We start from the raw sequence: 102,887 nt of genomic DNA, 5'->3' as shown, positions 1-102,887 counted from the left end.
GGTTCCAGATATAGTAGTCCTTTTCATACACCTGCCTTGTTTACAATAATATTGTCTAATACATATAGCTGTGACTGAAATGAGACAGTGGCTCTAGTGTAAGCTAGACAGTGGGGAAAGGAAAGAGTATATAGCTTGATGTAAACTCAGTTGTACCTGTTTTGCTGTGTGCCTTGTGTATACACTAAAGGAATTGATGATACCTAGGAGATAGTGTTTGGGGGTTTCAAAGTCATCTTTGTTAAGACTTGATATCCATTTTTTGCCATAGGCAGTCTTTGGCATATACAGAATGGACTTTTAAGAATGAGTAATGGGAGGAAAAACATGGTTTTTATCATCTTGCCAGTTTGGGATGTTTAGAAAGCTTATCATCTGACTTGAACACTCCACTTTAAGTAGGTGCCCTACTCTTCAGCAGTAATACTGTGGAAGGAAAGGGCAAAGTACTTCGAGTTCATAACAGAAAAGACAGCATGAGAGGGTGCTTAAGAGAAGGGGGTCTGGATGAGTTGATGTCAAGTGATGAAGCCAAATTTTAATGGCTTTGGATTTAAACAGTAGCCCTTTATAGCTATTAGGCTACTGATTGAAACTCAATGGAGAATTTGTACTTTGTCAAATAGATTATCCATTTAAGAATAATCTTTGCTTCAGCAAAATTTGGTTGTAGTCAGACGTGCTTACAATTAATGTTACCCCCACATCATATAGCAAAGGCTCATGTGAGAAATTTATTTGATATCAAGACTCTTCTGCCCTTTGAAACAAGGCAGAAATGTTGTGCTGTTCATTACAGCATAGTGAAAGATATTATTGTAATGTTGGCAAACTCTCATTAGTGGAAATTTTGAGACAAATTCAAGGGAAGGGTCTTACAGCTCAAGAGATGTTGCTCTTGAGCAGTGATAGGCTCATAAAGGTTCTAATGGAATTATTGTGAAGGAACTAAATACATGTGGAGAGGAAGATTACTGTGGATTACACATCTGAATCTATTTAGGTAGACTTCCATCTTCTAACACTTCAAAAAAAAAAAAGCTCAGAACTGATAGCCCCACAGCTTGCCCATTCTGTCCACAGGAATCCAACCTCTTGTAATTGGGGAAGAAAATTTCCTAGGCTGAGCACACAGCAAGTCCTAATAAGGATAATGTAAGAGGGGAAAATAGGCTCAAGAAAGTATTCTTTCATAGTCACTTCCTGTATGTGGCTAAACTTCCCATGTGAGCGCACAGAGTTCTACAAACCCTGGAACTGACTTGTTGTGGTTTGCACACTGGAGGGTAAAAAAGCATGTACTTCAATCTCCTCCATGATTCAAGAGAATCAGGGTCAAGAGGGTTTGCTCCAGATCATGAAAAACACATGCAATGGTTTAAAGCATTCAACGTGATAGAATTTGCGTAAGAATAGGGATCACTCTTCCCAAAATCTTGCTTGAGATACTGTCCTCTATCCACCTGATTTTACTTCAACCCTTCTGCTTTTCTGAGAACTTGTTTTGAAGAAAACATATCCCATTACAATGGAATAGCTGACTTCTCAACTTCTAGTGACAGCGTGAAGTTGTAATCCTGCTACATTTGCTAGGGGAGAACAACAGCCTCAATTATCTTTATGACAAACTGAAGTAGTGGATATGGTTACTCAATGGAGACTTACTTGGCATAAGTTATACAGGAGACTGTTTAGAGTTTTTCTGAGTTACACTGAATAAGAAGGGGACTCCCTAAACCAAAAAGACTGGATCAGGTTATTAAACAACTCAATTTACTACAGACAAGATTACATCTTTTATACCAGTGGAAGTTTTGCTGTTTCTTTCTTTGGGATAAGTTCATTGCCTGACTATGCAAACATCTGGATTTTCTATTTGGTTCAATATGTATAGTAGCAAAGCTAAAGAGAAGAAGTAGTCCAAGTTAAACATGCCTTTTCTTGTCAATGTGTTTGACAAATTGAATTTAATCTCAAGTTTGTTCTAGGCTTGCATGTCATCTTGGCTAAAAGAATAATCTGAGTAGAAGAGTGAGCTTTGACAGAAGCTGAAGTAATGTTATTTCAAAGGAATTAAATCAGTCTCTACCTTAATATTGCCAAACTTACTAGAAAAGTTTAAAGTTGTGTGTTAGAAATGTGAGACTTGAGCTGAAATTCCTGGTCTGTGTTTTAGAGTTTTGGTTTCCTTCTCTCTTTGATTGTTATACTGATCTGTGGTACAACTTATGAGATGCTTAAATGAACCTGATGTTTAGATAATCAGAGTAACTTTATAAAAGTGATACAGGCATGTGGATAAAAATTCTGTGGAGGAAGGGATTATTTTTAAATCTGAAATTAACTTTTTGTCCTTGATGTCCCTGGCATATTCCTTACCATAAGTCAGCTATAGGTAAGCACTGGCATAAATTTGCACCTCAAAAGCAAAGCAAGATATACATTGAAAAGTTCATTTGTTGACTGCAATGACTTTTCTTCTGTTAAAGAAAAACATAACAACAGGAAAACCCAGTGGAGCTTCTTTGGGATGAGGTCAGATTCTAAGCTTTTCTCCTGAACCATTTGTTGTAGGGGGCTTTTCAAATATGTTGTTAGGCAACTTCTTTGGATCTAGTACCTCACCTTCTAAAAGCAGAGCACAGCTGCTGCATCATGTTGGGGGATCAGTTTATGAAGAAAACCAAAGTATAATTTCCTAGCTAGAAGTCATCTAACAGATGAAGTTCAATACTTAAGTGCTCTCCTTCATTGCACTGGCTTACACAAAGCAAAGATTGAGGCAGGATGGTGGGGGGAAGGGAGAATCACAGTAGAAAAATGAAATTTCTAGCCTGTAAGGGCAGGAAACTGTCTTGAATTCAACTCATACAAATACATCTAGAGTTTGCCTGCTTTGTGGTGTGATCCCATATGTTTGCCTAGCCTTCACCATCCTCAAGCACAGGCTGTGTGCTTTGAACCCATTCTTGTTTGCACAGCTGGGGGCCTGGGGTTGAATCATAAGTGGTGCTTTAACTTAGGCTAGAATCTTCACTTTGCAGGTGGGATGACTCAAGGAATAAAAGTACTACAATATCCTTCTTGTAAGTCTCTCTGCCTGGGGAAAGTGCACACACAAGGACTGGAACGTGTTAAGATACAGAACTTTGAGATACTTCGGTTTAAAAACATATTCTTAAACCATACAAACTTGTGATTATTTCCAAAAAGGAAATACTAAAATAAATTAATCTCTTCCTCCCCCTGTCCCAAAACATGTGATGAACTTCCCATTAAGCTCACTTTGGAAGACTTTTTTTGCTAGGTATGTTCTGAGGCTGCATTGCCACTTTCAGGACAGAGGCCAGACACCGTGGGCAGCTGCTGTGGGTTGTGTTGGCTCTGGCTGGCTGATACCTTTCTGCACATGGAAGACTGCAAGCACAGTCCCATTTCTGCCAGACTTTCTAAAGTTTTCAAATTTTCTCTTTGTACTTCTAGAAGCCAAGCATTTTGGGTCTGTGGCTTAGAACAGGATCTTTGACGTCTTTGCTGGGCTTCTGGTTCCATGGCGGAAAGCTTGGCTGAAGTCCCAAACCCCTGGTTGAAGTCCCTGTGCCCTGTAGGCAACCTGCCATGGGGCTGATAGTCTAGCCATGATTAAAACTGGGGCTTGACTCCAGCTCTGCCTTCAGTATGGCTGGTTGCTCCAGTTTGGAGCCTGAAGCCAGGCATAAATCCATGAGGTTAAAACTGGGAAATGTGAAATGATGCTTTCCAACAGCAACAAAAATGTCCAGAAGTTTATAGCCTTCTCTGATGTATGAAATTGTATGGTTTTCCTGGGGAATTCTCCCTGGGAAGGATTTGCTCATTTGTACTTAAGAAGGCCAGTCTGAATGCTTAGACAAATGGGTGGGTGATCTGTGCCATATGAACCTACCTAGATCAATTGCTTTTTCTCCAAAGATGTACTCTAAGGGTCTTCTAACTTGAAGTCTGCCAAAACAGGAGGAGTAAGGCATTGCACATGCTGTTTTCTCCATCTCTAGTCCTCAGTTTTGTTAGGCAGCAGCCTGCATTGCTAATCAGAGGCTAAGCTGCTAAACAGCAGATGCACCTCTGTTTTGATCTGTAGAGGATTCTTGTCTTGTTGTTTTGTTTCTTAATAGACTTCCACTTTCTCATGTTTGTGTCACTTGTCCCTTGCTCCCTCTTTCCCCTGAAGCCTTGCTAAAGCATATTATTTTGGTAGTGCAATGCCTTGGCCATTTCTCGTTACCTCCATCACAAAGGCCTGTGCTGTTCTGTTTGTGCTTATAATGTACCCAGATGGTGAATAGAATGAGTGACCACCAAGCTCATTTTCACTTGTGGGGTCAGACCTTTCTCGGCTAAATAACACAAGTGTTCCCAGCTGCTGTGCAGCTGCAGGGAGTCTGCTTTCCTTCACAGGCATTAAAAACCCTTTAATCAGTGTTTGTTGTTTGTCAGCAGTGGTGTTGAGGTGTGGAGAAAAAGAACAGATATGCTTTGTTGGCAATGTTAACTTCATTTTGACCTCTTATCTTTCCTTTTTCTTTTCAAGTCTGAAGAAGCAGAAAGTAGTTTGGGAAGTAGTTTCTGCAAGCACCTGTGTAAATGTATTTGCTAAAGGAGGAGGTTAATGTCCTTATACAGATACAACATTTGACATAAAAAGATGCTCTAAAAGCTGCATTGAACTGGGAGTTTTTAAGACAGGAACTCAAACTGACATGTATAGGAGATGTGCAGGCTCCCCTAATGTAAGCAAATGCTACAAAACCACAAATAGTCTTATCTAGTTACTTATGCTTATTTTAGTATTTGCGTCCGCATTCAAGGGATCCCATTTGCAATCTGGTTAGTTTTAACATTGTCCTGGAAAATACACTGTTTTTCTACTTTATGTAGGTTTTTGGTTTGTTTGGTTTTGTTTTGGTTTTGGTTTTTTTTTTGGGTTTTTTTGTTTTGTTGTGTTTGGGTTTTTTTTTTTTTTTTTTGGTGGGGTTTTGTGTTTGTGGGTTGGGTTTGTATGTGTGGTTTTTCGATTTTCCTTTTAGTTCTACTTTTAATAGTTCTTCTCTCATGGAGGAAAAGGGAGGAGAGAAAACAGCTGATAAGCCAGTGAGTGACACCATCTCCAGTCCTATTTTTCTTGGATGTATTCTACTCTGAAACAAGTGGGAACACAGATATCAAGAAGAGGCTTTGAGAAATCTCAGAGCTAAGATAATTATTTCCCTCTTCTTTCTAGATGATGTTTGGAAACCTGCTGGTTCTGCACATGCTTGTAGGGTTACTTTTTCCATAAGTCCAGATCTGTTCGTGTTGTGTGCATGTATGTATACAGCACCAAGCACTGCTCTGTGAATGTTGGTTCTGTTGTTTGCAAAGTCTGTCTGTATGGGTGTCCTGAAGCTGTTAGAACAGCTGTGAGGCTTTACTTTGGGCTTCAAGGGTCATGATAGGATAGTTGGTGTTAAAGGCAGAATATTTTATCTTGCTACTCTTCTCCTGAAAGCACCAGAGAATTGTGCTACTGCCTTGGCTGTGTCTAGGGAGTACCCAGGCATCAGGGCACCCTGTGCACATTGGTTAGCAGCATCTCCTGCAGTGACCAAGATGCTCTTTTGAAGCAGGGCTGTGCTCCTTTGAAAAGCAGTGTCTGCTTGCTTGAAGTGGGAATAAGGGACTGGGAACAAGTAACTTATGAATTGTCGTCCTAGCTGTTAAAATGGTAGACTCAAGTGCTGTCCCAGTGGGCAGACACATATTTCAGCATTCATGCAGTGTTCTTCATGTGGCTGAGGCTGCTTACAAAGGAGGGCAGTTATCGTGCTCTCAGGCAAAATGCTAGAAAGAAAACTCTGTGCTGGGTGGGAGGGGATGGACACTCAAACCACCCAGTATGTTAAATGTCTCTGGATGGTCTGTGTTAATATCACTTCTGTAATATGAATGTTTACCAGCTAGAAATGGGACAAGCCCTCACCATTTTACTACCTGAAAGCTACCGATGTGAGGACTCTGAGCTAGTGGAGGAGGTGTCCTACTGTAAGGAGAAGTTTTTAAAGCCCTTCAGTAATATCTCCAGGAGATCTGGCTTTTCTGGCAGTGCTGTCTGATCACATGAGAACAACCCTGATCAGACAGGCATGATCCTAGATCCTTCTGGAAATTAATGCAGACTTTTTACAATTATAATCTAGCCAAACTAAAACAAGCACCATCTTGTGCAACTACGTAAACCATAAACTTTTTTGGCAAGGCAGGTGTGGCACCTTCAGTGTCTGGAAAGCACCTAACATGCTGTGTGGGCTCCCTACTGTACTCCAAATTACAAATGCTAAAAAGGCTTTGATATTTTTTTTCTCCCCCTTTTTTTTTCTTCTCCCCCCCCCCCAACATGGCTCTTGGCCTAATTTGGGTGGGCAAGAACTTCATAGACTGCATTGGGGTGCTCTGCATGTTTCCTCAGGCTCTCATAATTAATCAATACTAAATTGTTCCTTTTTGTGAGGAGGCACTGGGGCAAAGCTGTTACATAGCCATAGGTTTAGTTTGTTTGTCAGCCTTGAGAAGGACTTTCTGTTCTTCAGAGATGACCTTTCCAGAAGCAGGCCTGTAAGGCCCCCTCTGTAGTAAGTATTTTGATACAGGCTGTAGGAGGCTTAGGTGAGTTGTCGTGATAGAAGTAGAGTGTTCAGTAAGTTTGTAATGTGGTTTGATGCTGGGAACCAATAGTCTAGCTTTTCTTGGCGCACCTCTGGATGACTCCTATCTGTGGAACTCACTTCTGACACAAGGAATTTGCAAAAAAGTTTAATGCTGGTACCTCACGCCCACAAAGCTGTGATAAATGGCAGATGCATGTGTCCCTTCTAAACCAGAATGGCTTCTGTGTTTAACTGAATAGTTAATGGCTGTATGTACACCATACTGTACTATCAGGCAGCTCTGCTTTTAAAGGCTGTTTATACAGACAGCTGAAAACCCTTACGAGTCTTTCAGAGTCTCTTACATGCTTGGAGGAAGCTTCAGCATCTTCAGTCTGCTGCTTTTTGCTCTATGTTTAGTGTCACTGGTGATCTTTGCACCTCAGGGGCTACAGAAAGATATTACTTTAGCCGAAGCAATTCCAACCTACCTTCTGATAGTCTAACTGCCGACAGGAACTGGGCAAAAATCTGGTCCAGCTTTACAGTGTTTTTATATTCTAGTCCAGGTCTCTATAAACCATTTAAAATTGCCTTCAGATTTAAATTTTCCAATTTCCCATTTGGAACAGGTGTTGCCAGGTTATAGAAAGTGTTGTAGAAAAGGAACAAAAACATTTTTAAAACTCTGCTGTTACAAATTTTGGCAAGTCTCTGACAGATGAGATTTTTTTTAAAAAAGATTGCCCCACCGAAGGTAAAACAAATGCAGACCTTGCTTGCTTTTCCCAGCTGTCGTGTTTAAACAGGGCTTTTGGTAACGTGTGAGTCTTCAAAAGATCCAGCAGTACAGAGCTAATATGTTTTTGTATGAAAATACGCAATTTCTCAATTGTTTTTCATCTTATTTAATTGGGGAGAGAAAAGGGGTGAAGAATCTTTTTTTAAATGTCAAAAAACAAATTTCAGAGATGCATGTTCCTGGAGTGGTTAAAAACCAACCCAAACTAGGCTTCAGGCAATGTTTTTTCAACAGTTTTAACCTCAAAGCATAGAGCAGACAGCTTTGTAGGCAACTGTAACACCAAGGTGATTATGGCAATGACTCACACTTCCCTGTAAGGCATCCAGCTATCAACACACTTGGAGAGCTGTGGCTTTGTGCATACAGGCAGGGTGTCAGTCAGTGCCCACTTACCAGCCAGCTCCAAACTGCTGAGCTCCTAATGGTTTTGACAGCAAGCTGGGATATTGATGTGTTAGAGAGCAACTCTGGTCCCCCCAGGCTTGTGAGAAGCTTAAGAAATGGGAGCTTGGGAGGGGGATTTGCAAGGCAGGTTTAGCTTCCCTTTTCTTTGCCTAATCCTCATGGGACTTGTTTCAAGAGTCTCCTGAAATCTTTCTGTGAGCAGGTGGTTGGGTTTGGGTAATAGAAGTCTGACTGACTACCTGCTACCACTGAGTGGGGTAGCATAGGAAATGAAAAGGGCTGTTGCTATCGTGTCCTGCCAAAGCTCTATACCAATGGTTATGGAAAGGGGACTAGCAGTCAGGGTCCTCAGGAAAACAGTATGAAAATAGGAGAGACCTAATTGTCCTTACAGGCAGTAGTTTACTGCTGTACTAAGGATACTAAGATGCTAGGATTTGCAGGGAACAAATGGAATGAAAATACATTCATGTGAATTGTGGGTTTTTCCATCTCCAAAAGATGATGCAGAAGCCAAGCTGTTTTCAGAGAATGCAAACAGTGGTCATTGTGGTACAGAGGAAGGCTTCTGGGCAAGGAATTGGAAAACTGGAGTTGTTCACATTGATAGATTAACAAGAAGAGTGCTACATTTACACAAAATAGACTGCATTTGACGTGAATGTTCGGGAAGAAGAGGTATTCAGAAAGATGACAAATTCAAACTTCTGAAAAGGAATAGCTTTTCATTTAGTGTAAAATTAGATTGTGGGATGCATGGAATGCAATTGCTAGCCAGGATGTTATTGGGAAGAATAAAACATGGCTTTGGGAGTGTGCAAGGTATGCTGTTGCAGGTGGTATCCACAGATGTTGTAAGTAATGCTTTAAAAACAAATAGTTAGTGATATAAAGCTGGCCAGATTTATGGTTCAACTACTAAGGCCAATCTTGATAGGTTATTTGGGTTCTTTGGTGATAAATTTTTTGTGCCTCTGACTCAAAGTGTCTAGTACCAGATACTGTTTGCGGCAAGGTATTGGGCAAGCTGGGCTGTTGTGACTCAGTATTGCCCTTCCCGTGTGGGTTGTGTTTGGCTTTGCACATCTTATGTTTTCAGAGGTAAGGCAGAGTGAGTAATGTTTCCGTTCCATTAAAGAAAATGGAATGGCAAAGACCCTTATTTTATTTTACTTTATTTTTTTAAAAGATGTACGTGTTTCATTTAGAGTTCCCCTCAGGCAAAGTCAGCTTTGGTAGGCAGCTTAGACTGCATTATAGACCATATTGCTATTGTCATAAAAACAAAATACACCCTGCTCTGTTTTAGGAAACCAAACAAAACCAACATTTTTGTTCTTTTTTTCTTTCTTCCTCTCTCCCTCCTTTTTTTAAATTCCTGCAGTTTCTAATAAGCGACCGTGACAGAGACCCTCAGTGTAACCTGCATTGCTCCAGGTCGCAGTCCAAACCCCTCTGTGCCTCTGATGGCAGAACGTATGAGTCGATGTGCGACTATCAGAGAGCCAAATGCCGGGAGTCGAGTCTGAGCGTGACACATCGTGGCCGGTGCAAAGGTAGGTGGTTTTCAAGTGCTTTTGGAGGGGAAGAATGGGAAGTCCTACCGCATAAGAATCTGGATTCTTAGACCCTTGAGTTTAGTACCATGCTCTGTGAGTAATCTGATTGAAATTGTGCATTCATGTGAGCATGGATATCTGAATCTGGGCTTAGGTGGCAGAAATAAAAACCGACAAAATTATCAGTGAAAAAAGGCAAAAGAGCCAGACATCACTGGAAAAGGGCTGAAATATGTCTGCAGAGGAGTAGGAGCTGGCCCATGGAAATGAAAAATCACATCCTGAAAAAACATCTTCCTTGCTACCTGTGCCAGTGAGGAAGTGAGATACCTTTGAGTGATAGGAATATGCACATTAGATGTCTACTCCCTTTTCAGGCGTCACAGCCTTTCTGTGCTGAGCTAGTTAAGAAGACGGAATACAGGCAAGGTTTTACCTGGTCTTTTTTTTTTTTTTTTTCCTGTTTGCTGTTACATATCTACTTAAATGTGAAAATATTGTTTCTCTCTTGATTCAGCTCTTCAGTATAGTCAGAAGATGAAGTTGAAACTTTTTAAAAGAATATTGGTGTCTTGTCAGACAAATGGTTTGCTTCTGCAGTGAAGTGAAAAATCAAGTTGAGTGCATTTTCTGAGAGCACAATTGACTCAGAGGGCAGATGGCACAGATGTTTTTAGCAATTGGTTAAAGTGACAGGAGAAACTCATTAAAATCCCTGTGGAAGTATAAGTAGGCATATGTTTAAGCCTGGCTTTTGTTTATGAAGGCTTTTTCACTATTATAAAAATGTATCTTTGACAGAATTACTTGTTCTAGAATGGAGATCCCTTTTCAATGTATTGACAAGCTTTATAGTTTAGATGAATTACGAGCATGACCTCAAATATTGCTCTCTTTTAAGCAGTTTCTCACTGGGGGGGAAAAAAACGCTTACTTGTATGATCATTTTTTAAAATTTATTTATTTATTTTCCCTCACCACTGCTTTATGGCAGTTTCTCTCCCTTAGTGTAGAAAATGACCTTTGTATCATGCTGCTTTCTGAATAGTGGAATCCCAGAAGCTTTCTTTACAGGATCCAAGAAGCAGTTGGACTGTTGCAAGTGATACATTTTTGAGTATCATAATAAGAAATGGTAGGGTGGGAGTCCTGCTTTTGCTTTTGTCGCTTTAGCAGAGTGCCTTAGATAAGCAATTCCATGGCTGATACTGGCATATAAACAGGCACTGTTCAGTCACTTAAAACATGGGATCCGAAATGTGGTACATCCATATGCAAAAGTGTCTGTTTCTGGAAGTGGAAAAAATGTTGATTGCTGAACTACACAGCCTAGTGTATATCATGATAGCAAAATGTCCCAGAGAAGTAAGTAAGACTTTCTTGTCTTAAGCACACATAAAGTACACTTCCATTTCTGCTCTCTCAGACACAACTGAAATGCTTAGCTGAAAATACTTGCATTCTCCTTTCCTCTTTTCCTCTTACCAGGTGGTACTATACAGTACCTAATAATGTGGCAGTGTTTGACAACTTCAAGTCTTGCTTTTAACCCACTAACACTCCCATGAATCCTTCAGAAGTAGGATTGTTCTAACTATCACATTCAAATTTAATCTTGCTGGTCATTTCCATGTGTGCTGCTATTGAAAGGTATTAGGAATATGACCTATAATTGTGCATAAGATGACTGTACTTGGCAAAAACGGACAGTTGCAGGACAGATGTGCCTAACTACAGGTAGTTGGCCAGGTCTGTATCTTGCATTCACAAAAAGGAAGGTATCACCAGCAGCATTTGAGCACCTTCCACTGCTGCAGTAAGGCACCAGGTTTACCCTCAACAGCATTCCTTCTACATGACAAAGATGCTCTGGAGGGGAACTCCTATAGAAATGGAAAGGATCCCATGGGCCATTGAGCCTTGCCACATGCAATTGTGATGGATACTGTATCTAAGACCTTATCCTTATGAAATGAGAAATTTTAAATTGTGCTTCCTTTTCAGAGTGGGTGGGAACAGGTAACTAAAGGAAAAGAGGAAGTATATTGTGTACAGCAAGGCACCCCATATTACTATAGGTTTCCAATTTCATATGCTGATAACTTAAACTGTACTTGTGCCAAGGCAAGCAGAATGGTTTCCATAGTGAGAACAGAACCTTTTTGACTCAACTTAGCTCTCTGCTCTCTCTCAAGAAGCTAAGGACCTTTAAAGATGAAATCTTGCTAGCCCTCTGGGAACTATAACTCTTATACAGCTCTTGCTCCTTGCTAGCTTCCTCATGTGCTTTTCAGTGAAATTCCTTCAGTGCCAAATCACCTGAACTCTCTCCGAACCCTCGCTCACCCATCACAAAGGGTTGGAAGTCAGGAGTAGCTTAAAATTACCAAACTATGGCATCCATGACAAATGGAGCCTCATTGATGAGATTCCAGAGAATAGTTCCAGATGGCGTAGCTGTGCATTAAACAACACAGCCAAGCACTCCTACCTGGATCTTTTGTCAGCAGGCATCTTAAGATCTGACGTTAAATAAGAGTTCTGCCTCAAAACTTTGCAGGGATGAAGGACAAATTCTTGTTAAATGAGTACTGCCAAGTTGTTAAGATTGTGCAGTGATTGTTAGGGTATATTTGATATCTGTGGTTTAAAACACACTTAAGTTCTATATTAACTGGTTGTTTTCTAGGGATTTGTTTGGCCTATTTAATTAAAAAAGGGCATGTGAGTGTTCCGAAAACTTCCCTTGAGATTTATAATGCTGGTTGTGAAGGGCTGCTGGTATAGAGCTTGTTCTTAGATCACAAGTCACTATGTAGAATTAACCTATTTGTAAATTACTGGTGGGAATTATAACAGGGGTCTTCAGCCCATCATCAAGGGCACCTGGATCAACACAACTTTTGGCTAATGTACTTGAAAGGAGTGTCTCCTTCTGACTAGTGATGGAGTGGTGGAAGGTAGTCTTTCTCCTCTACCTACTGTTCTCATTGGACAGGAGATCATATTTTGAGATCACTTTGTTTTTAGTTCACTTGGTAGATCCATGTGTTTTGTCTCTAACTTTCTTATTCCTAGCCAAGGGAGAATGAAGTGGGTCCTTCCTTGGCATTAGTTAGTCAACAAAGTCTGAAATGTCAATTTCAATCACTTTGCAAATTTAGGCAAGTTTTTTACGTATGCTCTAAATAAGGTAGGGAACTCTGCAGTAGAAATAGTATGTGGGTATCAAAGGAGGAGAAAAGCACATCAGCATAGAAGGAAAGAAACTGGAGATTCCAGGCATAGGACTTGTCAGAAATGAAGTGGAAAACCATGGGAGAGTGGAGAATGACACCCTGTGGGACAGATAGACACGTTTTTTGTAGTTTGCACAGGTTCCATTTTTGCCTCTTTTTTTGTAAAGACACAGATCACTGGCTGGAGTAAATGGGTGTGAATCTGCTGACTTTAGTGTAGCTGCACTGCTTCGTGCCAGGTGGGGACCTGGCCTGTATGTGAGACTGCTACCTAATGGAACTAGAAAAAGTTCAAAAGCTGCTTGGATCAATTTTTGCCCCTTCAGCTTTTGATAAAGACAAAGTGGAATTAAAATTAAATACCTAGATTTTTATGCTTGTATCATATAGATTTGCTGCTAGTGTTATGTGGATACCTGGAGATGTTTTGCTTGTTCTACTTTGTATTATTAAGATAGATTGAGTCTTTATACCATGGTGCGCAGTGTTAAAACTGCATCTTCCTCTTGAAGAGAGGATGCTGGAATTCTTGGGGCCTGTTCAGGAGTGTGCTGTGTATATTATGAAGGACACGGTGGTCTCATTTGAATAAACTGTTCATGGATAAGATCAGCCACGGTAACCAGCCAACTTCATTGCAAAATCCAAAATTATGTGCACCTGCATTCTGCAGATTAGGCCAGAGATGTCAAAAACATCACTTGTAGTTCACAATCTCCTAGTTGCTAGCTACCAACGCGTGAATGATTTGTCTTTAAAAGGCAGCTTTCTGAATTGCAGTAAATCTGTCCTAAGTTTGAAGATACTAGAAGTCAAATTATTAAACAGCTCTGCTTTGGAAAAAAACCTCATTCTGTTTTGGTTTTTCACCTTATGTAAGGGAGGGGACAAAGTCCTATTTAGTCTGTCTGGACTGTGAAACTGGATTGCATTAATGCCATTCTGTTTTATAAGCTTGGGGTTAGGTATTCAAGAGAACATGTTTAAGAGGTAAAAAAAAGTGCTGAAATACTCAGATAAACAATCGAAATGCAGAATAGGGTATGTGAATCTACATCATAACATCAGGCTTCAGTAAAATTTGTCATGCATCTTATTTGGGGTGACCTATGTTGCAGCTACTTTTCAATACTTGGCACTTATGTAATATTTTACATTTTCTAATTAACATAGCAAAAATAGCAAGGTGAAGTCATCCCACTGAAATCACATGTTGATGCAAACATTATAAAAATACCAGCCCATGGAGTGAGGACAAGAAGGATTGACAGTCCTTTTAAAAACAAACTGGTGACTGTTGATATTTCAGGCACTGTTTTTACTGGAACTGAACTGTGAAATGACAGGCAAAAAAGATAGTGGTATGCACACATTTCTCCAGCCAGGTAGTTGTTCCAAGTCAAGGCTGCAAAAAGGACTGGCATGACCTTTGGAAATAAATGACAGAGGATGGGAGAAGTAATCAGGGCTGAGTGTTCATGAACAGGAGAAAAACTGTCTGTCTTCTCTGCACTTCAGCAGCAGTCTGTGAAGATACATGACTTGAGCCAAGGGTTGAATTGCAGAAGAGGATGCTGCAACAATGATGAGTTCTTAAATGCTGTGTTGTGGTGGTGTGCTACCCAGTGTGGTCTACTGGGTGCTAGTAGGGAGTTCAATCTATAAAGGCCAGTTAAAATTTCCTGGAGTGACATAGCAGTAACATGTTTATATTATCATTTTCTTATACTAAGGGCTTGATTGTGTGCATGTTTGTCTGCTCCTTAGACAAACTGGACAATGATCAAGAGTTGGTCTCCCTTGTGCCTGGGCTCCTAAAGTATTTGTACTACAGAGGATACCACAAAGTGATTGTTCTTACCAGCCATGTGGTGAAAACATCCATTTTCAGCCATGTAGTTGAGTGTGCCAGCACTAAAGTAGATGCTATGTGGAAATGCTTTATGCTTCTGTTTTATGTTCAGGAAAGGAACCAGATATGCCTGTCTGCAGTCCTGTATAGTCAAATGGAGAAACTAGAAAACACACTTTCATTTGTGAATCTGTGCTTTGACTGTCATTTGAGAAATTTGCAACTCTTTACCCACACCCCTTTATATGTGCAGGTCTGCATAATCTAATGCTAAAATGCTGATTTTCTGCTACTTAGCTGTCTCCTGTGAAACAGAACTTGAAAGTGTTTTTAGCCAGACAGCTAGCTATAAAACAGAAGGTGCAGCCGTACCATCTGGTTTTGTAATAATGTCCTATGTCATGCCAAGCAAGATTAGACTTCTAAGCTTGAACAGGAGATCTGCAGGTGGATTGGTGTTCCCATTGACAGCATTGCCAGTGCTTCCTTTTCAGCTGAGAGAACAAGCATGCGTTGGAAGGGTCGGTACTGCTGGCAAGACCATTCTCCAGCGGAGGTGTGCAAACAAGGTCTGATCATCTGGTCACTTTGGCAAGTTGGGGGAAAAAGGAAATTCCAGCTTAGAGGTTATATTATGGGTAATTAGAAAAACAAGTACTGTTTCTCTAAATTCAGTGGAAATGTTATTCAAGAAAGTCTTTTCATTCTGTGAGTAACAGTCTTGCTTTCTATACAAGCTCATGATAGGTCCACCTGAGATCAAAGCTCCATGTGCTAAGGGTATTGTGCAAGCACCCCACAAACAAATTACAGCCTAAAAATGAGTGACATAGGATCAGAAGGGACATTAGGCTTTAGGGAGGTGAGATGACCAACTTACAGTCACTCAGTGGGTCAGTGGCAGAGTTGATATAGTCACTCTTGCTTTGTAACCCAGTGCCTAAGATACAGGCATTTGTGCTGAACACTATTACAGTGAATGACTTTTTCCGAAGAGGAGAGTTTGATTTCCATAATTTCAGAAGATTTGTGAAATCCTTTTTGGGGAGTAATGTGATATGTTAAAATGAAGCTGTGTTGGCAAAGCAGAAACTTATTCTCTTGAATCATCAGTTGTGTAAATAAAGTTCTCAGCTTGAAAGCGTTGGTCGTTGTCTTTATGAAAACTTTTTACAGCATTGTCATTGATTTCTGCATCTAGATATGTTTAGATGGAGATCACTTCTATTGCCATGCAATGTGAATTCAGTTGATCTGAGAACCCAGACTGGCTTTCTAATTCAGTGCTGGTATTAGTGATTCTGTCATTGAAGTCTTTGTGAAGCAGATTATGGGATCTTCATGGATCCAGTGGAACTTTTTTGATAACCAGTGTGGTTTCTCTGCCTGGTAGAATGGGGATTCAACCTTGATCGCTTTCTATAGTGCTGCTGAAAGATTCTCATGATCAGAGTTTGTGGTTTCTGCATTGAAAATCTTGCAGTCAGTGGATTCATGGGAAAAGGAAGAATGTGCTAGTCCAAGAGAGTTAGATTCTCTTGGAAACAGGTGTTTGTCATTTTTCTTCTCTTTCTAGACTGAACAGCAATACTGTGAGACATCATGTTTTTAAATGTAAACACTGGGTCGATCTGTATCTCTGGAGGGCAGAACTGTCCTCTTTGACCCATCAGTCATCAGTGTTAAACTTATGAGGGTTTATGCTCTGTAACAGTGAGCTGGACCTGGAAGGGGTTAAGGGCATGCTACCTGCTGCTATCATCTGAAATAAGTGCAGAGCTGAGATCTTAAGTCTTTCAAGTTCTGCTTGCAGAACAATGTGTTTTTTTTTTCTTGGCAGCAAAGTGAGTAACTTGTATGAGAAAGTATAATGCACACCTGGCTGTGAGCACTGGGACTGGAGGTAGAAGCTGGGCTTCAAGAATGCACAGGCATTCTGAAGCACACAAAAGTGGAAATTCAGATGGGTGGCTGGCTATTTTAGCATTTTACTGAGAGAGTTGCTCAGAGAAGAAGCTTTACTGGGAACATCCCTTCTTCCACATTGCTCACTTCTGGGCCTGAATTACTTGCTTTATACTCAGCCATCCAGTTTGAGGCTGCTAATATTAATATAAACACAACTACCTCCAGGAGGGCCTTTCACTGTGTGGACACTCTGCTCTAGCACTTGTTGGAAGAAGCTTCCAGACCCCTTGCATGACCATAAAAACTATTAACTAGGAAATTAGGCAGGTCTTTAATAAATAGCTCGTAGTTTGATTGTCCAGGTTCGTATTTGTCTTTGGGGTCATGAGTGCTAACTCCTCATTAATGTGCAGGTAATGGTCCTTGATGCCTTATGTTTGTTGTTTTGGTTTTTCTTTCCACCAGCAGCTGTGTGGTGCATCTGGTAGCTTTTGAAGAGGCCAAATAGTGTTTGCAATCTAAGTGAGTTTTGCTTTTTTTTTTTTTTTGTAGATGCTGGCCAAAGCAAGTGTCGATTAGAGAGAGCTCAAGCACTGGAACAGGCAAAGAAGCCCCAGGAAGCAGTCTTCATCCCAGAATGCAATGAGGATGGATCATTCACGCAGGTAAAATTCCTATTGGCTTCCTTCAGCCAGACTCCCAGTGGCTGCAGGAGATTCACTGTTAAAGCATGAGCCAAGTGTGACAGCATCATGGTCCACACTCTGTCTGACTTAGTTACTCAGGTGAAAGTGCTGAAAGCGCTGAAAGCTGGGGACTCGTTTAACCAACTGGAAGCTTTGATTCAGCCACCATATCTTAAACTGTATCTTAAAAGACACATACATATGTAATGGTATCCGCCTCCAGAGGTGCTACAGCAAAACCAAGTTGCCTGGGAGGTCAGTTTTTCTCTGAAGATGAGCTGCGGCTCTCGCAGAGCAGGGTAGACCAAGCTTCTTCTGCTGTTACCTGTGTTTCATCTATCCAACCAAAAAAAGAGTGGTCTATTCAGCCTCTTACCTCTGCAGGGTACTTGTTACTGACAGACTCCTCTTTCCTCTTCTATGCCCTGTTGTGGTTTGAGGGTCTGGCAGAGAGGTGATGTGACTGCTTTGTTTGTGTTTTTGATGCTTCACTGGTCACTTGCTGGAACTAAGTGATGTCCTGACATTGTAGACTGATTCATAATGCTGCTTCTCTTGAGAAGCAATTTCCTCAGGCAGGGCTAGCAGAAGAGGCTTATGGTTTGTTGGCCTTTAATAATCTGTGAAAAACAAACAGTCAGTCCTGGTCACTGATCACCCTTCAGAAATAGTTGAACTAGGAGAATTCCAGAGAAGCTGAAGTAGTTATGGCAAAAATAAAGCCCTCATGAAGGAAATTTTGAGAGGAAGGGTAGGTTTTGCTGAGGCAGGGTAGAAATGAAGAGTGATACTTCTTCTGTTACCATTAGAATAATGAGTAGCATCCTAGTGCTAACTGGATGTTAAAAATAGCTTATATGCAGTTCCCTAATAGGTAGGAGGGGTATGCTGTCTGCTCAGTTTGGCATGCATATCAAAAGCTAAAATCCTACAACCCTGATGACTTCTATTTTGTGAACTTGGGTAAATCATGCAACTTTTTTTTTGCCTTAGCCTCCCTATAGCTAAGATTTCTCTAGAGACCTGGTGCCTCAGAGGAATTTTAGGATTCATTAGTTATTACTTGCAAAGCCTTGAAAGTAAAAAAAAAAATAAAAAAATAAAAATTCCAAATTACAATCAATATTCACTTTAAAAAGATGAGAAAGACAAAAAGCTTTGGGATTGGTTCAAACACTTTGTGATGCCTGGGGGAAGAGGAGAGGAAAGATTATGTTTTTGTGATAACCCACTAAAAATTTTTATTCCCCCCCTCAGCCTTACCTTCCCATTATCTGGTGTGTGGGAGTGGTTTTGTTTTGTTTTTTAATGGTGAAGTGGAAAAAGTTGTATCCATCCTGCCAATTTTGCATACTTTTTTGAAGCAGCATCATATTTGTGTATAGTGTGGACCATCTTGGGAAGGTGGGGAGAAGAAAGAAGGTGGCTGCAGTTTCTTGCAGTCTTAACTACACTTTGAGTTGTCAAAATTTGATATTTGTGTAGAGCTGCTCAGGTTATGTTGGCACTGGAGGGAATACTTATAAAACCTAGCACAGTGGGCCAACTAAATGTTCCATGTTAAACTTTATAGTCCAAGAAAAAAGGGGGAAGGAAAGCTGACTTTCCAATGTCTCTGTCGCATGTCCATCAACCTCTTGGAGGGTAAAGTAGGAGGTGCAGGTGACACTTTTAACCTAACAAGCTGGACTGAGAGTGCAGCTGATAAAGCTTTGGTTTAGGTTAATTTGGAAGGTTGGTACCTGCATCTGGATTATGGAGCAGTTGCTGGGCCTCTTTTCTGCACATTCCCAGGCCAGTGTGTCTTGCCAGTGGAGGGGCAGCATGAAACTGCTTACAAAAATTGTGTGTTTTCAGCTGGCAGCCAAGCGATATTTCGCATTCTTCCTTCATCCAGTCCTATCTGTGAACACTAAAATCCTTTTGTTTTACCTGGCATGATGAAGGAAGACTCTGATCCCTTTGTAGCTGGAGTTAACTGAAATTCATATCATTCCTTGGATCGTAAAAATACCCTGTGTTCCACATACCTCAGGAACCAGCTTCATCATTTATATTGTAGCAGTTTAAGGTCATTGTTCCTGCATAAGATGTGAATGAAAAACAGCTTCTGAAGAAGCTAACTGTTTTCAGCGTGCATTTGAGACAAATATTTCCTTTGGCTTCTGGTCCAAATTAATTAAACTTTGATTTTTTTTTTTTTTTAAAGGATGTATGAAAACTATAATTTTTGTGAACAGTCTAAACAATTTTTGCTTCCAGCAACTCATGAATGGAACTCATCTGGTGAAGGTGGTGTGGATACTGCATCTCTTGTGCAGAGAATTGGTGCTCCTGGGTTCTGCTTTGCAGGGAAGCTGTGTAGGCCAGTTCTTGAAGTCCTCAAGGTCTTGCTGAAGTCAGCTGTGAACTGTTATTAGTTTATTCTCATTCAGTACCCAGAGAGTTGCTCCATCCAAACTCCAAAATCTCAGTTGGGAAGTCCAGAACAGAGCAGCCTCTCTCAACAAAGTTTCTAGGAGAAAAACCCACTATGCTCTTCAACCTTAAATGACCATCCCAACAAGAATCTAAGCAGATGCATATGCTTCAGGGTATACCTTGTATGTAGAGTTGGCTAGGGGCATTTTTTCAACAACTTTCCCCCTTCTGTGTTACTGCTATTGCAGGAATATTTTGGGTAGAAGAAAAATTCTGATCATAGGGGAAACGAAGATGCCTGCCGATGTTTAGAATACCAAATGCCTTAATAGTTACAGTGCTCACTCAAGATGTGGATGACTTGCTTTCAGTTCTTGAGCTAAACTTTTTTGTAGATGTGGGTTTGGGAGCCGCACTTGTTAGTGATTACTATATGTTCGCAGAACCTGCTTGGTCTTAACCAGATTGAACTGTTGGTTTTGTGGTTTATCTTCATCGTCTTGATTAGAAACTGAATTGCAGTCACTAGGGATTAACACTGAAAGCAGCCCAAGTTGCCCTTTCCAGTTCCTGGAATTGCATGCAGTACAAAACTGTGTGAATATGGGGCCAGATCCACTTCAAATTGGGTGGGGCTTTTGGATAGTGAAGAGAATATACCTACTCTGCTGTTCTGTGACCGGCAGCATGTACTGCATGGGACACTACGCTCACCTTACCTCCTCCTCCTCCTTTGCTTCCCTGGAGGGCAACTGGCTCTGACACCCAGCAGTTGGATGTGGTAACAAGGGTGAAATGGAGGAGGCCCTGAAGGCAAAGACCTTGATCTGCCTAGCATTAAATCCTGCATTAGAGAGGATTAATGTGTGTCTTAAATAATTGTGTAATCTCTTTTTCATTGTCTATAAAGTATAGACTGAAGTGTGGCCACCAATTCTATTGCTTGGATTGCTAGCTTTCCTAGGCACAGCTAGTCATAATGGGTTTTGTGTGCTGTGTATAGAGGAACAGGAACCTGTTGATTCACCGGTTTTCATAACTTTCTGTGTACCGTGTGTGCTGCTTCCATTATTCTTGTGTATTGCAAAGATCTTATCAAATCCCTTTTTAGCACTGCTGACACGCCAGAAAATGTGGCATGGATCTGCAGCATGGAAGAGGTGGTGGCATTGCAGGCATGATGTGATGACTGTAAATGGGGGCAGATGGTGAGGAATTGCTAATTCTTTATATTTCAGTCTGTTAGGGGAATATTACTTCCTACAACAAAAGATCTCTGCAATTAGTCCATGGTAATACAAGGATGCAGATGAAATTTGAGTTGTTCACAACATAAGAATGTTTGTTTCATATGAATAATTTCATTAATTGTATAAAACCGAGGTCATGTACTGTTGTGCAAAATTGACGTGACTGAAACCAGTTTCTGTTTCCAAGACTTGCTCTCTCCTTTTCGCTGTTATGCTGTATTTTGCATAAATGCCATTCCCTTTCCATGCTGCACTTAACCTGCTGTGATCTGTTCTTCATAAACAACAGGCTCTATTGGGTAATCTGCACACTTTCTTTTGCTGCCTAGTGCCGTTGGGCTTGTTGCCATGGGCTGAGAGAGACTTGCATTCTTCATAGTTTTCCCCCGAGCAGTTTTTTAGAAAAGGTTGCTGAGGTTTTAAACAGGATCCATTTCAGACAGATTAATATGAACATGAATAACATTAACTCTGCTTTGGGGGTGTAGCCTTGAGGGGCTTTTTGTGGTGTGTCTTGCTGTGGTTTCTTTTCCTTGCAAGTCTGCATACAAGTGGCTGAGAGCAAGTCCTCAGTTTCTTAGAGTTTCTTTAAGTCTAGGACTCAAAACTGCAGCTGCTTGGTGCAGTTAGGATGCAGCACTGAGATTTCTCTTAAAGCAAGTGCATCAGTCACACCTGTCATCTTTTGACAGGATCAGTGAGAGGACTGACTTTGTCAGAGCAATTTTTTGTTATCAGATAGCTTCCAGAGCACTCCCACATCTGGTAATAAAAGTCTGCTTGGAAATAGTGATCTGCATCACGTTCCATAGCAATAGTTTAATTCTGTACTATGCTAATGCATGTACAAAGTACTGTTTTCCCCTAAGTTCCATGAACAGACCCTTTCTAAAGTCTCCTCTGCACTGGCTAGTGTAGTGTGATGCTGAGCAGAATTACAAACTCATTTCTTAGTGCAACATGGGGCTCCAGGGCACTGTGTAGACATGTCCTGCATTCCCTGGATACTGTCTGTTATTCCATTATTCAGTGCTCATACTCTAGCTACTAAGCTCCCAAGGACTTAACCTCTCCTTTCAGAATGAAAGAACACAGTCTGTCTTGATTGATTAAAGAAACTCTTTCTTCAGAAAAAAAACTGGGCTTTAATTAGTAGGTGCTTCTGGCTTTTTTTTTTTTTTTTTTTTTTTTTTTTAAATAAAAGGTATGTCTTCTGTGGAAAACAGTAGCGGGAGCTCTCTGCAAATATTGCTCTGCAGATTTGTCTGCTACGTATGCACTTGGCTTTCGTCCCGCAGCTCTTACTGTGTTTCTTGTTTATATATTGAGCTAAAGATAACCCATGGATGGGTAAGAGGGTAGCAGTGTTGGTTATATGCAGAATTTCTTCAAAGTACCGCTGATTGTGAGCAAAGGAACAGCTTCTTTAAGCAGGAGTGCACATTCGTAAAGCACAGTGACAATGTAAGGTCATTCCTAACTTTAAAGAGTCACATTTTGTGTCAGAATCAAAACCCCTCTCTTGCAGATCCCTCTCCTGAGCTAAAAATGGTATCTGTGCCAGAGTGTGTGTTGGGAATGCCTTTGACCATGCATAAGATTCCTTTGCCACAAATCACTTCTTTCCCTGGTTGTATGAATAATGAGATTCCTATAGAGCAAGCATTTCTTGAATGGTGCATAGACTTGAGGGAACTGGCTGCTGCATAAAGCCCTGTTGGGAATATGTGTCTGCACAACATCATTTAGGAAGAATTAAATGTGAGCAGGGAACAGAAAAAAGTGACAAAAATGATTTAAGGGGTTGAAGTCCCAAAGAAGCTCAAACTTTAGATGCAGACTGATTCATAGCTCCCTAAAATTTTGTAAAAGGCAAGGCAGGCTTCTGACAAGAGTCAGCTGACTCCTAGTCTAGCAGAAAGTATGACAGGATCCAGGGTCCAAGCAGTACAGCAAGACATTTAAACCTGAACAGAGGCATTGCCACTTACAATAAGTAGCCATCAGGCCAGTGTGGCACTAACTTAGGTTCAGAGGGCTTTCAAGATAAGTGTCAGTGGCTTAAACAAAGGATAGGCTTGTTTGCCCAGAGAAGTTGTGGCTGCCACATTGCTGGCAGTGTTCAAAGCCAGGTTGGGCAGGCTTTGAGCAACCTGGTCTAGTGGAATGTGTGCTTGCCCATGGCAGGGGGATTGGAACTGAATGATCTTTAAGGTCCTTTCCAACCCTAACCATCCTATGATAAAGAATTGCTGTGTGACATTGAGGTTTCTGGGTCAGACCAGATGATCTACTGGCTTGGAACAATTCGTTTAGCTGTTTTTGCAGTGTATACAAGGAACATGTGGGTGCAGCCAGGGTTTGGAGCCTTGCCTCGTGCTCTAAGTGCGAGCAGTAGCTCTGCTGTCCACCCTCACCTTCAGAAGTGCCATTCAAAAACTGGATGTATTTTTAATTCTCTCATAGAAGGGATGTTTTTCTGCCCTCCATTATGGAAGGAGCCAGGAAATGTTTGACTGATCTGCGATGGGATAGGAGTCAGTTACCAAGCTCTTCATCTGACCAGCAGTGAAAACCTAATCTGTTCCTGTACTTAGCCCAGTGCTTGTCCAAGGCGCTTCCAAGCCTTGGTTGTCTCCCTCATACATGTGCAAGCAATTTCTCTCCCATTTCTAGTTTCTTTTGAAAAGGAAACTCTTGATCCTCTGTCAAATGGCTGTAAAGGGATGCTGCTGTTTGCTTGTTGAGAAGTTTGGACTGCTTGGGAAGCATGACATTGTCAGTGAGATGCTGAAGAAACCAAACAGCGGCTTCATCGTCCTTCAGAAAATTAAGAGGCAGAGTTGTCTGTCAGTAACTACACTTTTAATGTTTTCATATTGTAATGAACTGGTGTTCATCACAGAACTGGATGAGAGTAGGTGTTTATTCATGTGGCCAGTGTTTAGTATGTTAGCAGCTGTTCGATTTCACACATCCTAATGGCAGGGGGTTTAGAGGAGATGGTCCTACACTCTTAATTTGGGCAATAGTGGTAGAGCAGTTTTATTTGGGTTTGTCCCTCATACTTTTCATCCTTCAGTTGAGGCACAACTGAGATGATGTATGTCTCCCCCCTGAAAAGTAGGAATGGTGTTCTGCATGATCAGTTTGAGTTATTTGAAAGTGCAGATGTTAATGGGGAATCTGTTAGGAGACCTCAAAGGATTTGTAGGTTTTATTTCTCTGGGTTCCTATTATGTAACTTAAAATGTTCTGCTGTTGGACAGGTGTGTGTTAATCTGAGATGTCACACTCCTATCTGTCATGTGCCTTTCCAGCAGTAAGGAGCATTCTGTAGCTGGTTAGCAATTGAGTTTATTTTGTATATAGAATTGATAATGTATTTTTTCTGACACAATGCTTGGCTTTAGAAGGCTAAGAGCCAAAATAAGTCAAATACACTTTTTCTAGTATGTGTTTTGGTAGAGCCAAAATTAACTCAGTAACTGAAGATTAGATCTGTGCAGTAAACAGGTGTCACTTCTACGCAGTTACTCTTCTGATTATAACAGCATTTAAAAATCTTGCTACTATGTGAGTAGGATTAGAATGAGGTTGAATTTCAGGTAGGAGATTTAAATGGGATTTAGAAACAAAACCTCAAACCTAAGATGATTGAAAAACAAAAAAAAACCAACCCAAACCCCCCTGAATTCTCAAAATTTCTTACTGTAAGTGCTTTGGAATAGTTGACACTTCAGAGTTTGTGTTTACACATGCTGTTTAGAAATGGTACGGGACAGCTAGTGTCTTTACGTTTTTTCAGTGGTATACCAGTGCTATGGAACTCATGAAAGGCATACCATTTTCTCTTTTTTTGTCCCCAGCCTTTAAGCTGCAATCTCTAGCTGTAGGCCACTGTCATGACACCTTGTCATAGTTTAAATATGCTGAGACCTAGTTAGGTGTTGTGAAAGGTAGCCCTCTCAACATGAAGACATTCAGGAAAGCTAACTGCAGTTATTTTTGAGTTTTCTGAAGTGTTAGTTCTTCATGGGTAGTCACGTGGCTGTTAGGATAAGGGCTGAGATTTAATTGCTGCTATTATCTGTAGTAGAGGAGTTCTCTTCAATAGAACATTAGGCTGTTGTGAAAATGCTGTCAATATGAGATGTAGAGCGGGTCATGGATAGCAGTCCAAGGAAGACCAGCATTCCTTAGCTTAGTTATTTACAAAATTACTGTGCTTTTATGGACGTAATGTGCTTGACTTGCATAAATGAGTGTGTGTAATTGGTAATGCAACTCATTGAGATGAGTTGCATAAGATGCTCTTAGTTAATGCATCTATCCTAAATTTACGTCAATACGTTTTTTTGGATTCCTTTGCCATGTCCTTTGTTGTTTTCTGTAGGCTTGGCTGAAGAACTACCAAGGCACTAACACTTTAATTTTTTAAATACTGGGTACACTAGATTTTTTTTCTATAATGTAACATGGAATTTGGTTTCATCTGTAGGTAAGATTTTTACAACTAATGCTCAGATAGGAATTGCATTCCCAATAGCTCCTTGTGCTGTTGGGAATGCAATAATGTGTTTGTGATCAGTAAAGATAAACACTGCTCACAGAAACCCAAGCAGTTCCATCACGCTTGCTTTGAATGTACAATTGATAAATTGAGCAATAAGAAATATTTTGCAACTTGATTATTGCTAATTATATTCATAGTGCTTTTGAGTAATTTGCAATCAGTTTTGTGATGTGTTGAGAGAATAAAAATGAAAGTATGCAGATAGCAGTGACAGTGGCTTCAGTAACATGTCTACATGAGATTGTTGTTGATTTTGGCTGCTAAAAGTCAATTTGCTTGAGGCAAAATGATTGATTTGCACTTTAGTAAAACTCAAGATAAACACGTGGTACCATGTTATAATTGCTCTTAGATCATGTTTTATGTGATACTCAAAGCTTTTTAAAAAGACTGTTAAGTCTCTGAACAAACTCTGCTACCTTAGGGAATCGAAGCCAGCTGTCAGCAAGGGGGAATGACTGATTTAGCTCTGAAGGATCCCTAATGAAGGGAATGGTCCAAACACCCCATCACTCTTCTGTGTGGGGAGGACTGGAATGGGAAATCAGCTGCAATGAACTTCTTTGGAAAAAGAGAAAATGGGTAGAATTCAATTTACGAGTAAAATGAAAAGGCAGTTTCTAAAGTGGTTTCATCTCATTTAATGGCTTTGTTTCAGAAATGTATTGAAGGGGGGCATCTCTAGCTTATAGTAATGTAGACATTTCTATACCATTTCAAGGTGCTGGAAGTAATGATGTGAAAGCTCAGCCACAACTGAAAGTGTTTGCTAGAAAGGATTTTGGAACCTGTTCGTATTTACATAAATGCCTGTATGATTATAGTTTACTTTTGTCTCAAGGGAACTCAAAGGTGTTGTGAATTTCATCTAAATGCTGAACACTGTCAAAGCTGAGGCAAAGGCTGTAACTAATTTGTTGAGCTGGGTGAAACTAATAGTGCTACTGAAGTAATATCTGCATAGATGTTACAAAGACCAGTCTGCTATTTTGGGATTTGTCTGTTTTCACTTTAGAGGTCCACATCTGAACTAGTCATTCTGGTGTCCTTTCATGGTGAAGGAAGGAACTGGACAACTCTAGATGTTCAGTTTAGAAGCAGAGCTTCAAAGTTAAGCAAGATGAGTCTTACGCTTGTTTACCTTTTGGCTCATTAGAGCTTTCATCAAATGTTTTTAAATCCTTGTCAATACATGAAAAGCAAGCATGTTGGATTTTGCTCCTACTGCCTACGTTGACATAGTAACAGAAGAGAGCTTAAATCTATCTGGAGAAGGTTTGTTAACATAACAAGTCAGTGTTGCATTTTTCCAGTCATGTTTACTGAACAAAATGTTCTTGAAATGCCCACAGATGCTCTTCTCAAGCAGCAGCTGTGGAATTGGGCCAGGGTGGACTTTTCACATCCCAGATGGGATGTAGTGGGACTACTATTTAAGGGTAAATAGTAAATAGGGTTTAGCAGAAGGTGTAATGAGCTGAGATACGGCTGCTGTATCACAAAACTGAAGTGTTCTCAGTTGACTACTTGTAACTTCCTTTGCCTACTGAATTGCAGCTAAAGGAATTGGAGAAATAACCTTTCTTTGGAGAGGGGGTGAGGAGAGAAAGAAAAGATAACGATATCAAAGATGCTCTTCTCTGGGACCTCCTGACTCTGAAGCATATATTTGTGATGCACCTGGGTTGGGGCTTCAACTAAGATGTTGGAATATAATAAAAGTGATGGGGGACAGAGTGAGAAATGAAATGCCTGCTCTTTGTTTTATTAAACAGGTGCAGTGCCATACCTACACTGGATACTGCTGGTGTGTGACACCTGATGGCAAGCCTATTAGCGGCTCTTCTGTACAGAACAAAACTCCTGTATGTTCAGGTACTGTGGGAGTGACTTCAACAAAGGCTAATTTGATAACTAAAGGGGTGGGGAGAATGTATCCTGTTAAGAGTACTTAATCTTTCCAGGTGACTTGGTCAGTTTGCCCAATTTAACACTGCAGTTGTGCTTTTATCTCCTTGTGTGCTTGCTGGCATTTGGAAGCTGCAAGGGAGCTTGGACTGTGGCAGGTCCACCCTGCAGTTAGGGTACAGGTACTCCTGCAAGGCTCACCCATAAAAAACACAAAGGCACTAAGGAAACAGCCAAGGCAGGAGTCACAGTGTTGTTGTATACACCAAACCCAGCGATTCTTGTAACAGAAAGAATATTTTTTTTTTGCATGAGCTGTATTTAAAGAAGTGTTTCTCAGGCTGTATTTTCTAGTGGGCCATGAAGTCATTTTGCTTTCAGAATGACTTCACTTAAAAGTTTGATAAGGCAGTTCTTGAGAAACTGGTGGTTGTTGACTACTAGCTACCAAATCTGGGGTCCTGCTGTTACAATGGATTTGGGTCTTCTGATCATGTCACTCGGTTCCAGTTCTTAGTTTCTAGATTTTCACGTGGCCCTGAGCACTAGTGTACAGTTTTGCTTTGTGAGCTGTGGTCAACAGAGTTGCTGCGAAGCTGTTCTGTGCTGTCTACAAGAATTCAGGGGCAATACTAGACTTTATGCTTTTCACAGAAAAGAAGAAAGCAAAGATAGCAAACAAAGGAGTGTGTTTCTAACATGTTCAGTGATACCATGTAGGCACTACAGCTGCCTCTGGCTTCATGCTCTGCAGCCTGCACACCATGGGTGTTTAATGTATTTGTCCTCTCACACCTTACAGTGTTTGCCTTTTAGATAGGAGCATGACAGCAGTCAAACCTTTGGAGTTTTTTTGTTTGTTGTTTTGTTTTTTTTAATCCTCCTCGTCTTATTCAATGTCCTCTTGGCTGCAGGATGTTTTGTGATAATAAGCAAACATAGTGACTTGCATAAGGGTTTGAGCTGAGTGGGAGAACTGCCTGGTAGCCAGTGAGTCAATGTAGGTTGAGGGAATGCTTGGTGTTTCACAGGTACATGGAAAGAAAATAAAATTAATATCCTGTTTTAGTGTAAGGTAAAATGCAACAGTAATTTTGCTTAAATGTTAGAATATGACTTTCTTCCACCATTCCCGTGTATGGTTTTGGTAGGCATGTTTTAGTCTTGCTTATCTGACCGTTTAGTCTTGAGCTGTTAATAAAATTATGTTATCAGGAAAGTAAAGTCATAGTGTACTGTAGGGGAAACAGATGTCAGGCTCATGATGACTGATACGGACTATGTGCTTCCTTCCTACCTGTAATTCAGCAGTAGATCTGTGATGAACTGGTCTGCAAGTGAAAGTGCCTGGGCAATAGAGTTTATGTTAGAGTTTGTCTTGACCAGTCTTTTGGGCCTGTCAGAGCTGCTTCCTTTGGACATGACTTTTGATCCATGTTTCTGGAAGGATCAGTAATTACTGGAACTGTTTAGTTGATGGTGCATGGAAGAATCAATTTCTTGGAAATAAAGCTATTCCAAAAAAAGGGGGGAATGATGACTTTTAATAAATTTTTACACTTTGGTAATGGGCTTGTTCAAAAAGCTTTAATTATTAGTTCAAGTTTTAAAGGAAAACTTTGTTCTGAAGCACTAAAGCAAACTGCAGAAAAGTGTAGAACCATATGTATTATGTAAAGATCTAAGTTACGTTAAAAACCCCAGGATGTGTTCTATTCAAGTACGTTCTGGATCTTATTCAGTGTCCCTTTTCAAATAGCTGGGGATGTTGAAATCCATTTTGTGTGAATTGTCCCACTTAATTCCTCTTAGAATACTGGCCTTGCATTCCCTGCACACTCTCCCCACCTGTTTTTGATTTGTTCTTCTTGACATATGCAAACAAAAGAAGTGACTCTTACTGATCTTTTCTACTTGCCCTTGGATTTATTCCAGCTTTCTTACTAGCACACTGCTCTGTTGAGCTCTTTCAAATCACTGGATCCAGCTATCAAAGATTTCTTGTTTACCCTCATCCTGATTTAATATCTTGACACACAAAACTTCCTTATGCTGTCCCAGTTGGTTGAAGCAAAAGGCTCTCTGAATCCCAAACTGAGCTGTTGGCAAGTAAAACAGATGCTCCGTGGGTTGAGATGCTGATTGTATTAATGTGACATTACATGTTCTGTGTGATCATGCAGCATCTAAATGTCTTTTCTTTCTTTTTCCTCCCCTTTAGGTTCTGTAACTGATAAACCATCAAGCCAGGGTAATTCTGGAAGGAAAGGTGAGTGGAGTCCTATGCTTCAGCAACTTGTTTCGTAATAGCAGCTGCCCTGCCAAGTCCCTTGAGATAACTCAGTACCTGGGTTCTAACTAGCTCAGTGTGTGGGAGGCTTTCATGCCTGTAGACCTCCACCTTCAGTAGGAGGAATAAGATGACAGTCTGTTGGTGCACCACCCTATGGAGTAGAAAATGGCATGCTCTGCTCTGTGCTCATCAGCTGAGATGTAGTGCATGAAAACAGAGCTTCCCAAAGAAGCATCTGGCATAGAATAACCTCTTGTTCACCTTGAAATTAACTACTGAGCATTTCTCGAATAAAATCCCTGGACATTAGGAAGGCTATCAATATGACTAGTACACTGGGAGTCAGGAGTGTCAATGTCATGGTTTTGGCTTTATATGCATTGAAAGTGTTGGGATGTTTTGGTTTTTTTTTTCACAGAGCATCAAACCCTCTAGCCAGATGAGCTGGATTAAACCCTGGCTATGCTTGGAAACCTTGCTTTTTTGTGCATTAGACATCAGTCCTCCTTTACAGTCCTTGCCTTTCCTCAGCGAGGCATTTAGATGTGTCATTGTTCTTCTGTGTGTATTTGAAGCCCTTTTCTGTATCTCTTATGTTCATTGAAATAGTCTTGGAAGAGAAGTGTACATTGAGGGGCAGCCAAATTTGTCTGTAGGCCTTCTACACACTCTGATTTTAAAACCCTTCTCCCCTCTACCCCTGCAATTCAGAGTCAACTTTTGAGTTTGTCTCTTTACTACAGGAAAACAGTGCTGAATGCATCCTCACTCCTGCTGGTGAGGATGAAGGCCGTTTCCTGGGAGAAGTTCCTGGTTTAATATTTGGAGCTGAATTTTTAGTGCTAACTCTTTAAACCAATCGTTCCTGATACTTTAAAACACAGGAAAATGCCTACCTCGATGCCAGTGCTTTAATTTGAAGAACATTTTCCGTGCTGGGACTGTCAATACAGTCCTGTGAACACTTAGCAGGGATTGTAGATCACTATGTTCTGAGCAGTGAACGTGTTTAGAGAACATTTTGAGAATATCTGTTCTCCAGTCTATTGCTTGTGTATTGCAGCTTAGGAAGAAGGTGCAGAGAGAATTACTTGGTTAATATTGAATGCTGAAGCCTGCTTCTTATTTTAGATAAGGATATGTCTCTGTAAACCTGTAATTACATGTTAATGTATAATTGGCACCTGAATGCATTGTTATCATTCTGTTAATGCTAGTCTAGCCTGAAGTACAAGCAAATCAAGTAGCTCTTGAAATCTGCGTTATTTTTGGCTGGGGGTTGTTTGTAGGCTTCCTACCTGAGTAGTCCTAGTCTGTTCTTCTAGAATTGGATTTCAAAGGAAACAAAAGCAAAAGGGGAAAACATCTGAACTTGTTTTTTCCACTTCATTCCCTTTATTAACTCAGAAGTTGGAACATGCAAAAAAAAAAAAAAAAAAGAGAACTGTAAATGGAATGAATTAACCTAAAATTTGTAATATAAATTGATTCTCCTTGGTGCTGCCTGTGGCATTCCATTTCAAGAATGGTACTCTTAGTCAAGTGGTTGCAAAAACATCCTATGCAGTAGCTGTCAAGAAAAGGAAAATGTTTCTCTTTGGGCCAGCATGCTTCAAGCAATCATGTACATTTTCTATTTCCTGTAACTCTGAATCTCTTCATATCTGTTGGAAGCCACTTTGGCCTTTCTCCATCATGTTAGAAAAGTACTTGTGAACAATCATTAAATAGATCTTCTAAAATCAAGAGGGTTTTTGGGAGCTGAAATAATTTGGTTTAAAACTTGATGGACTTAACATTACTTTTTGGGCTAGTGATGAATGCCTAATTAAAAATTAATCTGTCTTTCTTGTCAGTGTGTTGAGTTACCTTGATTCAAAATTCCAGTATCAGGTCCTACTGTAAAGAAGTCGGAACCAAGAACAGACTGGCTTCCTTGAAGCAAGGTGCTTGCTGGAGGTCTGGCTTCTCTGAAGACCTGTAGCTAGCCATTGTGCATATAACCTGTAGCTAGCCAGTGTGCATATAACCATCCATTTCAACCGAGTGTTCAGACTCTTTCTGTAAAGATTGCCCTTTGAAAGATGACAGAAAGAGCAGGGTGAGGAGGGGTACAGCAGGAACTGGGTTGGTGATGAGCTTTCTGTTGCAGAGGCACATCTTGGAAATTTCTGACGTCACTTTGGGCAACTGCTACCTGAATCAGGAGCTTTTGGACTTTTCCCAGTGCACCGCACACTCCTCTCTCCATCCCCAGATGAAGGTCTCTGAGTCAAAGAGCATTGTCTGGCACACAGTAGGCCCTCTCAGGAGGAAAGAATAGCCGAGGCTCTCAAAAGTGATTTCTTTTGTCCCATTCATACAGGAATGTAAAATATGGAGCTAATAAACTTTGTGTGATGCTGGTGCCTTTCAAGTCTTCAGGGCAAAATAGTCTTTTTGGATAGAGGCTGCTCTGCCTTAGAAACTGCAGATGAGTAGGCTCATGCTGTTGGGTACTAAATGAAGACTTTATTAACATGAGCTCCTTTTTAGAAGAGACTAAGTAATGTTGGAAGGAGAAGGCGGCTGATTATTGGTAATAACCCTTTCTCCAAATGTTTTGGCCTCACTTATGTCCTGTTTAGCCATAACTTCTGGGAGTCAGTAGGTGTAATGGAGTCGCCAGAAGATGTGATTCCACTCACAGGCTCTCTCACTACTGATGAAAAGAAGATGAAATGGTCATGGTCATGTGGCTTGGCTTGTAGTTCCAGAAGTGGTTCTGTGGAGCTTTCTGCAGAGAACAGATGAGAGTGCTGGCAAGAAATCCTTTTTATTTTTAAATCCCGTGCTCTGGTTGCCCATGTTTACATTGCTGCTATTGCTGTATGATGCAATGCCAGTTATTCATACAATTTGCCCTGTAAGGTAATTTAAATCAAATTAACTTGGCACCAAACTTAAAACTTTAAAATACTATGTATTGATCTGTTCTGTGGCTGAGAAGTGCTCTGTTGCTGGAAGGCAGAGACCTGAGCCTGCAGAGATGGAAGAATGTATGAGGTGGAATGGAAACCCAGGTTATCCAGGACAAGCTTGGTGTGTGGACTTTGCAGCTCAGACAGTTACCATTGTTCTTTCTATGCTGAATTCAGCCTGCAAGTGAAGAACAAGTTTCCAGGACCTTTGTTAGGGAATGAAGTTATTCTTGGGTGGGATTAGGATATCCAGAACCTGCGGATTTCTGTTGCTGTCTATTCCTTATTCCAGCTCATTCCTTGTACAGTCTTTTCTTGTAAGGAGCTTCTTGCTCTAATTTACTCCAGTTGCTGGTTTGTTTAGAAGGCCTTAGAGACTTGGAAGATGCACGCTGTCCCCTAGGGGGATGTATCTCCCCCCTCTCTCCCACTGGGAGGTTCTTAATGTTTTAAGAAGCAGTGAAAGGCATCCTTGGAGCCAACGGCACTGGATTTCTTCCCTGCCTAAAGAATGTAGAATGTTCCTTTCCAGCAAAGGGAAATTGTGCCATATGTTTGAAACAAAACAAGCAAACACAAAACGAAACAAAACATTCTTAATCTGAGGAGTGCCGGGGCTTTAGGAGCTCAAAGCTACAGATTTGGCATACTGCAGCCATGAGTAGTGACTTTCACAGTCACCAAGCAGGTTTTAATAAGGAGGCTGATCAAGAGACAGAGGGATGTAAAAAACAACCATGTCATTGCTTATCTCCAATAAGCTTGAAGTCACTTGATCTTCCTTCTTTAAACTGGAGTGAAGTAAAAGTAAAGAAATCAGCTACGAGTGAAGGGGAAAAAAGAAATCTAAGTTGTGATACTGATTTGTTAGTGGTTGTTAACTTCTGGATGCTGTGCAAGATGTTGATACTATTTTAAAATCAACTGAATGAAATAAATGGGAAAGGAGGCTTGGTTTCATAATTTGGGATAAAAAGATGATGCAAGTACAGGGTAAAATGGGCCCAATCAGCTGTCAGTGTCAGTCATGAGGAGTCTTGAATGGTATGAACTCCCTTTTTCTTTCATGAAGTCTTTTGCAATGCATAAAGTTCCAGGCCTGTTTTGGCTTGCTTTGCTTCCCTTACAAAAGCTGGCAATAGCATCTGCAATTCCATGAGCCTGGGGCTGGTACAGTGATGCTGGTGAAATGTAAGCTCTGATGGCCTCACAGAAGGCAAAGCCTGGGTTGAGCTGGTTTTATGCTTACTGTCTTACACGTAGACAAAACTCCTTTATGGAGCTGCAAAAAGCTTTGCCCAATGAGTTTGCAGCCTACAAGAGAACACTGAAGCAGCTTGAGGAACTTAAGATGAACAACTTAAAATTCCTGCCAATTAAACATCTAGAATTGGGCTCCTTTTTGTGGGTTTAACAGAGAGAAATGGGCTTAAAGGCAGGTTTCATTTCAGGGAAATTCTTCGCTGCAATTGTGGGCGAGTTGGCAAGAGAGCCATTCTGTGGCTGTCTTTCTGCTGGTTTCCAAGCACCTTACCTCCAGAAAATGTTAATGGCCTAGTTGTACAGCCAGTAGACTGAGCAATTAGAATCAGGAATGAGCCATTAGTCTGAGTCAGTAATTAGACTGAGCAGTAAAGAGTGAACGCTCTCCTCAGGCTGTCAGTAATTAGACTGAGCAGTAAAGAGTGAACACTCTCCTCAGGCAAACCCAAGTGGAGGACGGCTTGTGCCGATGTAAATAAATAGGACCATTTGTACACGGAGACCTGGAAGCTTTGTTTGCTGGTGGTAAGACGTCAGGTGCAGCTGGCACTAATTCACTTGCTGTCATCTTGCAAGGAGGTTGGTTGGCACATCTCAGAAGACAGATAATATCTTGACAAAAATGTCACATTGGAATATGACCAAAACCTGAGAGTGGTCTTTACCTTCTCCGGTTCTTTCTGGATTCAACCAGGTACTGACCAAATCTGAAACAGAGCTGTGCTATTACTCAAACTGAGCTTCAAGAGCCAAATTATTCCTGCCTCTCCAACCTCATAAATACTTAGAAAATGTTCTATGTCTTTAGAAGCTTGTGGAGGATACAGGAAAGATAAATATTTTATGACCTCATCAGTAAGGTGAAAGAAATACAAGTTTACTTGGGCAGTATGAAGTCAAGTGATGGTTCTAGCTGGTGGACACCATCTTATGATGAATTTCTTGCAGAAGATTTACAGATACTAAGTCTGCAGTGTGAGCAAGACAATTCCTCTGGATCCCTTATGCTACATATTTATTTCTAAATAATAAACTAGTTTATAAATCTGGATGAAGGAGAATAGAATCACAGAATGGTAGGGTTGGAAAGGACCTTAAGATCATCTAGTTCCAACTCCCTTGCCATGGGCAGGGGCACGTTACACTAAACCGTGTTGCCCAAGGCTCTGTCCAGCCTGGCCTTGAACACTGTCAGGGATGGATCATTCACAACTTGCTTTGGGCAACCCATTCCCGTGCCTCACCACCCTCACTGTGAAGAACTTCTTCCTTATATCTAATCTAAACTTCCCCTGTTTAAGTTTAAACCCATTACCCCTTGTCCTACCACTCCAGTCCCTGATGAAGAGTCCCTCCCCAGCATCCTTGTAGGCCCCCTTCAGATACTGGAAGGCTGCTATGAGGTCTCCATGCAGCCTTCTCTTCTCCAGGCTGAACAGCCCCAACTTTCTCAGCCTGTCTTCATAAGGGAGGTGCTCTAGCCCCCGTGATCATCCTCATGGACTTGCTCTGGACTTATTGCAACAGCTCCATGTCCTTTTTATGTTGAGGACACCAGAACTGTACACAATACTCCAAGTGAGGTCTCACAAGAGCAGAGTAGAGGGGCAGGATCACCTCCTTTGACCTGCTGGTCACACTTCTTTTGATGCAGCCCAGGATACGATTGTCTTTCTGGGCTCAAGCACACACTGAAGCCAGCTCATGTCAAGCTTCTCATCAGCCAACACCCCCAAGTCCTTCTCCGCAGGGCTGCTCCGAATTGCTTTCTGAAGGAATACTCCTAGACCAGAGCTGGCATGTTTCTGATAGGTTTTTTCTAGGTAATATATACACACGTACATAAAGTGTGTGCATACAGTTTCATGCTTCTGGACAGAGCTGCATGTGTAGTATACCTATGTGGATACAGTCGTATCCATGTATAATGTCTGCTTCCAGGAAGCAGCAGATTTTCTGTGTGTGCGTGTGCTATGTGAATGCTCCGAGTCCTCTTGATGTGCAAAAGCTCAATTTATCCTTCCATGCACTGATGGTGATCATTTCTCAGTCTTCCCTGATCAAATCTAGCAAGGGGCAGGAAATAATCTCTGGGAGAAACATGAATGTGTGCTGCTTCTCATGAAACTGGGACAAAACCTCAGGTGACTGCAAAGATTAGTGCAACAAAGCCACTGTCCTGCAAAGACCTGAGTGGGCTGTGAAGAAAAAGCACTATAGATGGAATTTTAAACACACAACATTTTGGTTAACGCATCTTTGTATTTCCAAGAGAATTTAGTGGTGGAATTGAAGTTTGCTTCTCCATTATTAAAGTAGTTCTGTAAAAAATACCATTACTTTGATTAGCAGGTTTGCCAGTTGATAGATATTCAGAATTGTCTGGTTCGTACCACTATCCCTGTACTGTACATAATCTACAAAATTGTTTATTAAATTCCACTTAAATGTAATTGTCGAAAGCAAGTAGGTATAGGTATGGCAGATTGAAATTTGCCAATATTTCAGATTTTATAAAACAGAGAAACTGGCTTTTAGGTGGGACTTGTGACCAATTTTTTGTGAGAACAGAGAAATACAATTTTACGATACCGTACATACTGGATCACTTTTTTTCAGCAGCGTTCTAAGAAACACTTAGATGTATCTCATAAATCAAGCAGATTTTTTGAAATATGAAGGTCTAGATGAAAAAATCAATCTCAAATTTGCTGCATAAACAGTAGAATTAAAAACAATCCTTTTGGGTCCCCACATCATTGACTTGTCTGAAATTGTTTAGTTTTCATCAAGACTTCTTTTTGTGGGCCTCAGAACATACGTATCAAATTTGAGGCTGAAGAAAGTTTCATTGGCAAGTTTAAGCAGAAGGCACATTCTGGTTTAAAGTATATTTTGTTTGATATAATACAAGAATTCTGCTTTCATCTATAAAGCAACAGTTCTAATTGGTAGGTTAGTCTATATAATATGACTTAATAAAATTGTAGTTTACAAGTGTTATTATAGCAATCTACAGACTACTCATGTCTGTAATGTCTTAAGGACAGCTGTAAAGGCTTTTAAATGATTAAGTCATAGTATTGAGCAGCCTGGTGAGTAGATCTAATAAGCAGGCTAACAATTGATTAAGCCACATCTGTTAAGGTATTAACTGTTTATGTGCTATACACAGATTCCTGGTGTCTGACCAATTACGGCTTGCGGAAAAATGGAATACTTCTGGGGTCTGTGGGTTGTTTTTGTCATTTAAACACTTCATAGCTATGTGGCCTCAACACCTTTTGTTTTTTAAAGAGTTGTTAAAAAAATTCTTCCCATGCTCTTTTAGTGTCTGGATCAGTGTGCCAAGATGTTGTACTACTATGCTGTGTATCCTTTAAAACAGTATTGTTATAACTTTGAAATTAATAGTCCTAGACTTCCTGTCTTCTGTAGCTGTTTCTTTAAAATAAACTTGAGGATAAATTGGAGAAATTGCAGGGTTTGTAGGTAAGTGAAGCTAGAAGTTGTTTGCTTGTATCAGCCTAACATGAACCTATTTTGTTTGAGTATTCACATCCCGTAGAAGAATCTAGACATCAGAACCTTAGTGTTGTATTCTTTCAAATCAATGTAATGTACAAGGAAATGTATTTTGTTGTGGGTGCAGGGGTTGGGCTGAGGGACTGCAAGTACTTTCAACTCCTTTGTCCCATAAGCAATGTCAATGTTTCTCTGTAAGAGAGAGAAACTATGAAACTGATGGGAAAGCTTGAATGTATGCAGAGCATGTGTGCTTGTAAACAAAGTAGGGGGAAGCTGGAGAGGCAACCACAATGTTTGCTCAAGTTTCTGAGATGGCACCTATGGGAATTAAAGCTTTTTTAGAACAGATCTAGCTGGAATAATAGCTTCTCCTCATGCATTCTTCTGGGTTTTTGTTTATGTTGGTAGCAAGAGAGATGTATTGCAAAATGCTTTGGTAAAGTCTAGGAATGGAAGAAGTCTTACCAACAGCCTGAATTTCTCTGGGCTGTGTCCATGTCTTTTTTTATGTGTCTCTGTGCTCAGCTTGGAGCTTAGATTCTGATGGAACCTTTAGGTGTTGCAGCAAAGCAATTCTCAAGTGTAAGGACTGCACAGATTTTATCTTGGCTGTCCAGCTGCTCACAAATGTGCCTTTAAATGATGATGATTCTGAAGGTCTTGGGCTCATTTTAAACAGTCAATCTGTAGATGTCTGGCGGTCTGTAACTGAGGGAGGAATGACCTTCCTCCTCATAATTTTCTTTTTATGTTTTTTTGTTGTTTTTCTTTTTTTTTTTTTTAATTTTGAGAATGTGGTGTCGCTTGTACCCCATGTACATTTCTGAGATGTGCTTTATTCCATACATATAGATTTCCTTCTGAAGCACATTAAATCCTTTGGACATCCTTTCAGCACTACTTGGTTACCTTGCCTATTTGCCTCCTGCTGCTCTTCTCCATTCCTTCCCTTAGAAGGAGGGAAGCTATTCCTTCAGTTTCATAATCAGACAAAAAAAGCTCCTTTTAGACTAAATTCAGATCCTGGGGTGAAGTAGTTGGGACAATATAGTTAGAGAGCAGAGTTGTGCTCACTCACCAATGCTCTGAACCTCTACTCTTACTGATCCTGGAGGAGAAAAAACCTGTAGAATCAAGCAGTGAATAAAAAATATACGTAGTTTTTTTCCCCCTTTCCATCATTGGCACACGTGCAATACAGGCATTGCACTGAGGTATCCGTTCTCTTTGCCTGCAAGGAAATGAAAAGGTGTATTGTAAGCCTAAGACTAGTCTGGTTGTCAGCCAGGAATTAGTCCTCTAAAGGAGAAAGGGAGAGGGGCTGGTGAGAGAAGAGACTAGAAAGGGGGGGGAGCCGAAGGGGGAAAGCACACTTTGAGATAGGTTCAGTGCACATGTCTAAAGATGGAAGGGGTCTTGTGCTTCCTCAGCATGCAGGTGTCGGGAGAAAGGAAGGGAGCTTGTGTTCTTATACACGGGCATGTGTCTGGGGGAGCAGGGTCAAAAATTTAGAGTATTTACTTAATCCCTTGGAACAGCTTTTTTCTCTTCTGTTTTCTTTTTGTGTTTAACAGACTGCTTTACAGGGGACACGTGTGGTAATTAACACATGCAGCTGTAGGGCTTCAGCCATATGTCTGAATTTCAAATGGCCATTGATCTGGGAAATTTGCTGCCGTCTCCACCCCCCACTTATAGGCTGTATTCCTTGAAGATGTGAGGGAATTTATAGAGTCTTTACCTTGAAGAGGCCAGAGCTGGAAGGAGTGAAAGGGAATGTGTGTGATGTTGGGAGAGAGGGAAGAAAGAATGAGATTCCAATCACACCTTTCATGCCCCTTGCCCCATGCTGCCATATATTTCAGGTAGCTTCTAATATGTTCCCAAAGCTTGGGATCTGATTGTTACTTATATGAAGCTTACACGCCAATCATTCATTTTTTAACTTGTTCAGCAAAGTAGCCTATGATCAGAATCACAGTGTCCTTGTGGGCTTTTCAGATTGTGCTCCTCTTCCTGCAGCTGCAGGTATCTGGCCTCTTACGCAGCCTGTAAGTAGCAAGGTGGAGTTGTTTATGGACTCTGAGCAGCCTTTCAGGAGAGGTAGTCAAGGACGGGGTGTGTGTGTTGGGGGGAACAGAGAATACTTCACATCAAAGTGGGGCACCTGAAAGAAGATGTGATATGCTGTAGGTAAAAGCAAACCAGAGAGGCTAAACTAACCAATCATACAGTGGTTGTTGCTTTTGCCAGCAGTGATCAGGCAGCTGTTGACAGCACTATAGAGCATTCTATAAACTTCTCTCAAAGTCTGGGGCAATGTCAAGTGCTAAAATCTTGCTATGAGAGATCATGTCTTAAGTGAAATATTTCTCTGTGTGGAAACTTTTTTGTTCCTGTTTTATTTCAGATATCACTCAAGGTAGTGAACCAAATGCAAGAAGTTCAAAATTAAGATACTGAGGTCTAGAATCCTGCAGTATCTGTCATACTTCTAGTGCTTACAGGGTGAGAGAGAAATGTATTCTTCTAGTCTAGGAAGCCATAAAAAAGTAAGCCTCTCATCCTCCACTTTTCCTCCTTCAATCTATTTTTAAACTTGGCTATTGCCAACTCCTTCATCTCATCACTCACTCCGCAGTGTTAAGTAATGCTGACACTTTGGAGGTGTTTCTGCTTTGGAAAAAAAAAGAGAAAACCAACAAACAACAAACTAATAAACATTCCTAAATTGCGTGTGTTCCAGCTGTTGCTGAAGGGGGACTGTGATTTACACAGCCCTAATTACTGCTATGTTTTTGTGTGTTCTGCCTGTTCTCTCCACTTTCCCTGTGAAGTGTAGTGCCAGGGCTGTCTGGAGCAGCCATGTACCGTGCTGCCTCTTCTGACACACCTCCCTTTTCTCCCTTTATTACTATGGACAATGTCGCATTCTTAGGACAAGATAGTCTTAACATCCTTTCTGTGGATTAGCATGACCTTTTCCAAATAATGTGGTTGTAGCCTATATTGATATGACTTGGATACAACTTCTGTTACACAGATGCAGGGTCTAATTCTTTTTTATTACAGCTGTTTTCCTTTCAACTGTTTATGTCCCTGAAGAATAAGGTTATTCCCATTCTTCCTCTCCATTACCTTGATCCTTTTCTTTAGAGGAAAAAGTGCTGGATTTATAGCCGTATAATTTACCACAGCAAGGCCTTTCTACAGCAGTTGACCCATAAAGGTGTCTGCTGGTCAAAATGGGCCTTGGAGAATCAGTTTTGAAACTGAATGCCATCCCCACAGCCAGCTGCCTTTGTCCATTAGGAAATATATCACAATTCTTCAGCATGCTTCATATAGACATGATTTTTGCTAACAGGTAGTGTTTGTTGCCATGTGTTATGACCGGTCCCAAAAGCCATTCACTTGCTTTGGTTCTTTTAGCTATCCCTCCATTTCTTCTTGGGTGTGTGTATCAGTAGGGGAATAACAGTAGACTTTTGAAGGACAGGTAAGTATGCAGCTGCATGAAAAATTTACTGCTTCTATAGGGAGCCTCTTTCTGCAGCCTATATGAGTTCTTTAGGTTTGAAGGTGGGCTGATAGCCTTCCAATGTGTCATTATAGCTGATCTTTTCATGACACTGAAATTGCTGCTGGTATGTAAGGAAAGTAGCTGTGCTCAGTGGTGGTTGCAGGTTCATGTCTTTAGCTGTGTGGAAGATTGCTAGAAGCTGTGAAACATCTATCTGCTATGCCAGGCGGGCTGCAATCCTATCTGCAAACCTAACAGATGACCAAAACAGAGCCTTATCAAATCTCTGAGCTTTGCTCCACTTCCCACTCCTCAACAAGCAGTTAACGAGTGTTTTTTTTACCATACTTGCATGGCTGGTGAGGATGGGCTCGCAGCTTGCACTGCAAAATGCTATGTTCTGAAATAATCTGCTGTGAAGTAAACAGGTTTACATGTAAATGTCATGCATTTACATGTAGCATTTCTAGGCAAGCTGTACAGTGGGAACAATGGACTCTAGGTCAAAGAGGGATTTTAGTCCCTGCTGCTGCCTAGCTGATTTCATGAGGTATATGAACAATACAAAGGAGGATGAGTTCTGACACCATGAGATTGGGAATATGCCTGTTTTTCAAGATAAAAGTATTGCATTGTTTATACAGTCATTAAGAAATGACTTTTTTGATTATTATCTCAGCAGGATGGCAGGAACAGCAGCAGGATAGAAAAGATGCAGCAATACCAGGAAAACACTGCCTTCTTCCAAAGAATTATGAAACTTTGCCTAGGAGGGAAGGGAGGAACTGAGCTCAAAGAGAGAAATTGTCAAATCTGGTACAATGGAAATGGTAGATTAACAAAAACATGTATGATTTGCATCTTAGCAGCTTCCTCAAGAGTCTTTGAATAGATGATAAGCAGGTTATTTTTTTTTAAGCTTTTTTTTTTTTTTTTTTTTGTCTTCTGTCAATTTGAGCCACTCTGGGAGTGAATTGAAGGTTTTGACTTAAGATAATTAAAACCATTGCCAAGCTAGCTGCCATTCTCTTTGGGTTAGGGACACAGCCAAAGGAGTTAAGGTTTGGTTCTGGTTGATGACAACTGTGTATTTCTAAGTAAGACAATGCCATATGATTTTGGTCTAGCTTCACAAATGAAACTGCTTTAGGGGGTGTTGAGGGAGGGTGGGAATAACAAGTCTTTGAAGATGGCACTGAAGGGGGACAGTGCCTTCATATCTTGAGAGAGATTCCATATTGATTAAAATAAAGCTTTTTGTGCAACTCTAAACTGGAGATGGTCTCAGACTAACCTGACCTTTACTGCCTACTTCTCCTTTTCAGCAGATAAGGTTCAAATATGGCCTTTGGTGTTTATTTTCCCATTACTTCCAAATCTTTGAAGAGACCTGTTTTGCCTTTTGAGTAGGAATTCGGCTGTGAGTCTGAAAACTGTAAAACTGCAAAAGGTAAACCTATGCAGAATGATGAGTCTTCTCCATCCAGACTTCATTGTATTTGACCTTAACAGTGCTCTATTAACCAGTCTGAAATCTGATCATCTGCTTCTCTGCTCATCTCTTATGGACAAATTGCTTTGATAGAAGAGAAGATCTTTGTGTTGGACTTTGGCCCCAAAATGAACTGAAAATTCTAATTAAGTTCAAAACAGCAAGACTCTGTTCAGGTTCCTTGTTCTGAATTAGTTCTCTATTCAGGCTACTTGAGAGATACTGCTGCTGCTTGTCCAAGTCTACAAAATTGGTTGACTGCTGTTTTCTGTTCACAATTTAGAGAGAAACTGGCTGAAAACCAAGAAATCTTATTTCACAGGTCTCATGGTTTTGAACCTCTCATTTATTATTCACTGGAATAGAAGAAATCACATAAACTTGTGGCTCCCTGCTGTCCTCCCAAATTAGTTGACAGCGCTATAGTTGGGATCTTAGCTTGAGAAAGGGAAGAGTAAAAGGTGAGTCTCAAGTTTGAATTAGGCGAATGCTCTAAATGCTGGCTTTAATTATTTTAAGGTTCTTGCTTTGTCTTCTGCTGGAAGCATGCCTGTATACCTGAGGAAAAATACTACTTGGAATGCTATATTTCTACAAGTGGGTTAAAGCAACAACTTTTTGCAAGTACTGAAGCAAATTTGCATCACTAGAAAGTTCACAACCAACCCAGCTTAATTCTCTGAGCCTTCATAGCTGAATCTGCTTGTTCCTAGAATAACGTGAGTGTCTGTCTTCATTGGCACCAAAATCCTTAAGAATTTTGCCATCAAAGTGGTGAAGTATAATGGCTTAGTTTTCAGCTGCATTATCCTCCGTGCAGCAGAACTAGGTAGAATTTTTTTGTTCTCCCCAGAAAGGTTTGCATAACTTATAGAAGTGAGTCAGGTATTTAAGTGGTAATTACCATAGGGCTTGGTTCAACCTGTAAAGTTCGAATCTGAATCTGGATCTGAACTTTCCCAGAGGCAGGGGGTGTGTTTGGACATTGTGTTGGTTTGATCTGTTATAGTGCAAGCTCTGAAATGCAGGTCCAGATGTGGAATGGGATTCTGTATCTTCCCAAGTATGAGACATTCAGGGCCACTTTTTTGTTAAACTTACTCCTTTAAAATGATACATAATTGAAATAATATAAAACTGGATCTCATTTTGGGGAAGAGCTTTGTGTCTGAAGGGTAATATCTTGCTGTGCCTCTATTTTTCAAAAGGAGCTGTTTGAAAGCTACAAAGAATGAGAAGTTAGAGGGCAGATTTGTTTTGGTTAATTGCTGTAGAAGTATCGTGAGAACTTAAGCAGTAAATGAGGACTTTGGATTTTAGAGAAAGCCTATCTGAATCTTAGGATTCAACAGTTTTAAAACCAAGGAATCCCAGAGACTAGAGCATTGCTATTAATACAGAGTGCTGCTTCAGAGCCCTTTTGACACGTTTGCTTTTGAAGAACCAGGCCCAGGAAGAGGGAGCTCTTTGTTTGCAGTCAGAATAAACTCATTGTACACCCAGACAATTAACTCTTCAATCGACTTGCCAGCCTCTGTAAAGCACTCCGTCCCCTCTCTGTCTATCTCCAGTTTTATTCAGACACTTAAGCACACCAATGTTTTTTGTTTATTATTCTGAAAAAGTCCTTCACAAGAATAGTCGGAGCAGATCAACATTGTGCTCCCAGCAGCATTTATCTCCGCCTGGCAGTGAATGTGTCAATCAGAAATCAAAAAGCCAAACAGAGGAGGCTTTGAATTGTGTCACGGGGGTCAGAGTTACTTCCAGCTGTCTGTGCGTGGGATAGGCTTTCTTACAGGGCAAAGAATTGAGCTGCCATACAAATGCACTGACTACATTGGACCACAAAGTCCTTGGGGCTTGAGTGGCTTTTTTCATGTTGATGCACCTGCGAGGGAGATATGAGAAGAAAGGGGGGGAACTAATGCCTTCCTGAAGGAGAAGAGGAAGGCTCCTCATCCTATCTGGATGATGCCTGGAATGCAGTGTTGAAATAAACACTGCCTGCATCTGTATGGCATACAGAATAATTGATATAGGAAGGGAAGAATCACTGCAGTGACAGCACAAGTCAACCTTTGCAGTTAAGAGCTCCTTAAACCACACAGAGCCCTTTCACGTTCAGCACTCAGGCATATTTTCACCTTTTTAAGCAAAACTTTTCAGTGTTTTGATCCGTGTCCAAGTGTTTGTGGGCTGTTATATCCAAAGGGAGCACATTGTTGCTGTTTCTTAAAATGAAGGCCATAAAGACTGAAAACTCGCTTTTGCTGATTTAGTTTAAAAAGTTGGGGTTTTTCTTAACAGCTGTGGGATCTCCATATATAGAAGTGGTTGGACTTGATGATCTTAAAGGTCTTTTCCAACCTAAATGATTCTATGGTTCTATGGAAAGGGGTGTGAAAACCTGGCAGGGAAGTCTATCTGCACTGGTGCATTTCAATTTCAGCTGCTTGGCAAGAAATTATCTTGATTTGGCTGGATTATAAGAATTTCAATTTTTTTTCTGGCATGAAGGCTAACTTTCTCCATTTATGTTGCCAATATATGTCTCTGCATAAAAGTTGCTGGAATGAATATGTATTTTTGTGTAAGGCCGCATGTAGCACAGCACAGGTTTCATTTTTATTTATTTATTTATTTATTTTCATTTTTGGTACTTAAAACAATACCCCCAAGCCTGGGAGTAATACACAGGAATGTCAAAGTTGTAAAACTGTATCTGAATTGCACAGATACAGGGAACTTGAGTTGACCCGACAGGTCTTTGTTGCATCTGAGTGGTTACTAAAGCCACAAAAAGGTGTAAATATGACTTAAGTCCTTAAGGAGTGCTCAAGCCTAGGAAAACTATTCTCTCTTCCTGTTGGATTGAGAAACCCACTAAAGGTGGGCTGTGCTGCATTGAACAGGACAAGTTAAGAATTCACTCATTGTCCTGGCTGTCTGTGCTCAAAATTGCCTGTCTAGCTTGAGCTATGCTCAGTAATGGCTCACCCCAAACCAGATGATGGTAAGTGAAGGAACCACTTGACACAGGAAAAAGGCTGCCTCCTCCCAGGGTAGTGCTATGCACTTAAAATTGTCATCCTCTTATTCTGCCAGGCTGACTCAAAGTCTGGGAACCACTGATACTCAAGCTGTAGATTTACAAAAAAGATAGATTTTGCACAAGGCCTGGATGGTTGACTCCATAAGCACTAGCACACTTTAAAATGGTAGAAATGTTTACAGGTTGTCTCATGGATTCCAGTGAAAACACAGGTGATGTACAGAAGGTTGAGGTTGCTTAGAAAAACTATAGATCTTGGTCTGTTAACATGGTGATACAAGATATAGATGACTTTTGCAGTGGGTATATTTTCTTGGGTATATGTGATATGGGAGGTTATTTCTATCATGTAACTTACCCCCTTTCTCCAACTTCCTTTAGGTGGCTTGAGGCAAGAACAGTGATTCAGAGTAGCAGGCAGTTACTACTTCATATTTTTTTCCATAGTAATTTATGCTTTTTCAGTGTTAGGGAGTTTACTTTTCTCCTGACATAACTCAAGTTGCTCATGGCCTTGGTGCCTGTCATTCAAGTAAAAAATCACTTTAACAGTTGTCTTCCACATGAACTGAATCTCCTTGTCTGTCAACCCCAGCATACACTATAGTCATTCCAGATGTGGATGCTTGCTAGATACTCTGTAAGGCTACAGGAGGGGAGTCCTAGTGGGAGAATACAGTGTTCTTGCCCAAACTAGCACTTGATCTGAGTCTGTTCTGAGTTATTGTCATGCTAATACAACACAAACCATTGCCTCTGACACTATTAGTGCAAGTGGGCTTCTGATTTGTGGCCATGGTATCTTAATGTGAAAATGGCTTAGGGAGCGTTGTTTGGACCTGCCTGTTTCACTCTTACCAGTGATAAGATAAAAAAGTAATTTTTAAGTTAATGTCAGTTGAGACGGAAAAATTGGTTCACGTTTTGCAAGTGTGCCCTGGGAAAAGGAGGATTACTGGAGAGGAGTTTTTTGGCTTTAAAATGGTGTCCCGTTGGGAGGTATTCTGTTGGGTGATGCTGTCTGCATTCAGTGGCGGTCTTAGAAAAAGAAAGTGGATATTCATGCTGGGTTGTAAAATATGGTAGAGGAGCATGCCAATGCACTCTTCTTCAAGGCTCTGTGAATATTCTGCCACCAAGGATATTATCTTTGATGGTTCTGCCATGTGAGTTCCTGATCTGAAAGCATTGCCATCTAGAGGGATTAAGAAGCACTTACTTGACTTCTTTGATCCCTGTGTGACATGCTCTGCACGAAGAACTATTGCAGTTACATACCTTTTTTGAAGGTAAGGAATTTAATAGTTTTTTGAAGAAAAAAATAGATTGTACCTGATGAACATACTTCATTACCTTTGACTCCAAAGTAACAATATCCTGTACATCTCCTATAATATCACAGGAGACCCTAGGTCTCTGAAATAGCTTGGTTTTCTGTTCTATGTTATAATTCCTTCTTTAAGGAATACAAAATACATGTTCAAAACTTTCAGGTATGTAAAATAGAACTTATTCCTTGTTTACCAGGAGCAAACAGGCCAGTGGAACAAATGTTCAATGTGATGAATGGTGTATTGAGTGAGAGGAAGAATCAAATGAGGGTAGACAAGTATTAGGGTTGTTCTTCTGCCCAAAAGGAATGGCAGTGAAACTTTTGCCATAAGCTAATTTGAAACACTGAGACCTACTGAGAATCCTCCAATTTAAGAAATAGATTTGGTAGTTTCAGAATAAGAAGCTGGCAGCTGGGAAGCGAGCATGGTGTTTTTAATAAGGTGCAATTTTTGTCTTTTACGTGACTATTTCATGACCTTTAAAAAAATAATCAGAAATATCCCTGGCTTTTGATTTTTGAAATATGGTGAATGTAATTACAGGGCTCTTGCCTATTGCATTTTTTCTTGTATGTGTGATGAAAGAACTGTACTAACTTGAACAACAGGGGAGTAATTATACTTCCTTCTATTTGCAAAACCCTTAATACTGTACTGGGTGCTGCTACAGTGTGGACTTAGTGACAATTTGGCCTTAGTAACCCAGTGAGGAAATGACTGTGTGGTTCACAGAGCCATTTTATCGAGATTATCTTAAACAGCTGCCTCAGTTCAAAGGTTAGTTTGATATTTTTGTCTATTTGCTGCATTTATTCCGTCACTGTTTAATACTCTTCTGTAACTTAATGGCTAACTTTGTACAAAAACTGCTGTAAGATTCTCTTTAAGAAGAATGTACTTCCCAAATTATAATTGCTTATTGCCTCTGCTCTTCACAAACACACACACAAGACTAAAAGAACCCCCCTGAACCTGAAGCATCCTGAGTTCTGCCAGATTTCACATAATGGTTTGGATAAAGTGCTGTGGCTCAGATCCACTTCTAATTTTTCTCCATTGTTGGCTTCTGGGTTGCTGCTTTAAATCTGAAAAGCAATTCTGTAATTACTTGGTGCAGAAGCATTCATGAGAACAATAGAAATAAACTTATTATCATACTGGTAATTTTTATACCAGATCTCTCCCTATTTTATGTAACTTCAGAATTATTCACCTTTCCAGTTGTTCTGTAAGTATCTTTTGTAATTTTCGGTTGGTTTCTCAATCTGTAAAGCCAACCATGTTGATTACATACTGCTCACTGCTTCGTTACAGAGTGAAGTGTCATCCTAAACAAATAACAAGCCTTAGCTGTGGTTTCTGGGATCTTGCAGAAGCAGAGCAGCCTATTCTGACAAAAAAAACCAAAACCAAACCCAAACAAAAAGCAACTATTATTCAAAGATTTCTTTAAAGGGCAAAATCTTCATTCTTGTAAATTAAGCAGAATTTGGGGATTTTTTTTTTCCTTCCCCTGAGAAATCAGTTGTTCAAACTTTGAAAGAAAAATACCGCTTATCCTTGTTACTTGTAATACCTAATAACAGGAAAACTCTGAACACGAGTTGACTGAAAAATCGTAAGTATTTTTTTCTTCCAAATTTTTTCGTTGTTCTTGCAGTTAGACCTAAACACAATGAGGAAGAGGGAAAATGACAACAGGGTGTCATGCTTGTTTCTGTCAACCTCCTTCAGTGCATCTCTGAGGTTGAAATTGAATTACCAGCACACTTTTTTGCTTTCTGTGAGTTAGATTATTTTCTGTGGAAATGCATAAAATTAATGATCTGTGGAAGAAGTGTTTAGGCTTTTGCTCACTTTATAAAACTGCAAATACAGGTATGCGTGGAAAAACAGTCTACAGGCCCCTGTTTTCCATCTCTGCCCTTCCTTCCCCCTTGTAATGGTCTCATACTTTTGTAATAGGAACTAATACAAGGGAAGGCTGAGGGCAGTTATTGCTACCTCTAGGAGGGACTGTTCCATGCACCTTTCCTCCAAATGTTGTCTGCCCTGTGCATCTGGTAGTCATAGAGATGGTAGCAAGCTTGGTTTTTCTGGCATGGACTCCTCCCTCCAACTGATTTTTGCTGTGTAACCTTACATTTTACTGCCCACTTTGCTGATGTCTAGTGTTGTCTTTGTCCATAACGTATGCAAAAAGCAATTGTAACAAACTGTAAGTTTTAAAAGTCACTGTATTCAAACAAGGGAGAAAAAAGGCAATTCTAGGCTAATCTCATCTTAGTTTACATCCCACCAGTATTTTATTTTCTAATCTTGCAGTGTAACAAAAGCTTTCCTTTGCAGTTTGTTCCAACTTAGCTCGTCCCCAGTTAAAAGTTTTGCCTCACTTAATGCTATGACACTCTTCTAGTGCTGTGTAAAGATGTGTCCAAGTTCTGGATTGAAATCCAGATCCCTCTGAGTGCTAAGGAAATTAGGCTCAATCTGACTCCAAGATGGGGCAGTAGATAATACAATGGACAGGCAAGCAAAGCCAAACAGTGTAAACTGGACTCTTTTCCTTGTGGTCCATGTCTAAATACTGAGATTTGTAGTTCCTATGGTATCTCTTCTGTTTTAAACTTTTAATTATGAAAGGCTTGTGGTCAGAAGACACGGAGTGCTCTTGCACATGAAAAAATGAATGACAGAAAAGTTCTTTTTCCACGATTTTGCAATTAGAAGGTATTGCCACAGCATTGCAATTAATGAACGCCTTGATGCAGACATTTTAAGAAAAAAGATTTGCTGTTGACCATCCCTTTCTAACAGCTCTGCAGTAAATGCTGGTGCCAGCTTCTGCACAGGTAAGTTCCAGAAGAAGAGATTTTCTCTTGAACAAAAAGAATAAGGAGAAAGACACAGTGGGGAAGCAATCTCCAGACTTCCGCTGTCTCAGGAAATGACCTCTGTGGGATGTATGACCTGAAACTAAAAAAGTGATTGCCTGATCAGTGCAACAAGGGGGAAGTACCAGGTGATGAACACCAATGGTTTGGGAAGGGAGAGGGGAGGAAGGGTGGGAGGCTTCTCCTAAGTCTAAGGATACTGCTTGATGCATGCTTGCTGTGTAAAATGTTATTTCTGTTAGTATAAACTGTATTTGTTCTGTCTGTCTTCTCTCTCTTCTGGACTTGGCCGGGCCATGTACAAATCCCAATCATTCAACAGTACTGGAGAGTAGATAGTATTTACCTCAATAATGGTAGTTTCTTTTCGATTCTTTTTAACCCTCAATTCAGATGACGGTTCGAAGCCAACACCTACCATGGAAACCCAGCCAATTTTCGATGGAGAAGGTAAGAACATCCCTTAAAATAATAATAACAAAAAACCCTACTTCCATCTCCCTTTTCCCAAGGATTTATGGCTCAAATGCTTTCTTTATCCTGCAAAGCAGAAAAGCCAGTGAATCTCATAAGTTATCCAAATTTCACAGTGCCCTTGGGACCTCAGGCATTTTCCCTAATCCTTTTATATCCTCCCCTTTTCCTTGGAATCCAACAATAACACCAGTTGATGAGATTCCTGAGGTAACCTTGGAGGAAAAGGTGTCACAGCAAAAAAAAAAAAGTGCATGAGGTCAGACATGGCAACTTCCTTAAACTCTCCATATTCCCTTGTTCTCTCCACCCTCATGATACCAGTGCTGGGAGTTTAATAATCTCTGCAGTGCATTACAGCTTCACGAAAGGGAGGGCAGTGCTAAACCACAGCTTGTGAATATTGACTTGGAAGAAAATTGTTGGGAGGTTTCTTTATTTAACAATTACTTTTATTGACGCACATACTATTTAAGCAAATGAAGTCAGTGTCTTGGGCCCACTTAATTCATGGCCCACCAAGGCAGTTTCCTTCTCAAATGGGCTAATCTTGTGATTATATTACTTTGGAAAGGGAATATTGGACCTTAGTCCATTGGAAGCCTTGAAACAAGGATAAAAAGGCTGTCATCACAGAGGGCTCAAGCCTTTTGAACATACAAAAATAAATACCAGTGGGCATAGTGGTCCTTGGGTAGTGAATAGGCTGCTTATATCTTGCATATTACTTAGAAGTAGTGCAAGTTTTCTACAGCTTTAAATCCACAACCATTATAGTCAAGCTATGGGCTGGAGCCTGAGCCATTCTGTGACCCACCTGAATCTGTGAACCATAAGGCAGTGAGGGAAAACCTATGCCTTTTCATACCTGAATGTTGTATTTGAAACTGTTTTTAAACTGGATCTAAGTCAGAAATGGAGACTAATGAGCAAGAGTAGGTGGTGCTGCTGCCTACTCTTGCCTTCTTGTAAAAACAGGTGATGGGGTGGGGGTTTTTGTTGCTAAAATAAGCTTATTTAATGGCAAGATGCTGTAGTCCTGTCACTTTCATTTAGTGATTGTAGGTTTGTAAGAATCTTCTTGTGAGCTTTGAGAAACAAAACAAAGCCCTCAGAGCAAAGAGCATTTTAAAATAAACAAAGGAAGCTGAAGCCATGCTATCTCTTGTTTATATCAAAAGACAGTTCCTCCTGGCAGCAAGCTGATGTTGTATTAACTTGCTGTTTGTAATCACAAACTTCTGGCCTTTAAGTTTTCCCCTGAGAGGGTGCCCATAGATATTCAAAGAAAACAATGCACCAATAAAACACAGGAGTGAGCTGCTCTGGTTAATACAGCCTGTTTACAAGCTCCCCCTTAGGAGAGACTCAACATTTTGGTCATTCACATGAATGACCTGGGCAAAGTTCTTGAGAAATGGTGCAGTGAACAGATCTTTTCTGGTCCTTCTGGCGACAGGCAGAGTAAGAAAAAAAGTCATCTTATCTTCTATGAAAAACATTTTCAATCAAAAACCTTTGCATTGATTTGCAAGTGAAATCAAGTTTGATAAATGGACTTGGACTGTATGATGAAAGATTGCATCTCACAAATCTTGCAGTATATTATGCAAGACCTTATTTCCTAGACTTCTAGAGAGAATGACTAACGTGATGGCTTCCTGTTGTTTTAGCAGTGTCCCTCATGACTTGGGAGAAGAGAATATGACAGGCAGATTAAGCTATGCATCAACGAATAAACTCTGCTAAGTTTGTCACTCTGTATTTTTGTCATCCCTCTTAGTTAAATAGGACTAACTAGTTTTCGGTGTTGGTTGTAGCAATAAGCACAAGAAACTCCATTCTGGGTCTGAACTAAAGTTTGTGTAATCTTCTACCTTTAAGCATACTGTCCTCAATAATGGCTTAAAGTGGGTACATCAGGAAAAGTGTAAGTGTATAGAATCAGAGAATAGGTAGGGTTGGAAAGGACCTTAAGATCATCTAGTTCCAACTCCCCTGCCACGGGCAGGGGCACATTACACTAAACCATGATCTTAAGGTCCTTTCCAACCCTAACTATTCTATGATTCTATGTTGCCCAAGGCTCTGTCCAACCTGGCCTTGAACACTGCCAGGGATGGATCAGTCCCAACTTGCTTGGGCAACCCATTCCTGTGGCTCACCACCCTCACTGTAAAGAACTTCTTCTGTATATCTAATGTAAACTTCCCCTGTTTAAGTTTAAACCCATTCCCCCTTGTCCTACCACTCCAGTCCCTGATGAAGAGTCCCTCCCCAGCATCCTTGTAGGCCCCCTTCAGATACTGGAAGGCTGCTATGAGGTCTCCACGCAGCTTCTCTTCTCCAGGCTGAACAGCCCCAACTTTCTCAGCCTGTCTTCATAAGGGAGGTGCTCCAGAACCCCTGATCATCCTCGTGGCCCTCCTCTGGACTTGCTCTAACAGCTCCATGTCCTTTTTATGTTGAGGACACCAGAACTGTACACAATACTCCAAGTGAGGTCTCACGAGAGCAGAGTAGAGGGGCAGGATAACCTCCTTCGACCTGCTGGTCACACTTCTTTTGATGCAGCCCAGGATACGATTGGCTTTCTGGGCTCAAGCGCACACTGAAGCCAGCTCATGTTAAGCTTCTCATCAACCAGCACCCCCAAGTCCTTCTCTGCAGGGCTACTTTGAATCTCTTCTCCGCCCAACCTGTAGCTGTGCCAAGAGAAGACTTAAATGTGGCCTAATAGCAGCCTTCCAATACTTACAGAGAAGTTTATTAAGAAGATGGGGCCAGGCTCTTCACAGTAATGTACAGTGTAAGACAACAGTCATAAATTGAAACAAAATGGTTGGATTGCATATAAGGGAAAAACTTAGTTCACCATGAGGACAAGGAGGCAGTGGAACAGATTGCCCAAGGAGGTGATACTCTGTCCTTCCTTTCCGTGCTAGTTAAAGGCATGAGCAACCTGGTCTGTTGTTATAGCTGACCCTGTCTGGAGCAGAAGGTTGGACTGGATGCCTTAGGATGTCATCCTGTAAGAATCCCTTAATTCTATCTGAGCAAACATGTTATGATACTTCAGTAGAATACTCTCCCAGTGTCTTGGGTAGTTCTTCCTGAGGAATGGCTTGTACTTTGTGTCTGACACATGTCAGGTGACAGAAAAGGACAAAACAGTTGTCCATGCACATGTCAGGTGTATAGATGTTCAAATGAGTTAAAGACTGAATCCCATTTAATTTCGGTGGGTTTGAGAGATGCTGGGATTCTGAAAACCTGTGCATTCAAATTCAGGCAACCAGGATGGAGCTGATAGGAATGTGAATGGACAATAAAAATGTGGAATTTCTTTTCAAGCTTTTTTTTTGGGTGCCTACTTTCAATCCACAAGGGGCTGACTTTTTTCAAAGAGCATTAAACGCATTCAGCTGCCCCTGAAATATGTGATACCTCTTGGATGTCAGCATCTCCAAGGTGAAGGTTCACCTTTCTCATGTTTTCACCTACATTAGAGGATAATGAAAATTCACATTTCAGGTATAATAAGTTCCCTTACCACTCCCTACCATCCTCCCTGAGGGCATAACAGAGCAGTGCCAGAGATAATGTAGATCAGATAATTTAAACTCTCCTGTCCAAGGCTTGAATCATAAAGCAGCCATCTCTTTAAAAATTATTTCACTTCATCACAATGCAGATCTTGGTGATGTTTATAGTGAATCTCCTCTTAAGACAAGATTTTTCTTTGCAGTATTTTATTAATGGTCCTTGCTATAGTTTTAAATTAAAAAAGTTTCATTCCCTTCTGCACTTCTAGGCTGTCTTCTTTTCATCCACCCTCTATTTAGTTTCAATCTGCAAGTTGTTTTTGTTTCCTGAAGAATAATATCTTCAAATACCTTCTTTTTTCTAAACCTCACCTTTCAACTCAGTGGGAACCTACTCTTTCCACAGAGCTGTTGCTCAGAGGAGTCTATGTTGCTTACCTGTATTCCAAAAATTCTTTGGCATGTTTGACTTTGGTTTTCCCTTCTTTTTCAGCTGTAGACATAACCAGTCCATATAGTGCAGAGTCAGAGCTAAATATCATCCCAGATTTAGGAGTTTTGATCTAGCATTTTTGGCTTATGGACTTTTTCTACTTTTGTGCTTCTCCCCTTCCTACCTCTCACCCAATGTTTAATTTGATGTAGTTCTCCCCCTCAAAAGGCCCAAAGTATATAGGTATATATGTTTATAGGAGCACATCATGGCTAAGTGATGATAAAATAGTGTAGTGAAACCTGCAGATAAGGCAGTCTTTGTTAAGCAAGCTTTTACTACTGCTGGAATATCAATGTTAAACCTATATTTCCAGATGAAAAAATGCCCTGAACATGATTTCAATAATGCCTCCAATCAATGTAGCTGAAAACATTTAGGAAGGAAAAATTCTCTTTCATTTTCCTTCATGCTTTTGTAATGTATAATCACTTGCTCTTGTAGTCAGCTAGCTTTTCCCTGGCAGATCAGACCCATGTAAGTGTCAACAAAGGAGCAGGAAAACCCTTGTAAAAACTTCTTAGAGGGACTTAAGACAAACTCCAGGATCTAGTACTTAAGGCATGCTCTTGTGGAAGCTGAAAATTTTTCAGAAGATACCAGTTCTGAAAATGTCTTTTTTAAGCAAAGATTTTCCTTTAGGAACTCTAGCCCATGGTATTGAGTACTGCTCCACTCAGTTCTAATCAAATGCTGATTTTATGTCATTTCTGTGGCTTAGGGCAGGTTCTGTATTTTGAAGTTGGTTGTAACACTTCAGAGGAGGTGCTCTAAGCACTTTTTCCCCACAAATATATGTTTGGATATCTTGCTTGTAGTGCATCAGATATGCTTTTCTAACCAGAACTTGTTTCTTTAACAGACTTCCTTTCATGTCTTTCCAGAAATATCTTCATTTCTTGCCTATTTACTTCAGATTTTGTTCTTGCTTGTTTTAGGGAACTGACTGTGGTCAGCTTTTCTTGAGCTGTTAAGGTGATATCTAAGGTCTGAATTGACTTGTTTTTAATCAGGTTTTCGTACATACTGTAGTGGAAACCAATATATACATTGACCCTTTGAGATCTCTAAGACTTAAGGAGAAAGGCTTTAGACTTGAGAACTTAAGAGGTGGGGGATGGAGGGGAGGTACTTTCTGGAATGGGAAGATAATGAGATAACCTTGTGGAAGATTAACAAATGGTAGTTCATAAGAGGTGGAAGACCTAACTAGGGAATGAGCCAATCTCTATGAAGATGATGGATCAGTTAAGGCATGATTGTAGCAAACATCTTGTCTTCTTTGAAGAGGGGCTGAGAGAGTTTGGGTTGTTCAGCCCTGAGAAGAGAAGGCTCCAGGGAGACCATAGAGCAGCCTTCCAGTACCTAAAGGGAGCCTATAGGAAAGACAAGGAAGGACTTTTTACAATGGCAGATAGTGATAGGACAAGGGGTAATGGCTTTAAACTGACAGAGGGTAGGTTTAGATTAGATATAAAGAAGACATCCTTCACTGTGAGGCTGGTGAGACACTGGCATAGGTTGCCCAGAGAAGCTGTGGATGCCTCATCCCTGGCAGCGTTCAAGGCCAAGTTGGACAGGGCTTTGAGCAACCTGGTCTAGTGGAAGGTGTCTCTGCCCATGGCAGGGGGCTGGAACTAGATGAGCTTTAAGGTCCCTTCCAATCCAAACCATTCTATGAGTAACAACTATGTGTATTCGCTAGTTGCTATAGCTTCTTTAAGGCAGTTATTTTTTCTCTTTCAGAAATCACAGCACCCACCCTTTGGATTAAGCACTTGGTCATCAAAGATTCCAAATTGAACAGCTCCAATATAAGGAATTCAGGTAATGCTCTAATGAAAAAAATAGTTCCTTTCTACTAGGCTGCAGTCCCTCACAGTCTGGTCTTGTGTCATTCTTTTTTCATTGTACCTGTCCTGCTGCTTTTCAGTGTTGCAGGGTTTGAAGTGAAGACTGTAAGAGAATTTCAGATAGTGTCCTTTTCTGTGTCCAAAAGGCCACAGTCTATGTGTGATGAAGGATGTTTCTGTTTCCCCAAACCGTAGCTGGGGAACCTCTAATTTCTTCATCTCTTAATTCATCCCAGCCAGCTGCCATCTTTATTCTGTTTGCTGTTCTTCAGTCTTTCATGGATGTATAAACTAATGCATTTGGCTCTCAGATTTGGGCTGTGGTTTTGGTCTCAGCAGTTGAGAAGTTACACAGAGGGGGCTTCTTTTCTAGCAACTTCAAGATTCTTCTCTTCAGGGGATATTTTTTGATAGAGAAAAGATTGGGTTATGTCGCAACTGCAAGTGGGTTACTTATGTCTGGACCTAAATAAATGCTGAGATTATTTTTGTGGGTAATAGGGTGGGTGAGGGAAGATGTGAAGCTAAGATGTAAAACTTGAGATTGGAGATGGGAGTGAAACTTTGTGGAGTCAGTGAAATCCCTAGAAACTGGAATAATCTGAAGAGAGAAGTTAAGGATTCATGATGAGGATGGTTTCTATCTGATCTATTTTAACTGAAGTGGGGGAAATAAAAAGGTAGATGAAATACCAAAAGAAGACAATTGCCTTAAGCCATAGGTTTACTTCTAAGGTTTAAATAGGGGCTGCTACTATTGCATATATTTTATGAAACAATATTTGCCTAGAACAGCTGTTGGGAATAACTCCATTTATTAGAGATTAGCCAGAGAGCATTCGTGGCACTCAGCAGTATCCTTAACCTTCCCAACTGCAGGGTGAAATCAGTGCTAGGTTAGGTGAGATTATTTTGTGGCAGAGTGTAGAACTGCTCTTCGCAGAAGCATATCCATCGTTGCGCAGTCCCCAGTTTTAGCAACAGTCTTCTGTTGCCTCACCTCCTGACTGATTTTGTAGCAGGGTGGTCTGTGTCAGAATTGCCAGTGGGGATCATCCAGAAGCTTCAGATGATGTAGGCATATCAGCATTCTTCTTTAAGGATGTCTTTCATGGGAGAGCAAATGCAGCTTGTGTTTTACGATCTGCTGGGACAACAGAGCAATTGAAGGTGACAGTTTAATATCAAGATCCTATGTAAGGGGTCCTACTTATCTTGAAGACCATTCTTTCTAACACAGCAAACCTGGTAGCTGTGGTGGAAAGAATCGTTCCTAGATTTGGGTTCTAGGAGGCTGCAAAGGGACTTGGGAGCAGGAGGATCTTTTATTTGAGAGCCTGCCTCTCACCCTTTCTTGGCATGACTGTGCCAAAGCAGCCTGGCTTTCACATTGTAAAGGCAGTCGTTTTTTTCAAGTGTTTAGTCAGGAAGCTGCCTGATGTAAACCATATATTTTGTTTATCCAAGCGTTCCTTTTCCAAGTTTGCTTTTGTCCACTACTTTTTTTTCCAATTGGTTTTGATATCATTTCTGTTATTCCAACAAGATTGTTATGAGTGCATGCTACAGATTGAGAAGAAATGATATTCTGGAAGATTCAAGAGTGCCATAAGAGGTGGTTTCTACAGTAATCTCAAAAGAGATGTGTGGCCTTACTGACTGCCCTGGCAGACACCTATTTACTGTAGGATCTCATTAAGAGACTGGGTTGCAAATTTTTAGCCCCGAATTTCCACATTAGGCCATACAAATAAACAGCCATCTCTGTGTCTTACACCGAGTTACTGTCATCAAGAAATGCTGTCTAGGGCTATGGTTTATCTGATATTAGGTGTGGGCTACTTTAGTCTGTTTCTTTCAGCCAGTGAAGCCTAGTACCCTTGTTTGTTATCTTTTGTTCCGTTTATGCCTTGTCATATATGTAGGGCAGGTGGGATTGAACAACAGAGAGTTGGGGAGGATGATTATAATTTAGAATTAGGTTCTTCAAATGTCTTCAAGTCTGTCTTGGCTGAAGATGATAAAAGAGCTGTCACGAAATGGGCGTGCAAAATTAGGGGATGTTTTTAATTGCTTTTTGCCATTAACTTGAAATATTAATGTTCAGCACATTTCTGATTTTTCATTTATTTTTAAAGGGTTAAGGTAAGTTTTACAAGCACAAGATTGGATTTTTGGGTTTGGTATTCACTCAGCTACGTTGTCACTCTGAGCTTTCACTTACTGTCTTGAGGCAGATACAGCCTGGTATCCTTTTGCAACAATCTAGTAGGATCACTGTAATTAGAGATGAGAAAAGACTAGTAGATCGTCTAATCTACTGCCTTAGGGCTAGTGAGTGTGCTGTATGAAGAGCAGCATTTTCTAGTGTAGCATAAATGCCTTCAGCAATAAAGATTTCACCTCTTCCTACGGGAAGCTGCTCTGCTGTCTGAACTTGATCTCAGGATTTTTCTTTTTGCAATATCCATCCTAACTCTTCTTTTACTTCTCTTCTTTTTCATTAGTCTTGAGTTCTTGAAAACCTGCCCTATTCCTTGGAGTTTGTATACTATAACACATAACCCGATCTCTCTCCTCCCTGCAGTGGTTAAATAGCCCTGTCCTTTGCAATGAAGAGAAGTCCAGTAGATAGTGCTGCCAGAGGACATGTCTGCTCTCTAATCAGCATAGACACTGGACATCTTGGAAAGCTAGCACCACCACTATATCAATCATGAGGAGAATTTAAGAATTGCTATATGAAGCCAAATAGGCTCTGTAATTTGCTGTCATTGTCTCTAGTCAATATTAGTCAGGTAGCTGAGCATTTCAGAGCTGGTGATACTCAACATTGCGTATGCAGCCTGTATCTCAGAGCTGCATTTGAAATCTGAGTGTTCCACCTTCCATGTAGTGTTAACAAACAGAACAGGCTCTCCTGAAACAGTCCTCAGTTTTGAAGCATGTGTGTTTTGCTTGGCATGTGTAAATGCTAATTAAGCCTGGGGATCAGGAAAAGCAGAATGACTCTAGCCTGGTGATTAGAGCATTTGACTGAGAACCTATATGTCTCCAGGCATTCTGCCAGTGAATTTTTCTATGCTAAGTAAAGCAGCATTGCTGGGAGGGGTTGCTAGTGCTGTTACACCAGACCACCTTAAAAAATGAAATGACAACTAGATCCCTTTCTCAGTAGGGTGAGATGCAGGTTCAAATCTTCTCAGCCAGAGGCAGGAACCAAAATATGACCATGCTCCAATCTCATCTGGACTGTTGAGTAGCTGAGAAGTGATTTTTTTCTACACTTACAAACTAAGTAGTCTGACTTTAGCTCCAAAGACAATTTTTCTTTATGGGGCAAGTGAAAAAGATCTAGATCAACATAATATTTTGAGACAGAAGCATTTTTGTTGTTTCTTTTGAATTGATTTTCACCTTCCCCAAACATGCGCACCCGTGTGTGCACACACATGGATACCCCAAAGTTATCCTGTTATTTAGCACTGCCCTCTGTAATGTGTTACTTATTTTTAACACTGCCAGAGCAGGAGGTGGTACGGATGGGACCTTTGCAATGGCCATTCTCTAATCAGCATAACTGGGAACCGTCTTCTTATTCTACTTTTACTATTTCAGCCTCCTACTTTCCTACCTCCTTCCCCCAACCTATTCCAGCCTGCAGCAGCCCAAATGGTTACTCTTTTACAGCTCTTAATCTAGGGAAATACTTGATAAAGTATCCCACTTCCAATAAAATAAATCTAATGGTTGCCTGTTTGGGAACACCCCCTCCCCACTGAGGAATCCGTGGTTGTTCCTCATTTCCAGAGTTAGGTTATCTCCAAATCCATTTGTGCTACTTAGTGATTTGGTTTTAGTTAGCAAGAGATTCCAGCCTGTATCCAGCTTACCCTGACAACCTTTAAGAAAACCACTGAGTGATGTAATGAGCTTATGCGTGGAAAAATAAACAGCTCTAGAGAAACCAGCAGTAGCAGCCTCAAGTAAATATTCTGCAGTCACTGGGGATTTGAACATGACGTTATTTGAAAGGGAAAATGAGTAATATATTAAGGTTAGCAGCTGAAGACAGGTTTGTGTGTGCTTAACTAAAAAAAAAAAAAAAATAAAAAAGAAAAATCCCATAGCTGTTTATTTCAAAATCTTCCTTGTTGAATGGGAGCCAACTACATGTGGCCTATTCATTCTGTTCAGCTCTGACACCCAAGCATCATGCACGCATCTCATGATAGTTTTTCAGTGATAGAGCTTTCAGCTGTCAGGAGCTCTTAGTGGACAGAGTATAACTGTACATGAGCTTTGAAAACAAGAATGGTGGTCAATTCACATTTCTTTTTGTTAATTTATTTGGTGCCCAAACTGTAAGGATTTTCAAAGGGAGAAAGAGCTTGAAAGCTGCATGTCTGTATATACTTTTGGAAGAAGCAGAAGCACACCCTGCCATTCACCCCAGAGGAAGTCTGTGTACTCGTGAGTGTAGTTTGTCTCCAGAGATCTGCACAGTGAGGTGGGATGTGATTATATCGAGAGTACTACTAGGACCTGGGTTCTCTGATTACTCTGTGTTCTTTCCCCAAGTTTTAAGGCAAGAAACCCCTCAGTTCCTCCTGAGTCAGATTGTCAGGTGAGACCAACCAACATACAACAGGGCAGGGGCTGTTGATTTGCTCTTAAAAAGGAATGTGGCAATTTTGGTGTGATACACCAGTAATAGCCAAGGTTAGACAAAACCTTGGTTTGTTATTAGGACTTTTCCTTTTTAGTAGTTAGGACTCACAAGGAGCTTGAATACCTATATTTTTCTCCAGCATGGGGGGCCAGTGCACCCATTTGTGTTGAACATGTAGTTATTTGGAGTTGGACCAAATTTCATTGTGCCTTGGAATGTGGAACTGCAGAGACCATGGAGCCACAGGTAGATTCAGATGGGGCTCTTGAAAAGCAAAACACTGTTTTGAATGGGAGGCAGTTTCTCACCTGTCTTTATCTCATCTTTTCAGTCTTATTCCTTAGTTGTCTTGTCCTACTGGTGGTGCGCAGCATTCCCCAACTTGTTTAAAGACATGTAAGACCATGGGCTTCTGCTTCTCCTGCTACTTTTTTCCTACTTTGTTACTACTAAAGTTACTGTGTTAGTTCCAAACTGACTGTCTCTCCGTGCCAGTGGTGTTAATGTTACCATACAAATGTCTATTGTAGGCTCTTCCCCAAAGTCTGTGGCTGTTTAATGTTAGGACACCAAGTGGCAGAGATGGGTGGAAGCAAAAGTTGATCTTGCTTTAGCAGGAAAGCAGGTTGAGAAGGGGAGGCAGCCAGGCACAACTGTGCTTTGTGACATCTGAATAAGGTTTTACAGTAGCGCTGGAATTGTAGAATTTTGATGCCTGGGAATGACATCCTAATGCTGACTGCAGTCCTCCTTGGTGCTTCAGTATCCTCTGGGCATAAGACCTTGGAGTAGTGGCTTTTGAACTTCCTTGTAGCTGAAGAGGGAAAAAAGATGCATCAGTGACGATGTCAAGAGCAAGAGTTTGTGGAAGGGCACTAATGAGTCAGAAAACTTTTGCCTTTTCTGCTATCCTATGTTAATGTGTCTTTCTTAGCTTTTATCCCGCATCTTGAGTAAGTGCATCCCAATACAGTGCTCCTCTGACCTGTCAAAACTGTTGGGCTAAAATCTGTCAATTTACTGTCTCACCTGCTGTAACTATTTATCTTGAGACCCTTTTATTAGTTCTCCCACCCATTCTTTTACTGAGAGTTTGTTTGGTTTGGTTTTGAATTCATTTTAATTTAGGTTCTGGCTTGATCTCAAATGAAGCAATCTCAGGAGAAGCCCCTTTGAGTATGATGTGAAAACTTACTAATTCCATTACATTTTCACAGCAAATCTCTATGCTTTTCTCTGCTGAATTCCTCCTTCCTTGCAAGCCAAAATGTGATGTTTATCCCTTGCTTTCTATCCCTCCTTTCCTTCCTGCTCCATCTGTGGTTCAATCACCCCTTCCTGTCTTGCCTGCTGCTTGGGAGGCCTCAGTCTCTTCCTCCTTCCTTGAAGTTCTGAGAAGGTGTGATATATGTGCTGACCAAGTGTGATTCTCCCACAGTCTCAGTGTGACAGGTTTGGTGAAGAAGGGAGAGCAGAAGCAGGGAGAATGGAAGGATCAAGGACCAGGACCCTTCCTAGACAGCCAGCAAACAAAGTCATAAATAACATGCCACTGGGGACCAGTTAATCTTCTCTATGAAAAGGTGCAAAGTATACAAGTGGGAAAAATAACATTGTATAATAATCAGCATGCAACCATACGTGTTAAACCATATGCAGCTAGGCAAATAAATGAAGCTCCCCCTGAGTGCTGTGTGATAAATCATTCCCAAAGAATTCAGTCACTCCCCCCTCCTTATTCTCCAAAGAAAGAAAACAAATTACTCCAGACATGGAGTCATAACTGCTGCTCTACAGCTGCCAGTTAAGGCAAGCGGACAGGGAGCAGTAGGAGAGGGGCAAAGGCAGAAGGAGCTGGGGTAAAAAGGGGGAAAAAAACCCAACACTGCCTTCAAAACCACCAAGAATTTGGAGGGGAATGGAAAGGAAATAAGCTCCAGCACCAGGCATTTCCTGTGCATATAGGTACAAGTGAGAGTGGAGAGTTCAACTTTGAGTTTGTTTGCTTTTTAGCAGAAGCTGGTTCATATTGGAGGGGTTGCATTGATTTGCTGAGTAACTCCTTATCTGCAAAGTGCTCCTTGCTGTGTATAATAGCAGCATTCAGCACAGGCTTGTGTGTGGATCTGCGCTTCAGACATACATTTGAACATATATTGATGCATGCAGCTGGACTACACGTATTGACTCACCTTCCTACCTCTCTTGAAGTGTTCCTGTCAACTGCACAAGGAAGATTATAACATTTCTAAGGTGCCACAAATATAATGAGGAGCTGATCTACACTCCTAGATTCCCTCTGGAAAAAATATAGACCTAGGCTTCTCCTGAAAAACCCTGGTGGGACTTGCAAGTGATTTACAGGGGGATGACTGAAGGAAAAAATGGTTTAACGGTACACAGATCACTGTATCCCTAAGAGCGTGTTCTGCTCCCATGTTCTCCAAGGAGACCATGGATATTGCCCAGTAGAGCACAAGGCTGTGAGCGAGCAGAGCTGCATTCCAGAACAGCTGGAAAACCCTCCCCCTCCCATGAAGGCTTCCTTCTTCTGGTACAAGGCTTACAGTGACGAGGTTCTCTGCTTTTGTGGGTCTTAGAGATTGAGTGCATAGATGATAAGGAGGGAAATGTGTGAGACCCTGGAGGAATATCAGTAGGGCTTTTGTAGCAGCAGCATGGGAAATGTAAGGAACATGTCATAGAATCATTGAGCTTGGAAAAGACCCTTAAGATCGACTACAACCATTAACCTAATGCTGTCAAATCCACCACTAAACCATGTCCCTAGGCACCATATCTACATATCTTTTAAATACCTCCAGGGATGGTGACACAACCACTTCCCTGGGAAGCCTGTTCCAATGCTTGACAACACTTTCAGTGAAGAAATTCTTCCTAATACCCAGTCTAAACCTGCCTTGGTGCAACTTGAGGCCATTTTCCTTTGTCCTGTTACCTGGGAGAAGAGACCAAAACCTGCCTTGCTACAACCTCCTTTCAGGTTATTGTAGAGAGCACTAAGGTCTCTTGAGACCATGCTAAACAACCTAAGGACATTCCTCTCATCCTATCACTTGTTACTTGGGAAAAGAGACCAGCACCTGCCTTGCTACAACCTCCTTGCATGCTGACTGTGTTCTCTTCACTTTAAAACTGATGTCAACAGAACCTTGATCTGTGTTGTAAGAGTCCTATGTGTATTCGGGGGAGCATGAGAAAAAGCTGTCATCCTTATTTTCTATTTCTCTTCATGGTCATCTCATTTCTGCATTTTGCCAGACCACCAAAATAAGAAAGTGGTCAACGGGAATCAGTGAGTTGGATGGCTTAACTGAATGCTTTTCAGGCTGTTGAAAATGTGTGTAAGCAGGTAGAAAGACCTCTTGATAGAAGGTCCCAAGGGTTGCCTCTGAAGAGCCAGGAAAGAAGGCTGGGCAGAGAACCCACCTTCAGAGCCAGGCAAAGAGATGGGAGTACATTTAAAAAGCAAGGTAGCATTCAGTCACTTGAGGGAGGAAGATTTGTTAAGCTGGCTGCCCTCACTCTGGGTGAATGGTATGTCTCTGGTTTCACTAGTTATATTAATGCAGGGAGGTCTGTGATACTGCTGGTCTCATCAATCTCCCACCTCATCTTAAGCTCATTGAACAGGCTTTGACAGCACAAAGCTGCAGCATCTCTCGTGGAGCTGGACCCCCCAGAATGCATGGGGTCCCACAGCTGGAAGGACCGTTGCCTGTGTAAGCCTGCAATTCAGAGGAATCCTACTGGGAAGAACATTAATCTCCACTAGTATCACTCTGTTGTCCTTCCCTTGCATGGAAGAGGGCTAACCTCTGTCTCATAACACTGACAGTTTCTCTGTCCCATGGCCTGTGTCTGAATCCCATACGTTACATAGCTGAACTTCCAAAGCCAAAGAACAATTTGTCCTGAGACAGCTGGCTCAAGCTAAACGTCCAAGAGTGAGTGCTAGAACTCCTGTCAGAGGCAATTCCCTCTGCCTCCTCATAAAGTGCTAAATACTACAGGAAAAAGCTGATCTGTCATTACATGAAAAGACTCATCACACTATAAACCTGTCTCTCTTTCCCCCTTTTGCTCACCAGCAGTAGCATAAAAAAAGAATGTTACTGTACTTAGGAATCCAGTTGGAAATACTTTTTATCTGCCTGTTATAGTTTTCAAAAGCTTTCTCTTTAGTGCCCTATGATTATGCACTTACAATACTGTAAAAATAGTGTGCTCATATACTCCAGCCAGCAGAGGTAGGCAAGTTCTCTAACAATTGCTGTGCTGGTCATTCCAAGCTCTATTAACAGCAGGTGTAGAAGTGAAAATAGTTTCCCAATAATGTTAAGGCTCCAGTGGAAATACCTATGGCTTCTCATTGATTGAATAGCATTCTGCAGCGTGGAAAGCGTGCAGTGGGAAAGGAGTATAGGGAAAAAAGAATGAATGCATTCAAAGACAGGTGGCTTATCTCAAAGCTAGGTATGCCACAAGCTAACAGTGCTTAGAAACTATGTGAAATGGAAAAGAGGAGTTAGGGAAGAAAAAACACAGAATGTGGGTATATTCCTCTCAAAATCACAAGGGCAGTGTCTAAGGAACTGTCCTGATGTAAAGAAATGAGGAGAGGTGCATTTTGGTGCCAGACTTTCTCTGCTTAGGCTGCGGAAACTGTTGTTGTGAAGATACTGCACAGCTACAGACTATGGAATCCCGGTGCATTAGGAAGGTCAGTCCCTAAAATCTGGATACTTAAACCAGATCAGGTATCTTCAAGGTTTTAGGCTGTGTTTGCAAAGAAGTTGCCTCAGTCACCTGCTGATCTGCTGGAGCTTCTCAGTCTTGTGAGGAGAGTGGAAAAGACCTGAAGAGGTTGCATAGGGTTTTTTTTTCCTCTCTGTTTTAACTCAGGGTCATGTCTAGTTATGTGTGTAACCTGTTCCTAATGCAGTGACAGGGATCCCACTGCCTCTTCCAATGAGTGAAGAGTTAATCACTAGGGTTTTTTTATATCAAACCTAAATTTCTTTTCTTCAAGTAAGCTGACTGCTACTTGAACTACCCACGGGGAGGAAAAGAGATGATCTATGACCATCTTTTTTTATATAACAGCTTTTATGTCTCAGAATACTGAATGTCATCCCTAGACTAAACAAATGGAATTCTTTCAGCCTTTTCTCATAGATCATGTTTCTTAGACCTCTGCCTGTTCTCTTTGCTCTCTCCTGCACTCTTGACAAATGGTCCACCTCTCCCTCAAAGTGCAGTGTCCAAGGCTGGACACAGGCCTGATTTAAAGGCTCACCACTCCTTAGTGCCTGTTTCTTATGTGAGGCCCCTGTCACTATGTCCCACAGCTAGTTTTACCTGGTTTGACTTTTTTTGTTGCTGTTTGCAATGTCATGAAGTTGCAGACTGGTTTGTGGTCTACATAAGCTCCTTACCATTTTTTTCCCAAGTCTTGCTGTCTTACCATTAATTTCCACTCTACGCGCTGGATTTCTCCTTGCTGGTTGTTATGGTTTGTACTTGTAAGTTGTGATCACATTGTTTGAAACCGTAAACCAAGATGACTTTTGGTTTTTTCCTGAATTCTGAGCTGTAAATTGGATACTATGTTCCACTAGTCAAATCGTTCATTTAATTTGATACAAGAGAAGTATTATGATAGCTTTCAATACTAAAGAACTGTTTCACAGAGAGCTTTTGAGACCTCTCCTCTTGGATCATGTTTTTCTTAACCTGCAGTGCTGGGCAACTATCTCATAGTCTACGGTATGTAGTCTACATTTTGCTCCTTTGAGAATGACACATCTTTAAATATACTCTGATGAACACAGATTTAATGGGATCTCCATCTAATTCATTGCGTATGAACATGCAAATATTTGCACTTTTTTGCTGGGATGATGTAGCTATAGAAAAGCATTGTTGTCTGCCATCCTTCAGCTAGTCTGGCTACAGCTCTGAGAGGGCTAGTAGGACGGTGTGACTGACTGCTTGAGAGATGGGGTGGTAGAAAGAGCCTAAGCCCTGCCTGAAAGCCACTTAGTTAGAATTTCAGGGGCAGGTAGCTTTCAACTTACAAGTTCCAAGATGTGCAGGTATGGAGCTTTATTCCTGTGTGGTTTGGAAACCCTGTGGAGCAGAGTCCTTTCCTAGCTGGGTAGCACCCAATGCAGGTTCTGCAAAGTAAGCACAAGTTGTGCATCAAAAAGCCCCTCAGCAAGTTCACTCTAATCCCTGTGACAGTGCTTTCTTCAACTCGTCCACCTTTTTGAGCTAGAGCGTAGATACTGAATAGGCTTCTCATCACGTAACGCAGGTGGGATTGCAGTGCAGCTTCATCGCATTGAGCAGAAGGAAAGTGGCAGGGGAAGGATATGTTCCAGGATAGCTTTAATGAGTTTAATGAACCACTCGGAACAATGCATTTTTAAAACTGATAAGCTACCTGTTAAACCTTTGCATTGTACTTGTTCAGCGCTGGAACATGTAGTAACCTCTGCTTCCTTTGTAGCCTATGCCTTGAGAAATGAAAGTGAGTACCAAGCTAAAGAAAGGAATGCTCAACTGATACAGTGCGGGAGCACCTGCAAAGTTTGTTTTTCTCTTTACCTTTACATTAGCCAGAATACTCCAGAAGAATCACAGTCCCAGACAGAACAGGGTGGAGAGTGTAGCAGTACTGATGACTAACAGAGGTGCAGAGAGATTTATGCTATCCCCATGAGCCGTATTTGTTCAGCTGTTGTTGTGCTCCTTGTAAACACAGGAGTTGTTTCTTTCCCTCCACCCACAGCTCTGCTAAGGGGACAGGCAACTAGTTCCTATTCATTGCTTGCTTTACTAGTCCTGCCAGCCCTTGTGCATGTGCACATCCAAGACTTTTCAAATTCTCTTTCCCCTTAGAGGTGGAAGGGATGCAGATTTGGGCTGCTGATATAACCCACTTCTTTGTGGAATGAGGCTGCTCTTTCTATCCGCACCTTTTGTAAGCATCGTTATTGTAATAAATCCTAGAATGGCTTGGATTGCAAGAGACATTAAAACTCATCTCATTCCAACCCCCCCTGCCATGGACAGAGACATCTTCCACTCAACCAGGTTGCTCAAAGCCCTGTCCAGCCTGGCCTTGAACACTACCAGGGATGGGGCATCCACAACTTCTCTGGGTAACCTGTTCCACCCTCAGTAAAGAATTTCTTCCTACTATCTCAGCTAAATCTCCCCTCCTTCAGTTTTAAAGCCATTCCCCTTGTCCTATTACTAGATGCCCCTGTAAAAAGTCCCTCTCCAGATTTCTTGTAGGCCTTCTTCAGATACTGGAAGGTTCCTATAAGGTCTCCATGAAGCCTTCTCTTCTCCAGGCTGAATAGCCCCAACTCTTTCAGCCTGTCTTCACAGTAGATGTGCTCCAGCCCCCTGATCATCTTCATGGCTCTCCTCTGTACTTGCTCAAGGAGGTTCACATCTCTCTTGTGTTGGGGGATCCAGAGCTGCACTGCAGGTGGGGTCTCACAAGAGCAGACTAGAGAGGAGAATCACCTTCCTCGGCCTGCTGGTCACACTCCTTTTCATGCAGCCCAGGATCCGGTTGGCTTTCTGGGCCGCAAACACACACTGAAGCTGGCTCATATTGAGCTTCTTGTCAACCAACACCCCCAAGTCCTCCTCTTCAGGGCTGCTCTGAATCACATCTGCCCTCGATGTCCTGTTCTTCTGAAGTGGACCTGGGTCCTGTTCACATTAGAGCTCCCTTATGCAACGTAAAAACACCTTTAAGCTGGTGGGCATGCTGTGATAAAATAACCAGTCCAGGACTCCTCTGCCACAGCAGCATAAAGACAGGCTAAATAAAAATGAGAAATCGACCCTGTTTGAATTAAGCTTCCCTGGGAGACAGGCAAGCACTTTCTGTCACAGAGGAAAACTGAGGCACAAAGACACTTAGTCCTCACTTTGGGGTTGGCACAGGATGTCGATAGGAACTTGGCACTAGATACCCATATTGCTGCCTTTTGTGCTGTACTAGTACCTCACAGAGGGGAAAGTTGGAAGTTGAACAAAAAAAAATTGGGAGAGGCATGTGTTTAATTTTTTTTTTTAAATGGTATTTTGAAGACAGGTCCCTGTTGCAGTACTAACAATGGGGATTGGTCAAGAATCCTTCAGTAAAAGACCTTTTCCTCCACTTCTGATGAATGCTTTTCATTAAAACCGAAGCTTTTTATGGGAACTCCATGGGAAAAGTTTTCCTGGTCCAGACAGAATTTCTGGTCAAAGGAATGAAAGAGAAGGAAATCTGCCCTGCTTGGCATAGCCTGTAGTTCTGTCGTTAGGCTGTTCACGTAGTTTCATAGGAGCTGGGCAGAAGCACAGAGGGAGGTTAGACCCTCTCTTTTGCCTGGTTTGGAGGAAGGACTCCTGTCTCTCAAGGGTGTAGGAATCTCTTAGGGTGATTGGTTTTGGTGTCACAGTCTCCCTCTTCTTTTCATAAGAAAACAATTGGGTGCAAAAGAGCAATATTAAAAAATGATCTGCTGTGATGTCATGGCAGTTCTTCCTTAGGTCCCACCCTAATCATCCACAGGGTCCTTGTAGCCCCTGTGACTGATGCACGGTCCTTTGGCTCTGATAGCAAATGAGAGTTGTTTTGTATTAGGAGAGCAGCTGGGGGAGGCTGCCTCATTGCCAGAGCAGAGCACATTGACTGCATCTGGCCCTGAAAGCTGAGAATGAGGACTATGAAGCACAAGCCTTTAGTTAGATGCTGTTAGACACCCTCTCTTCTCAGCTCTGTAAGGTAAACAAACACCCCATTTCTTTAATAACCATCTAGTTTATTAGACAGTCAGATGAGTCCCTTACCTCATCCATCATTTTTATTTTTATTGTGCAGGCACTAGATGTGTGTTTGAATGTGTGTACTTAAGGGACCAGGAATGAGAGACCTTTTTATGAATCTGAACATGTATTTCTCAGAAGGCCATTACTAGGGGAAAACTGTTGCATAAATAATGTACAACTGCCCATGTCTAAGCCCTGTTTTTCTGCAATAGCTCATGGCTTCAGAGACACTACTTTTAAAAATGTTTTAAAGAGTGTTAGAAGCAGTCAAGAGTAAAGAGGAAAACCCAGCATTTTAGAGCTAAGCAGTTAAGGTTAAATGGATATTTCTGCCAGTGACTCTCTCCTTTCTGTGTGCATGCATTCCCTATCTTTTTTTTTTCTTTTTTTTTTCTGTCATTGGATATGTTGTAATTTGGATTTGCTGTCTCCTGAAGGTTTCACTCCTCAGCAACAGCAAGTTGGCAAGTGCTCAGCTTCTTTGCTTATGGTTGTCTTAAGTTAAAGCAGAGGTGACAGAAAATGGGAATGTGACAGTGATGTTTGTTGTTTGTTTTTTGGGTTTCTTTTGGGGGGGGGGTTGTTTGTTTGTTTGGTTTGGTTTTTAAAAGGTGTAATATTATTGTTGGTCCTGGGAAGGCTGTTTGTGTCCCACTGACTTTGCTGTCTTAAATGTTCTCTCTCTAAATGCTTAATCTTGGGAAAGAAGGAAAACCTTTTTTTCTTTATCTTTCTGTGCCTGCAACCCCCATTAACTCAAACAGGGAATATGCTTTTAAGTAAGTACCCTGCATATATAATAAATATATGCTTCTTTCTAAGATGACAGCTTAATTTCATAGCTGGCATTAAACCTTCTCACTTGGCTATAGGCTTTCACTATCCTCCATAAACTTGGCTTTGGCAACAACAGCAAAGTTTCCAGTAAGAAGTCTGACTAGAACAGGCTGGCTTCAGTGTCCTGGAGCTGGGATAGCATTTGACGGTCCCTTCATTACCCGCGAGACCATCTTTCAGGGTGACAGTGTATGCAGTTCACGCCAAGTCCCATACTAGGGAAGATGAGAGTATGAATTTCCCAGGTGATTTTTCTGGCTGATAAAATACACTCCAACTGTTAATATTTATGTTTATTTTTTAAGGGAATTAAGTGCTGTTAGAATGGTAGCCTGGAGGAAAGGGCCTCTCTGAAGGCTAGTGCTAGTTAATAGGTTCTTATGCTTAGCAGACAGATGTCACTGAAGGAACTTTCCATAAGGCTGTTGTCAGAGCCTCCGCTTACTGTCAATGTGTTTGCTATTCTCATCTCCTCTAGCTGAGGGAAGGTATGGTGGATCTGGAAGGGGTTCAGAGAAAGAAGTGGTCAGCTGGGCCTCTTCAGCATGTAAAAGAGATGAAGTAGGAGTCTGTAAAGCAGTGAGAGGCAAGGAGGGAGACTGTTCACTGTTTCATCCTCCAGAAGAACTAGGGTCAGCAAATAAAACTAGTTGGAGCCAGGTTTAGATCAAACCAAAGGATGTGTTCTGTTCCACATATAACATGTATTCAAGCCACAGAACTAAATGTAGGACGTCACGGTCAATATAAGTTTATGAGAGGAGACATGGCAAACTGGTAGAAGGGAAAAACCATTGCTACTGACTAAATACAAACTCCATGTCTGCCTCTGCAAGTTTCTGATCCACAACTGATTGAGACATGAAGTATGTGGGGGAAAGAAGTACATGCTTGTCCTTTTCCTCCGTCCTCTTCTAAACTTCTGCTTTTGGCCATGGCTGGAGGTGAAACAGACAAGTTGGGCCTTTGGTTTGCCCACAGTATGTCGGTTTTATATTCTTCAGAATGTAATGGAATAGATGAGACTTTCACAGTAGCTACTTCTAAACGTATGCTAGAAATGAGAAAAATCTGATCTCCCTGCTCTCATTGCTAATGCCAGGCCACAAAGGCTGGTGATGCTGGTGGATTTTACATCATTAAATATATTTGATACCAACTGCACAAAACCTGTAAGGTTTGTTTCACTCAGCCTCTAACCACCCTTCAAACAGGAGTGACTACCAATTAGTTGAGTATTCTGGTGGTAAATGCCATGACTATTTAATTCCCACAAATTTCTGTTTAATACATGCGAAGATATTTTGCCATTTTTTATGGCATAATACAAACATAAGTGTGTACATTTATCCTGTGTAATTTGCATACCTAACTGCAAATGTATGCAAAATAAGATGCTATCTCATTAAACGATATTTGTTCTCTGGGGGTTTATTTCAATAAAAGTGTCACATTTTTTTGTTCGGACATACAAAACCCCTCTGCTTTATTTCTTCAGTCATTTTTAGTGCTAGTTTTGCAAGACTCAAAGGACTTGAGAGATCTTGGTTTGACTTTGTGCACTCAGGAAGCTTTGGGGATTTCAATAGAAAAATTCCTGGAATGTAGTTCTCTTAAGCAGAATTTTTTTTCCTTTTACTCCTTACATGAAATGATGATAAGGAATTCTGCCCATGTTCTTGCCTTCCCCAAGCTGCATGAATGATCCTCCTCACCTGAGGGGCAAGGTGTGAATTGCTGCCGGCAGACCGCGGGTAAGCGGGGGCCCCTCATGATGTAAGTGGTTTGTTAAGGAACCTGCAGGCCTCTTGCTCAATGACTTCTCTGTCCATGTACAGTTTGGGAACAGTCATGGGGCCTTTTTTTCAGATGTGAAATCTGTCAGCAAAGTGAAGTCAGCTTAAATATCAGCTGAGGCTTGAGCTCTCTCTCAGGTTTTGTTGACTTTATCCCCTCCTGCTCCTTCCTGATCAAGTTTCTCTCTGCTTGAGTCAGACTTGCCGACACTTAGAAGTTTTTAGTCTGTGTTTCAGTTGTGGGTTTGTGTGTAGCAAAGTTCAGGTGCCTTTCGCATTCCCAGCCTCAACAGTGATCTGAAATGCTGAGGAGAGGGAGACCATGTGGGGTCTTTGAGACTCTTTAGATGGTACAGTTCAATTAGAAACGAGTAAAAGTGCCTCTGGTACCCAAAGCATGGGTTCAGACTTAAACAGGGGAAGTTCAGGTTAGATATAGGGAAGAAGTTCTTTACAGTGAGGGTGGTGAGGCACTGGAACAGGTTACCCAAGGAAGTTGTGAATGCTCCATCCCTGGCAGTGTTCAAGGCGAGATTGGATGAGGCCTTGAGCAGCCTGGTCTAGTGGAAGGTGTCCTTACCCATGGCAGGGGGTTGGAACTAGATGATCTTAAGGTCCTTTCTAACTCTAACTATTCTATGATTCTACAATGCTGTGCAGATCTGCTAGAGAGTTTTGTGATGTACCTGCTGCTACCAAGCAGAGGAATTCTAGTTGCTAATCAGCACCTCTTCTGTTATGCAGCTATGGAACACAAGTTGCTGTCTGCACCAGGATTTTTCACCAAAATATAAGGCACAACTGATGAGGCACAGACAGGCAGGCAAAATGTATGGAAACAGTGAGTGTGTGAGAGCTGTGTGTCGAGCAAGTCCCAGGGGCAGGGTGCTGAAATCATGCCACGTCTCCTGGCTGACTGTGCAAACATATGCAGGTTTGGGATGAACCTGTGGTGCCATTGCCTGTCAGTGTTGAAGCACTTTATGTACTGAAAGCTCGAGGGGATTCTTGGCTGTGGCAAGGAATTTCAGATGATGTGGCTTATTTATAAGAAGAAAAGAAAAAAGACAGTAAACTCAGAGGGAGAGGAAAGCTAGGCAAGGAGAGAACTGCTTCTGTTTTTTGTCACTCTCCTAAGGATAAAAGCTAGGAGTTATATTGTCATTTTTATACCTTAGACTTAGACATGTTTTACGTCCTGTGGTCAGCTGCCTTGGCTGCTTTCTGTCCTATGTGCATGCTTTTTTTATTTTCTGTGATACCTTCAGTGGTTTCCAAAGTTGAAATAATTTTACTACTCTCAAAGGGTCAGAATATTTGAAGACTTGTGACTGAGAACAACTGGCTGTCGAACCAAATGGGTCTTAACGTCCCGCAGGTGTCTGTGCACTGATTCCCCCTTTAATGGCTGGTCCACATAAGAGGCAGCAGCCTGGCATCTCTCCATGCATCAGTCACACCTCTGCAGGTGGTGGCTGAAGAGGTAGTGTTAGGGCTGAAGGTGCCAGACTGGCTGCAGAAGCCGCTTGTGGGCTTCTTTCTGTTCTTGGTGTGTGCCATCTGTGCACTCTGTTCTCTGGTTGATGATGTCTTTGGAAATAACCTTTTCAGTGTCATAAACTATTAAGGGACAGAATCCTATCTACCCTTTGGTAGGAAGCATTGTTGGGTGCCCTCTGTTTTTCAGGTGAGGACAAAGGGGAGGTGTGCTAGAGAGGTGAGGGCAGTGCAGGTAGAATGGGATATCTCTTTTTGTACCTTGATGAGGTGTGTGCAGGTGCTCTCTGCACCGGATAAGACAGTGTTAAAACATAACCTTCTGCCCTTCTTGGAATTACATTGGAGAGTTGGTATGGAGAAGGAAGAGTGCATTGCAGTCTGGAAAAGCTACAGTGGAGCACGGAAGGGTGTTTGTCTTCTTTTTTTAACTGGAAAATACAAGTCACAATCTAGGATCTCTCAAGTATGTGAAAATATAATCTGGGAAATGCTTACCCCACGGCTGCAGTAATAGCGAATTCTCGTTATCTGATAGGCCTATTCCAAGATCCAGGTGAACAGGAACAATTTTTCCTGCTGTTCCTGGCTTGCAGTCAATGTCTGTAATCCATAAGCTTGTGTCACAGCTAAATGTAGGAGGAAGCTCTCAATCCAGAAGCCTATGAGTCCCTAGGGATGTAGACATACTGATGTTTGCTGAGAAGGAAACAGACACAAAGCTCTCCTGATGTGAAGGGTACCTGTATCCTGTTGAACTGAGGAAGGTGATACTGATTTGATTGTTTTTCTTCACCCCCTTCAACCTCCCTCCCATCTTCCAGAGAAAGTTCACTCCTGTGACCAGGAAAGGCAGAGTGCCTTGGAGGAGGCCAGGCAGAACCCCCGTGAGGGTATTGTCATCCCTGAGTGCGCACCCGGAGGGCTCTACAAACCAGTGCAATGCCACCAGTCGACTGGGTACTGCTGGTGTGTCCTGGTGGACACAGGACGTCCCCTGCCTGGTACTTCCACTCGGTAAGAGCTGTAGACCTGGTGAGATACTCGGCCTGGAGAAGATGAGATATAAAACAATACTGTTGCTATATCAGATAAGTTCCTACTTCTCTACTGCCTTCCTTAGAGCTAGCAGTGCCGTATGTCACATTCCCTACTGAATGTGCAGCTCTCTGTCTATATGAGCTGGTGAATAGTAACTGCTGCCCTTACTTTCCTCTGTGTTAAATATTCATGCAAAGCAGCCTTTTTTTTTCCCCTGGCTTTAATCTTTTGCATGGTAGCAGGAACCAGGGCTTTTCTCTAGAGCGCAGATCAGAGGCATGAGCAATGAAAAGATAAGTGACTTTTTTGCATTATCCTCTTCTTTATCCTTCCATGCTGCAGCCACTTGGATCCTGACCAGCAGAGATTTAGAAGACTGCTTGGTTGTGCATCGATAGATTTTAAGCCAGTGATAGATTTTTCTTTAAGTTACTCTGTATGTTAAAACTACCTGGGGAATCTTTTCTAACTTGGGTTTGGAAACTAACTGTGGGTCTGGCACGTTATGAAAAGAGGCCAGTAGGAGTTGGGACCTAAACTCTGCTAGATACAGTGATTCTGCAGAGCACAGGCAGCCTTGGAAAAAGCTCAGTCAGTGCCCACAGGTTTTGGAAAAGGGTCTAGTGTGCTGTTTGTGGATTTGGGTTTGTAACCGGTACTGAACTTCAGAGCATGCTCTTCCTTCTCTCTCCACTTCCGTTGCTGACTGTCCATAAGCAGACAGATTCTTGGGAATAATATTTCTTCTGCAGGTTTATTAGTTTCCTTTGCAGTAAGCAGATAAGATACAATCCCTTAGCAACCATCTGACAACACTAAAGCTATATCACAGTTTAGCATCTGCTGTTCTCCTTTTTCAGCTACGAGACCCCAGTGTGTGAAAGCGATGCCAGGTCGAAGAGCACAGAGATTGATGATCCGTTCAAGGACAGAGAACTTCCAGGTCAGAGAGAAACAAGATCCTGTCTCTGCCTTCTTCTCTCGTCTCACCTTGGGACTCTTTAAAAGGCTAAGAGTATTGTTGAGGACATAGGGGATTTCCCTCACCATGCATGTTTCACCATGGGTTTTATTCTGTGTTATTTTGGATCACCTCCAGTTTCAGCAGCGAACTGGGAAAAACTTAGAGTGTCCTTGGGTCCAGTTCATTGCCTGTCTGCCCTTTGAAAACATATCTGGGATCATAATTTTCAGGAAAAAAACCTGGATACCTGGAAGTCTCCTGGGGAAGAACAGGCTCAGCATTGAAACTTCTTCTTCAAAGCCTGGCTGGGACAGGTTCTTTTTTATTTAGCAGGGCTTTTCAGCAGCTTGATGCCCCCTAAGCAATTAAAGAGGACACAGCTGGCAATTCTCAGTGAACCAACAAGCTCCCTGACACTGCAGCACTGTTTCTGGTGCACTAAGGTCCCTTAACTGGCTCCTTACTTAGCTGGGCTTTATCCCTCATTTTCTTCCTGGGACCTGCTTTATCTCCCATTGCTGCTTTTTTTATATTATGCTTTTCCCTCTTAACAGAGTGACAAGCCATAATTTACTGTTTGCCCACCCTGTTTCTGCTAGGAAATGTTTGGGGCATAGGTGTCTGTACAGCTCTTAAAAATGTTATCCTACCTGCCTATGCTCTGTTTTTTCCTTCCGGTTGCCTTTCTAAGGAGCAGAATGAGTGGCCCTCACTGACAGGTCAGCCATTGCCCTCCTGGGTGGGAGCTGACTGCTTGGAAACAGAAGCTACAGTGGGACCCTCTCCACTGTTAGGGAGTGGTAGAGACCAAGAACTCGGCAGAAAGAGCTGACAGTTCTGGATCCACTTCGTTTTCTCCTGGTCCTTTCTAAGGCTAGCATAAAGTGAGTTAACAAAGAGCAGGTTAACAAAGGAAGTGAGATTTGTTCCAGATTTGCCTTGTGTCTCCTAGTTCTCCTCCTTCCAGTTCCTGACCTCAGGCCCTGTAGCTTTCTGCTTAGCAACTCTGCCCTCAGCAGGGCTCTCTTCTGCGCAGCTTCTCATTTTCACCAGTCATGTAGAAATTTCCTATCTGCCTTTCTTTCACATTTGAATAAAATTGGCCAATTGGTTCAAGTATTACTTTGGGTGTAGGGGGAGGGAAATCAGCTAAATGATTGCATTAAGCCTAATTTCCTTAGGAAATCATGCTAAAATAGAATAACTTTACTTCCTTTCTTCAACATCCCTTCTCCCCTTGCTTTACTGTCTCTCCTTGCATTTCCCCCTGCCTCTCCAGAACTCCATTGTGAAAATCCTTTGCTCTCGGGCTTTTTCTTTGAGACTCTTCTTCTGATCTCAGGAAGACAGAATGGTCTTGTTTCCCTTCTTCCTCCCCTTCTGCACTGCAGCTTGACAAGGGGACAGGAACTGCTTGTTGCAGAAGAGGACGCATGATGCTCTGTAGCCTAGTGGTCTAGCCCCAGCATCAGACTCCAGGAGCATTCCTCTCCCAGCTCCAAGCCACTTTTCTGTGTCTGAGTAAACTTTCAGCTCCCTACTTGGCTGCATTGGCTGGCATGATGGTTCCTATCACTGAAAATTCCTTTGTCTATGGAGAGATTAGAAGATGGAGGATCTTATCCTGGTGTGTCTGCCTGATCTTTTGGTGCAGACTTGGTTTGTTTGATTAGCTGCTCTCGTATGCAGAAATTCCCTGGTGAGACAGAACAGCAGGGGTGAGAGATGATGCTTCTTTTTTTTATTTTCTTTCACTCTTACTTCTTAGCAGAACTGAATTTCAAGAAAAAAATTTTGCTTTAATTTGAGGTGATCATTCCATTTGCACTCAGTTCTGTAAGGGCACCCCATACCTTATTCCATTTCTAGAGGTTTGCCCATTCTTCAAACTCTCAGTGCTGCAGGCAGTGTGCTGCTTGGCCTACATGAAGAGACCCTGCAGAGGCCAAGGTGAGGGAGCTGTAAGTCCAGATCCTCGCACACCTACACATACCCTGTTCACAACTGTGTCATGGCTGTGGCCAGAAGAAAGAAAGAAACAAGAAAGTGTTGCTTGCACATAGCAAATGGCAAGTTGCTAATTCCTGCAGACGGTGAGATGCTGAGGCCCCAGGGAGATGACTTCTAGCAAATGGCTTTTCAACCTTCTCATTACTTCAACAAAAAGCTCCTTTAAGTGAGTGGTCTACTCTGGCTGCCATAGCAGCTTACCCATTACAATGCTGACATTTTCTGGACCATGTGCCAAACGAGTGCTGAAGGGTGTGCATAATAAGGAGACAGGCGAGAGACTGTTGGTTAGCTATTGCAGAGAACAGAGCCTGTAATGCTGCAAAGGAGGGAGTTTTGTCAGATCAATTTGCAAGCTGCTTTCAGCTGTCAAGGGATTACAGTAAGTTTGTGGTGTTCTGTTTGGGGTACACGTGCTTCTCTGCTTGCCTGCAAAAAGCAGAAGTGTCGATGCTGCAGCATGTTACTGGGGAAGGCTGTTTTCTGACCTCTGCTGTCTTCATCAGCTGACTAACGTAGTGCATGGGTGGTTTGGGGAAAGAGAAGAGGTGAGAGATGTGGTGACGGCTTCTCTGTCGCATCAAGAGAAGACAACAGGATGGGAGGTGAAGGGTTTTGGAAAATAGCTTTGGAGGTGGTGGGTTGAAGTTAAGTATACTCATTCCTTGGTGGGCGAGAGCAAAACGAAGCATGCTTTTGCTCCTTTAAGAAGCAAGGAAGCAGCATAGATTGCCTCATAAAGGTGAGGAGATGGAGAATTTCGTCTCAGCTGTGTCATGACAGGCTGGCACTGTTAAGGGTAGGAAGCTCTGTCAGTCTGCGGTTATGATGATGGCGAACTAGACAGCCTCAGCAGTAAGTAATGGAAACAGTTACCAAGCTCGCTTTCAGCTCACTTTGTCCTGCTTAAGCCAGCAGTGGCTGGGGGTGATTACCACGTGTTGATTTAGACTGACGTATTTCCCATGCAGTGTGATCATGCAAAGAACTGAATTATTGTGGTAGCTGCTGGCAGGCAATGCTGTGCCTGGAGAGGGGAGTGCAAGCAGCAGTCCTCGCTTTGGCCTGTGCTTTGGGAAGCATTAAGCTGTCAGTTAGGACCTCAGAACAGCCACATTTGCAGAGGAAGATTACCCAGGAGGTAATGAGTTGTTTTGTAAACTTCTCTGCAGGTGTCACCATGGGAGCTACCATTTGCCAGGCACTTCCAGCACATCCCTGGAGTTACGCTGGTAGAGAACTGGGAGAGGCCATAAAGCTAACTACATGGTCTTCCTGCCAGATATTGTTGGTGACCCTGTGTGTGCCCGGACAAAAGCTGCAGGACAAATTGCCACACAGAGAAACCCACTGAGGGATTCTTCTGCCTTTCCTGTGATGATGACTGCCATGTTACGAACAAAGGCAGTTCTGGCTGAACTGGGGTAAAGAGACCAACCCTGTGCGTTCTTGCATTAAATGTCCTCTTTTCTTTCTACAGGCTGCCCAGAAGGGAAGAAAGTTGAATTTATTACCAGCTTACTTGATGCTCTGACTACGGACATGGTACAGGCTATTAACTCGGCAGCACCTACTGGGGGTGGGAGGTGAGTCCAGAAAGTGCTCAGGCTGAATGCCACCAAGGTGGCTGCAGAGCCCTGGGTGCCCCTGAGGTGGGGGCAGGAGAGAAGGCTGTTGCTTTGCCTCTGATTCAGGTTCCTCTGGGTTGCCGCGAAAGGAGCTGAGGCTGCATCTTCATACACTGCTCTGTCCTATCATCCTACCCTGTCTGCCTCCTCCTGCCCCCGCTCCCTGGCAGCTGCTCCACCATAAAGGTTACTATAGCCCATTTGAAGTGTGAAATGAGAGCTCAGTGGGAGGAAGTGGCTTGTTCTTTTGTCCCCTGGTGCATGAAAAGACCTAATAAAATGCAAATGGATTGAAGGAGACCGTGTGGCCTAGTGGCTACCACAGGGAGTGAAGAATGCGAACCGAATTCTTGGCAGTACCAGCACTGCGGTTTTGCTGTGGGGCTGGAGCCAGCCAGCCGATGAGGAGAGGAGTTGTTTTTCATGGCCCTCCCCTCGGACCAGCTGCCTGTCCATCCCTCTTGGTAGGAGCCAGCAGGTCAGGCCCATTGCAAGAGGTGGTCAGAAGTATGCGTTGCTGGGGAAGGAGAAAAAAAGTTGAGGTCTTGTCTCCCCCTTCTGCTTGATAACAGCAAATCCCCTTAGTGCAGCTGCAATGCTGCAGCAGGACAGGCCATTTTGAACGGACTGTGTTGAACTTAAAAGAAGTGCTGTGTTGCTCGGCTAGGCTACGCTGCTATGGTTCTGGATTCCCCCACTTGTAAGAGAAGTCAGTTGTAGTTTAGCATGTAGGGATGCCACGATGACTGATGTGCTCATGTTCATAAGGGTGTAGAGATGAAGGAAGTGCCTCTGTGCATGTGTTGCTTCCATGGGTATTGCTCCAACGTACTGAGAGTAGTGTTGATCCCCTCCTTTCCTCTTTGAAAACTTTGAAGGAAGCAGTACCATCTTGTACTATTCAAGATGAGAACTTCATGGGTGGTACTTCTGTGCCCCTTGGTTTTAGTATGGATTGTTTGTAAACCCATATGGTTTTAACTTTGCATTTGGACCTTACAAATCGGGTCATTGGCTGGGTGCCTGCACGCTGAATATTCTGTAACCCATCGAATTAGCAGTATACGCCTAGCATGTCTGTATTCATATAAACAGGATGAAAAATGCCCCAAGGATGGGAAATACGTCGTTCTCTCCCAGCCGTAAGCATTCCAATGTCAATTCTGTCTTAATTTGCATAGTTCAAATACAGTGGGTATGGGTGGCAGGAAGCCCTGGAGAGTATTTGATATTTATTTGGCATCCTTGGCACTGGGACTGAAACCCAGCCAATGTAATCATCACTCTTAAAATAAAGCTTAATATAATCCAATATTGTAGAGACCAGAGATGTATGTCCCCACTGCACTTCTATAAACCAGCAGGCTTGCTTACTAATGTTCCCCAAGCTTTGTGTATTTCTCAGCTTTCAATAGAGGCCCTTCTGGTAGAATTTTTCACTGCCCAGCTCTTCACGCAGTCGTCATGTTGATTTATTTTCAGCTCCAGTGTCGGCAGCCCAGTTGCAAGGGGAAAAAGAAATCTTTTAGCAGGCTGTCCTGTGTAAGGTGAAAGACTGCTACCACCCAAATACTCTGCCTGCCACAGCCACGATGTAATTCAGGAAACTGCTCTAGCATAAACCTCTCTGTGCATCAGCTAGGCTAAATGCATACCCCAAAGAATCTGTGTCAAACTTTTCCATCCCTCTATGTCATGATGGAACCATTTATTTTTGGGGGGGGAAAAAAAAGCATTTCAAGGAATTCTTTTGGTAATGACAAAAATTTAATCAGTACAGCTTTCATTTCATATGAGTTTGCATAGTTAGGAGGCTGTCTCTGTGCAGTAGGTGCTGCTTTCCAAGTTTCCCAAAGGGAGGAACATCATGAGTCCTCTCTTCAGGAATATCTGAAATTGTCTGGGTGACCTAACGTAACTTTGGCACTGGAAATGAAAGCTCTTTTCCAAGGTGAAGGGATATTTTACCTATAGGGTTAATCATAGGGCTAATTAACTTACAACCTTAACAACTAACAAAATACTGCATTTATGACAGTGCTTATCATCTATCTCCCCGGCCCAGGTTTGCTGAGAAGATCATGCTGAAAAGAAAAACTAGGGATCTGGCTATCTGATTTTTCTTAATGTCAGTCATGTCAGTTTTAATGTCTTAATGTCAGTTTTCTTATTTGTGAGGCAAGCTTCACTTATTGCAGGCTCTTCTTCATCTTTGCCATAATGATGGCAAAACAGGTTCTGCATTTAAACACATGCTGTTACCCTCTGTAGCCTCCTTCTTTCTGTTCCTTTACAGTGTTCAGCATTTCAACCTCCTGGGCTTTTTTTAGAGTTTGAGCAAATGCATCCAATGATCCAAGGTAAATTTGTGACATATCACCAGCAAAGCTTATGCCTGTTGCAAGGAGGCCGCCCTGGCAAACAGCAAAGCCATACCTCCATGTCAGTTGACCCCATATGTTGTCCTGTGTATTTTACTCAATCAGAGAAGCAGCAAGTAGGAATTTTAGGGAAGGGGAGGGAATATTTCTGTTTCTCTGTGGCAGCAGAGAGATGATACTGGCATATGATATGTGTCTTTAGTCAACATTAAAATACAGGACTAAATGCAGAGAAGAGCCTTTCCAAAAGTGTCAAGGACTGAAAAAGCCTAACTCAGCCTTCCTTAGAGTATTGAAAGAAAGGGAAAATAAGGTTGAAAGATGCTTTTGTATAATCTGAGTATCTCCACAGGGACAAAAGCTCTGCAAGGTCTTTAGTCTAGCAGGAAAGAACATGATTAGCTGAATATAAACAAACTTGTGATCAAAATTTCTTTAAAGTGAGGGCAATTCTAAGGCAGAATAAAATCATGAGGTAGGTGACAGATTCCCTCTCTCTAAGGCTTTCATCTTAGGCCTGATGCCTTTCAGAAAGATTTGCTTTGGTCAAACCCAAGTTATAGTCCAAAGAGTAATTTGATTTACATTCTGAGAGCATGATATACAGGAAATCAGATTAGATTACCCTGCCGCCTTCAGTCTGAATCTGGATATGTGACGGAAAACGTCTTGCGTTTGCCCGGTGTCTTCAAGACTTTACTTATTTATGCTGAAAAGCTGTCTGTGGCTTTGCAATTAACATCCATATTAGCTTTTTGGGAGAAGGAAGGGAGGAGCATGGGAAGACATGAGAGAGATCTGCATTTAAAATACTACACAGAGCTGTGCTAAATTGCACACTTTATACTTGGCACACACAAAAACAATCTAGTAGCACCAAAGTGAGGCTGTACGACTTGGTTTGCTGCAGGCCATGTAAGTAAACCTGATAAGACCTTTTTTTTATTGGGCATGCTTAAAACAACCTTGTAATCCCTTATAGGTCTTGTCTCGTTTAAGCAAGTTCAAAGCTATTGACTTTAATTGAGTTACTCTTGCTTTACAATAATGTAAATGAGATGAGAACTTCCCTTCCTCATGGCCCTGGTTTATATTACAGCAAAATAGCCAAGTAGACTTCATTTAGACTTTTGAAACAGAAAATCTCTGGTAAAATTCATTCTTAATTTTAAGTTTACGTAATAACTCCAAGGCACATCTTGTTACTGTATGTTTTCAAAGTAATTAAGGGAGCGCTTGTAGGAAATAGGTTTATTAACCAGTGTTTGGTATCCTTTCTGAAAAAACACATAGCTGAAATTGTTCAGGTATAAATCCTATATAATAAGAGCAGCACTTTTTAAAATTTAGACTTTGCTTAGGTACATTTTAGTCCGTTTTCTAATTCAGACTCATTCATATTTTAGCCTGTTTTCTAACTCAGACATGTTCAGACATACCAAAGACTAAAGGGGATCCCAACCTGGGTTTCCTTAGTCTGAGGAACTCTCTTTGGCCCCTGCCAATTCAGAAATGAATTTTAGTTGCCAAAATGTGTGCACTATGGCTTGCTACACTATCAGCAAAAATATTACTGCCTTATGGAATTTAGGGTTAAAAGGGCAGCTTACAACACCCACCCTTATCATGTAACACAGCAGCTGCATCCCTTCATTTTAAGTTGCCAATTATTTCCCATGTAATAGCCCTAAAAAGTGCTTCAGAAAATTGCCCCCGAGGTTCCCTTTCATGGTCTAGTTGAGAAGTTTGAAGCAGGCAAGCACAGCTCAGCACATCTCCAGGGTGTTCTGAACCCGAGCCATACTTTAATAAAGATTGACACTTTCAAATAGTGCAGGGAAGTTAATGCTCAACTATTGCATTTCAATTGAAGTTGGGTATCAACTTTTCTTTGTGCTCCTGTGGAAATTCTAGCCTAATTAAAGATACGGGAGAGTTCATGTAAGAGGAGGGTCTTTGAACAGTCAATGAGGAGTGAAGGGAGGTGATTTTTAAAGCTCCTAAATGATTTATCCCACAATCTTCAGAGAAGTTGTGTTCAGAATAATGTTTCAGACACAACCTAGCCGGAGGAGAGGAAGAAACTGCATCTGTAATAGGAAGATAACTTAAGTTTTAACTGTAGAGGGATTATGCATTCTCCATAATGAATTTGGACTGTGTAGTACTCTTTTGTTTAGTCTGAAGACAGCTTAATTTTTGTTGGCTTCTTGATTCTTTGGCTACAGGAAAGGAAGAATAATAAAACAAATACAGGATCCTTTTGCAGTTCCATTAGAGTAATCCTCTTTGATTCAAGCCATGCTCCACTGTTACAGCCTTTAACTTTAGAATAGACAACCACAAAGAACAAGGAAGGGAGTGTAAGAAGTGGAAGCAGAGCAAGAACAATTCTGAATTTTGCCTCATTTTGTTAAACTTATCATTTTCCACCACTCCCTGCAGGCGCCTTGGTGAACATCATCAATGCCATCATGGGCATTGACTGGCAGGGTCAGTCCTGTCATTTCTTTAGCTTCACTCTCATCCATTCTTCATTCAGCAACAGTTCCAAGCAAGGTATACATCCTTGCATAATATTTTCAAGTTGTAGAAACTTACTTAACTCATGTATACATCCTGAGCACAAACATACCTTGTGTGTCAGCAGTGGAAGCTGGGCTTACTTTTTTTTTCCTACTCTGTTGCTTCTGCTAGCAGCTTCTTGTCCATCAGTGTTCTTTAGTCCTGGAATAGCTCCCTCTGGTTTATAATCTCGGCAGTCCAGTTAGGCAATGTTAGGCTGGTCTTTCCTCCTTCTGCCTCCAGTGCTATTTCTGCTACATAAAGTCTGTATTACAAAAGAATAGGTTTTCTAAAGTTCTTCAAACAGCTGATCATCAGCTGGGTACTTCAGAGATTGCAACCTTGCTTTCTGTCAAAGCAGTATTTTGTATTAGGATTTTCTGTCACTGCACAACATTCTGGGTCCATGCAGCGTGTGCAGTGGGATGCAGTGGGGCTGCAAGTGTTCATAGAGCAAAGGATCAGCTTTGGTAGGAATGGGCTGCAGTTTGCTTAGTAAAATTTAATGGACATATTACACTTTGACAACACAATTCAATGGAGGATAATGTGATTGCACACTGTACACAGTTCTATATGTGAGTGATGTCTAACATGTGGTGCTCTTGTATACTTTACCCTATATGTGTCCCCTCCCCTGCTCCTTCCCACCAAGTTAACTCCTCCTTTCTTGGAACGGGCCTCAGGGGGGCTGGAACGCATTACAGACTGCATGCAACGTACGTATTCAAGCTGTCTATTTGATATTTTGGCATATTCTTCTCTCTCTGCTCTGGAGTTCAGTGCAGCTGCAAAAGTGCATGTCCGTTCTTTTTCATAGCCTCTTTGCTTTCTGCCTGTACCTCAGTTACACCAAATGACATGAAAGTGTTCTGTGGAAGTGTGGAAAACTTTTCTACTAGAAAATAGTATTGTTAGAAATAACAGTATTTTAACCCATATATCTCCAAGCAAGCCGCCTAAGAAGTAAGTATTGTCCTGCTATGAGGGAGTTGATAGCATATTATACAGGAGGAAGAGCAAAAGCCTACTTAGTGAAGACTACATACTTGATGCCATAAAACTTGAGAAAGCTGAGAGAGTAGTGTCCCTGTCCTAGACTGTTAATGACAGCCCATGCTTCTCTTCATTGTTGGACTGTGGGAGGGCTTGTGCTGCATAGTAGAGCTAAATTTGCTGGCTTATGTACCGAAGCAATCCAGCAATAGCAGGTTAGATTTGGAAAATCAGCTTGCACAGTTCTTCACTTCCCCAGCACTCATTCTTTAGGATTGATTGTTTTGCCATAGAGAGCTAAAGAGGAACTATTAGGGAGAAAAGTAAGTACAGCTAGAATGTCTGCATTTTGGTGATGTCTGTCTTTACTTGGCCTTACAAAGCTGCTACAGCACTGGAGTGAGAGACAGTGGAGTGAATTAAGTGGATTTTTGTGTAACTGGTGTTAGAGAAAGAGATGATGTTTTGCTGGGAGTTGAGAATGTACAGCTTTGTTCTGTCTTGTTTTTTCTGATTTCTTTATGGTCTGAATGAGTAGAGAGGTAGCCCAACAAATGAGGTTTGCATCTGAGGCCTGATTTATTTCTCTTGCAACAGCAATGGAAAGGTAATAGAGGGAAATTCCCCTGGGAATACTCCTGCAGAGTCTGTGCTTACAGGACAATTAGGGCCCTCAGATTTATTTCAGCTGACCCAGCAGGTATGGTTGTTGTCATGGCACACCATCAAAGCTAGGTGGCTTAGCAGTACTGTGACATTGCATCAGTTCATGTTTCATGTATGGTGCAAAAGCATCTTGCGTGGGCAGCCATCAAAGTCAAGATAGTTAGATATGGTGTTGTAACCTCAGCCGTCTTTATTATATCATGTAATTTCACAAGCTGCGGGGATATGGCTGCACTGAGATGATGTGGATCTTTCCTGTGCTGGGATTCTGGATAATCATCAGAAAGGGCATGCAACCAACTCAGGAACTGCAGTCCTGCTAAGCCAGCCAAAGGAAGTGGTAATAACACAGAAATGGCTGTATCTTCCTTCCTCCTACAATCACAGCAGTTAAACTAATTCCTTTTAGCTCCATTAGCATGCTGCAGTTTTCATCATGCGCTCTCAGCATGTTTGTAATGGCAAAGATTGACATATCATCACCTCGTGAATCAAAGTATTTGTATTAGCCTGTGGATTTCCCTGATTTTCTCTATGGAAGTGCTGAAGAGAGCTATACTGCCTCTCTTGGTATCTCATAAGAGCTCTTCCTTGGTGTGTATGTGAAAAAGAGGCACTTCTGCTTCTGAGTGTCTCTTCAGCAGGTATTAAGAAGCTTGTTTTCCTGTGTGTTGTCTTTCTGCCGTTGATTCTAAGATGCTCTGCTATATTCTCCATTTCTGCCTTTCCAGTTACTGTTGGCCTTCAGGAAACAAAGGGCAGACCAAGGTGTGGATGAGGTGAATCTTGCATGCAAAAGCTCAGGTTTTTTTTCCTCTGTCTCAGCAAAAGCAGAATATTGTCCCTTGCAATACAGAACTTCCCTGTGGCTGTTGGAAGCATGCTAGTCTTCAAATGATAGCCAGCTCATTTCCAAAAGGGACAGAAGCCAATGGCTGTGTTCATAAATGTCATAAAAACAAGCCACAGGATGTGTTTTTATTCTCTCCTGTCATCCTGGTCTTTGCATACAGTTTCAAGGATCTGAAGATTCCGGGCACTCCCTTAGCTTCCTGGGGAGAGTTTTGCAATCTCTGCTTGTCCATAGGTGGCTCCAGGGGCTTGCCTTGTATTTTGGCTCCCAAAACTAAGCCAGACTTATTCCTAACCTCTTCTTACTCCCTCACAGTGTTTTATCCCACTGTGCATTGACCAGATGCTGTGACTGAATGCCAGGCTGCTTCTCAGCTAAGAATCAAATGATGGAGATAGTTTCAAGTAAAATCTTGGGGAAAATGTTACGCAGTTTATTCGCATCTCCCTACTGTGTGTGTTTGCTTGTTGTGAAGACCCAGATGTCTCTGGATAGGGGCTACCTTTCTAAATTGTATCCTCATTTGTAAAAGCTACCAGAGAAAGTTAATGGGGATCTCTCTTCTCCACTGAAGCTCCAGTGCTTGCTTGCTTTCTTGCAAATTTTTCATGTTGCAGACTCCCCTTCACTAGTGATTTAGATTACCATAGTGGTAAGGGGGGGATTTTGTTTTCAGGCTCCATAGCTACATTTTAGATGCAAAATCAGTCATACTGGAAAGTCAACAAGAATTTTCTCCCTTCTAGTTCTGAACAAAGAAATTTTCAGTGGCTATTTAAACATCTATCCTACCACTTTCTGAGACAAGGTCAGGGACAGTCTTAACGTGCGTTTTTTAAGGTACTTGGGTTCGTATTTCCCCATCAGCTAGAATGCCCCCAACTCACACCAGAATCTGGCTGCATGCAGCATGCAACTGTCCTTCTTGCCTTGCTGGAGAAGGAATTTAGGCAGCATCTGGAGATGTCTTCTGGAATAAGTCAGAGCAACGAGTGCCAGTGTAGCATGTCTGATTGTCTAATTTCAATGCACTGAAATGCTTTATTCTTGGGAGGAGAAAGGCTCAAGTCTCAGCTTCATTTCAGCATCGTTTCAGCTATCTTTCTTGGTACGCTCATCACATGGACAAAAGACATACTAGGTTAGTGCAATTTTTAAAAAATTCTTCTTTATAAAGAGTTTCATTTTCTTCCCTGGTTCTTGGTACCACTGAGGGATAACCCCTTTTCCACTGCTGCTGCAGAGCACCAGACACCACTTAAATGATATGACATAACAGCGTCTGTTCAGTGATGATCTGACATTGAATGTCAGCATTCTCTATCCATGCATCTTCAGCTGTTGCTTTTCCCCCTTCTCCTCCTCCTCTTCTCCTCTCTGATACTGTCTATTGTTGTCCAGAGTAAGAAAATGGGAGGCAAATATGTCAAATTTGTAATATCATGATGAGTAAGAAATGAAGCAAACTGAATTTGCCAGTTCCATAGTATTGCTTTTAATGGATTTGTGGTGCTTGTCTGCTGTGGAATTCTTGTGTATAAATCAACCATGCAAAAAGCATTAAATATTCTGAAAATACAGCACAGGAGTTCAGATCGTATAAATAGATACAGCAAGAATGTTGCATCTTGCCAAGGACATTTTCAAATAATGAATGTGTCTTGCATTAAATAAATTTGTTCCCTTTCTGAAGTTTAGAAAGGGAAGTTTCTGTGTTGCTATCACAGAAACTACCATGACAGCAGACACTCAGGCTGTTCTGCTGGTATCTTGAATGGGAGCCCCAGGGTCAAAAAGAGCATGGAGATTGTCTCTTGTGCTCTAAAGGGGATCCTTCTGGGATTAGGCAGAGTTTCAGCAACTGGTGTGAGGAGAACCAGAGCTACTGAGGGTATCCGTCTCCAGGAATGTCTTGGCTCCAATTGTTAATGCTGAAGGACATTTTTAGAATAAGTTAATCTCAAAAGAGCCTAGCTAAAAGGTGAAGACTGTAGAACCTGCATATTTTGCCTGCTTTAAATATGGCATAAGTGTGTGTCTGACTCTACAAGCAGCTCTGGCTCCTGAGCATGTGCTTGACAGTGTTGGTGAGAGCACCCACTTGTCGGGGGCCTGTGCTCCCTCTGTTCCAGGTTCTCCGAGCCAGACCCCAGCCACACGCTAGAGGAGCGAGTGGTACACTGGTACTTCAGCCAGCTGGACAACAACAGCAGCAATGACATCAACAAGCGGGAGCTGAAGCCTTTCAAGCGTTATGTGAAGAAGAAAGCCAAGCCCAAGAAATGTGCCCGACGTTTCACTGACTACTGTGACCTCAACAAGGACAAGTCAATCTCGCTTCAGGAACTGAAAGGGTGCTTAGGAGTCAGCAAGGAAGGAGGTGAGTGCCTTTCCTTCCTCATTGCATGAGAATAAAAAGACTAATCTGGAGTTACAGCAAGCTCAGGAGTTGGTTTTCTCCCAGGTTTTTCAAAAGTGCCACAGTCTGTGTGAGTAAATAAGTGGAATTAATACCCTGCTATGTACATGTAGTTCATTATTTGTGTTATGGCTCTGTCTTACATCCCTTACCACAGACCTTTGTGCTAACCATTATACAGAAACAGGGCAAAAATGTGAGCCTTGCCCAGAACCCTACTTGTACTGTAAGAAGTCCTTGAAACTGTAGTTCAGATCAGGTCCCTTCTGAGTAACACACTAGTAACAATATTTTGTTGTCTCAAACCACGTAGGTTGAATGATGTATAAGCCAGCACAGACCCAGTCCTTCTCCAGAGACCCTGTTGACTAGCAGAAATAATATTCATTCTCATTGCTAAATTCAGCATGCAGGAAGGTGGATGATGCAGAGGGAACAACTCAGAAAGCAAGTGCAGGGCTGTACTGTTGCCTTTTTTCACCGTTAAATTACACTTGAAGATTGGGGTATAAATAGGGCATATGAATTACATATTTTCCATTCTTTTTAGTGCCTGAGCAACCAACCCACCCGCCTTCTTTTTCTTCCTCTTTAATCTTCACCTCATCTTCTGTTAGGACCTGAACCAAATTGATATTTTTAGACATTTTATGAATTGAAACTCTTCAACCCAAATTCAATAATTATCAGTCATTCTTGACTGTGGACAGACTTGCTTGGCAGGAGAAGGCAAACAGGAAGATTCCAAAGGACTAATATCCTGTGCAGGTGTTTTGGCGGGGTGGACAGTTCTTGTTATAACTGTTGTGCAGGTTGGGAAGGGTGGGTATGTTTCTTACCTTATGGTTAACCTTAAGGTAAGAATAGGCTTAACCTTTCTTTAGTTCTTTCTTCAGGTTTAACACAAGAGGGGAGGGAATCAGTGCATTTAGGTGTTGGGAAGTTGCCTTTTCTAGGTGCTTTCTAAGCACCTTAGTTATAATATGCTTGTTGCATTACTTGTCAGCTGTGAGAAGCTGAATGCTTCCCTAGCTCAGTGGAAGTTTTTTTCTACGTCATTGGTACCTTGCTGAGGAATGACATACCAAAATAGCAACCCTGTTCCTTAATTTTATTACCTTCCCTATAAGATGAGTATGCCAAATGAGTTTTATTGCTCTTTGGCCTGGAATAAGGCTTTCTGGAATCTGCTGCCTGGGCCAACCAAGTGTTCAAAATTTAGTTTATGGAAGGTTAAAAAAAAAAAAAAGGCGAGAAGGCAGAAAATGTGAATCTTTGAGCCTGTGTGAAGGGAAAGGAAGGCAGTGAGACAGTGTGAGTGCCTGATTGCCCAACTATTTGTCAAGAACACAGCTTTGACCTTCCATGGTTTCTTCTGCTGCATGAGGACAGGTTTGTGCTCAAAAAACAGCTCTGACCTTCTTTTATCATACAGCTCCACATACCTACTGAAGGCCTGAGGGGCCTTGAGGTTCAAAGATAAATGGACAAATTATGTGAAAGAAGGACTGAGGGGGGCTAAAGGATAATGAGGGCTAAAAAGCAGTGGAGGGGGCAGTGCAGGGAGCAGGTACTAACTCTTATTAGGGACCGTAGTGGTAGGACAAGGGGTAATGGGTTCAGTCTTAAACAGGGGAAGTTTAGATTAGATATAAGGAAGAAGTTCTTCACAGTGAGGGTGGTGAGGCACTGGAATGGGTTGCCCAAGGAAGTTGTGAATGCGCCATCCCTGGCAGTATTCAAGGCCAGGTTGGACGGAGCCTTGGGCGACATGTTCTAGTGTGAGGTGTCCTTGCCAATGGCAGGGGGGTTGGAACTAGATGATCTTAAGGTCCTTTCCAACCCAAACCATTCTATGGTTCTATGTGGGAAAGAACTGAGGGAGAGTACTCCTAGAGGTACAGTAAGCAAGTTTGTAGATGGATCTTTTTTAAGAAGGCATGAATTTGTGAGGTGGTAGATGACATGTTGGCTCTAATTTTTATTCACAAGAAATCTAGAAATAACCAGTAACTTACCCTTTCTCCAGCTTTCCCTTATCCTGATCATTGATGTATGCAGTCAGCAAACTAGCCCGTGCATTTGCTCTCTGTTTCTTTGTATCATGGCCTCCAAACATCTGCTGAGGCTGAGGTCACTGTGGGTCCAAGCCAAGAACTAGTTGGGAACCTTTCTGATGACATACTTTCACTTGTAAACTGCCAGTCAGATGAAACCAAAACTTTTCATGGAAATGTTTCTGTTTCAACAAAAGCTTTGTTGGAAAGTTTTTTCTGGTCTGGATTGGATGAGGAAAGGTTGGAGGGAGACAAGGAAAATCATCATTTCCCCTTGATATACTTCATTTCAAATGAACTTGCCTCAGATGTTCCAAATCCTGGTTGGGTATTCAGCAGCATAAGGACTAAAATTAAATGGGTCCTCATTCCAGGTGAGTGCCTCCTGCCAGGCAAACTGAACACTTGTGATGATTTCGGAAAGAATAAAAATTTTGCAGGGTTTTGGATGCTGAGGAAAATAAACGTTAAGGCTTCCGCTTTGTGTTTGGGTTTTGGGTTTTGTTGTTATTGTTGTTGTGTTTTTTTGCTTTGGTGTTGGGAAGTTGGGGTTTTTTTTTTTGAATTTTGGTTTTGGTGGGGTTTTTTTGGGGGGGGGAGGGCAGCTCCATCCAAACATGGAAATAGTGTTGCGTGAAAGAAGCACAGGGCAAGATAAATCAGCATTGTCATATGCCTCTTGGGCACCAGATAGTCTAAATAAGTAAGATTCATGTGGAAGGGTTCAGCTGAGATATTCATAAGGACCAACCTGAATCTGAACTCTTTACAGCTTAGGATCAAACCTGAGATGTATAGTTCTGTCTGTCTTCCCCTCCTCAGCATGTTCTTGATGCCTGTGGTGACCTAACACGTGGTGCTGCCAGCCAGTGGTTCTTCAGTGAGGAAAATAGCTATCCAGTCTGCCAGCAACCCTTCCTCTTTGCCATCCTTATGATGACCCAGAAAGTTGCTGGGAAATCTGCTAGGTCTGGTGGCCACTTTGCACAGCTCTTGCCCATCTGCTTAAACCAGATGTGTTTCTGTCAGAGGTAACTAGGATGGAAAAATGTCATTCCTGGATCTCAGAATGGAGTAGCTGTATAAAGCCAGTCTTTGAAGACTTGCAGAAGCCTGCAAATGGTTTCTTAAACTGTGGCAGAACAGGAATGGGGAGCTTGTAGCTTGGAGCACACCTGAAACAGTCTTTGCCATCATTTGATCTAGGATTGTCTGCTTGAGGAATTGTGGAAGGAAAATAGACTGATTTACAGACTGTTAAAAGTTAGTATTCATCAGTGCAGTCTGCACAGCCTGAGTTAAGGGGGGAACCATCTGTGATCTAAGAGCAAATTTAGCTCTCTGCATTAGTCAAAAGGCAGGGTCCTTGAGAAGAGATAGACATGCATTTAAAGCTTGCTGGAACGTTACTGGACCTAAGATTAGTTGGAGTCCAGTGGTCTTGGAGAGGAGGACTGCAGATCAGAGCAAGGCTTATACTAGTTGTGCTGGCTGCAAAATGCTGGAACTGAGTTTTGCCTCTATATTCTTCCAAATTCAGAAGACAAAGTCAGCATTTTGTGCCTGCCCAAAGAGGAGCTAAGGGATTAAACAGTGAAGAAATGTCCCTCCACCAGCTGACGGAAAGTTTCCTTCTGCCAGTTCAGATCCCGTGATTGCTTTGCCATCCAAGAGCTTGTCAGATGGTAGGTGTTGGGTGCGCTTCACAGGCCATGAGGACTTCTGGAACCCAGACACGTTCTGTGCCAACAGCCAGCTACCGAGAGCACAGTCCGGAAACGGGATCAAAATGCCTTAATTAAAAAGAGAGAGAGAGTGTGCGTATGTGTAATTAAACAGCATGTCACTTTCTACTGGGGCTGAGCAAATACTACAGAAAGAAGGAAAATTAATAGACAATCTAACCAGCAAATTTAATTCATTGCTGTTTGGGACCCTTCTTACTGGTATCTGAAGAAGTAACTGATTCTCTGCATGCTTGGGAGGCTTCTCAGAATGAGGATGCTCTACATCACTGCTGTGTGAGCAGCTGTGTGGGAGCGGGTAGCAAGGAGCTATATATATATAGATATATACATAAAAATATATATCTAATCTAATAGATTAGAATGTAAATGAGGGCCACTGGTTCAGTGCTTGGTTTTGTTTGCTTTGTTCAGATATCCCCCTTTGGAGCTCAGTAGAAGGGCTATAGTTTGTCTACCTTTGATCCTGAGGAAAGTTGCTGATAGTTGTTACGAATCAGGACATCCTTATTGTGTTGGCTTGTGGTAACATGTTCCTTCCCTATCAAAGGTGAAAGCTTTACTTGGTAAGTCTGATCATTTCTGCCTAGAAGAAGCTGCCAGGGTTTCCTTGGCGGTCTTCCTTTTGAAAGACACCTGGCCTAATCCAGCATGGCTAGAATTGTTATCCAAAATAGCATACTTGTGAGGCTCAGCAAATACTCTGCATTAGAAAACATTCTGAATGATGGAATGTTACTCTGTAATACCCAGGGGCTTCCCAGGTATATGTCAATAACCCACTGTCACCATCTGCCATGTTCCTTCCTGTCTTTCATGTCAACTTTATGCTCGGTGCAGTGTTGTTTTGGAGGAATTTTGTCTTCTGTAAGTATACGTGCCTGGCCTGGATTTTATTGAAGGCAGCTGGCTGAAGGCAATACTCTTTCTTTGGAGTGAGAGGTGATGAGCTTCAGAGTAGTTTCCCAGCATGGATGTATGGTGCCACAGAAAGCTGCCCAGCCTGGAGCATCCCTGCCACTTTGGGAATGTCCCCCACCTTTTGCATCAACTTACATGGAGCTCCCACCTCTTTCTGAAGACAAATAGGTCTCATTCACAGCAAAACACTGTAGGCGCAGGTGCACTGAGTGCAAAACATGGGGTTTTTTTGGTATCTTCTTGCATACCTGGCTGTGCACAGCCCCGGCCCTTGGGGCAGCCTGGCCAGAGGGTACCATGGCTCATAATGCTCTGGAGTTTCAGTGCCAGCTCCCTGGGAGAGTGCCAATTAGCTCCAGAGGAATCTGCCTCTTGGCAACAGAGCTCTGCTTTTTATACATTGCTACAGAAATAAGTGAACAACAGTTCCTCTGATCTCACTGGGGCAGATGGCTGATCTGAGGTTGGCATTTGGGGACCTTGAAATAACTCACCATGTTTCTTCCTTTCTTCTTTTTCCTCCTTCCACAGTTTAGTTTAACCTTGTAATTGTTGCTTCTTGTCCACACCAATAATAGAAATAGTTTCTCTTATTAATGATCTCTAAAGCCAACAGGTTGTGCTTTGCAATCCACTTCAAACTCAGCCACTGCCACCTTTCTTTCCCCCTTTCTTTCCCTTCCCAGCGGTTCTGCTTCTGTCCTGCACTCCAGCCTCCCGTCCCCTGATGCTTCCCCAGTTCCATCCCTGCTCTCTGAGCTTCTGCTCGTCTTGCTGTTACATAGAGCAAAGCATGTTCTCGCTGCCAGCATGCAAAGTACTTAATGTGCAAAGAAAGCTGTGCAATCAGGTCAGATGCACGTACAAATCAAAGATAGGCTGGGTTGGAGTAGAGAGTGGCTACAGGCTTACTGCTTCTGGCGGCGAGCGGGAGCTCCCATTTCTGGCTAATCCCTCATCTGAAATCAGAGCAAGCAGCTAGCAGGAAATGTGACATGCTTTCTAGACCTTCTGTAATCCCTGAGCTGCCTGTACCCAGCGCATGGTAGGATCAGGTTTGCTGTTGAGGTGAGAGCCCTTGTTGTGAGCTCCATCTGGTGTCTCATGATGCAGTCACAGCTCTGCGCTGCCCCTGCCCTTCTGCCAGGTAGGAGTTAAGGTCTTTGATTTTAGGCACCTGTTTGATTGCTTGGTCCAAGGTGAAGATTTAGTAAATTTGGGCTACCTTCACTCTCTTCTGGCTTCCCCCTTTCTACATGGCATTATTTTGCTTGCTGTTAGCAAAAACTGTTTTGAGAAACTTCATGGCACTACTTGCACTCTTCCTTTCTCCTTCTTCCTCCTTCCGCAGTTTAGTTTAAACCTTGTAATTGTTGCTTCTTGCCCACACCAAACCTCTGGATTTCATGATGGTCAGCTACTACAACACCAGGTATTTAACACCTCTCATCTCAAGCACATTAGTCTGACACTTGCATGTGAATCTTAAGCAGTGCTGGCAGGACTTGCTGTGTGCATGCTCAGAGGAGCTCCTTTGAACCTGCCCTTGGGCAGCAGACAGCGGGGAGGCTCCTTTGTCATGCCACGGCCTTTATTGCCTTTAACGTGGTTCTTGGATTTTACAGGTAGCCTGAGCAGTTTCCCCAGTGGAAAAAGACAAGGCCTTAACCCTTTCAGTGAGTATCTTGTCAAAATATTTCCTTTTTTTCCTGTGGTAATCATGTGTCCCAAAATTCCTTCTCCTTTGCTCTCACGAAGAGCAATATAGAAACAGCTGGAAGCCAAAAGTTGTTCGTAAGAGGTGTGAATATAATAACACGCAGCTGCTGCATCACCTCGAAGTCCAGCACTGTGTCTTTAGCCAGGGTACTTTGCTGAGGAGTCAGAATAGGATACGGCAGCTATGTCTTTCCCTATTCTCCCTGCACCTAGCAAGCAGTGGTTTAGGTGATATTTTTGTTTATATTACTCCATGGACAAGTTCCCATGAAGACTCTTCTCTGTCCCTGTGAAGGTGTCTCCTCTGTATTTTGTGGCAATGAATCTCATCCTTGCATCAGACATGAAGAAAAACTTTTACTTGGTTTGCTTTTAGACCTGCTGCCTCATGGTTTCATTGGGTGCTTCTCATTTTGGACTGTGAGAAACAGTGAGCTGTTCTCCCCTGTCTTTCTCCTGCCACTTTTTGTTCTATAGCCTGCAACGTATGTCTAGTTAGACTCCTTTCCATGTTGAAGTCTTACCATACCTCTTGCTATCCTCCTTGCCTTTCTGGGTACCTTATCTGGTCCTAACGATATGGGCTGGCCTGAGAACTGAACATAGAGATCAGCTAAGCCTTACACGTTAATGTAGTGGTGCTTCCTGATATGTCCTTGGTTCTGAGCATGTATTTCATTTTTGCCTGCTGCTAAAAGCTGAGCGGAGGCATTCAAATATTGCATAAGACAAGAAGTAACAGCCTCAAGCTGCAGCAGGGGAGGTTTAGACTGGATACTAGGAAAAATTTCTTCACCAAAAGGGTAGTCATGCATTGGAACAGGCTTCCCAGGGAAGTGGTGGAGTCACCATCCCTGAAAGTGTTCAGAAACTGTGTAGATGAGGCCCTTAGTGATATGCTTTAGTGGTGGTCTTGGCAGTCCTGGGGTAATGGTTGGACTTGGATGCTCTTAAAGGTCTTTTCCAACCTAGTTGATTCTATGATTCCATGACTCTATACTGTGGCTTCAACATATTTCCTAGTCACTCAGTCTAGGACAGGTCATCCTTACTCCCCACTCATGTACCATGTTGCATGTATAGACACTGAAGTAAATCTGCTGGTTTATGAGCTGGTTATTGATTACTGTGAGTGCCTTTTGCAGAGCTGTGCAGTCAATTTCAAATCTGGAATAATTTTGCAGTTGACAACATTCATCCCCGGTGGCAGGGCATGTCAATTAACACTGATCCCAGTGAGGCCTGTCTTTCTCCTTCCAAAATCCAAATCCATACTTCTGCCTTCTCTTCTGCATGTTTTCACCTGTAATTAATCCACAGAGCTCTCACTCTGATCCTGTAAGAGCTTTGACTCTTTAAGAACTTTTGATGAAGGGCTTAACAGAAGCTTCCTGAAGAAACAAGGGGCGGGGGGGAGGCCTGTGCATATCTGTCTGAAATGCCAAGCAGCACCCTTGCACCATCCACTGGGACACTAATAGCTCAGCAGGTTGCTGGGACCCCCAGCTCCAGGCATGCTGTATCTCCACCACAGATGCGGTACCTTGGTGGGCTTCAGAGAGCCTGGTACAGGCAGGTCTCTGAGAACCATCAAGCAGGGAGAGCACTGCATTGTGCTGTTGCAGAGGTGGGGAGAGGTGGCTTGCCCATGTCCTGCTTGCCTGCTAGGGGAGTGGGCATCTGGCTGCAGCTCAGGGAGGAGATGGTGGCCAGGCAGCCTGGCAGGTGGAACAGCAGAGGGAGAGACGTCGGTCCAGTTGTTTTCCCAGTCTGCATGCCCATGTCCAGGGAGCGGGAGGGAGAGGAAAGTGGTGGTTTATGTTTAAAAATAAGTCGGTCCCTAGGGCTCCGTGTGACTCATTCAACACTTTTTTCAACAACGCTGTCTCATTAGCCCCTGGCTGTTTTCAGCCTCACAGCTTACCCTGGGATCTCAGCCTTCTGGGGTCATGGCTGCAGCAGAGGCTGTACTGTATCTTTACCAGTCAGGAGCCCCCTTGGTTTTAATTTGTCTTTTTCTCCTCACTTTCCCTGCTTCTGTTTTGTTCTTTTTTCCCTCCTTGCCCACCCCACTCTCTCAGTAGGTCGCCTGGTGTAGCAGCAGAAGACGGGAAGGGAAGGCAGGAGCCGACCCAAAGGCAAGAAAGATCCAGCAACAGACAGACAGACACCTTGCTGCTCGCGAGCAAGCATGCATCATCAGCAACATCCAACGTAGCAGAAGTGGCACCCAGAACGTTTGCACTTTTTTAATAATTGGTTTGGGTTTGGGTTTGTTTTTAATTGCTTTTCAATGCCATTATCTAATACTTTGGAGAGTGGGGGGAAGCAGGATCATGTCTTTTTGAAATTGGAACAGCTACTGATGCCGTAAAATTGAGTTCACTGGGACTCAAAGAAAGAGAATTTTATATACTGTATATAAATATATATGTAAATTGTACAGTTGTCTTGTACAGGGGTTGGAGTCACTGTTCTGTTCCTCCCTTTGCTTTTGAAGGCTGTTAGGGTTAAAGGGACACTTTGCATGTAATGGGTTACAGTAATGCATTCATTTCTGCCACCACACCATCATTCAGTTGCAAACCTTAACACCCACATGCAAAAAGGAGCAAATATGTCAGCATGGCATGTGCTTGCAGGTGTGCATGCAGTGCCCCATATACTACATGCTTTTTGGGAGCAGCTGAACCCATCTTTTCTTACTGCAAAGCCCTGTGCAACTCACAGGAAATTAGGCTTTTGAGAGAACACAAGTTTCACCTAAGTATTGGTGTACTGCAAAGCTGCTTAACGTAGGGCTAGAAAAGGGTTGTATTAAGGATGTACAAAAGTAGTTTCTGCACCAGCTGCAAGCTGGGCAGAAGTGAATTGCTAATGCATTACTATTCAGGCTCAGAAGACATGCTTAGCCATGCCTTGGGAATCTAACACTGTAGGAGGAAGCGGGAGCCAAAGGCCTAGTAGAGTCAGCGGAGTGAAGTCTTGCATCTTCCTCTCTGGCAAAGTGTTCATCTGTATCTTGTACAACAATAAAGATATTGAGAGGCCTGCTAAAAGCAGCATTAGCCTGCCTGTTGCTTTGCTGACAGTGCAGAAAGACACAATCATGCAGCTGGTCCCCAAGAGTCTGTTTTACTTACGTTTCAATACTACAGCTTGGGCTGTGCTCACTAGTGAAGGTCTGTCTGCAGTGACTATCCTTGTCTTTAGTGGCTGTGAATCCCAAGCTCCTCTCCTGCATAGTGGTGTGCCTGCCTAGCTTAGAATATCCGCTTCACACCGTGCACTGTCACCAGTACCTGCTGAGTTATCACACTCCAGTGTCACAATAACAGTGAAGGCTTGGACTGAGGATCCTGGTGTTCTTGGAGGCTGCAGGGCTATTTCAACTACCAGCAGTTTTTCCAAAGTAGTTTCTTACTTAATCTCAGATGCAATTGTAAAGTCAGCAGTAGGGCAGGGAAACCCGTATTGGCAATCCTAGGTTTGGGCAGAGTGTGATGGGACAGTATTTTGTTTTGTGCATTTCCAACCACTGGCAGCACTTGCCTGTTCACAGGAATGTTCTGAGCAGCCTCCTACTTCAGGCCTAGTGACCCTTGTGCCATTCATGTCTGTAGTCAGCGATGATGACGTGCCATGCTAATGTGAGATCATACCAACAATTGCTTGTAATAGCATTGCGCTACTGTAGAGACTGGGCTTGTCCCTTGAGGCTTTGTTGCTTTGGTAAAAGATGTTGCACCACAGCATCTTCACTCTGGCATGATATCATGATGATAGCATGAGATAAACGCATCACAGCAGGAGTGTCCTGATGCACTAAGTTGGCAAAATGGGAAGTTTAAAAAACAGAAAAACTAAACAAAAAAAATCTTTCTATAAATAGCTACTAAGTGATAACTCTTCTTTTGGGAAGTAGATTGCAGCTAATTAAAGCATTTGGCATGGTTGAAAACACCTCTGGTAATCTCTGAAGTATACATCACAGCACCAAACTATAAGGAAGTCGTCTTTTTAGCAAGAGCAGATCCTGCTGCTGGATCTTCATGGTTTCTCACATACAATGTATGTATGTGCTCTTTCGGCCTGTAAGATCCCATCTTCTTGATAGCATCTTCTCTTTTTGAATGCCCAGGGCACATCTTTTGTTTGTTGAAATTATTTGGTTTAGTGTATAGTTAGAAATGTCCCTGTCACTCATTAATCCTATTGTAGGAGTAAAGAATGAATCCAGCTGTAAAAAAACCCAAAAACCAAAACCCTCTCCTTTTTTAATATGTTAGTTTTAGGAATTAAAAGCTGAGGCTGCTGGGCTGGTGTTTGGTCTTTGGTGGGTTGTTTTGTTTTGTTTATTCTTTATGTATAGTTGCGTCCATCAAAAGCAGCCAATTGGATGCCCATAGGAGTTCTGTCAGCCAGCCACTGGGGCAGAGCCATGCTCCACAGGGGTGCCAAGGGAGTGCAGAGCTGCTAAAAGTCACCGCATCTTTTCTTCTGAAAATGTCAGTAAACCAGCCAGCCAACAGCCAACTCTCCTGCCTGTCGCATAAATCCTTCTGCAGACCTCCTTTACCTCACCCTTGGGTCCTTCCCCTCCAAAAGGCCTGCATTTACATGTAGTTTGCAATTAAAATTGGGCCGGTTCTTCAAGGAGGCCAAACAAGGTATGGCTGTTGATACCAGCTTTGGTATGTGGATTCATGTTTCTGTGCTCAACTTTATGGATAGATTGAGGTCCAAGCATTATAATGCTTTCCCCTTCACTTTCGCCAAACAAGTCGAAGTCTCTATATCCTGACTTGCTGGATTTGCACGGGCCTCTGAGCAGCTTCTGCTAACACTTGTACATTGGCATGCAAGACCCAACCAGCATGATTGTGTGATGTCCAGATGGAGGTTAGGTTATGTGGTCTGGGTTTGTATGTTGGAAGATCATGCAGACTGTACTGGTCCTGATTCATACAGCCTACCCTGTGAGCTTTCCAAACAGTCTGTACTCATCAGAAGAGAGCAGTGCATCCGCTCCCCACTTCCCTTGTTACTTTTATTGCCAGGTGTTTGGCTGCCAAGCTAAACATGTCCTTACCCGGCAGTGGTAAGCATTATTTTCTGCCTTGCATCAGTAGCATCCTACTGAAGCTGGGGCATGGGGAGTGTCAGCATTGTGCCTGGAAGCAGACCCTAAGCATGTCTCTCCTCATCCTCGAAGTCCTCCTGGGCCTCTCCAGCTCTACTTTGAATGACAGCTGAAAACAGCTGGAACAGAGAAGAGAACCAGGGCTCCATAGCGCAAGTCATCTGTTCTTCCTGCCAGAAGCAAAAATCTTTCCTTTTTTGCCGATCCTCCAAGGACATAGTGTGTCGGAGGGAACTGCATTACGGTGGGATTCATCCATGTGAAGGCACTGCTTTCCATGGCCTGAGTTTATATTGAACTTACCCAGCCCCAGCACATTTCTGCCTATGGCATTGTTTGTTAGACTGAAAGGCATCTGTTTGATTTTGGTTTTGTAATAAAATAGATAACTTTTGCTCCAGTGTTTTGTGGTGGTTTCTTGTTGCATCCTGATTTCCAAAACTTCTCTATTCCACATAATATTGTGACCTACACAGTGACAAAGGAGAGGGAAGGGGACTTTCCTGCTTGCAGTCATGTGTCAGGCTTTGGTTGGGATCTGAGTTCACTGAATGTTTCTCTCCTGTGTGTAAGCCTCCAGGATAAATTAAAACATGCCACAGGATACTGCTGCGTGGTGACAGCTCCCTGAATCTGCCCAGGCTGCTTAGAAAGGCTGTGAAGCTTCAGCAGAATAGAGTTGACTGCAGAAGGTAGGATCCACAGCCAAGTGGGATCTCACAGCACAGTGTCCCTAAACCAGGGATAGAAGACAGGCACTGCACTTCACATCTCCTCATCCCCTTTCACAGGGGAGCCTTCATACTTTTGCGGGCCAGGTCTCTCTACATGGGAGCCTGAAATACTATCTTCTAGCTGTTGTCCAAAACTTTTAATCGTCAGAGATGACAGGTAACAAGCTATGCTGGGAAGCTGCTGCTGTTGTATAACAAGCTTTTTATTCTAGGCTATGGGGAGGTAACATTCATCAGAGGCTGAAGCACCAGGTCCACAATGGAAAAGGCCACAAACTGTTCCCATCAAGCAAATATCACCAGTTTTCTCATCACTGTCTATGTCATTTCACTTGATCACATGTAAATCTCTTGCAGTTAATAAGGAGCCAACTCATTTGTTGCACATCAAAGGGAAGACAACTGCAGTCCCAAAGGGAGGTTTTCTGCTTGTATAGTAGTCACAGGCTGGGTTGTTTGTAGACGGGTAGAGAGGGGCCTTAATAGACTGTTGGTTTTAGATGCAAGTTCAACGATGAAAGCAGAAAATGCAGGGATGAGTGACAGCTGATGTGGATTTGTCAAGAATAAACTGTCAAACTGAGCTCATTTCCTTGTACTACCAAGGTAACAAGTTTTGGGGCTAAGGGAGAAGCAGTAGTCTCCACCTCTGGAGTTCTGCAAGACTTAATTAAAAATAGGAAAAGAATATTAAAAAAGAAAACCAAAACCAAACCAACATTAAAAGAGAGACAAATCAAAAAAACTACAAAGAGCTTGCTTCTGCTTCTGCTTCCAACAGTGGTATTGCCAGAAGACTTTTCCTCCTTTCCCACCTCCTTCCCCTTTTCTTTGACATAACTAGCAAAATCCACATGCAGAATGACGACCTTCGACTTCTCAGCAGCCAGCCCTTACAAGCCTTTTCAGGCAAAATAACTTGGGAATCCTCCAAAAGCTGATATTATACTGGACAGCGGGATCTGCAGACGAGGTGCTCCTTAGTTTGGAAAACACCTTGAAAACAAAGCGGGTTATAAAACCACCACCTCAGGAACTGGGAGTGTAACAACAAGTGTTTTGTTTGGAGTGTTTGCCAGAAAACCTGGGGCTGGCTGCTTTGGGAAGCAATGGTGCTTTCTGCCATTCTGCATCTGAGGGCCTGCTTACTGATTTTAATGGGTTTTGTTTTTCAAAGGTGTGTGCCTGTGTGCACCAGGAGGTGTTTAGTGTTCATTCACAAAACACCACCAGCTCTATGCTTTGTTGTAGTGCAAACCTATATCCCCACCTCCTGCAAAAGCATAAATGAACATTTATTCCACATTATGATTTATTCTTTCAGCACATTGGGACTGGGCTGAGAGTCTGAAGACCAGAATATGTATGCGGTGTGGCTCCTGCAGAGGTTGGCGTTTCCA

The 102,887-nt window shown here is 42.1% G+C and overlaps 1 protein-coding gene across 1 annotated transcript; it reads left to right on the top strand.

Annotated features, from left to right (window-relative positions):
• The first annotated feature begins 8,673 nt into the window (after positions 1-8,673).
• SMOC1 (SPARC related modular calcium binding 1) lies at positions 8,674-98,052 on the top strand. Its single transcript, XM_010024718.1, has 13 exons — positions 8,674-8,694; positions 9,257-9,428; positions 16,983-17,095; positions 27,139-27,238; positions 29,493-29,540; positions 50,007-50,063; positions 55,872-55,952; positions 74,470-74,662; positions 75,547-75,629; positions 79,141-79,246; positions 88,882-89,129; positions 95,517-95,567; positions 97,692-98,052. The coding sequence occupies exons 1-13, from the start codon at positions 8,674-8,676 to the stop codon at positions 97,706-97,708; spliced, it is 1,290 nt and encodes a 429-aa protein (XP_010023020.1). The 3' UTR covers positions 97,709-98,052.
• The last annotated feature ends 4,835 nt before the right edge of the window (positions 98,053-102,887 follow it).

Source organism: Nestor notabilis, unplaced genomic scaffold (genome assembly GCF_000696875.1).
Source record: "Nestor notabilis isolate BGI_N333 unplaced genomic scaffold, ASM69687v1 scaffold272, whole genome shotgun sequence".
Classification (NCBI taxonomy): Eukaryota; Metazoa; Chordata; class Aves; order Psittaciformes; family Psittacidae; genus Nestor; species Nestor notabilis.
The sequence above is the reverse complement of the archived record's forward strand: the minus strand, read 5'-3'. Positions and strand labels throughout refer to the sequence as shown.

Excerpts from the sequence above, each read along its gene's own strand:
- SMOC1 (XM_010024718.1), top strand. The coding sequence starts at position 8,674 with ATGGCTTTGGGAGTGTGCAAG. Across the intron at positions 55,953-74,469 it reads CTCCAATATAAGGAATTCAG|AGAAAGTTCACTCCTGTGAC; the intron begins GTAATGCTCTAA and ends CCCATCTTCCAG. Across the intron at positions 74,663-75,546 it reads CTGCCTGGTACTTCCACTCG|CTACGAGACCCCAGTGTGTG; the intron begins GTAAGAGCTGTA and ends CTCCTTTTTCAG.